This window comes from Catharus ustulatus, chromosome 3 (genome assembly GCF_009819885.2).
Source record: "Catharus ustulatus isolate bCatUst1 chromosome 3, bCatUst1.pri.v2, whole genome shotgun sequence".
In the NCBI taxonomy this organism is placed as follows: Eukaryota; Metazoa; Chordata; class Aves; order Passeriformes; family Turdidae; genus Catharus; species Catharus ustulatus.
Window position 1 is genome coordinate 103,011,707 of NC_046223.1, and position 143,511 is coordinate 103,155,217.

At 38.9% G+C, this 143,511-nt stretch overlaps 1 protein-coding gene across 1 annotated transcript; it reads right to left on the reverse strand.

Annotated features, from left to right (window-relative positions):
* Positions 1-4,227: 4,227 nt before the first annotated feature.
* Positions 4,228-97,757, reverse strand: MBOAT2 (membrane bound O-acyltransferase domain containing 2). The gene is made up of 13 exons (XM_033055694.1): positions 97,625-97,757; positions 79,848-79,993; positions 76,288-76,365; positions 39,366-39,461; positions 35,405-35,460; positions 28,021-28,075; positions 27,062-27,245; positions 22,012-22,204; positions 19,518-19,621; positions 19,111-19,175; positions 13,366-13,498; positions 11,090-11,241; positions 4,228-10,600 (listed from the first exon to the last, which is right to left on the reverse strand). The coding sequence occupies exons 1-13, from the start codon at positions 97,694-97,696 to the stop codon at positions 10,378-10,380; spliced, it is 1,557 nt and encodes a 518-aa protein (XP_032911585.1). The 5' UTR covers positions 97,697-97,757; the 3' UTR covers positions 4,228-10,377.
* Positions 97,758-143,511: the final 45,754 nt, after the last annotated feature.

The following is a 143,511-nucleotide window of genomic DNA, read 5'->3' on the forward strand; positions in this document are numbered from 1 at the left end:
ATCTCTTCTCTGTGTGACCAGGGACAGGACCTGGGGAATGGCCTGAAGCTGAGTAGGGAGGGTGAGGTTGAATGTTAGAAGGTTCTTCACCTGGATGGTGGTTGGCACTGGAATAGGCTCGCCAGGGAAGTTGTCAGCACCAAGGCTGACAGTTCAAGAAGCGTTTGGACAATGCTCCCAAGACCCATGGTATGATTCTTGGGGTTGTCCTATGCATGGCTGGGAGTTGGACTTGATGATTCCAATGGGTCCCTTCCAACTTAGAATATTCTATGTTTCTGTCATTTATACACAGAAGCTGTGTCAGTAATCTCCCAAGTGTAGGTCCTCCTTTATGGCTGGGTTGTAATTTTCATACAAGTTACATAACCCCAGCTGACTTCTGTGCATGCTCAGGGGAAGGGTCTTCACCTGGGCAGGGTCTTTTTGACCTTTCTGAGCAGTAAATATTTTTTAGTATAGCAATGAAGATAGACCAACTATAGGATACATGGACCTTGAGTCTTTTGCCAAGGCAGCAACACAGACATAGACATACATCAATATCTGGATTTACTGCAGCCTTAGAGCTTGTTAGCTACAGCTTGTCCTGACTCAGGAATGCTAGCTGCTATCTGTTGTACTGATTAGGTCTCCTTTCTTCATGATTTGACTTGAAAGTATATGAAAACCAAGTATCAAGTACATCCTGATTGAAGATAATTTTGACATAATGCACATTTTGCAATACCACCATATACCTTGAGATCCACTAGCTTCTCTCAGACTCCCCCACAGCCCAGATGTCCAAGCTGCTTCATGGGTATTTTGAGAAGTCCCCTCTCAGCCCAGGCCAGGGCAGGGCGTGCATGGCTGCAGCCATCTGATGCCATTCCCAACATTTTCTTTGGTTCTTCCATCAATGCTTTCAGTCATAATAAAATGCATTCAATGACTATAAAATGTCATTTCCTTCTTCAGCACAGTCCAGATCCACGATCATGGATCCATTTAATTCATCTGGACAACTGGATGAGAGATGGTCTCTGATGACTAAAGCAATAATATCTCCCCAGGAGATCACAGAACATTGCCTAAATCAAAGATGGCAACAAACCAGCCAGGGAAAGGAGCATAATCCCCACAGTACTGCTTACTTCCAAGTTACTGAGCTTCAAGGGTCAAAGCATTGGTATAATTCTTTACAACACAAAGATCTTCAATCTCAGTAAAGACCCACAACTAACTCTTTTTAAAGGAAACATCTGACAGGGCTTCCTCTATACCCCAAGTACTTATAAACCAGAAACCATGTAGTAAGGGCTTTACTCTTTTTAATCGTTAGTTTTCCAATGACCTTAAAGTCTTCACTTCCTGGTAAAATATACAGTTTCCTTACATGCTCTAAAGTTGTTAATAGGAAAATAAATAAGCAAATAAAGCAAAGGCACAAGCTGTGAAATTCAAAAGCTAAATCCACCTCATCTTGCACCAAAACATTGGTTCAGCTGAAAAACTAGGGAAAATAAGGTACAAAAAGCATATTCCCCTTTTTTACACTTATTTGCATAAATGAAATGTGAATAAATGGAGGATGAGTCCCTGCAGTTAATGTAGGGCTAAAAAGGGCTCTCTGTGCCACCTAAACATATGCATAAGGGCCACTACTCAAGGAAGAGTAGTCCTGATGCTTCAGGCACCCTTATAATCTTGTGTACCTAAAACAAACCACAATCTGACAAGACTGCCTGTGTTAGCCTCTTAAAGTTTATAGATTTTGAAACACTTTCAAGATACTATTTTTTCACACTTATACAAAAATGTGTATTAGTATCTCATTTCATAATCTCCCATCAACCAAATCCTTATGCCCATATCATAGTGCTCCCGCTCATCAGGTGTTAGCCTGTGTTCCCACCATGTAGTTACAAATTTCAGACAGAAACAGTAGTTCCTTCCCTCCTGCATAAAAAGGAACTGTACAAACACCATTAAGATGGAGGCAGTGTTCTAGATGGTCTTTCAGTATCACCCATTTTTGCTACAGAGGGATCCAGCTCCTGACATCCTCGTGCTCTTCTAACTTTTACCCTATGCTTAGATTAGGAGCAACACTTTCCTTCCAGTGACTAATACACATAGGTAGTGAAACATGGTGCAATCGTGGTTTATTGTTTGGAAAGATGATATGCAGCCCCCATGGAGAAATAACTCCTTTGCTACTACATATGACCACCTCGAGAAGAGCTGTAAGATGTCAAACTCTGGACAGATCTCCAACTCTCATCTAGTAAGTAGCTTGAAGACATCTCCCCTTAGAACTACTTCTGTATTCTATACTGAAACATCCTGCATGTTATCAGGAAGTTACTCAGATGGAATGAAGTTAATTATAGGCACAGGAAAATATCTGCTAGCTCCAGGATACTCTTAATCATGACTCTTTCTGTGTAGCAACTTAACAATTTACAACACTTAGTAGCAGAAAGCTGTGTTGTATTTTAATCTCTTCAAATGCAGCAATGTTTGGTTCATGAAGACACTTCATACTCCTGAGGGACTCTGTTGTGAATGTGTATTTGAGAAGGCAATTTCCTTTGCAGTCTAACTTCTGGTAAAAATGACAACATTCACCAGAGCTTCTAAAATTGTATCTGTAGTCCTTTGTGTTGGAATAGCAAGTATTTTCATCTCCTGTGATACAGTTTGCTAAAAGAGAATTCTAAACACACAAGGCTCAAAAATACCATTTCTCCAGTAGAGAATACCACACATTCCATATCCCTCTATGGTGGGACTCCTGGCAGAAAGAGATCTGCATAAATGTATCTTCAAAAAGTCACATTATCTTTACAAAGTTTGTACTGAAGTAGAATTAATACCAGATCAAAAGAGAGAAAATTATCCAATGTGAGACAGGAAGTGATGGAAACAGCTCTTCTTTAGCAGTGACACATAGTACCTCTTTTTTGTTCCAACAATCTAAGCTCACAGGTATAAACCTGCAGGTCCAGGAGTCTCAGCCAGCTTTGACATACTTCCACCAGCCAACAGAAACTGCACTGTCAGAGTCCTGGTAGGTGAGTGGAAAAAAAAGTGCATGTATGGTACACATGTAACCCTGCTTCTTTGGAACCAGCAATTTAAACAACAGCTTCTTCAAAGCACTGAATTTGATTTCTCAGTTATGAGGTTTCAATCTCTCAAGCTAAAAGCACCCCAGTTGTCCTATCCAGAAGTAGTGTTCATCGGGTAGCAATATGCTCTGAGATGGAGGGTTTAAATTGCTTAAGCACCTTTCCCAAATAACAAGAGGCTAGACTCAAAATCCTGTTTACTAGCTCTACTGAAAAATAATTACAGTAATTTCATAATTACAAGGTGCACCAGGGTGTCAGCAATATTTCGTTTTTCCTCCATAAATAAGCCGCACCGGATTGTAAGCCGCACTTTCGTTCACAGTGAGGATCCGCATGCAACTTTCACAAAGTTACCAATTAGTAACAGAATCGTGTGATCACGAGGTTTACTGGCACGGCCTTGCTTGGGGCGGCTGCCAGGGAGCAGCCCCAGCCCCACTCGCCACTGCCGCTGGGAGGCAGGAGAGCGGTGTGCCTGGCCAGTTCCACCGGGAGGTGGGAGAGGGGCATCCCTGGCCAGTGCTGCCAGGAAGTGGGAGAGGGGGGTCCCTGGCTAGTGCTGCCAGGAAGAGGGAGAGGGGGGTCCCTGGCTAGTGCCGCCGGGAAGAGGGAGAGGGGCGTCCCTGGCCAGTGCTGCCAGGAAGTGGGAGAGGGGGGTCCTTGGCTAGTGCTGCCAGGAAGAGGGAGAACAGCGTGCCTGGCTGGTGCCACCGCCAGGCCCCCCAGGCCTGGGCAGCGCTGCCGCTGCCCCGCCGCTGCCCCGCCGCTGCTCAGGACTGGGCGGGCTCTGCCTTGGCTTGGGGCTGCTGCTGGCTCGGACTTCCAGGGTGGGAAATTTCCAAAATTTGTTCATATATAAGCCAGTCCTGAATGTAAGCCGCACTTCCGGTTTGGGAGAAAAATTTTAGTCAAAATTGTGTGGCTTATAATCATGAAATTAACTGTACATACAAAACAAAGTAAAAGCAATTTTGAACTAGAACATTCCAAGTAACAATGTAAATGCATACAATGTAAATTTAGCAATTGAAAAGGAGAAACTGCATTAAAATAATTTTGTTCTTCAACACTCATTAAAGACAGACAGCAAAGAATTTAGAAAAACAAGTTCACTTTTTTTAAACTACAGTTTAATCAGATTTAAAGACACAAATTAGAAAAGAACATTTATAGGCAAGTTAAAAACACCTTTAAAACATAACAGCATGCTGCTTCTGCAGCACTGCTGAGGCAAATTAGAAATAAGTAATTATTAAAATATCACAATCACAGTGTAACTAACAGTGGTATTTTAATTTTACCATACACCAACACTTAATTTATGGATCTGTTGAAAAATAACACTTTTTAAAAAATATATATTTTGGAATAATAAAAATGAAATTCACTGACAATGTAGTATAATCTGAACCAGGAAAGGCAAATTTAGGAATACTGTAGCTATCCACTTTTAGGGGTGTTCTCTCACCTTAACATACGGGTGGTTGGAGGCATAACTACTTCTGCATTGAGGTAAAACTATTCCTTTGAATGTGTAACCAAGGCAGGAAAGAATAAAGTTTCATATTTTAAATTCTTAAATTGAATAACTTATTACAACATCTTTGAATAATGCTATATTACCCATTTTACACTATTTTTCATCCAATGCATTTTGAATGGTCTCTTCTAACTCTTCTAGAACACATCTGAGGTCTGGGATTTAAGAGTAACTACCTAAATACTATTGTAGCATTTTGACACCTTTGTCACAGTAAGACACATCAGCAGATTCTTCATAAAAATAGTCAACACCACTGGACAAAAGGTACAAATAAGGATGTAATGAGAACTGGAAAACACAAAGGTAAAAGATGCATAGGCAAATACTCCTTAACTTACTTTAGTAATTGTTGCACCTTTAATAAGCAGTGTTGCACTTTTCTGACTACCAGTCTCTAGGCACCCCATTTTCTCTATTTTTTTTGTTTCAGATTACACTGTCCTAGTTTTCAAGTCTAATCTGGCTAGAGCATGGACCACAGCTGTCTATTGAAATGACATATTGTAGTGAAACTTAAATGAAAATCCAGCCTGGGGTACCTCCCCCTTAAGGGGAAGGAAAAAGATGGTGCAGAGGTCTCTTTTGCCAAGAGGTTTGTTTGGAATAAGGTGCTGGACTGAGTCACTAAAAACTTTCCTCTAGAAGTAGCCCTACCTCAGATCTCAGTCTGAAGTCACACAGTTTTTCAATTCAAAATTTATGCAATGTTTATATGGATATGCACGTGGGTTCAGAAAATCTAAAACCATCTACAACCAAGACCAGGTCTAAGTCACTGGACACACAGCTAATGCACAAGTGATGAAAAAGTAGCAACATTTACTTTTGCACATTTGTATACCTAAAATGAGCAAAATTGTGGTTTAAATATTTAATATGATGAAAATTGATATATTTGATGGTTAGATTTTGTAAAAACCTACAAAAAGCCCATTCTGAAATAAGTTTTTAAGAAATCCTTTTTTCATTTAGCTTTGACCATAATAAACAAATGTTGCAGTATTTGCAGTTGTAACTTTGCAGGGTGACTTTGTGGATGCCTAGATTTCATGGTGTTTGCAAAATGTCTACATTAAGACAGCAAATACGTAAAAAATCCAGCCAGATGTAATACAGAGCAGCTGCAGCCTGGGTCACAAGAAAGCAGAACCTCTGCCAAGCTCTGCACACAAGGTTGGCTCCCTGGAGGAATTGTGTGGCAAACCCTTCCAACCACAGATGGAACACGTTCTGACTAGAGACTTCTCTCCACTGCCACCCTTTCCCACCAAGGCTGTGAAGATGAAGACCGACAGCACAAACTAGCTGAGATGCAGACAGATCTGGTAATCTTATGAGGATAGGCTCAATTCACTAGAGTGTCTGCTTACTTATTCAGAGTAGCACTTAAATATTTATTGATGTATTCATTGTCAAAAACAGGAAAATTAAAGAATACATCAAGTGCAGTTCAGAGTATTATTGGACCTAAATAAATACATAAAGGTCAATCATGGAGTGAAATGCTGTGATGAATCACCGCAGAACTAATGTGTATTTTTTAATACATAGTCTGCATCACATTAATATCCTTGAATTTATTTGTTTTTCTAACACTGATCACTTTTCCACATAGATGGTAGTATTTCAAAATTTTCAATTAAAATTAAATTCTCAAGCCTGATTTCAGAATTCAACAAGAATTAAAAAGTGAAAAACTTAAAGATAAGGGAAATAAAAACCTAAATTATAGTAACTTGTGCTTTTAAAATTCTTTATCTTTCAAGGCCAACTTATAAAGTTGAACATGTGAAAGTTTACATATAAGCAAGTTACACATTTGTATGCAAACGTGAAGACACATTTGACCATGTATTTAAACAAATTGTCAACAATTTGTTTGCAAAGCTTCTGAGAGAAAAAACCTAGATTTTGTTTAAATTACTTTTGATATGAATTAGACAGGAGGTGATGATCTCAAACATCTCCTCTACATCAGAGGACATTTTACCACTAAACAAATCAATGCTATCAAAAGAGGCAAAACTACCTAGTGTGCATCCTGTAATACAAGCCTAGCATTTATATTAATATTACTTATTCCCCTGGGGGAAACAGAACAAGCTCTTCAAGTGTAAAATTCCTCTAATAAATAATTTACTATATTGGTAAAACTTATACCATATGTCATTTTAGAGCAGGGAATATACCAGGGTCACTTCATAGTCTTCTCACTAAGGTGTGATTTGTTATCAAGAGCATATTGAAATGCATACCAATATTTTTACATGTGATACATTTTCAAATGTCACCAATTACTGAAATCTTATCTACACATCAACTTAAGGAATGGCCAGGGAAGAATAAGTTTCCTGAATATGTAGGGTGTTGAATATGTAGAGTGTATCTGTAACTGCAAAGCCAGCAAAACCTTTTTGATTACAACAGTAGTGGGCACCACTTAAAGTATTATTTAAATATGTAATATATGTCTCTCTCATTAATACAGAATCATAAAAGTTAAAAAACATTACACAAGCAAATAGTTACTATCAGGGTGACTACATTTACTAACATTAAGTGCCTGAATGAACTGTTCACAATAGGCAAGTATCTGCAAAGCACCATAAAATTACAAATGATATGTTGCATTTGCTTTTCAGAGTGTGCTGATCTGCAATACAGGAAACACTTTTACCTTTTGGATATACATTATTTAATAAGTGAAAGAATACTTAAAACCATGTTTCCTTCATGTCCAAAACATTTATAGGAAACAGATTTTCTACAATTTTTGTCAGGGAGAGCAATGGTAATTACTGCCATCCTTTCAAATTCAGTATCATCTAATCATGTGTGTAAGACCTAAAAATCATCTAAAGCATTGGGGGGCCGGCTGCTCTTGACTTTCTGATTGAATGGATAAAAAGGATCCAGTGTGATAGCAAGGCAGAAAATAAGTAAAGCAGAGGGAAAGAAACATCAAAACCCCAGTCTGACTAAAATCAGAGTGCTGTCATTAAAAAAAAACCAGTTTTTTTCCATAGTCCCCAAGAGAATTCATTCTCATGAAGAGCAGATTTTTGTTCAAAGTACTTTATATTTAACAGTGGCATTTAAATGTAAATTCTAGGACAACACTATACTTAAATTCTGTGCAGAATTAATTGTCATAATTTTCTTGTGTTGCAATTACTTAATGAAGCCAAATTATGAAGAAAAATGTCATGTCCAATTTTGAAACCTGTATTTTGCCACCAATACTCAATGAAAGCATTAATGTATTTTCTTAGTTGTTTCAACTTCACTATATACAAAAGTACTGAACAAAACTATACCTCTGAATTCACTGACATTGAAGTACCTGTCTGCACTATCCTAAATCTGCTTATTTTCTGGGAGCCTTTACAACTGTTTCCATATTTCATTAAGAAGAATTAGTAAGCCTCTATAACACACACAGGCACATATGCCAAAACAATAAAACAAGAGTATGAGAACATAAATAGGAACACAGCACACTGTACTGGCATCCAAAAGTGTGTGTTTGAATAGATTTGGAGACCGCACCAGTAAGATGAATTTAAGTTCAAGAATAACAAATGCTGAAAGAATCAACCCTATTTCTACTTACCCACCCAGAAATGTGTAAATCTAATTTTTTCTTTTATGCAAATATCCCTTCAAGTACAGAAAGCAAAAAAAATGTCTCTCATGATTCTATATGTACCAAGGATGATCAAACAAATTAGCATGTCCTTACTTATTAACAAAAACAAAACCACAATGTGGTGTCAAAGAAGCATATGACAACCACAACCCCATGTAAGGGGAAGTCTACCTGGGCAATCAAAGTAAGGATGTAGAAGTCAGATTACTTTATCTTAAAGATAATACAGCTGTCACTGAAACAACATCCCTGCTCATCTAAACACACTCATCCACTCTCATTTCATATTCAGTTCCCCCTTTCTGATTAATTAGTGCTAACCTACATGTATGGGAAGTTATGTTCTCTTCCTTCTGTAGTTTTAGGCAAGGAGCCAAGGGCCAGACACAGAGTAATGACAGCAGGGAAACAACTCTGACCTAACTTAGGGTTTGGTTCTTCAGGGAGTACTGTGATGGTTTTTGCGTGGCACTATCCCCAAAGCTGAGGACCATCATTGCACTTCTGGTAGTAAGAACACTCATCCAACTGGAGCTAGATAGTTGATGAAAACGTTAGGTTTCAAAATATTATGACAAAATTTCCTCAACCATTTGTTAGCTATTAATCAACCAGTTGCATTATTTTTCTCTAGCATTATTTTGTATCTGGTTTAAAATTAAAAATAAACCCCACATGGATAAACAGCTTGTGTTTACTTTAAAAAATTGTATGAAAATACAGAATATATGCAATTAAAATGTAGCCCTTTAAAAGTAGTACTCAAGCACTAACCATGATCACAATAAATGGTCGGGAATAGATATAACCACTACATTGTTTCCTTAACACACTTCCATAATTCAGACAGTCAGATATTCTGGAGGATTTCTTTCTTTCATTATGTTACCCAGAAATATGACATGAAATTTGCATCTAAAATTCTAATTCAAAGAAAAAGCTTTTCCTCAAATTCACACACTTCTTTGGATAAAGGTTCATCAATTATCACACATACAGAAATTGGTTGTGATAGTCATTTCATGTTTGACTACCTATGTGCTGGAGCTTCAAAGTAATTTTGCTATTTTATACTGAAAGCATCATCAACTAACTGATGCCTGAAAATTCAAAATAACTTTAAGTATTAAAAATTACTTTTTGTAAAACAGTTCTATTCTAGAACAAGTATTTATGGTATTTAAGGGCAAAACTGCACTTTCATTGAAATCCCAGTGCTTGCACATTGTCTTCTGTGCCTTGTGGCTGCCTTTCACCCTCTGGCTGCAAAGCCCACTTGGCAGTGTTTTAATTGGGTTCAGGTACTTTAAAGTAAAAGAAACCTACGTTATCAATACCTGGAAAAGGTAAATCTTGAGGTGTTTTTAATCCATTCAGAAGGACCATTTTAATCCATTCAGAGTAATTAGAATTATACTCTTTATCAAAGAAACCTAACTATAATTTGGCATCAATGTTTACAATTCTGCAATGTACTCTAATAGTTTGAGATACTTTAAGAAAACCCTCCAAATACTGAGAAGCTTATTGCAATTCCCTTTGAAAGATTCCAAAGTCTTCTAGTGACTTTGCATTTCCTTTCATTACCTTTACAGCACATGGTGTTACATATTTGAAATACTTTCCACATAAAATCAAACTTGAAATACCCACTTAGAAACAATATTTCAGTAAATAGAGGGTTTAAGGCAAGTCATTCAGTTGGAAAAATTGATTTCCATTTGTTAATCCTAGACTGACAATTTTATTCCACCCCATCAGTGCCTTGGGATACACAACGTACATTCAGCAAAGGGCACACATATGACCCCATGGACATACGTTGCAAGTCCTGAGTGCCCATTGAAATAATGGTAATATCTTCATATAAGGCGTGACCCACAGGGACATGGCATGGGAGGGGTTAATTTGTTTTGTTTCCAGTCTTGCTATTGTATGTGATTTTCCTAGGTAATGCGTTCTTTTCTTACTAAATATCTTTGCAAACAAATACAAACCCCTTTAAAAGGTGCTAAAAATGGGTTTTTGAAAACATACAAAATATATTCATTATAATATTTCCTCAATCACTGTTTTAATGCTTGATATCTGAAGGTTATTCCTTGTTTCTGACTGAAACTATTATTTGTTGTGGGATAATTGTTCTTTTGTAAAAGACTTTCTTCTTCTAGTTTTCTGGACCACACAGGTTGGACACTTTCATGCTTTTTACTTCCTTTTTGAGTTCTTTTCAATGGAAATACCAACAACACCAGGATGCTGGCAATATGAAGACAGAAATAGCAGGAGCTAAAAAATGAACAGAAATAATAAATCAATGAAATTCTTTGCACATAAGATATGAACACATTAATATTTCCATTAAGAAAAGTCAGATAAGGGGAAAATCAGAAATTAAGTCTTCCCTCACATTATTTAGGACTGTAACAAGGTATAAAGTGAACAGAAGTCTACTTTCAACTCTTTTCACAAGTTATTTCTGGGAAATCAATATCTAGTCTGGCTATAAAATAGTTCAAGGGCATGTAGTAATTTCAAAGGTATCCCCTGATTTAGTTTTTGGTTGGGTTTTTTTCCCTGCCCCCTGGAAAATAAGTCTGTTATGACAGGAAAATATGAGCAACAGAAGACACACAGTGTTCAAGCACTAGAAATACAATTCGTTCAGCTACAAATTCATCTCAGAATTAAATCATTAAAATAGCTTCAGAAATCTTCTGCCACTGAAAATACTTCTATTCCAAGTTAAAGAAAAGGAATCAGGTAGAACGTGCTTACCTGTAAAAGGTGAAAGAGGGTTTTACAGAGAGCAGTACAAATGGCACGACTGTGTAACTTATTGCTGCTTGAGTTGCCACCCATGTTACAATATCATAACATAGTTTTACAGCAGGAGATTCAACAAAATAGTGTCTGATATTGTTTCTTATCTGAAAAAGCAGGTAATACTAAGTTAGCTGAGGAATAAACCTTGAGAGCTCAGTTTGTTGCATTGATACAGAAGTCATAGGATGAATTTAAATGCTACAGTTTGGTCAAATATCTTCGAACTATTCAAAATGCCCATCAACTTCAACAGGAATTGACTCAAATTCCCTCCAATTCAGCCAGCACGGGAATTTAAGCATTTATCAATTTAAACAGAATTTAAATTAATCCTGCCCTAAATCAAATGCAAATTTGCACCGCTTGTTTGAATGAGGCAGACATTGTATTCTATTAAGCCATTCTGTAAATATAGAGGGTTGGAGTAAGTGAAGGCCAGAATGTTTCTGATGAAAGCTTCTGTATAGTAATTCATTTTCATACACTTCTTAATAAATATATATTTTAAGGCAAGCAGGGTATATATCAGAATATACAAAATATCGGTTCTAATTACGTTTTTCAAGAGTCTTCTATTAAGTGGGATTATTATAAAATGACTCAAATTTCTATGCTGAATCTTCTTTTGTTCTAAAATTCTGCTCAAAAGATTGAATATCAAAAGTATTTTAAAAAGCCAAATCCAAATCCCACACAGGGTTGGGTTCAGTATTATTTAAGCCTATAATTATAAAGGCATCAATAAATCATTGCCTCTTTGCTTTGACTGAACTGTTATTGTTGCTCACACTCTCATGTGCAGACAAACCAAGATGGGCTCAATTCAGCCTTTGACCCCAGCTTGCTATCACAGTTGCCACCTCTCTGCACTGAATAGTGCTCTCTGAAAAGCTGCACACCAGTGCACACTGTTTAGCTTCCTTAACCTTCAGTTTCTTTAGAACTCCTCATTCCAAAGAACATATCCAAGGCTAGCTCCTGCTGATTTAATTCTTTACATTAAAAACCCTTTTTGACCCTTCTTGCTTTTCTTATTCTAATTGCCCTGTAGATACCACATTCCCCCTCAGTCTTTGCTTAGTTAAGCTAAGTCAAACAAGTAATTCTACATACCCTTCATTCTGCCATCTCCCTCTAGTTATTCCTATGGTCACATGCAAGGACTTGTTCCTGAGTTCTGTAGAACTCAGATGAAGCTTCACAAAATTTCTTGTAATCTTGTCTTTTAGGACTTGGAGAACAACTTTTAACACAAATCTATGACTGCCACTAGTAAACACCCGGTTATGAAATCTGTAATGATTAAAGGCAGTAAAATAAGTTGGATACATGCTTAGGCATAACAGAACAAAGTGTGGATCAGTGCTGCCAAACTTTGCAGTTAAAGGCTAGTAGAGTTAAATAAGAAATATGCTCTAACATATCTTAGTACCTGTTGATAGAGAAACTTAAAATATTTTTTTACTAGCCTATCAATTAATACCTATGAAACATGAATACAATGTAGTCTACTAGAGAAGCCCAGGATAAAAGGCAGTGAGCACTTCAATTTACTGGACTCATCTCACTAAGCAGATTTTATCTGTGAACTGTCCCAGAACCTTGGCTTTTGCACCAGCCTCCAGCTGATAAACGTCAAAATTTCCATGTGATAAATCTGGAAGAAGAAAGCTGTACCTATTGTAAAGAAAGGTGTCAGTTCTGTCAAACAAGGACTGTACCCTTGTGAAGAAAGAGACACATTCGTTTTATTGATGTAGTAACAACCTAAATCTGAAGCACCACCTTCCCCTAGCTATTATAGCAACCACAAGCAGTCTGCTTCATTTCTCACTCTCCTGGTTCTTCCAACAAAAAAGTGCTCTGTTATGTTGCTCTGATCTGATGTGTAATTTGTTCCTCTTTTCCACTGAGTGACTGATAAACCTGTCTTTGTTCTTACATAGCTGACACTACTAGTTAATTAACACTATCAGTTAATACAGAGGAAGAGCTTCCACAAAAGATATGCTACAAATATGTTACAGGCTATGCATTGTCTTGTTTATTTCCACCAATAAAGCCCTCCTTTTAATTAATCACTCCTATTGTTCTTGTAACTAAAAAAAGTAAATAGCACTATCAGACAGATTGTGTATCAACAGTACAGGACAGCATTGGAGCAAAGAACACGATTAATTTGCTTTTACAAAACTTATTATTTAAGAAGATACTTGGTTGGTACTTACAGCTCGTGCTGCTAGTGTCATTAGTACTCCTGTTAAAAATGTTAAATAATATCCTGGATAAACCCCATGCCAGATGGCAGAAAGAATGAAGGTTTGGATCGTTGGGCTGAAGGTGGCTCGCTCATAGCACACTCTAGCAAGTCAGAAACAATTCAAGATAAGTAACATGAAACATATCACCCAAAGTCTTCCCAGCTATCATTTATACCTTCACCAGTTTCATCTTCAACACAGAAGTTTCAATGCAATTTAAGTTTTTTATTATTTAATAATGTTGTCACTGTATCATGGCTTAGAGAAAAAGCTTAAAGATATTCACAGCTCCTGATTCCAGTCCTCAGTGCTAAACTTGTGCTCAGTGCCATCACACACGGTCCCTATTCCTAATGAAATGATACACAGGCATCCAAAAATGAGTTTTGGCGTTAAGAAGGAATCTTAAGCCATCAAGAATATGTTTGAAAAGCTGCACTGGAAGGCACAAACTACCCCCAGATTCTTGGGATAAGAGCAGCTTATAGGAGCAGGGGAAAATTAACAAATACCTTCAATTTTGAATAATAAAGAAACTACAGTGAAAATGTGTCTCTGTGACACAATTAGGTGAGCATGATGATGAAATTTTAATAAATACTCTAGTGCCGAGAGAGCATCAAATAAGGAGAATGCTGAAGTCTGTGTTATTTTAAAATTGAGACTCTGAATTTCTAGGCAAGGTCCTATGGTCCTATAATAAGGAATTCTAGAAGGAAGAAGGGAAAAAGGAATCCAAGAAAGGTGGTTCTAGAAGACAACATTATATGACACAACGACAAACCATCATGATGTGGAAGAATGATAGGAAACATGGTAAGGTCCTGATATGGCTTCATCAAGAGTTCTTTAATGCCTTTAATGATCTGAAAACCAAAAAGCAATAGGAAATATGGAAACAGATAAAAACTAACAAAGTAAAAATAAACACCACAAGCATACATGAGCACAAATCTACAGCTAATATATAAAAAAGGGTTTTAACAAAAAAGGCTATAGACACCAATATGTATAAAGGTTTCATAACCATATAGCAAATAACAGAAAAGAGAATGCACAGCTGTTATCTAAAGATGACAATCTAATGATATCAAGAGCCACAGTATCCACTACTAATCTAACTACTTTACTGCAACTTCCACTGAAAGCTACTGATCAATGTTGAAGAACAGAAGGTAAAAAGACAGGATCTGAATAGGCGAAGATTAAAAGTGTAATTTGCTAATTTAGTTTATTTGCATCAAATAGATGTGGCTTTATCTTATGAGGTCTTCAGTGGGTTATGTCACAACCCCCTGCTTTGCCAAAGGGTTTCACTCACAGTGGCAATTAAGAGGAGAACATGGAGCTGGTGTAATACTGAAACCTATCTGAGGACATTTGCCTAAAACAGATCACCTTGAGAGGAAAGCAACATTGGTCAGGCTGAACAGTAAATAGAGATATTTTTGACAAAGAATCTGTCAGCCTCAGGAGTAGCAACGCATTAGGAAAACTTGCATTTAGTCAGGGATACATCTGGAGTAAAATATTTTTCATCAAAACCTCATTTGATACTGCCAGAAGTCACCCCACCAACACCATCACCTCTGTCTGGGCCAAGACAGAGCATCCCTGGTAGACACAGAGTAGCTGCATCCAGATAGGGGCTTGTCAGTGCAGTGCCCCATGCCAGGGAGCAATGTCTTGGCCCTGTCAACTGCAGGCACGTGGATTTGTGCCTTCCAGGGGGCATGTGAAATCAGTAGATTCACACCAAAATGGAGCACCCACATCTCCCACAGGAAGTGCATGCAAGCAGGGTTTTGTATCCCACACATCCTTAGGAGGGGTGGTGCAGTTTGCATGTAGTTGTGTACGTACAGTAATTTCACGAATACAAGCCGCACCAATTTGACCAAAACTTTGGTGGAAACCCGGAAGTGCGGCTAATATTCCGGGGCGGCTAATCTATTAACAAAATTCTAAAAGCTGCCAACACGGAAGTGAGAGCCCGCGGCAGCCCCAAGCCAAGCTGGAGCCCGGCCGGCCCCGGCAGAGGTGGGAAAGCCTGGCAGAGGCGGGGCCAGCAGTGTGGAGGCGGGCGGCAGAGCCTGAGCCAGCAGGGCGGGGCAGGGAGGGCGGCAGAGCCTGAGCCAGCATGGCGGGGGAGCCCGGGAGAACTGGGGCTAGCAGTGCAGGGGAGCATGGCAGAAGCAGGAAGGCCGGCGGGTGGGGCTGCCTGGCAGCGGGGGAAGCCCAGCATAATCGGGGCCAGCAGCGTGGGGGAGCCCGGCGGTGCGGGGGCCTGCAGTGCCGGCCAGGGCAAGGAAACGCGGCGGCGGTGCAGACGGGAGGGGGCGGCCGGCGAGCCTGGTGGCGGCGGCGGCAGCCCTGCCGGCGGGGCGAGCGAAAGCGGAGCTCGCGAAGCGCCGCCGCCGCTCGCGAAGCGCCGCCGCCGCGAGCGAAGCGCCGCCGCCGTGAGCGAAAGCGCCGCCGCCGCGAGCGAAAGCGCCGCGGGGCGGGCGCGGCGCTCGCGAGGCGCGGCGCTCGCGAGGCGCGGCGCAGGGCGAGCGAAAGCGGCAGCGGGGCGGGCGGCGAGCCCGGCGGCGGCAGCCCTGCCAGCCGGGCGAGCGAACGCGGCAGCGGGGCGGTGCTGACGGGAGAGGGGGGCCAGCGAGCCCGGCGGCGGCGGCAGCACCAGCCGGCCAGCCCCGCCGAGCCGTGGCGCTGAGCTGGGCCACCCGGCCCCGTCGGCAACCATGAGCGGGCCGAGCCTGCCTGGCCCCGCGCCGAGCCTGCCTGGCCCCGCCCCGAGCCAGTAAAGCCCGCTATGCCGCGATCCTGTTACTAATTGGCCAATTTGTGAAAGCTGCGCACGGATTCTCGCAACGAACGAAAGTGCGGCTAATATTCGGGGTGCGGCTTATCTATTGACAAAGACAGCAACATTGTCGAGGCACCGGGGGTGCGGCTTATAATCCGTGCGGCTTGTATTCGTGAAACTACTGTACATGTGTGCTTTTTAATCCACTTGGGATTCGTTACAGAAGAGTATTTAAAAATGTTTACTACACCAAAGCACTAAACACATGCAAAATGTTATGTGTTCTAATACTGCTATTAATTCTAAATGTATATGGCTGGTGGCTAATTACATCTCATTAATAAAGTTATATATGTCTTTAATCTTTATTTGCTTTAAAGTACTGAAATTGTCCCTGGAAAGCACTAGAGAGTGAACAAAACTCACTAAATTAACTAATGAAATTTCAGCTGTATCAGTGCAAGTGACATAAAATAGTGCCAAAAAAAAAAATCCTCAGATTTCAGTTTCAGAGTAAAAAAAATTTAAATGCTTCCATGGATTTGGCAATAATAAATCATGTTCAAATGCTTCATTTGGCAATCCTAAAAACAAACCAGGGAAATGCGGTCATCACAACAGGTTGACAAAAACTATTCAAATATACGTGATTCAGGTAATGCTCTAAAAGTGGGAAGATGCATCAACGAGGTACTGTCTTTGGTCTGGTTCTATAATTTCTTTACTAACTTAGGTGATAGACTGAGAAGTATTTTTTCCACGCTGTCTTCCCTTCCTTTATTGAGGTGGAAGGTGAGATGGACGAGATTGGCATTGTTTTCTTAGCAGAGAACACTAGAATCCAAAATTATCTTGGCATACTTGAAGGATGTTCTGAAATCAACAAGATGAAGTCCAAAGCATAGAAAATCTAATAAGAAAAGTGGAAGACACAAACCAGTACCATTCCTGAACAATACTGACAAAGTGTAGCTGAGTATGAATATGGATCAACACTGAGTATCAGCTAAACATGAAACAACAGTAGATTGTTGCTGCAAAAAAAGACAGATATAACACCCTTTCAACACATCACAGTATTACCCAAATAATTATAACCAATCCACTCAAATTAATCAACTCTGCCTCTAAAAAGCCAGGGGGAAACCTTGAAGGTCTTAGCAGAAGTACTACATCTACTCTAAGAAGACAAGAGGTTTGGAAAGATGTCAGAATTGAGCAACAAGAACCACAGAAGTTTTGCAAACATGACCAAAGACAAATGGAATGAGACGGTTTCTTTGGAAAAGAGAAAGAACGGGCTTTGGGGGAACATAACAGCCTTCCCAGCCAGGAAACATTATAATGATATACATTGTTGATATGTGCTACTATGTAAATACCTGCTTTAACTTACATGCATGCAACAATAATGCCTTTAAATTGCTCTATACTATGATTTACATAAAATATTTACTAAATCTCTTTGTGATCTGTATCACCATTAACTGCGATTTTTACAAGTTTGCTTTTACACACAACCAGGGTGTGAGGTATTAAAAGTGGATTTTTAATCCATGAGCTTGTCCTCTATGCATATTGTTGGACATTGCAGCTAACCAAATTATTAGTAACAAAATATATATTCTCTACCACTATTTATGGACCTCATATATGATCAATTAAAACAATTTTTTACTTGCAACAAAACTTTCACAGAACATCCACCTTTCCACACTCTTTCACTTTGATAGAATCAGTTTAGACTATCCCCAAGGATTCTTCTGTTATTGTTTCAAAAATACTTTTAAAGGAGATGCTTTAATTTTTCTTCACATCTTCTTTTATTATAACCCTGAGTAATTGATTTGCATTCTTGTCCTTTTAATTTTTAACAGAAATATTATGCTTCTTCACTAATAACTTTTGTTTAGAATCATTCCATTTAGGAGATTTGAAAGTTTGCTGAAACACAATACTGTTAAACTTCTGTTCTCTTACTAAATCAAAATAGCTAAATTACATATTTGGTTTTTGAAATGCTACATTTCAATACCCACAAGCATGCAACTTTTTGATTGTCCTAGCAATAGGACATTGGACTATTGAGCCAACCAGAATAATCACATAAAATCCAATTTCTTTTTTAAATTGGGTGAGCAAAATATTTAGGGATGAAATTATGGAAGAAAGAGATCATACTATGAAGAAATTTGATGGAAGAGACATCCTGTTGCCAGCTATCCTAGAATAAGGGGTAAAGTCCTCTAAGTGATCCCAAGATAGGGTCTCAGTTAAACTTGCACCTGTGGATAGGAGATCAACTCAACAGTGACTGGAAGAAGGGGAACAACATCCACACACTACTCAAGAACATTTCTACTTTCTCCTTGCCACAAAGAAGCAGAATGATGTAGTTCACAGGCCAGGCAAGGAGAAAGTGCAGCTGAGAGAGATTCATTAGGAATTTTTTGCGGACAGCACATTGTAGGGTTTGATGTCTGTCATGCACTCATAATGGAAAGAGCACAGAAAGTTCTCTCACAGAATGTATGGAAGTTCCTGTATTGCTCTGTGGCTAAAAACAAGGCAGAGCTGTCACAGGCTGAGGTGCACACTTTGCCTGTTGCTCTCAGCAACATACACTGGCTGAATGCTAAGAGAGGGAGAAAAGATGCCTCTGCAGATTGACACTTTCAGGTTTCCTATGGCTTGTGAAGAACAGTTTCTATCATAATCTGATAGCTTCCACTAAGAGAGGTCCTAAACTCAGAGGCTTTATTTCAAGTATTATAAGAAGGATCTCCTGCACAGTTGCTAAACAAGTGACGTTTATGGGAGTTAGCTTCAAATGTTATATCATCTTCAAAGAAATATTTATCTAAGAAACCTCAATGGAGAAAAATTTCCTTTAAAAAAATAAATACCTTTTGAGCCAAAGAGCTGTTTGGATATTCCAGTTATCAAGAAACATCTTGAAACTTGTGGAAAACTGTAAAGTAAAACAAACCAATTATTTCCATAACTGCAAAGTGTCATAATGTGTTTCAAAATACTTTTGTATAAATTATAAATCCTCCCACCCAAATTTGCAATGAGTTAAATTAGTTATTTACTCAACTACTTACAACCACAAAATATTTTGGAAGTCAATTGACAAGTAGAACATGTTCAAAACAGGCTATTTTCCACCCTTTCTAAAAGTGTGAACACACCACTTCTGACTGAGAACATATTCACTATCTAAAGGAACAAATGTGTAGGAAAAGTTACTGAAATTAAGAGCAACTACCTACATGGGCATGTAGGTTTTTTGAAAGAGCCAGAAACAAACCTCTATTTGCTGGATTCTGAGATTTGATATTAAATCCCAACGTGTAACTCCATTTTTATCGTAGCCTCTGAAACCAAACCCTGCTGCATTATTAATTGCATCTGCTGCAATGAGACAAGAAGAAACAAATTAATTATAAACTGTCTGTATTACAAATTGTGCACCACACAACATGCAGTTTGTTCAAAACATTTATCGCATTTTAAAGACTACATTTATTCACTTTTTCTTTTAAATACTGAGGATCACTTGAACAGAGAAGAATCCAAGCAACACTGGTTTCCAATTCAAAAACTTACACAAAAGCATAAGAATGAGAGGTAGCACTAGCTACTTCACAGTACAGATGTTCCCTGTCTCCCATCCCACCTACTTAGTCTTGCTTGAGCAATCAGAAAAACAAACTCAGTGAGACGCATCAAGACTACAGAACAGTGGCTGGTCGTAATGATTTGAGACAGCAGCTCAATGCTCAGATGCATGTCTTTGGTCTTCATTATGCAGCAACAGTGATGCTTAAAGCATAAAGATTAAATTGTGTGAATCCCTCCATGCAGGTGCACGTTCACAGCACCTCTCAGAGAGCAGCACAAACCTAACAGAAGAAAACAGTAATTTTCTAAGGAATGCAGAGCTCATCAAACATCCACTAATGGCACAAGGCCACTGTTACAACACCTTTAAATATGAAGTGTTTACAGTGCATGTCAAAGGTCAGATATTCTAAGCAAACAATATTTTTCCCTAGGAGAAGAAGATGCTACTGTCATCTGGACTATGCAGGAAAATACAAGGGATCTCTACTGCCTGTCACTTTTAGTCATCACCTTTGCTGAGCTTTGTTAGCTCAGACACTAACATTTCCTCAACTGTATTTTTCAAATTAGGATGGCCACATACAAGGAAATCAGGTGCTTTTGAATTTATAGTATTTTTACTTCCTTGTGAATGTTTTTTAAAAGATCTTTGAAAGTAACAAAATTTGCTGTCTTACATCTGATGTTGCTATGCCAACTTAAAACACTGGGCAATAGTTTCACGCTCAATTAGAAACAGTTGGAGACACAAACTCGGTAATCTTTCACAAGATAGAATGCCAAGACTAACTAGAGTAAGTACTCATTAACTAGCATTTTAGTATTCATTGTAAGTAATTAATTTCATTAACACATTTTTTAAAGTGTAAAGAATAGTAATGTACAACTCAAAGGTGTAACATCCAGTAAAACTGTTAAAGTTCCTCACATTCTACTTCTACCATTACAAGTTTACATGAGTCAAAGTAGAAGGAAGAAGGTTAACAAACCAGAAGTACAGAGCTGGCATAGTTTATTTTCATAGTTTATTTTCTTTGGTATTTACCAGAGGAATGCTAGCTCTACACTGCTAGCAAGCGCACAAGGAGGAATCCAACTGAAGTATTAAAGGCAAAAAAAATCCCAACTAAAATGATTCACTTCTCAGATGACTACTACTATTCACAGATGATGATATGGGCATATAAGAGCAGAATATTCAAAAGTATTTTTTTTCCACAACAAGCCCCAGCACTACTATATCCAGACAAGCTGAAAACATTTAATTCATTGACCAGGAATGAAACCAGCAGCTGTAAATGAGTCATGCTGCTCTGCTACCCTAAGGCTTTCTTTATTGCATTGTTCCCACAGATTTCCTCTCAAAAGAACTGAGACAAATATGTAAAACTGGAGAGGAGGAGGAAGCTGATGAAATCTGTTGTGTGAGCCATTTTCAAGATGTCAGCTTACTTAAATAAAGCATCTGACTGTTGTACGCATCGGTTTTTCACAAGCAACACAAAGTGAAATGCGAAATATTCTTTAAACTATATAATCTATTCAAGTGTCTTAAATAAGTTACTAAGCATAGTATCCTAGCCATTCAAAATTTTAGTAAACAGAGACTAATACTGAAGTGTCACCCATCAAATTCTGAAAAGGCCACCTATCATAAACAACAGAATAATGCATCTGAATTCCAAAGTATTAATTTTCCTTCATGATTGAATAACATCAAGCAAATTACTGACAACTAACCACAGAAAGAGGTTAAAATTAACTTTGAAGATAAAGCAAAAATAAAGGTATAAAATAAAATTTTAAAAAAACACAAACAAAAAGAAGAATTGTACAACAGACTAGATTTACTAGTATTTTTTCTTTTTTTTAGTTACTGTTCATTGAAACACTATCACTCTCCAAAAATCCTTAGGCTTCACTCAGACTTGTAAAGGAGACTATGCCCTCATTTGCAACACTCCCCCGACACTGCACTTACATTCTGGTAGCTTTTGTTTCTCAAAAGGAGACGCTATTCAATGTATGCAACACCTCAGAACACTTAAATGCAATCAGGTTTTCCTAACCTCAAGAGGGCACTGCCACTTCTTAACACAGACTTAAGTGTTCACATCTCAGATGACTCTCAATACATGCTCTTTCTGTTATTATGACATTTTTAAACATCTACTTACCTAAAGTCCATGCAAAATAATACTTGGGTCTGGCAGCCATAAGAGACACATACAGGTAGAAAAACCTTACAGGCCATGATGCTGTAGCTATGAAGTTGTCATCAATGTTGTATTCCACAGGCAAAGTTTTTGTAATAGTCACATGGAAGAGTAAGGACAGTCCACAGATCAAGAGTTTCTGTGCCACAGCTATCTGAAAATTTAAGACAGGAGATTCTGTAAGTTTCATTTTCTTTTGTTTATCTTCTGGAAACAAAGGAAAGTTATAATCTTCCTTCCCTATACAGATATACACATATGTTAATTTTTCAGTAATATTTATACTAGCAACTTTAAAATAGTTTATTAAAAAAACTCTCTATTTTATACAGACTCGAGGAATATATTGATGAAGTTGTGAGCATCACTTCTGGCCAACACAACAAATCCAGTCTAACTACAGTGAGTCTCTAAAAGCTCTTTTAATAACCAGACCACCTTTTGCAACTCAATTTTTTTTCTTATTTTCTTGTCAAATTACTGAAGCAATTAAATTGTTAAGACATCATAACACAAAGTATATCATCTAGGAAAAAGTAATAATATCACTGCAGAGATTCCAAAACAATGGCAAACTTCAGTTTCTTTTCAGGACCCTTTGGCATAATGAAGATGTTCAATTGCTGCCCAACTCAACACATCTATCATCTCTGTTAGATTATCACAGCATCTAAACTCTAAATCAACTAAAAGATTGGAATTGTTTATGAATTTCAGCCCAAATTTCAGCTAATCAGTTCTAGATAGACCTGTTTTCCCAATCAGAGTGACCAAGCTACAAGGGACAAACAATATGCTCACAGAAGTGTATTGTTCAGATAGCACTTACTCAATTTTTCTCAAAATTCAACTTTGCTATAACCACTATAGTAAAGAGTATGTACTTTCAGCAGAACTTCTCTAAGGTTTTATGATAATACATACACAGCAATATATGCCTGACACTGACTGCTCTAAGCCACTAGTCTGATCCATACCCCAAGGGCAGACACCATGTTTTGTAAAAGTCCCCACTAACGTACTAAACCAAGCATCAACAAAAAAAGAAGTTTGAGAGCTAATTCACTTAAATGTAATTTTCAAGTTTTTATTTTGTGTAAACTTGACAGTTAAACATCACAGTTTTAATTTACATTACAATGACACAGATACTAAACTTGACAAGAAAACAATCTACTTTTGTTTGAAGCATCAGAACAAAAATATAATCAGGATCTATCTGTCTAAGCTGCTTCCAGTACACCCACCCAAACTTTTAAAGATAACATCCTGCTTCACTGAGAGTTTAGCTCCACATGAAATTCCAAAATAAAGGGCAATTCTTTTCCATGATACAGAATGGAGCAGTAAATGTTCAACTGAAAGCACACACTTGGGCAAGGCACACAGTATCCAAGATTCACCAAGTTGCACAGATGTAAGAAGTGCTACAACCTGATTTAAAAATTAGGCTTGGAAAAGTTGTAAAACAGGGAGGGTATTTTTGGATAGTGCATGTATTTCTCTTGGTTCATCTCAGAAGATATTTCAGAGAGGATCTGGAATCCCAGTTATTTTTAAAAAACAGTCAGATAATTCAGGAGGTAACTACCTATTAATGGTTAAAGCTGGTGCTTAATTATTTGTTTCTACTTGCTTTCTAATAAACTTCATTTTAATACTTTATTCTATTACAAGAGTTCTATGTGAAGAGCATTAATTTTCCAGAAGTCTTCCTTTGTTATTCTAGAACTATTCATAATCTCTCTCTCTGCTACAGCAGAGGAAAGTTCAGTAGGCTTAACACCCTCAGGATCTTAAATAGAAATGAATGTTCATAAAATCAGTTGTAATGAATTTTTAATTCTGGTATGCAGTATCTGACAAATGCAAAAGTCTGATATTGGTAAATATCAGAAGGCATCACCCCAAGTTCTGCAGACATTTGCAATGATTTAAGACCTAAGCCATAATTACAAGTCATTAGGGAAGGTGTGGTGGTATGTTTGTCATATGGTGGCATGTTTGGTTTCGGTGATTTTTTGTTTTTTCACAACGAGTTAGTTTCAGACTAATCAAATTATCTAAATCAAGCTACACTGTGCACTGACACCAACAGGATCACTGTTCAATTGTTCAATCACCTATTGAAATGCATTTGGTAAAACATTCATTCACTTTCTATTACTTAATTAACCAGGTTATTAATAAAACTTTCTTTGCCAAGGCATAAGTGGGCAATCACTGAATTGCACAGTCACTTAGGAGGGTTGGTCAGTTTTTACAGGGATGAAGTAACTTGAAATTTCATTTCATGCACTCTTTAAAGTTTTCAACATAGCAAAATAACTGTTCTGCTAAGGAATTAAAAGACAGTAAGATGCAGGTACTTAAGCTAGAAGACAGTGCCAGAACAAAACTAAATGTGCATAAACTAGATGGGAATATAATTTGATTAAAAGCTAGACACCTAATTGGAGAAAGGAGCAGCTTTCTAATTGAAGAAATAAAGGTAAAACATTCACAGAGCTCAGAAATTTTAGAAATAAATTACTGCATTAACATGTATGATATATAAAAATAGATTAAAAAATAGAGAGGAATCGTCAAAAATTTTATTTGAATGAACTTTTTCTTAGTTTGATAAAGAATCAGTACATAATACACAATATTGAATGGTATTAAAGTACATTATTCTGAGGAGGTCGGTACCGCAGATAAAAATTATAGATAATTAAGCAAGAACATTATAACCTGCAGGAAGATTCTCCATAATAAGCAAAAAAGCAGATATCTGTTGACAGGAGTCTTGTATTTTAAGGGTAGCCATAATAAAAAGAAACTTACAAAGACAGATATTAATTTCTGAGAGTTGACACCACTTTGAACACCAACAACTGATAGCTTGCAAAAAGGCACAATAGGAGGGATATAAGAAGTAAGTTTTAATATGATGACTTGATTCATTTAACATGCAATGAACACAGCAAAAGTACTAATCCAAGTTAACATCATGCAGTCAACACACAGTATAGAGGAGGTTGGCATGAACTAGTTTGGTTATATAATTATATTTAATAAGAAATTAAACTTACTGTAACTCAGCAAGGATTCTTTTTTATTTATGATATCAACATTTGCTGATCCCCACTACATTTCAGATTTTTTTAGTTACCTAAAAATTTATTCTTCTTGAAATAATAACAAATTTAAAGTAATAATATAAAGGTAATGGTATTTAAACATTCTTCTAGAACAAGACAGTGAATATTTTAATTGATACAGCAAATGCAGTAAAATTGTGTCATTCATCTTTCTCCAAAAGCACACAATACTTACTGGTGTTATAAAACACAGCCAGATTTCTTGAACACCAGTTGGGAGATGAAGTATCAGGAGCAAAAACAGCTTCTCTTTCTTTTTATGTCAAAAGCTAATGCAGCATAAATTGCAAAAGTTTCAAGCATCTTAAGAGCAATTAATTTTAAGGAAAACCACTTACCTGAAAGAAGAAGCCATGATAGTTTTATATTTATTTCTATTGACCTTGTCCATATTACTAGCAAGATTATGTGGTAAAAAGCCAGGAAGTCCTATCAGGCAATCAGTAGACGTGTGTCCAGAAGTACTACAGGCAGATTTCGCTTACCTCCATTCATTGCCAAGAATTTTACTACATAACACTTTTCTGCAGAAACAGGATTTTTTTATAAAGTTCCCAGTAACATACCACACCAAGCACCAACAAAAAGAGAAGTTTGAGAGCCTTTACTGGGCCAAAACAATATTTAGACACAAAAGTGCCTTCAACTTTGTCGATACAACAGATCAAAGTGATGTGATGCTGGTCTACACAAGAAATTTTCCCTGCATCTTTCACCCTTCCTAAGTTGTTCCACAGCTCACTTGTGTGAGCTCATGTGCTATGTCAACTTGTGGAGCACCTTCAAGTGTTATCATCCTCCAGTTATGAGTTCAGATTCCAGTTGTGCAAGTTACTACAATCACACCAGATGGGTAGAATGGAACATGCAAAAAATCCTCAACCCCTCAACCACTTTCCAAGGATGGAAGTGGTTGGAGATGCCTCAGCTGAATGGGAAGCACTCCCAGTTGGCCCAGCTGTGGGGCCCTAACCTCTAGATGGCAGGACAAGACAAGCAGCTACATGTGGGAATGCCTTAATCTGCTCCAGCAACAGTTGGTCTCACGTGGTAAGCAGAACACGGGCAACCGGTGCTGGAATTAGCAAAAGCCATCCATGTGAAGTGTTCCAACCGACCCCATGATAATTCTGCCTCTTACGTGAGGTAAGAATAATCTTAGGCACATGTAAATTTAAATGCCTGATACATTACTATTTAAGACAATATGAAAAGAATGAAAAAATAATATCCCGCACTCTGGGCATTAACCTAATTGAACTAAATCTTTACAGGAACAAGTTTTGCGAGCTTTTGATTTAAATTCAGGTCATATAAACTCTCCTGTAAGGCTTGATCAACTGGACTATTTTCTCTATGTATCTGGTCTCTTCTCCAAAAACAGACCAAAGAGAAAAAAGCCCTTGTGTCTTGGAATATTGTTCATAGTGTTGTGGTTAGTACATCTTATACTACATCTTCAGATCAAAATCTGTCTTTAATACCTCTCTACATGACTGCAAGCATGAAAAACAAAACTATTTCTACGACTTTTTATATTTGTTACATATGACTTGGTTTGTATGCACAGTATATGCTTTGAAGTGAACATGCATGAACAGTTTTAATTTAAAGATGGCTTTTTACCATATAAGCTTGTTAAGAAGCTCCAAATTAATCTGCTTTCATCCACAAGGTCCAGACTGGAAACCATGGAGAAAACCTGTCTTTAAAAAATAAGCATATAACTTTTTGAACAGGGAACTATTCTGTTGATGAATGAACTCCAGACACAGCTCAGCAGTTATGCCTGTAAATGAAGAGTGCAAACCAAGCTTTCCATGCAATGGTTCCATAAGCATCAGCACTGCAAGAGTCATACATCTTACATTTGGGGAAGGATCCGTTTGTTCATACTTTGTATCTTCCTTCCCATTTGCTTCAGATTGCTGCAGTCGGTATGATCTGCCTTCAATGAAAGTAATATAGTCTTTGTAAGAGCACAACGGGCCTGCCAGGATACCCATGAAATTACAGTTGTAACTTAAATACTCCAGTAGACTTGGCATGCGTCTGTAATTCAAAGACAAGCAACTCGTGAGATGGATTGTGTAGTTCTTCAGGATTTCCACAGTAGGAAAAGTCATACTCCATGCTATCACTCACTCACACTGCAGTAAAAACCACATGGACAAGAGCAGCCTGTCTTTAAGCTGTAATCACAGCTTAAAACATTCTACACATACCATTTCTCTCCAACCCATACTGACCATTTTCAGACAGACCTCCCAAACTCTACTTGCTCAGTAGAGGTGTTTGACTGAAGCTGAGCCCAAGGAAGGAAAGGGAAGGCAGTTTTCCTAAGTGTTTGTTCAACTGTATCAAGTTCTCTATTTTTCCCTCAACAATTGAATTAATAAACAAAGGTTTAGGTTAACTGGCAATTTCAATTAAAGCAAATGTCTCAACACTCTCTTGCCCAAAGCATCATACTATTTTCAAGTGTCCTGAATAAAGAAATAAGAAAAGGTAAGTTAAATACTGAATTTAACAATGTTTCTTCACCAGCTACTTCATATGTATACTAACAGTTTACTAGTCTCCTATCTGATACAGCATTCATTTGCATAGACTGCATAGAACTTAAATTTTTTTTCTAAATAACTATAAAACCTACTCATAGTGATACTTTTCAGAAGAACAGATGTATAAATTAAACTACAAATATATAAAAACATGGATCTGTTTTACATGAGTTTGTAAACTTTGTCTTAAACGTGAGCTGTAGAGACTACACATTAATAAAGCACATAAAAACATCCCCAAAGCAGAATGTCTGAAAGCCTACCTTACAGCCAAACACCTCTGTGATGGAGTCAAGTCTTCATTTTTCCGAAACATTCCTAGGGAAGAGGAGAGGAAAAAGAAAAAAATAAAGAAAAGTTAAATCCCCCACATTTTCCTCAGCAGAACAAGCCTCATGCTGCAATGCAATTTCTTAATATCTCATGCAATCTCAGAACTATTATGTCACATAACATTTTTGCTGGAGTTGGATCAAACAATTCTTACTGACAAAATTACAAAGTCTCATATCTTCAGTTTTATCCAGCAGTGCCTAAACATGAAATCACGTGGATTTCAGGAAAACCTTAAGACAATTTGAAAAAAGTGTTAACAAAACCAATTCTCCTACATTGGTCGAGATTTCAAAGTCTGCAGGTTTTAAAACTCTTTATTTCCAATTCTGGAAACAGGATAAGCCCCAAACATTGCCATTAGTCACTGCAGTTCTGATGCACAAAATGAACACAGCTCAAGAGAGATTTCAGCAATTCAAAACTTATAGCAGACCTCAAGATCAGCTTTGCACTGCAAGTAAAGGTTGTGACCAAGGTCCAGTGAAGCAGGCATGGCAGTCAAGGGTGCCACAGCCTTTTTCCTGAGCACTAACAAGAAGCTCTAACCTGCTAGCAGAAGGGGGCAGTCCAAGTCTAAGTTCAGCAGCAAGACTGAGTTTACCTTCTTGCCATATGTGGCTATTTCTGAAATGCTGGCGACCTATCCCTGAAAAGTAGACTTCAAAATCTGCACTCCCACGAAAAAGAGAAGCAAAAAATAAGACTTTCAACATTTTAATTTATTATTAAATACACTAATACAAGGGAACAAAAAAAGTAAAGCTCCCTCCTTCAGACAGCTCTGGCTAATACCAGCCAGCACTGTCTGCCAGAATGACCACTTCAGATCCTCCTGCAGACTTCTCTAGTGGTTCAAACACTCCACATGCAGCCATTTCCTACTGTTCATATTTGCATTTTTTCTGTGGCATTGAAAGTACTAAAACCTTTATGCACATAGCTTCCTAAAGGAAGTCAAATTTATGGTATTGCACTTCAATTATCTTCCTCCACAGCAGTGCTTAAACCCAACAGCCAATTTCTAATCAAGTCTGACAAAGAGCAGGGCAATATAAATATGAAATCTTAACGTGCTTTAAGAAAATAGGTGTTCCTGTACAAGATTTTCCTCCTTTCATAGAAAGCTTGCCTTCAACCCCACTCCTTAATGCCAGTAAATCCACGGAGAGAAGCCTTTATACTTGATCCAGGGTAAGTTTCAACTGGAGTCAATTTTTTTTTAGATATCAAAATCAGTCAGCCTTATGACAAAAAAAGATTGAGGAGCTGAGGGGAAGTAAAAGCTAATTTAATTCTATGACTCATGGAAATATTTGTTATCTACAAAGAAGATAATTCTGTTGTCTTAGTGTGAGTCCAGTGTGGCCATGATCTACACGCACTTCAAAATGACTTCAAAACCACACTTCTAGTCTTCAACAAAGCTGAGAATGCACAGGGAGTTACCAACTTGCCATCTCCTCTCTTTCACTATGATGTGAGAAAGTGCCTTCTTGGTCCTGATCCTTCACAATCCAAAGTCATCCCCATTCATACTCACTCAGGGCAAGAAACTGAAGAACAAATTATCACCCCCCAACTTCATACAGCACCTTCTCATCCTCATCATTACATTTTCACATCTTCTCCTTCATTCAGTAGCAAAGACTTTCATGTTGATAAAGCTACTGAATAAAAAATGTGGAAGAAGTATCTTGAAAGATTCTGTAACCTTTAAGGCCATAATATCACAGTTCTCAGGTAGTGAATCTCTGACATTAATAAAAACAGAAATTCAACACAAAGACACCTATAGATGGATATAGACCCCACCATGTGGCTAGAGAAGTGTCCCATACAGACCCTTCTGTCTCTGCCCACACATTGCAAACTGACTGGAGCAGGAGCCTCCTTTGCCATTATATTCCACATAAGTATTTTACCCTTAAGTAGGGCAGGAGGAAGCAATCACCCAGTGTGTCCAAATGAACTTGCATATAACCAGATTAGCCACTAAATAAAAGCAATTAGTCAAATGAAATATTTCAAATTACTGGCATGATATCAAAAAGGAGGAAAGAACCTCAAACCTGAAATAGAAGAATCTAACCACTGAAACACAATCTGTGGTTTTGGAGAGGTAGGAGTCTATTTAAAACAGGTTTGAGTTATATTCATACATACGAAGTCATTTAAGGCCCAGATAACTTCATGAGCAATTCACTTGCTGTCTCAAACATATTGCATCCCAGTAAGCCTCCATTAAATTTTTATTTCCCTATCTCACTAAGGTTTCCATCCAGCCAGCAGATTCTTTGTGTTGTGTTGTTTTGTTGGGTTTTTAAAAAATGCCTTCTCAATGTCTTGAAGGCCCATTTATCATAGCATGCAAGAACATCGTGATCTCTGTGATACTCTTCAAAGCTTTCAGGAAGCTACCGTTAAAGATTTTTAAATCTTAGAAACATGGAAGAGGTGCTCTTACATTGATGCTTATTCAATATGAAATTAATCAATAAATACACATTCACTACTTCCCAGCCCATGGGAACAGAGACCTCATAAACCATAGCTGCTCCCTACCTACTACACACAGGAGATGAAGAATTCCCACTTCAGCAGCACACTGCTGCTAGGGAGCTCATAACGTTTTGTAACATTCCTTTGGGAATTTTAAGTACAGTTTCCTTCTGTCCTAAAGCAGGAGACTACTACAACAACTGCAGCTCTTACTACCAAATGACACAGCAGAGATTAGAGAAAATGGGTTTTACCAAACATATGTTAGAGAGGTGAAACAATTTGGTCACTCAGAAACTGTAACTCCATTTTCTCATCTGCAAAGCAGGAAATACTCCTATGTTCCTTCCTTGGTAAAATAATTTTGTAAACCACCAGTAAAAAATTTTCTCAAGTGGTCTGGATCATGAAGAAATTCTGTCTTTACATTACTTCTTGAGAGCCTATACCCTAATGGTAACAAACCCAACACCTTAGGCACACACCACAATCCTGCCACATAGATTTTATTATGGGATATTATGACTTCTCTGAGCTCTCACTACAACAGTGTTTACACACATATCATGGCATCACCTCAGCTTAAACTTCTCCACTTCTGTATCTGTATGGAAATCTGGCTAACAAGTATCTAATAATGCTTAGCCATAGGATTATATAATAAACATAGATCCTATTGCAGGCTCTGTTGCAATTACAATAAATTTTATGGTTCTGAAATGAATCCCCAAATACATGTTGTTATTAAAACATTTTAAGATCCAAACACAGACAGACAATAACTTTTACTTGTTATACTACACTGACAGCAACAAAGGCAAATAAGTAATGAATGCCCACCAAACAAAACAGAAAAAAAACCTACAAAAAAAGCAACATAATTTACAAGTCTTAATATCTACAGAGTCATACAAGCAAAATGCAGGCACAAAACTATACTTGAAGACTTACAAAGGGAAAAATACAATATAATTCCTTTAACCACTAAGGACGTGTACAATAAAAAAAAAGTTTGGTAACTGAAACAATAATCACCATGCCAGCACTATCATAAGAGAGAGCACATTTGAAAAAAAAAAAAAAAAATCAAGAGGTTCTTGGAGAGAGAGCAATAAAAGGAACTACCAAAAAAACCCCCAAAACAGTACCACACTAGGGCACTTTCACTGATATACAGTAATTTCATGATTACAAGCCGCACTGACTATAAATTGCATCTCTGGGCGTCGGCAACATTCGTTCTTTGTCCATACATAAGCCGCACCTGATTATAAGCTGCTAGGTCATTCGCAGCGAGGACCCGCGTGCAACGAAGTTGCCAAATAGTAACAGAATCGCGGGATGGCGGGGTTTACTGGCTCGGCTCGGGCCATGCCAGCTCGGGGCTGCCAACAGTGCCAGGCGGCCCAGCTCGGCGCTGCCGCTCAGTGGGGCCGCTCAGGGCCAGCTGCCGCTGCCGCCGGGCTCGCTTGCCCTGGCCCAGCACTGCCCCGCGGTGGCAGGTGGGGACGGAGCTCCCCTGCCCACTCCCACAGCGCTGGTGGGAGGTGGGGACGGAGCCTCCTGCTCCCATGGCGCCTGTGGGAGGCAGGCACGAAGTCCCCCGCACCCGCGGCGCCGATGGGAGGTGGGCACGGAGCCCCCCTGTCTCACCCTGGGCCATGGGGTTGGCAGGAGGGAGCACCCACCTCTGCCCCGGGCCACGGGGATGGCAGCACGGAGCTCCCCGCCTCCCAGCCCCCCACCTCCTCCCCCCACCCCCCGCACTGCCGGCACCGAGCCGGGTTCCACCCACCGTGCAACATAGTAACCAATTTGTAACAATCATGCAATCCTGGATTTTACTGGCAGGTGCTTGGCTCGGCACCTCGGCTGCACTTCCAGGGTTGGAAATTTCAGAAAATTTTTCACATATTAGCCGCTCCTGAGTGTAAGCCGTGCAAGCCGCATTTCCGGGGTGGGAGCAAAATTTTAGTCAAAATGTCAAAATTTAGTCAAAATGGTGCGGTTTATAATAATGAAATTACTGTAATTTACATAAATATTAGAAAGCAATGGTTTTTGTTAAACAGCAGCAAATTTTTTGTTCTTATAAAATTCCTTTTGTTCCCTTAACTCTGTTATTAACCTGAAGTGTTGCATAAATAAATCTAAATCTTACCATAAAAATTAATATGGACATCAGCAGTTTCCAAATGACGTAAAAATATTTCTGCCTTTAGTATATACATGTGAGATGCCAGGGATAATCAGCAAAATTACAAAGCAAGCATTAACACACTGACTACTCTTTTTAGGCACTCCTCATTTGAGTAATAAGGAATTGCAAGGTAATGACTATCAAAGATTGAATTTCAAAATGTAAATCAGAATACATGAAAGGCATACTCCAAATCTCTACAAGTGTAAGTTTCTGATCCATGCAAACTTCCGAAAAGCCTGTATTATACAGCAAGCTTAAAGTACAGAATCACAGTTGGAAGGGACCCACAAGGATCATCAAGTCCAAATTGGATGCAACTTGCATTTAATTTTCCTGCTTTAAAAAATCTCTCACAATAAGAGTACAAGGGTGTAACAGTTACAGGGGTCACTGCTATTTGTGTATGGAACTCCATACTAGTTTTCAACTTGGAATCAAGCATATCCATTTAGCTACACAGACACTTGAATATGCAGCATGAGTGAGTGGCCTTTGTGGCTAAATTCAGTTCACTCCAGGACCTTCAAATGAAACCAGCTGAAGACAACAAGGTGGCTGCCATGGAAAGATCAAGTCCAGAAGACTGGCCTCTACCAAATACCAACCTAGTTACCACTGGAATCTTAAAGTTTACCAGGAACTTCCAACACATTTTTTTCCAGCTGTTTATTATCATTACACTCCTTGGATGTACTGGTAAAAAACGAGGGGAGAAAAAGTAATTGATGATTAATATAGCCAGGCTGATATGACTAGAGGCTCAGAGTGCCATTAATCACTTAGAATGATTGCCAACATCATCTGCTCTCCTGTCACTATATCTCTAAGTAATTTCCAGCGGAAGCATGTACCTTTGTACAGCGAACAAAAGTACACCAACAGCAGGGCTTGTTTTCATTAGTTTTTCATGAAGGATCCCTTTTAAGTTGTCTAAGGTTAAAAAACTTTGCTTTAGTGTAATCTTAGTCTCCTCTGTATATATTTTCTTATCTCATGACACCAGATTATCAGTTGCTCCTGAATTCACATTTGTCACATCAACTTTTTAAAGTCATGATCACACCACAGTTGTGACCATCCAACTCAAGGTATAGACTAAACACTGCAGACACAACCAGAGAGAATTTTTTCCAATATACTTTTAGCTACTCCTCAAGGGTTGACAAAGAATTTACAGGTCAATGAGGAACAAAATTTCAAGATGTACTCTATAATTCAGTGCTATCTATAAAGAAATCTAGAAGAAAATACAAATCATCTGAATTAATTTAAGTGGGAAAAAAAATCTAGTCTAGCTGGACATAAAAGTTAAGAATAGAGTTAAGTGAAACATCTGTCTCAAGACTGCCAGGAACATCCACATGCTTGTTCCATACCACCATTCCACTATTTGTGCATGATGTCAGCACATTCAGAATAGCTCTTTCCCCTAGCACAATAATAGTAAGAGGAAGCATTCATACTTGATACTAGAACAATTACTTCCTTACAATAACCTGTTTCCATTAACTTGTGTACTCTGTACTTCAGTTGATCATAGCTTGCAAGATAACTCCTAAATATATTTTCTCTGGAAGTTAAACATCAATGTCTTTGACCAACTAGATACGCCTAGTATTATTTATTTTCATTCATACAAAAATATTAAATAAAAGTCTTTTCCCAACTTTTCATAGTCCTGAATGTTTTTGCCTACAGGCTTCTCTAAACAGTGTCACTTAACAAGAATGGAGAAAAAAAAAAAGAAACACCAAGAGCACTATGCATATGAGACAAAAACACATTAAAGTTCATGTACAATGTTAATAATCAGTATCAGAACCACAAGTGTCTTAATCAAGTGTCTGGAGCTACATTCCCAAATCTTCAACTGACATCTGTAGGTCCAAGTGATGCAAACTAATTGGATAGATTTATTAAATGACATTTTCAAACTTCAAAATGAAAATTACTCCTTTGAATTTCAAGGAAACTAAAAACCTAGTTATCCTACCCATGAAAGCCAATATTAAGACTCCTTGTCACAACTAGGGCATTTATCTGATGGATACATCTGACAGGAGAAAAGACAAACATAATTACATAATCTTCCTGTTCACAGCAGTCTGTTAGCTGTGAGTGTAATTATGGTACTACATAAAATGAAACACATGAAGGTCTTATAAAAATCAGCATATATGGCACAAACTAGGGAAGTGCTCAAGAATTATCATTTTAAAACAGAAGGTGCTTAACAACTGAAATTACATGTGCTTTTTCTATCCATTCATCAGCAACACAGGTGCCTGAATCAGGAAGTTCTTTACTTAACTCTCACAGTCAATACCCCAGCCCAAAAGAATATCTTGCTCTTTAAACAGACTCCAGAAGTGCCATTGGTCTTATGATAAGTCGTATCTTCTGCACAGTGTTAGCATTTTTAGAGCTTCTGTAGAGTCCAAGCAACATTTCTCAGTACTTTCATTAAAAAGCATTAATGAAACAATTGAGACACAATAATTTATTTTCCCTTGAAACACAAAACTGGTCGAAAGTAATTCACTGACTCACAATGAGCTTTCCTTAAATTTATTTTGGACGGAAAATTAAACACAGTAAAGAAATCTTACCATCATGAATCTCAAATGCCAAACTAGTGATCTTCTGTGTAATTATCATCATTGGACTGTCACAAAAAAAAATGAAGAAAGAATAATTTAGATACAAATTCAGGATTTTCTTTCACTTATAAATACCAGGGGAAGTTTATATTAGGAGTCCAGGTTAACTACTCTACATCTTCAATGCAAGAAAAAAGTAATTCGTTTTTTAGCTCAAACCATTGCAGAATTTTCAATGCAATGAGAAGAATTTAAGTTTTAAATGTAGTCTTCAATATCACCTGTCTTTTATTGCTGCATTAGGTTTTACAAATACAGCTGAAGTGTTTCATGTGTATTTTCTACTAACATAATTTGGCTTTTTTTTACAGGGAGAAGAATAAAGGACCGAGCAATTATATTAATTGTAAGTTGCAGTAGCAGTAAGCAAAGGACAAGAAAACTATAGCAAAGTTGAATATTGAAATTAGCTATTTAACTATGCAGACCCCTTCTGTGTTTTTTTCTAACACCTGATCCTATCTTTGATTTTTTAATCAAGAACTATTATTTGCTTCAAGTAAACATATCTGAAAAAACAAAAACCCAGCATCATTATGCTGGCTCAAACAGAGTTCACTTTGTTCTGAATTTAGTACACTTGAGTGAATCTTAAACTGTCCAAGAAATATTCTGCACTGGCTAGTCAAGTCAGTTTTGTACTGAGAAATTATACCATTCTCATAGTATCTAAGAGTTTTTGCCTGATGTGAATCTCAACATTATAAACACCCTCTCTGGGGTCGGGAAGCAATGGGGAATGCATAAAGTAAACTACTAGAATTTAGAAATTCGATTTTGAAATCAGATCTCAAAAAAAACATCAGGGTTGAATTTACCTAGAAGTATCTGAGCTGGAGATAATAAAACCCAAACCAAAAACCACCACCACCACAATAACAACAAAAAGCCCCCGATAAACAAAAAATCCTCACAATAAAATAATCATTCTGTACAATGGGCACTTAGTTTTTTCATGTCTTGAGTGCACTCTGTATTTTTATAACACATTAAGTTGGCACAAAAACACAAATCCAAAAGCCACCAAGTCCTCCTTCAATAACAGGGTTACATCAGTATTTTGCCATTTAGTTCAGTCCATCAAATTGACTTTTTATTTTTGTTTTGTTTTTTGTTAGGTAATGGTTAAAATGGTTTCAAAGCACACAATTATTTCCAGTCCTGAAAATGCAATTGAGGGGAAAAATTTTCTAGGGTACTACCAATACCCCAAAATCCTGATAACAAGACTAGAGTGACATACAAGGGTCATAAAGAATACTAAGTAGGAACAGAGAGTCTGGTAAATCCCTCATACCTTTTGCTAGCATTTAATCTGTAGGCCTCCTTGGTGCTGGCAGAAATCCCCAACTGACTCTAAACATAATGGGTTTTCCTTCTGTAAGCAGACATGTGACAGCATGGGTCCTGCCTGGTGGAAGGATGGAGTCCAGGAGGAACTTGGTCAGCCCTTACATTAATTCCAGCTGATAAATCTGTCATTGTTATCACAGCAGACCCTGGTATTCCAATTTTTTTTTCTCCTGAAGCAGCTATTCCAGTATCATCAAATATTTGGCTGAGGAGCAAAAATCCAGAGACTAAAAGAGGAAGAGTCCTTCCTGGCACAGTGAGGCCGTGAAGCAGGATTTTAACAATCCCTTTTAGGCCCTGGCAGAAAGGCAAAGGAGGCAGCTGGGATCTGTTAGTACTACAGCCAGGACCACACAGCTCTACACAAGCAATTGCATCTCCAGCATGATGTGTCCCCAGCTTTCGTCACTGTCAGTGCACTGAGACTTTACTTAAAATTTTGAGCAGATTTTCTCAGTTTGAGCACCTCAGAGAGGCACTGCATGCTAGGAGAAATATCTAGGTAAACACATTTAAAGCTCTTTTGGGGTTAACCAGTATATAAATCCATGCCAACATCTTTAGAAGAACTTGGTCATGTTGGAGTTCAATAGCTGATTAGGAAACGTTACAGGGTTGGTTTTTTTTTTTGAGCCTACTCTCTTTTCCCAGAACCAGAGAAAGTTTTCTTTCTCTAGCCTGTTTTGAAAGTTATCTCTGTCTCATTTCATGGGAGCATATGCAGTGTATGCCAGAGATTTAATGTGATATGCATACATCAAGCTCTCAAACTGGCACATGAAAGGGTGGTTTAAATCTGCCATCTCAAACATATAATCAAAGAGTTAGATCTAGGGTTCAGAACAGTTCTGTTCAGAGCACAGAACTCATAAATCATGAAATAGTTTGGGCTGGAAGGGACCTTGAAGATCATCTACCTCCATCATCCCTGTCCTGGGCAGAGACACCTTCAATTAGATCAGGTTACTCCATCCAACCTGGCCTTGAACATCTCCACAGATGGGATGTGGGAATCTTTGGACGTGTTTAGACCTGCAGAAATCTGAGCTACTATCAAACCAGAGCCACATCTGAAAGCAGTACAGTCACATTTGAGTAATGGTGTGCTCAAACTCTACTAATTGTTTTGAGAATGAGAACAACAGAGCGCAATTACACTGTTTCCACAGTCAGCTCAGAACTTTGATCGCTGCCAAGGTTGTACACTTTGGCCCTACAGGGAACTAGAAGGGACAGCATTTGGATTACAGTTTCATTAGTAATGGTGAAATTAAATTCAACATCAGTAAATCTAGTGTCTTTAGGCATATGACTTTGTTGCAAGCTCTCATTATAGCCAGTGGAGATGTAGTCCATAGAGTCAGGGCCATCTGACAAGTGACCCAATTCACACTCAGGTAGATACTTAGTGGTGGGTCAGCTGAAATGCCCTCCAGGCTCTACTGTCCACATCAGTCACATCTCTGCTGACAAATTGGAACTTGAATCTCTGGCTTGAAGGCAGACACTTGGATGTAAAGCAAATGTAGAAAGATGTTTCAGAAGGTAAGATAAAGATGACACAAAAGATGAACTCAACCATAAGAGCTTTTGGCTTCAGCCTGCAAGTTAATTTTGTGAACTGCATGTCTGTTACCAATAAAGACTGAGAAGTAACAAGGCTAACAAGCAAAATTCTACCATAGGTTATGCTAAACTACAAAGACCACTGCCACCCACAGTACCCCTGGAAAGTATTTAAGCAGACTAACAAATACTCTCAATTACTTCCCCCCTAGAATATACAATCTCCTTTAAATCAACAAAAGCAAAAAGCACAATCACAATAGCAAACTTGTTTGTAAGAAATGTTGTGCTTCAGTTCTCTATGTCTGCAACAGAAAGAAGAATTACCAATATGGTTTATTTTTATTTTTCCCATTTAATTCTGTTTTGCTCCTATACAGTTCAAGTTAAATATAGGTACAAGTTCACGATATAAAATGAGGGCACACAGCAACTGAACTTTCTGTTTCCAAGGTCTCCGTGACTACCTCAACATCCAGGTGCCTGTCTCCTTAGCTTTCTCCTTCTGGAACATCTAACATAAAATGAAAAAAGAAAGAAGCTAAAAGCTAAATTCCATAAAATGTTCAGATTTTCCTCAAAAAGTGGTATCAGATTGTGCCAGGCAAGCAAGTACACCAGACACAATTTGAGGTTCATCATGCTGTCAAGGATGGTAGCAGACACTTTCATGGAAAAATCAAAGAGAAAAAATTCCCATAGCCACCAAATCCTTTATGCCATCCAGACAGGAACAAGAGGCAACAGATACCACATTGTTGGTTCTAAAAAGAACAGCTGTTCACAAAAATTCTCTGTTTGTATGATCAAATCATAGTTACTTATATATTTGCATGTGTGCCAATAGGCACATACACACTCAGCTTTCTCCCAAAGTTTTAAAGGTTCACACAATTGATTTTGGGGGTGAAAGTGACCAATAAAAAAATTCCCCACAACACCTAAAGCATCACTTAGGAGGAAAAGACAGAAAGATTGTTTTTCTCCTTACCCAGAAAAATCAGCAGAGTACTGTCCATAATCAAAGATATAGACCCTAGTAATTTGGCACACAGTGAGGTATCCTAAAGCGAAAACAAAGCAATACCTGGAAGAAAAATAGAGAAAAAAATTGCAATTAAAAATCATAAACATTTCTCCACTGAATAAAGTACCTTTTCAATAGAGTTTAGCCTCCAATTATTCCTACAAAACATTACATAATAGGAATCTGTAATTACACTTTTATTCTGCCTGAGGTTTTTTGGTAATGTTTATTCTATGCAAGCACACACTTTATTATTTTAAAGTGTGCAGTACAACAACATAAATTCTATTGTCAGTAGGCAAAATATTTTCACGTAAATAAAGCCTACAGTTTATAATTGTAAGCTCCGCTGTAAAAACTGGAAGACCTATAAAGAGAAAATTAATCTGTTAAAGGTTTTTTTTCCTTAGTTTTTGTAGTTCAGAGTTAGTTTTTTATCTGTATGAGCACATAAGTTAGGAAAATGATACATCAAATAATTCCCATTGCATATACTGCTATGCATTCAAAATTCACTAACACAAATTGTATTGCTGCTGTTTTCAAAGGAACTGGAAAAGACAGGTAATTTTCAAATACACATGTTAAAACATATCTGAGTAAAAAAGGAACAGGACACTTTTTGTCTTCTGTTAAGTTGATCCTGAGCAAAGGTAAGAAAAAAGACATATACAAACTACCTTATAAAAGTGTTATATGTATGATAAAATTAGTTTTACATACCATTTTCTCAACAACACACTAATAAGAACTGATTTGCCAGTACACCTCACAAAATCTGCCAGATATTCTTTGAAGTCCAAAAGGACAATGAATGCCAGCAGGAACTTAACTAATCCTTTGGACTTTAATGTATGAACTACACAGTCTTTATTTCATTTCCACAAGCCTGATGTGCAATCCCTACAGTAGACTGTATAATGTATCCAAAATCTAGTTAGAATGAAAATATTCATACAACAACCTGAAAATCACAGCCAGGACTGGATTTAGGTCCTGGAACTAGTGAGGAACACTGCAAGACAACCTTGGAACATGACTTTTTTTTATAGATAAATATTTTGCAAAAACTTGTTAAAATAGGAAAGTCTAAGGTCTTTGAAATTATTCTTCAATCTGACACTCACTACACAAAACTTGCAGTTTAATCTTTAACTGAAAAATGTGCTATATATAAACCATATAATATTTTAAAGCATCCAACTTTGTAATTACAGATTATCTTATATACCATTAAATTACATGTGTTTTGGTGAAAAAATATTTTTAGAGGGTCTGTTTTAGCAATAGTTTATTTTCTGTTTTCATTAACATCCATAATCCAGAATCAGTATTATACTGGGTGAGTAACTGGTACAAAAGTGCTTGTAGTAAGAATACACTGGCACAGGTTGCCCAGAGAGGTGACAGATGCCCCATTCCTGGAAACATTCAAGCTCAGGTTGAACAGGGCTCTGAACAACCTGATCTAGGTGAAGATGTTCCTGCTCATTGCAGGGTGGACTAGACAACCTTTAAAATTCAATCCAAACTAATCCACAATAAACTTTAATAAACTTTAGTCATCATAACCAACATGGTAGAGGTTTCTCACAACATTCAGTTAATACCCACACTGAAGTTAAAGTGCAGAAATGGAAGAGAGAAAAACAAAACAACTTATACTTCTTGATTAGATTTCAGTCTAAAACAAAAGCTGTCTTCTGACAGAGCAGTGAAATTGGCTGCTATGTTGCACTCACCAAACACAACTATGAATCTTAACTATCTTCCAGCTACATCAGCCACAGTTCCAAGTTACACACAGGCTGGAAGACCGTAAATTTTTAATTGATGAGTAAGACACAGGAACTTGCAAATCATACAATGCATGGGTTCAACTTCCAACTGCATCTCTGCACTTTAGTCATGTCACATCACATCCCTTGATGATGAGAAATGTCATTGCATCAGGCAAAGTGCAGTTTCCTCCCCTAAAGAAACTTAAAAGGTTTATGACAGCTTGCATCATTCCTGTAGTCTCTTCTGCAGGTTTGTAGTGCAACTTGCTGATCATCCTAACTCATAAATCCACCTTTGCTTAAAAAAAAAATCAAATAAAATCTGAAAACGTTTGGAGAACTTTCTGAAGTACTCTCAGTGAAGTTTCTTACTCTCTTCAGTGATTCATTCACCAAAAACCTTCCTTCAATCAGAAAATTAAGTTTTGCAGAGCTCAACCACATCAAATTTTATCCAACTACAAAGCTAATTACAGGCTGCACACAAATGCAATAGTTTTACCCAAGGCTAAAGTTTCCCCAACAGCAGAAAAGTAATTGGTCTTAAAAGTCAATGTTACTCTACTTGCTTCTCACTGGATAACGTTTTTGTGAGCAGAAAGACAAAAGCATTTCACACTGAACATGAACAGCTACAAACAAGTCACAAGATTGTTATTATCACAAGTAACTTTTACACAACCTGACTAGTAATGAATACTGTATTATGTAACAGAAAGACACAAAAACATTCATTTAAAATATGTCTGAGACTAATTCCCAGGATCTTTGTCAATACAACTTTATCTATCAACAGGTGCAACAAATTCAGATATATCTGGAGACACCGTAGCACATACCAGAGAGCAGAACACAGTGATACATTTAACACCTGATTAAAAGTTAAAAAAAACAAACAAACAAACAAACAATGCTGGATAGCCTATTATATAGAAGGGCTTTTCTTGTACAGGTATTCCATGCAATATTTCAATTCCTTACAATTTTGAACTTCTCAGAACACTAAAAACAGTATGTAATACATTCTAACCATAAAATTTTATCTTTCCTTTAAAAAGAAACATATCAAGTAAACTACTCAATGTTTTTTAAAAGTATATTCTTATATATAAATGAAGTACCTTAAACTGCACACATAAATATTACAATATATAGAAAATACTAAGTAAGCAGCCTCTCCATGTACTTCTTTACAGAAGGTGTTCATCAAGAAAACATCTGTTTAATTCTAATTTTTAAAAGAAGGTAAATTAATCTCTTCCTAGTAAATAATGTCCTACTCATTATTTTTATCTAGTAATTTTTTGCCAAATAACATTAAACAACATGCATATCAGGAATTTTTTACCTGCATGTATACATATAAAACCAAAAAGCATAATTCTATCTACATGTGTATACACACACACAGAGACATACGAGGTTTGGTTCTTTCCCATTACATAAACTTTCTTCTAGTCTCCAAACATCCCGATGGAATTTGATACGCATTTCCTATTACACTTCCTACTGCTAACATTATGTAGAATGACTCCTGAAACTCCATGTCTGCTAACGCAGAAAACTTCAGCCTCATCCCTGGACCCCTCTTTTTTTATTGTCCTCACAAGTTTAGCACAGCCAACACAACATTCACACCAGCATTGCTCACTTCAGTGCAAATTGGTTGGATTTTGTTTGAACAGCTTTTTTTCCTACAGGCAAAGCATTTTTATCCACTGTCACCTTACAAATTCACTCCACATGACACAGCATCACAGTTTAACTCCAGCTGGCATCCACTCCCTCACTGCTTCCACCATACTCCCACCACCCATGGGGAAAGGGAGAAGTGGAAAGAAGAGCTGAACCTTATGGGTTGAGATAAGCACAATTTATTAAGTGCAACTAGAAATAACAATAATAATAAATATGCTAATACTGATAACAATAATTGAAATTACAAGGAGAGGTTCTTGTAATAGAACAAGTAATAGAACCCAAGAGAAAAGTGACGCCCCGTACAATTGCTCACCATCTGCTTACTGAGGAGCAGATGAGTCCCCTTCCAGGTAACTCCCCCCAGTTCATACACTGACCATGACGCTCTATGGTATGGAATATCCCTGAGTCCAGCTCAGGTCAGCTGTCCTGGCCCTGCTTCCTCACAGCTTCTTGTGCACCTCCTCACTGGCAGAGCACGGGAAACTGATGTGCATCTGACTTACAGCAAGCATTACCCAGTCACAACCAAACTGTCAGTGTGTTATCAACACTACTCTCATACTAAATCCCAAGAACAGCAATGCACCAGCTACTAGGGAGAAACCATCCTGCCTAGCACATCATGTATAACTGGGGGACATAAAAGCTCAGACAAAGTCTCCACCTCGCCCAGGATCAAGAACTGTGTCCTCCCCACAGCCGGAGCTCAAACACAGATGCCCAGAAATGCAGATGAACAGAACAAGCACAGAAGCTGCTTCCCAGTGTTCTCCCACACTCAAACAATCAGCACTTTATAGACCCAGATTCAAGACACATTATCCATGTATTTAATAACTCTCAGCATACTACACCACTACCAACTTCTGGCTCCAAAGCACACCTTTATCTTTACCACCCTCTGTTACTCCAAATACACTCGAGAAAAAGCTGTTAAGTTCAACATCTTCAGCATAACTATACAGAAATTTGATAGAACTGAATGAGCCAGCAGAATCTACTTATACAATGCTGCCACATATTTAAGAATATAAAGATTAAATATGTGGTTTAAAAGCAGAACCCCCATCTTTTACCCATGTTCCTCAGAAATTTGGGGTAGCTAGTCAAGAAAGAACATCCACAGGTTAATTCTAGAGCTTTGCATCTGTTGATGAGCAAGTTGAGTAGCAGGCTAACAATCAGTCAATGTATGTTTTTGCATAGCAAAGAGTGGGATTTGCATTTCTATTTTACACTTTTGGGGAACTCAGCATCTCAGTTATAAAATGTATGTTCCTACTGTACCTCTCTCTGTGTTTGCACAAAATGCAGCAAAAATAGAACGGTGACCTTGACAAAGGCAGGCTTTGAGAGATGCCATAACAGCTTCTGTTATTTTAGGTTCTTCTCATGCAGTAGAAGGACAACAGCACAATATGCTATTTTGCTGGAAGAAGTTAAATAAACCAATCAACACAGGGTGCTTTTTTACCAGTTAGTTGGCACACTACAGATTTAGCCATGAAATAAAGGTTCCATACCCAGTCAAGATCTACTTCTTCCACTACATCACAAAAAAGTACTTTTCTTTAAATGTGTAATTATTCTGTTTCAAAAGGCAGACCTAGACACCATATAACGTTATGCTGCCTTGATGTTTAGAAAAGGTGACAGAATAGCCTCTGAGTTTTTCCAAGCCCTGTGCTGAAAGCTGCTGCCCGGGTTTGCTTGTTCATTTTTCTACAGGTTATGCCAAATAGAAAAAAAAAAAAAAAAAAACAAACTAAAAAATTAAATTCTTGCCTCTTAGGTCAGACCTGAATTCTTATTAAAACATAGCTACATTAATTTTTTTAATTCTAATCATCATAATCAGTTTGCATTGTTCACACAGAGAAAGTCAACTCTGTGCAGTTAGAACATACAATATCTGCTTACAAAACTTGAAATGGAAAAATGTACAGTAAATTCACGAATACAAGCCGCACTGAGTATAAGCCGCATCTCTGGGTGTTGGCAAATATTTCGGTTTTTGTCCATAGATAAGCCGCACACGAATATAAGCCGCTTTGTCGTTCGCAGCGAGGACCCGCGTGCAATTAGTAACAGAACCGCGGGAGGGCGGGGTTTACTGGCTGAGCTAAGGCTGTGCAGGCTCGGCCCGCTAGGGGCCGCTGACGGGGCCAGGTGGCCCAGGCCGGTGCTGCCGCACGGGGCCGGCCGCCGCTGCCACTGGGCTCGGTCACCCCGGGTCGGCGCTGCCCCGCGGTGGCAGGCAGGGACGGAGCTTCCCCCACTCCTACGGCAGCGGCGGCGGGCGGGGACGGAGCTTTCCCGCGCCCGTGGCGCCGGCGGCGGGCGCGGACAAAGCACCCCGCCTCCTCCCCGAGCCGCGGCAATGGCGGCGCGGGGCTCCCGCCGGCTCCCCGAGACGCAGCAATGGCGGCGCGCACTTCCCGCCCCCCCCCCGGGCCGCGGCAATGGCTGCGCAGGGCTCCCGTCGGCTCCCGGAGCCGCGGCAATGGCGGCGCCCCCCCCCCGTCGGCTCCCCGGGCCGCGGCAATGGCGGCGCAGGGCTCCCGTCGGCTCCCCGGGCCGCGGCAATGGCGGCGCGGCCCCCCCGCGTCCTCCCCGGGCCGCGGCAATGGCGGCGCCCCCCCCCGTCGGCTCCCCGAGCCGCGGCAATGGCGGCGCCCCTTGCCCCCCCCCCCCCCCCACCTCTCCTCCCCGGGCCGCGGCAATGGCGGCGCCCCCCCCCCTCCTCCCCTGGGCTGCGGCAGAGGAGGGAAGAAGAGAGCTCTCCCGCCTCTCTCCCCGCCCCCCGTGCTGCCTGCAGGGAGCCAGGGCAACACGGTAACACTGTAACAATTGCGAAATGCCGGCTTTTACTGGCCGGTGCTTGGCTCGGCACTCTGGCTGGCACGTCTGGGGTTGTAAATGTCAGAAAATTAGTAATATATTAGCCGCACCCGACTATTAGCCGCACTTCCGGGTTTCCACCAAAATTTTTGTCAAATTGCTGCGGCTTGTATTCGTGAAATTACTGTACATCAAAAAGAAATCCAAAGTGCCAAAACTAAGCATCTAATTCTGCATTCATCCAGCACAAGCCAACAGAAATGCTGATTAGAATTAGCTTAGTTTCAACTATCTGAGAGCAGCAAGGTAAGCTACTCTGCCCCAAACTGTTGTTTTTACACCAGAAAGAGCAGCCTGCCTATTTATACAATTTGTTTATGTATGTATTATTGACATACATAATTGGTATTTCTTAGGAAACTGATCAGTTTTATGATGTAAACAGTAACAGCCTCAAGAGTGTGTGTGCCTCTAAAGTACAAGCAATATTAATCCTTGTGGCCACTCAGAAGCCTCTGATTCACACACTAGTCTGTCCCTTCTGATTACTTCAAGTGGATATTCAAAATGCATTGAAATAAACAATAAATAAAAAGACAAAACCAGCCTATGAGCCCATTTCCAGAAAAGGAAGCATTCATACCGCCATGCTTTAGTAATAAGCAATCTATCACCTTCCACGCATTTTCAACCTTCAGCTGAAGATTTTTGGGTCTGACAGCCATTTTTAATAACCCTCAGCATTTACAGTGGTTTGCCTGTTTGTTTACTGCACATCAGCTGCTGACATTATCTCTTGACTAATGTATTTTGATGTTTTGCTACATAATGGCAACATAATGGCTGGGTAAAGTAAATCTTTACCAAGCTAAATTAAATGATTGTTCCAGTTATAGCTACAGGCCATATTCCAAATGCAACATTAATACATGACAAATGCAACACAGATATTCTTGTCAAAAACACATTCAAAAAGACTTTAGATCTTCCACATGAACCCTAATATTACATTCTCTTGCTTTCCAGCCACTCCCCCAGCTCCCTTGAATTCTGGAACATCTCAAAGTCAAGGAGACTAGCTTCACATTCTCATAAATGAGATAAACATCATCTAAAACAGAAGACAGGCAGGAGGGAGGGTGCTTTCATGTCTCCCTGGAATGGAAGAAACATATTGTGTGATTCATTCTTTCTATAATACTCCCAAAGGAGCACAGAACTGGGAAAGGTGTGAATAAAAAAAAAATTATTTGATCCCCTAGAAAACTCAAAGCTGAGAGCTGAAGTTGACTAGGTCCAAAACGTATTGTTAAACTGAGGTGAGACATGAAGGGTCACTTAAGTTCTCTCTCACTTGAAAAACCACATTGTGTCATATCAACCCCTATTTCTGCAATCACTTGAAAGTATAACAGTAAACAACGCAGATAAGAGCACCAAGTCTGACCTTTGCATTTGAAAAAGTTGACAATACTAAAGAACACTTAAAAACACAAAGAAGAAGGCCTAACAGCTGCAAGACAAAATCTGTAAAGGCAGAACTCCAGTGCTGGAATCTGCCTTACAAAGTCCTGATGAAGGAAGTAGAATCTTGAGATCTTCTGACAAAAATGAGTACTCATAACTCAGAGAACAAATAGTTGATGTGCTGGTGCTGTGAATTTTCATCTGTTCACTCATTTTTCTGCATAATATTTGCCTAGCTATAGGATGTTTCAGCATCACAGCATGCATGCAAGTGATTTTATGCTTCCTCTTTCTTTTATGTGATACATAAGTAACTGTTCTGCAAACACCAGAACTGTACCCACTATCATTAATTTTGCAAACCAGCAGAAACCCATAGACCAGAGTCAGAAAATAGTCTCCTATTAGGAGTTTGGCAGCAGCACAATTTCTGAAAGTATCTTAAGGTAATAAAAACATCATTGACAATAATGGGACTACTGCAAGTGCTATCTTAAAGGACAGGCCTAATAGTCATAACAGCTCAGTAACAGCAAACTAAAACTGCTAAATACAAAATATTTTGTAATAATTCTATTTCAGTGGACCAGTAAAAGCTTTATACAAGAACTCACAGGTAGTTTAACAGTGCGAGCTCTCCAATGGCAAAACAATAGCAAGGTCAATCATTAAACCTATCACTGCTGTTAACTCACACTTGGCAAGTATCATCTTGGATGAAGATAAGAGGGAGCTGTTATTTCCATTCACCCACTCATCACCCTGCTCCAGCTACACACCCTCTCGTGCCCCATGCACACCCCCATGTTCTGTGGGGAAGGAGCATCAGCTGCTTCAGCCCTCCAATCTCTGCTGCAGCCTCCCATCTTTGCCTTGAGATACAACACCTGAGGCAGAGGACCAGTATGGCTGCAACACTGCCAGGAGAGAGGAGAGGTTTGCTCAGTCACGAGGTGATGCCAGCTGGAATTTGTGTTCAGCCAGCCAGGAGACATTTTCTGCATGTGTTAAGGATGGCAGCAGCTGGGGAACACACGGGGTATGATCTGCTGAGAAGGTGGTTGTGCAGCCAGAATCAGTACACAGGGCAGCCAGCAGATTAATAAACAACCCAACTCCCTGCAAGCAGCATGCAAAACAAAAGGCCAAAGGAAGCAAACTCAGTTACAAAAACCAAGCATTTTAATGATTCCAAGACCAAAGGAAAGCCAGGAGTTTGTGCTAACAACCTAATATACAGCTGCATTTTCTTTTAAACCATTTTTCAAAACAAAATGCCCTTCAGAGGTATTTTATCAGAGGGGATGATGGTATTTATATTCCCCCACCCTACTTCTTGCTTTGCCTCTAGGAAGGAATCAAACAATTCTTTGTTTTCAGCAGGATACTGAATAAACTGCAAACCCCACAGCTGGTCAGACCTGCATCAACACTGCAGCCCTACACCTTGCTGAGCTATTTACATCTTGCAATCAGACATACATTTCAAACAGCACAGTGGCTGCAATAAAACACTTCTGAAACAAGTAAAACCATCCCTGAAAAATAAAATTTGCTTAAAACACAGCATAAATGAAATGCCTGATTTTCTCCAATGCTTAGCACTCCTCTAAGCACAACCTATCCTGCCAGATGACTTGTTTCATTTCTGTCCAATCCCCACCCTTCAGCTAAGTTAAAGCACCACTACAATGTCCTATCCTCTGCATCCTTTAATCAGTGCATGCCGATGTATATAACATCCACATGATGCATCAACGTCACCACTGTCACAGTATTTGTCATATGGTCCTGCAGAAACACACGCAGAGACCCAAATCAGCTGTTTCCTGCTGTCACTCAGAAAAAAACCTGTGGGTAGCTCCATTTTCTTTGCTCAATGATGAAGCCTGACACAGGAATAGAGGATGGTAACTTCTATTTTTGTGTAGACTTTTCTCCTGCATGTGAGGAACACTAATAACTATTTCTGGGGGTGAATTTAAGATACTCCACAAAAAAAGGATGATACACAATACACAAGGAACCCATTATGACAAAGCCTTGCATTTATTTTTGGAACATTTTTCATGCTTCCAGTTAGCAATGGAAAACCAAACAAAAACAACAAACCCCAACAAACAAACAAACAAAAACCACACACGAAAAATAATTCCACAGCAACATAAACACCTACTCAATGACAGTCCAAGTCATGGCACAATCACTTAGGCAAGTGACCTACTTCAACCACAGGTAAACAAAATTACACAAAGACATATTTATGATCTTTAAATTAGAAAGTAACTACGTTGTCCAAGTATGTCTGCACATATTATACATATTTGTATTTCTATAATCCATACCTTTTATATTTTTGATTTATTGGAATACTGTCTTGATCCTATTTCATGCATATTGAAACTTAGCAGCACTGTTGGCCTACCATACTGAACTGAGTGCACTCTGGTTTGTCACCTCCTTGCTCTTCAGTGGAGACTAACAAACCACTCATGTTTGTAATTTTCTAATATGCTTCAAAAATTTCCTTTTAAATGCCCAGTGCAAATTACCTTACAATGTATTAAAAAGAAGAGAAATTTTTAAAATTAGAGGGGCTCAGGTTATTCCAGAAAAATTAATCATATGACCTGTCTGTCCCTCACAGTAAGTTGTATGAAGTCAACTAATAGATACTTTTGGGTAGATTTAATATATGCTAGTGGAAGAGGCTACATTTCTATAAAAATGCAGTCTTCCTGTCAATGCTAAGAAGAATAAGGAACTTCAGGTTGTTCATCAGTTATCCTTTGAGATAGGAGATTAAAATAATGAATTATTCACCTATATGTATTCCCATATTACTGCCATTTGTCTATCACTCCTCATCAAGATGTTCCATTGCCTTACTGAGTTATTCTCTCTTGTATTTCCTAACGTAAGAACTCACTATAGACCTCAAATTTCAATTCATTGAATTTACATAACAGAGAAAAGCCATTTAAGATTCTCTGAAGAAAATAAATAATCATCAACCTTACTTCAACAATGTCTTTGTCACAGCATTCAAACACTTTTCATACTCACTATCTGGAAATTTCCTCATGCTGCTGGTTTCTTCTGTTTTGTACAGGTAGGGATATGACCAAACACAATGAGCCATCCTTTATGCAGATTAAGACCTCTTTTTTCCATCACAAGCAGGGTATCCAAACAAATGAACTTCTCACTCCTAAATCTTTTGCAACACTGATTCATCAATGAACAAAACCTTCTGCTGCTACCAAGACTATCTAGAGACAGCAAGTTACACACAAAGAAGGCATCTGCAATCATTTTGCTAGCTCAAAGCTTCCTTTGTGAAAATTTTTATTACTTGAGTTTTTATCTACAGGTAATACAAAAGTCAAAAGAATTTTAAAGAGACATGTATGAATTTTAAATTTGAACTACAAAGAAGAGACTAAGATGGGAGCTCATCTTGAGTTGTACATTTCATATTTGGTACTATTCTGAATCAGGAAATATGCTCAGATTTCTTTTTCATTACAATCCGAGCTATTACAGAGTGAAAAACTCAGTATTTATTAAAAGCCAAGTATTATCAATTCAAAGTTTGTTAAACTCAGAGCAACAGTTTAAAAAGTCATTTACAAGAAATAGCTTATTTTTTGTTTATAGCAAAAAATACCCATTACATAGACATAGAAGTAGTTTACTATGATTACAGTAGCAAAGGTCCCACTGCGCATTAGACAATTCACTGTAACAGCACTGAACAGCCAGCACAGGCAGGCAGAATCAAGGAAGAGAAGTGGACTCCAGCAGCCTGGGAAACCTATCACAGACTCATCATATAATTACAAACAGGTGGTTTAAACCAAGATCCACAAATGCAGGGTTCCTCTTTACACAGCTGTTCTCTAGGCATTCAAATTCCCATTGTATAAATCCACAGAACCTTGATATTGAGTTGCTAAATTTACAGAGCTATTTCAATCCCTCTGACTGCCCCATCTATATAACACATACAGAAACACGCGGTGCACAAGAACATTCTGTGAGCAAGTGTGTTAGAAATTACAGTTCACTGAACTGAATTACAGGATCATAGAACAGCAGATTGGAAGAGACAAGAATCATCTGATCCAACTTTTCCTGGCAAGAGCAATCTAGACAAATGGCCCAGCACCCTGTCCAGCTCAATCTTTAAAGTGTCCAGTATCGGGGAATCCACCACTACACTGGGGAGATTACAGTAATTTCACGATTACAAGCCGCACCGTTTATAAGCCGCACTTCCAGGGTGTCGGCAACTTTTCGTTTTTCCTCCATAAAGAAGCCACACCAGATTGTAAGCCACACTTTCATTCACAGCGAGGATCCACGAGCAAGTTTCACAAAGTTGCCAATTAGTAACAGAATCGTGTGACCACGGGGTTTACTGGCTCGGCCCTGCTCGGGGCGGTTGCCAGGGAGCGGCCCCGGTCCTGCTCGCCGCTGCCGCTGGGAGGCAGGGGAGTGGTGTGCCTGCCGGTGGCGCCGGGAAGCAGGAGAGGGGCTTGCCTGGCTGCTGCAACCGGGAAGAGGGAGAGGGGCGTCCCTGGCCAATGCCGCCGGGAGGAGGGAGAGCGGCGTGCCCAGCCAGTGCCACCGCCGTGCCCCCCAGGCCGCGCTGCCGCTGCGCCGCCACTGCCCCGCTGCCTGGGGCCGGGCGGGCTCCGCCTCAGCTCAGGGCTGCTGCTGGCTGGGACTTCCTGGTTGGGAAATTTCCAAAATTTGCTCATATATAAGCTGCTCCTGAATGTAAGCCGCACTTCCGGTTTGGGAGCAAAATTTTAGTCAAAATGGTGCAGCTTATAAGTGTGAAATTACTGTATTCTAACGCTTGATTGTTCTAACTGTGAAAAATGTTCTTATGTCTAACTACAATCTTCCCAGGAGTAACTTGTACCCATCATACATCATTGTTTTTTTCCTTTTTTTCCAAGGAATCACATGAAGTCTCCATTTTCTCTGTAGCCACCCTTTAAAAACTGGAACATAGTGATAAGGTCTCCTCCGGACTTTCTTTTCTCAAGACTGAACAAACCCAGTTCTTTAAGCCTTTCCTCATATGGCAAGCTGGTTCTTTTACCTTTTTTGTGCCCTTCTCTGAACCCTCTCCAGCCTGTCCACACCCTTGGTTGCAGAGCAGGGACCAGAACTGAATACAGTGTTCCAGATGTGGCCTGACAGTCACTGAACAGAGTGAGCAATGACTTCTTTCTCTCTGCTGGTGATGACTCTGTTGACCAACATCTGTTGGTTTTCTTTGCTGCAGCAGCAGAGTGTTGAGCTGTTGTCCCTCAGGGCCCCCCGGTCCCTTTCCCAGAGCTGCTCCCAGACAGGTAGATCCCAGCCTGTGCTGCACTCCTGGACTTTGCTCTTCCAGGACCTTACACTTCCCCTTTTTGAACTTCACAAGGTTCTTGTCAGTCCACTTTTCCAACCTATCCAGGTCTTTCTACAGGATGACACTCTTCCAAAGTCTTCTACTTCTCGACTCAGTTTCATCCTATCTTCCAGATAACATTTGAAGATATTAAAGTGCACAGGGCCCAATATCAAGCCCTGGGGGACCCAATTTGGGACAGGCTGCCAGTTTGAAGGAGGCATCTACCAGCACCTGGCTGAGAATGCAGTTTCTCAGCTACTTCTCCACCCACTGCACAAAGCACTTGTCCAGGCCATCACACATCATTTTATCTAGGAAAAGGCCACAGGAAATGGTATTGAAAGCCTTGGAGAAATCCAGGTAGACAACATTCACCCTTCACTCCCCATCAAGCAAGCAGGCTGTTTTCCATAGAAGGCAATCAGGTTTGTCAAGCACCATTGCTCTTGGGGAATCCATGCTGGCTTTTACTAATCACATGCTTCATCCGACTTTGATAATCTGCAGAAGGATTATATAGAAAGAGATATTTTGCTTTCCTAACTGCATCTCTACACACCCTGGCAATGCCCTTGTAGTTTTCAACAGGTGTTCATCTCTGTTACAGTTCTCTTTTGGTTTTGAATACATTCAGAAGCTCACAGTTTGGCCAAGGGACTCTTCTCTGCTTACTGCCCTCACCTTTGAAGGGCATGAACTGCTTTTGTGCTTCCAGGAAAACGTTCTTGAAAAACTCCCAGTACTCACTAGCTTCTTTACCCTCCATGGATGCCTCTGAGTTCTGAGTGAGCTGAGGCGGGCTCTTCTAAACTCCAAAGTTTTTGTCTCAGTACTGCCTTCAGCATGCTCAGCCAGATCCCAAACACCACAATATTATAATCCCTGCTACCTATCACTATCACCACCTAAGGATGTCACTAACTGAGCTATTACAGAACAGCTTTTGAGCAGCAAGCCTAGCAGTGCCTCACTCCTGGTTGGTACATCTAACATTTGTATGAAGAAGAAGTTCCCTGTGCATTCCAGAAACTTGATCAACTGTTGTACGGTTCTTCCAACAAACGTCTGAGTAGTTGAATTCACCCATAACAACTTCAGGTTCTGCTGACCTGAAGTTTGCTTAAGTGACTTAAATGTTCCTTCACTGCCCCATCATCTTGGTTTGGAGGTCAATGGCACACGTCTACTGTTAGACTCCCCTTGGAGACAACTCTGAGCTTCACCCAGAAGCATTCAAAAGGGCATGATCACCACAGATGACTATTACACAATCAAGGTTCTCCTTAACAGAGCACAACTCCTCTTCCTCTTCTTCCCTACCTATCTTTATAAATCAGCCTCTACCTGCCCATCATAATTCTAGGGACACATGAGCTGGTCCACCACATTTCAGTTATTTCTATGACGTAGTAACTTTGTGGCTGCACAAGGAACTCCAGTTTCTCGTGTTCCCTAGCTGGACGTGATGATGTGAGCATTGCCACTTTGGACCCAACCCCTCAAGTCCTTCACTTTAAAAACTGCCTCACCAAGTTGGTCAGTCTGCTGTCAAAGATTCCCTCACCTCTTCTAGACAGGCGGATCCCATTCCTCCTTAACAGATCATAGTCATCAAAGAATGTCCCATTGCCATAAAGCCCAAATACTCATGATGGCATCAACCACAAACTCAGAAGTTAACTCACATCATACATCTATTTCTGGCTGCACCCTTTCCCCTAACCATCAAAATTGAAAAACATACACCAATATTTTTCATTGGGAGTCCCAGGGCTCTGTAGTTTCCCCTGATTTTAGTTTATGCTGAACTGCTTTATAGTCAGTATTATAAGAACACCTAAACACTAAATTTGTCTGCTCTCCAAAAGTTTTTGTTAGAAAGGGAGTAACATACTTATATATTGTGTTCAAGTTAATCAAAATCGCTAATTTTCAGATAGAAGTTTTAATTTAATCCTAAGCATGTGAAACTCTACACTGTAAGCCTTCAAGCCTAAAAATAGTGTGATTGCCAGTCAGCCAGAAATTTAGAATGCATCCAGAAGCTCCTACGCTGCACTTGCCAGGAATGTCAAGACTTTGAAAAATCACATATATTATAACAGTCAAGACAAACTAATCTGTAACACAAGCACACAGAGCACACTCTGATTTTTCATTATTGTGAAGCCTGGGAGTATCACTGCAGTTCAGCTTCCTTCTGTATTTTCATTATAAACCAAATTTGAAGAACTGTTTCAGCTAAATGTGCATGTCCTGGTCTACATGCCTTAAAAAATAAAGTTTAACATGTTTGGGGATTATGACACTTAGTAGTGACTTGAGAATATGAAAGGAAATCAGCAGTATCTTTTAAGTAAACAATTTCATACTGTTTGGTGACTGAAATCTAGAGGTACCCACAAAATCTCAGACCAGAGTAATGAGAACTCCATGAGGGGTTTGGATCAGATGTATTTTATTTATGTGAAACAAAACGTGGTGAGTTTATGTGCCTGTTTTGTCACTAGCTCTTTAATTATGTTTTCACAATGTGAATAAATTGCATTGGTTGTTCTTTAGACCACCACGTACTCATTCAGCCAGGGTTAAATTTCAATTGCTATAGAATACTTGGAATGCTAGCTTTTAAGTAACTTATAATGCTCTTGCGCTAGTAATCACTCTTCTCCCACTTTTAGCTGTTGAAAGTGTTGAGAAAAGACTCCGTAAAGACATTACTAGTCTGAAAGCATATTCTATTTAGGCCTTTCTATTACTTGGAAAATTTCTATCATAGAATGGGTCAGGTTGGAAGAGACTACAGTGGGTCATTTGATCCAATCTCCCTGCCCAAGCAGGGTCATTCCAGAATACATGGCACAGGATTGTGTCCAGAGGACTCTTGAATATCTCCAGTGAGGGAGATGCCACAGCCTCTCTGGGAAACCTGTTCTGTGCATGGTCACTCACACAGTAAGTTCTTCCACATGTTCAGGTAGAACTTCTGTACATCAGTTTCTGCCTGCTGCCTCTTGTTCTGTTGGTGGTATCACCAAGAGCCTGGCTCCATACCCTTCATAACCATCCTATAGATATTTATATAGATTGATGATGTCCCCTCCCAATCACCCCAAGGTTGAATAGGCCCAGTTCCCTCAGCCTTTCCTTCTAAGACAGATTCTCCAGACCAATTTAGTAGCTCTCTGCTGGACAAAGGCATAAGTTAGAAAAAAATTTGAAGATGGAATGTTTTCAAACTTCTGCTGAGTGTTAGGGCTAAGTACTGTTTGCTGTAACACCATTTCACATATAGTCTTATGCCAGCACACACATTTGAATTAGAAAGAGGTAACAGGAAGAAAAAGGTTGGTGGCAGTCTTGTAAGAAGACAACAGAATTAAAAGCAAGCAAACAGATTGAAAGATTCATATTTTGTTTTAGTGATTTCAGCTGAATGCCAGAACCTTGTCATACTTCATCTCGGGAGATGCAAAGATAACAAGTGTTGACTGAGAAAGGATGGGAAAAAAAAAAGACAGAAGCCATTATGAGAAAAAACATTCTACTTGAAGCACCATCAAGTGTAAAGGACAACTAAAAGAGGCAGATGCAGTCCTTTTGCAATTCAGAGAATTATACACTTAATAACTACACACAGTCTTAGACCTTTCAGTTGATGGTTTATTGAAGTATCTTAAGTCTATATGAAGCTTTACCATACAGATCAGATATTTTGATTATAATTGAAAACAGTACATAGGTTAGCCTTCAGCTGTTAGTCAATTAAGATCAGTGACACAGCCAAAACCATCAGCAGTGCACCCTCAATTTATTTGTGCCTTTGCCAGAAAAGGTATTTTAGGAGACTGTGAACATATTAGCAGACCTCTAGCCTAAACTGATTATTTTAACAAGACACAGACATGCTGCACTTCTGCAATGACCGAATTAGTTTCTCAAATTATTTCAACTGTGAACCAACTAAGCCTGTGAATACAATGATGTATAAAAAAGTGAAAACACATATCTCCTATAAAATCTACAACTGCAAGAATAAAGGGACAAATATATTAATTCAAAGGCATAGTTATTTATCACGGCCCAATCACACTGGATCACTGCAAAACCATGAGAGCAGGTTTACAAGGCAGAGAGGGAAACCTTGGACAATCAGAACTGCTGTTAAGCAGCCCACAGCTTTGTCTTGTTAGCCTCAGAGATGTTTTATGAAGTGGTAATTTTAATTCAGTGTGGATGATGGGGCATCGGGTAGGTTTTTGTTCTCAAGGTCCACCTCGACCTTCTATAGATCTACTCCTAGCTGATGACCTAGCCTGAAGGAGAAAGCGTAGAATGGCAAGGGTTAACCACAGCCAACAGGACAAAGTCCCGAGTAACCTCATCTGTCCCCACCACTGACCCTGTTTTGAGCAGGAGGCTGAGTAAGAGACCTTGATGTCCCTCATTCTATGAATTTATTCAGTTTATTTATTGTTAATTTTTAAGATTAAATGAGAAAGAAAATAAGCAATTTCTTTTATTAAAGCTTGCCATCACATCATAATATATGTGCATTCTAAATATAAAACAATAGTGTTTAACAGCTCTTTGTTCCAAAACAAGTTAATTTTCCTCAAATAATCCAAATCCTTCCTAGGACTTGTAAGAGGGGAAAGTTGCACAGAAGAATACCATGGATACAGGGTGAAGCAAATCCTACTGAAAGAAATTATATTGCAGCAATGGATACTGGACTACCACTAAGATGTTGCCACATGGGATAAATGTGTTAATTATACTTTTGCACATAGTTTAATTTGTACAGTACCTATATATCTCCACACAGCAAGTTATAAAATATTGCTGCATTTACAGAATTGTACTAATAGCCTCTCACTCTAAAATGCCAATATTTTAACTTAATAGTAGGAACATGTACCTCCTACACAAATTTGTAATTCCTAAAATGTGAATTTAAATAGCAGATTCTGTTGCACTATAAGCATCACAGTTAAGTCAGATTTCTCTTACTACTCTAGCCACAAAACTATTTACTCCCAAATTCACATTTTTAAGTTATAGAGGCCTATAAGAGCAAATGTGTCATTTCAACTTCTAGTACAGGTGGCAGAGATTGTAGAAAAAGAAGAGCATTTTATTAAAGACACCAAACATTTGTAAAGTTAATTTGAAATAAATACCTAGAATAAGACAGGGAGTATCTGAGAAGAAAGTTATCCAAAAAATAATTTACTTTAATAACTACAGGTTCCAACAGTCACTACAATTTGCTGTGTGAAAACTTGAGTAAAAAAGCCTCCATATGTGAATGACCCAAACTGCTTAGTCAAAGAAGGACTGGACTCATACAAAGCACCCAGAGTTAACCACAGTTTTAAAATTATGTGTCTGGTTCACACACTCTCCTTTATGCAGTTTTTGAGAATTGTTTTAAAAGCTTTTAAATTTTTTTTGAGGGGTTGAGGGAGAACAGACACAAAAAGGAGGAACATGAGACAATAAAACAAAACACACACTTCACGAGAACTAGAAGCTTAAATTCCTAACAGAAAAATCTGAGAGCAAGTAGGGCAGCCAGAACAAAAAGCACATCCCTCCCTTTGTTCATTGTGTCCTTGGCAGACAGACCCATACTTCCAGCCAAGTCTAGTATTTTCTGAACAGTGGCAGACTCTGCTCAACCACCCCAGTGCCTCAGAAGCTTTCCCTGTCCCCTCTGAGAACTGGCTGCCTGTTCCCAGCTCACCACAGCCCTGCAGCCCCTCCACGAGCCCTGGGCATCTGCAGCTTCCTCTGCAACTCTCCTTTAACCACACTTCAGCAGTCACCCAGTCCTTAACCCCTAAGCAAATCTCATGGGAAGAAACAATTTCTACCTCCACCTATCCTTGCCTTTAAAAGAAAAATACTATGCACAATGCCTTTTGTTCACTGCTATTGATTTTGATACTTAGGCAATTTTTAGGTTTTACATAAAGGATGAAACCCATGGCTTTCAGAACAGATACATCAGAACCAGTTGTGAGAACCACATGGCACAGTAGCTCAGACTAGAAAACACCTGGTTAGAAGACAAATGTTACTTTCATAGTAAAAAATGAGTGCTCCATTGGGACACTCACTAAAAAGGCAAAAACCAGGCAGTCGTAAGAAATAACACCAGGAATACAGCTCAAAACAATCAGATTAGAATCAATAGAAGTGATTACCAGAACTCAGTTTAATGAAAAACATTTTCTGACTCTTGGGATCTTCCACAAAAGCATCCAATCTTGATTTTGAAATACATTTAATTGAACAACTTGTTGGTTTAACCATGGAAATATGTCTGTGCTACATCAGAAACCAAGATGAACTTAAAAAATCCCCCTTTAAAAGCCTATCTCCAGAAGACTTTATTTATCTTTGTTCCTTACAGTAGGAAACCATTTTAGATCCTGACACCTGCATTTGTAAACCTTCCAGAATACTTTCTCTTCAGTAAGGATACTGAGGCCCTTCCTGGCATTTTTCTAGTTTTAGCCCCAGGAACATCTTAGAAAATGAAAACCTATATTTCCACTATGAACTGAGATAGAAGCAAACACCTGCCCCTTTTGAAAGGGGAATTTTAAAAGCAATTTGGATTTACATTCTTCCTCAGGGAAAAAATTAATAAGCTGACTTTTCTATGATGTTCATATACATCTCCATCCATAGCCAGAACTAGGTACATCCTTACAAGTAGGTACATGCTCAGGGCAAGAGACTACCACGAACAAAAACACTTATTTTTAGAAATGAGCAGTCCTGTTGAACAGGTCAATCTTAACTCCTGCTTTTCTCAGCATTAGGAAGATGAAATCCAGGTTTCCATCCTAGATCCCTTCCCAGTCTCCTCCCCACTGTGGTACAAGAGAAATGCAGTTTCTCCTATGCAGACAAACAGCTTTAGGCAGATGTTACATCTCTTCTAATTAACTTCTGTTCAAGATAGCCAGCTCAGATGTCCACAATATCTCATCTGAATTTTCCACACCTATTGTTTTTTTGTTAATTTATCTTCTCCACATGTGCAGTACTCCATGTGAAAAAGTCCTTGACACTGTGCCCATAATTACACCACATCCCAGCCATATAACAACATTACATCCTCCCTGTTGTTCTCCACTTCACACAGTTTGCTTTACAAAGCTTCTCTTGGAGGTCATCCATGACATACAGATCCCATTCCTAATTTCAAGCAATTGTATTGCACGCACAATTGAACAGCCTCCACTGAAGTATGGATTGTTGGCTTTTTCAGTGTTGAAACAAGTCATCTTTTTTTGCTCATTTATTCTTTCCTGTTAGTTCTGAAATTCTGCCAGTAATTCAAGGGAGGTGACATACTCCCTATACAGCACTGCATAATGCTCCACACCTGGAGCAGCAGGTGCAGCTCCGGCCTCCCCAGCAAGAGGGAAACATGGAAATAGTGGAGAGGATCTCAAAGGCCACAAGGATAATGAAGGGGCTGGACTTTCTCCCCTGTGGGGAAAAGCTGAGAGAGCCTGTTCAGCCTGGAGACAAGAAGGCTTGGGGGTTCCTCACTAATGTATGTAAATACATGAAGGGAGAGTACAAAGAGGATGCAGCCAGGCTCTTTGCAGCTGCTCTAAGTGACAGGACCAGAAGCAATGGACACAAACTGAAATACAGAATGTGCTGTGTCAAACATTTTGTTAGAGTGACTGAGCACTGCCACAGGTTGTCCAGAAAGCTTGTGGAGTCTTCCCACCTTTGAGATACTCAAAGCCATCTGGGCATGGACCATGGCAATATGCCCTGGGGGGCCTGGCTTGAGCAGTGGGATTGGACCAGGTAGCTCCACAGACTCCTTGAATTCTATGTGATTTATTGGTGTCTTTTTCAGATTACTAATAACCATAATTGAGTTGTGCAGTTTCACACAGAAACAGCTTATTCCTACTAGCTTTCTAGCAGAAGGTGACAATTAACAGCAGCCCCTCCTCTCTAACAAATGCTTAAACCTTAAGAGCAATTCACAAGAAGCTGCTTTTGAACCATCTTTCCTTCCGATAGTCACAATGCATTCAAAAACCCAAATCAAATAGCCTGTAAATTATAAAGGCAGTATGGACAATTTCAGAAAACAAATAGAAGATAAGGCTCAGAAACAATCCGGAAAAGCAGGAGCTGATAAATCGAAATACAAGTAAAATCCTAAGATACTAAGCTGAATTATGTTTATTCATATTTAATAATTATCTACTGAGAAAAATTTAGCATGGGTAAGATTTCCTTGAAACTGGAAAAAAAGGGCTGGCTACATTTCTTTAGAACATTGTCTTTAAATGTAGAAAGGGGAATTTAAAAAAAAAAAAAAAAAGGCAAAAACCCTTGAATGTGAAATACTATAAAAGGTTTTGTTGGCTTTCTACACAGTATTTATTTATAAACACCTAGAAGGTAAATAGTGCAACTCAACTGAAACAAATGCTTGTCCAGAACAAGTACAACTTGATTATATGACTGCAACTAACAGATGTGGCCTGCCTGCCACATAAGCGTGACTGCCATCCATGATCAAATCTATCCTTAGCATAGCCAGGGTGAGGAACAGCTGGGACAAAGTTAATTTTCTCCCTCGTAGCTGGCACAGTGCTGTGCTTAGGATATAATGACAATAATGTTGATAACACACTGAAGTTTTAGTTGTTGCTGAGCAGTGCTTACTGCAAGTCAAGGACTTTGTAGTGTCTCATGCTCTGCCAGTGAGGAGGGGCACAAGAAGCCAGGAAAGAACATGGCCTGGGCAGGTGACAAACTAGTCAAAGGGATATTCCATACCACAGAGCATCATGCTCAGGATAGAAACTAGGGGGAACTGGCTCCAGGGACCAATCACTGCTAAGGGACAGGCTCATTGATCAGTAGGTGATGTGCAGTTGTACCATGCATCACTTGTTTCTCTGCAATTTATTTCTTTGTCTCTCTCTTTATTAGTACTGCATGATAGTTGCTGGCTATGGTTAAAGTCATGCCTACAGCCAGTCAGCCTGTCTTTCCTAACACTTGGGCTGCTGAAGAGTACCAAACCAAATCCAGATTGTACAAAAAAAATTGATGAAATACCATCAAATCATAAGGAAGTATCAGATATCACTCCACTAACTCAAACCTATGAAAACAACACAAAGCATTTAAATATTTTGGTAACAGTAAGTAGATATTACATTGCAAAATGTAAATCAACACTCAGCTGATCAGGAAACCTTAGAAAAATATTAAAAATCAAGAAAGGTTTAAAAGCTTCAAATGGAGCTGAATTAAGTTACACACAAAGCACAATTTTGGCTGTAAATAATCAACCAGAAAAATCTGTAATGGAAACCAACTATTAGGCAGCATTAGAGCAGGAAAGGATCCATGGAAAGTAACAGCATTGCTAAACAGACAGAATAAACCTTTTACTCTGCTTAGCATTACAAATACCTCAACCTGTTTTGAGAAGCACATCTCCAAATGACATAGAACAACTGGAAGAATTCCAAAAGCAGCCACACAAAAAAAAGGAAAGAGGCCTTGAAAACACAAGCTAAGGGGAGATTTAAATAGACTTGTTCAGGCTTTACAAATACACTTCCCTACAAGAGGCTCAAACTACAGATGATTTAGGCTAAACTTGGGCTGAATTCTAGGGCAACCTAACTGCAAGCATAGTTAAGCACCTACAGATTGTACAGATTGCCAAACAAGACCAGAAACTTTATAGAATTTTGAAATTACTTTAAAAGATTTCAAACTGACTTTGGCCAGAGGTCCAGATAAACTCTCAAAGCCCTTTCAGCCTCCATTTCCAGAATTCTATATTGGACTTTGTCTATCAAAGAAATATTCTTCAAAATGAGAGAAAAAGGAATCTGCCTAAAAAAAAATTTCAGTACATAGATGAAGAGACGTGTATTTAAAATATTTATAATTTCAAGTCTGTTAGAGATCAGATGCAATAGGCAGGAAAAACAGCTGTGGGAGCCAGTCAAGATACTGATGATCTGGCAAGACAAACTCAAGCACAGAAACAAGACACACCCACAGGCGCTCTTCTTGTGTCATACCGTTCCAGCACTACTCAAATACCTTTTAAATGCCTCCAATCTTGTCAAACCAAGGTTACACTTGCTGAAAAGATTTCACATCATAGTCATGTACTTGGTTTTGAACACATTCCATATGTTAAACTTTATTAGGAGTTCAGCAATGCTGTGAGGGCGGGCAGTCTACACCTCCCTTATCTCCTGATCAATGCAAACAAATATTTGCAAATGAGGATGAGCCTTTATCACCAATAAATTCAGAAGCCTCTGTTTGCTAAGAGAGAGGTAACCTACAACATTTTTTTCTATCTTCTAATTTACAGATTGTTCAAATATTTTGTGTATTAAACTCGTTTGCAATTACAGAACACACCATTGAATGTAAAAAAAAAAATAGTGTAAAAATTGAACCAAGCAGAAGTTCTCACCCACACTTTTCCTTTCTATATATATTGCCTTTACTCTACATGCTTGTCTCCTTGAACAGCCAGATGTAGAATTTCTTATTAATTCATTTGGCAAAGCAGGGGCTGCAAGAAAGCAAACAATCTCTGAAGAAATGCAGAAATCCAAAGACTATGCTTAGAACAATGGATTTCTTAACTTCCATAAAAGGGGAAAAAATGAGCAAGATGCAAATCTAGTAATAGAATTCTAATTTGATTCAGCACCATCCCAAATGGGGATACAAAGCTTATGGCCAAAAGCTACATAGAGAGCAATCCACTGTGAATCAAGTTATTTCCAAAATTTCAATTTGAAAAATCCAGTTGTGCATATATACCTTGGGGACAGGTGTAGAGAAGTTGTGGATTGAGAAACTGAGTTGCATTCCATAAGAAGCTTTCTCCCTCCTCCTCAGGCAGAGATCTTGGACTCTGCAGCAGAACTGCACCCACACATTAATTCTCACAAGACATGCCCTAATGAGCACCAGTAAGAAACAGGAAGACAGAAGCATGAAAATAGATGAAGGTTTCTTCCTTCAGAAAGGCACTTCCAAAAGTGGTATTCTGTTGACAAAAGTCCTATTGTTTTCTCCTTCCCAGAAACTCAGAAATGTAGAAAGAAGTACAATACTGCTTCTAGTCTACTCCTTATATCTACTGGTTTCTTCATAGTCTACCAAAAGGTATAAAACAATCAAAACCATAGTAAAACACTTAAAAACAGAAACTTGATTTGCTTTTAAGGAGACAAGAAAACAAAACCAAAAACACAAATAACCCCCCCATATTACGCGAAAATACTTTTGATAGTCTCCAGTTCAGAAATAAAGCCTTCAATTTTCAATTAACATTTTCATACCAACAGACCCTGAAGAATCAATCTCTTTCTAAAAATCTAAGAGTGTCTAAAAGGAAGGTGGATACTTGTTTCATTTAAATGATGACTGATACATTAGTAGTTGGTCAGTAGACTTTCTGCACCCTGTATTTTGGACAGCTTTGTATTCCAGTGGAACAGAAAGAAACATTTCCTATGGATTTGGAGCTCCATTTATGCAATCTCTAGAAATCACATTGTATTTATCTAGCTCAAACAGCAAGATGATTGACATTTCATGAATAATACAGCGTCTTTTATTACTGCAGCCAAATAATCTCCAAAATAGCCTATGATGTTTAAAGGGTAAAGCTACTAGTACCCTCTGAGAAATTAAATCATCTCTTCCCCCAAGATTTAGTCAGAAAGTATGATGCAAAGATTAAAAAAAAAAAAGGAAAAAACCAGAAAATAACAACATCTACCAAAGTCCCTATGTACACTAATTAAGTCAGAGGTCCTGTTCCCAACTTGTTTTTCATGCTGTCCTTCCCTCTTTTTAGAATTTGGAATACTGAACTATGTCAGACTATAAAACAACATTAAATGCCCAAGGACTTGTTTGGGGAGATTTGGGGCTTAGTTCTAGGGTGAGGCCTTGAGGTTGGGGTTTTTTGGTTGTTATTTGACTTGAGTTGTTTGTTTGCCTGGGTTTTTTTATACAAAATCACCTTTTAAAAGATCCCTAAAGGAAATTAGATTCTGATAAATGCTGTTACAGCATCCTGTATTTGAGAGAATAGTTAATCCCTTGGAAAGCAACAGGAGCATTAAAATAATTTAGAAGTGGCAGGCTCTCTAATTAATATCATCCAACACAAAATCTTGGAAGACACATACAGAAAATTCTTTCCTATCTGAAGTTGAAAAGGCCATCATCTGCCCAGACTTGAGCAGATACAAAAGAACGCAAGATCATGCAGTACAAAACAGCCAGATAAATATCACATCAAATTTTTTTAAAAAATGAACACACCCTTCAAGCTGAAAAGCACGGAAAGGTATGGTAGTTCACACACAAAAGGTCATGGCACCACACGGTTTCTCCATAGAGGCAAGAAAGGCAGGCAGAAGGAAAACAGCAAGGAGTTGCACAAGTTTACAAGAATGCAACAATTGATAGGTACTCAGAACGCAAATACAAGGTCCAGCCACCAAAAGGAAATCCTAAGGGTACAAAAGAATGGCAAAGTTTGGTTTGCAGGACACATCAATGTCCACAAGAGATGGGTGAAGGCTTTGAAAATATCACAGATTTAGAATGATAGCACTCTCTTCACTCAGCTTCCAAATTTCATGACATGCAAGCAAAATTATCTTTTTAAAGACATAATTTATGCCCAAGCTGATTGAACCAGCCAACCAATTCCAAATGCACAAATACAGCATTAGCTTCTATTTATTAAGGGATTGGGAAAAAAAAAAAGATATTAAACCAATTACATAGAGCCCATCATGCTCTTCCATTTATAAGAATTAAAAGGAACCAAAAAGGGACTGAACTGATGAAGAACAATACATAGGATCACAGAATGGCTTGGATTAGAAGGGATCATAAGGATCATCTAGCTCCAACTTCCCTGCCCACGGGCACTTTTCACTAAACCAGGCTGCTCAGGGCTTCATCCAGCCCTGATCCATAACTTCTCTAGGCAACTTCTCTGGTTCCAGGATCTTATCACTCTTACAGGGAAGTATTGATTTCTTATATCTAAAACTCCATTCTTTCCATTTGAAGCCATTCCTTCTTGTCCTATCATTGCATGCCCTTGTGAACATTCCCTCCCTGCACTTTTGTTGGCCTTCCTTGAGGTACTGGAATGTGCCCTAAGGTCTCTCCAAGCCTTCCCTTCCCCAGGCTGAACAGCTTCATCTCTCTCAGCCTGTCTTCATAGCAGTCCTCCAGCCTTCTGATATCTTCACAGTCCTCCTCTGGACTTGCTGCAACAGTCTGATATCCTCATGGTGGGGACCCCAGATGTAAACACAGCCCTCCAGCAGCAGAATCAGCTCCTTGACCTGCTGGCCACATATCTTGTGATGCAGTCCAGGATACAATTGGCTTTCTGGGCTGAAAGTACACTCTGCCAGCTCAGGCTGAGCATCTAATCATGCAACACCCAAGTCCTCCTCAAGGCTACTTTCAATCCACCCTCTGTATTTTCTTGGGATTGCCCCGACCCAGGCTCATTGCCCCCTTGCATTTGTCCTTGTTGCCATCAGGAGGTCTGCACAAGCCCACTTCTCAAGCCTGTCCAGGTCCCTCTGGATGGCACCCCTTCCCTGCAGCAGTTTGTTGTCATTGGCAAACTTGCTGAGAGTGCATTCAATCCCTTAGCACTGGTCCCAGTACAGACTCCTGAGGGACACCACCCATCATGGGTCTCCACTAGGACACTGAGCCACTGACCACAGCTCTTTACCCCATTAATACTGAAAGAGAGACCTGATCTTTAGAAATCTGCAAGTGTCTTCAGGTATTGCTTTATAATTAAAAAGATAAAAGCAAAATCAAATAAGTTAAAATAAACCATTATAGTTTCAGAAACAGAAATCAGGTAAATAAATAATATGGCTAGAAAAACTTTTACAAAAGCAATTTGGGATTTTTTTAAACTGATAGACTCAAGTAGCTAAATTGCTTTTCTTAACGAAAAATACCCTCATGTTTGACTTCCAGAAGAAATGTTCCTTGTACTTAGAAAACAGCCTATTTCACACAGCAGCCAGCTGCATGCTCTTACCACAAAGACTAATGACATTCCAGGCTGCATTAGGCAAAGCATTGCTAGCAGTTCAAGGGTGGTGACCCATCTTCTCTATTGGGCACTGCGTGAGGCCATGAGGAATGCTGGGTCCAAGACTGTGTTTGCAGTACAAGGGGGCATGGACATACTGGGGAGAATTCAATAAAGGGCCACTAAGACAAGAAACTGGAGCATTCTTCTTAAACAGAAGGAGCTGGGAGCGCTCAGCCTATAGAAGGCTCAGGGAGATCTCACCAATGTGTGTAAATACCTGAAGGCAGACTACATAGAGGATGGAGCCAGACTCTTTTACATAGTGTCCAGTGACAGGAGTGTGCCCAGAAGCAATAAGCACAAACTCAAACACAGAAGGTGTTCTCCAAACAGCAGGGAACACTGGCAGCAGTTCCCAAGGCATTGTAAACTCTCCTCTCCTTAGAGATATTCAAAAGCCATCTGGACATAGTTTTGGACAACTGGGTTTAAAGTTGCCCTCCTTAAAAAGAGGGTGATCTCTGGGAGGTTACTTTGAACTTTATCCAATCTCAAATTCCACAAACACTTTTCAGGCTGTTACAATTAATTCAAGAAATTCTCAGAAAATGCCTATCAGAAAACCAGGACTTGCTCCCAACGTGAGTCAATCCCAGAACACCAAGCTCAGAACTTCACCATTAGAAAATAAGATGCTGACAGAGCAGACTAAGCAATCAGTTGCTGCAGGGGAAGGCTCACTGTTGAGCCTTTAACGAGAACTGTCTGGCTGAACTGAGGCTACCATCCATTTTCTCCCTCTGCCTCCTGGGATCTCTTGGCATCTAAAGCATCCACCAACCAGCATCCATCTGGCAGGACTCCTATTCTGGAATCCCTCAGGCTCTCAGAGATAGGGTATTCTGAACTTCTCTGGCAAAATGAATCAATATTTTCATTTGCAGAAGATTCCCTTTAACAGAGAATCCTTAACTCAGCACATTGATAGTTCAAGGATTGTCTGCTAAAGTTACTCAATGACAATGTATGATTACTCAAGTATAAGAGAACAGGTCAGGACAACCATAAACACACAAATTCTGTAATTCAAGTACCAGTTATTCTGTTTGGGTTATTTGGGCTCCTCTTTCCCACTTCATCTTCTCTCAACTGCATAATGAAACACAATTTGCATGAGCTACCTGTTAATCACTATCTACTACAGTTCTTAACACACAGAGGCAGACCGGAACAGAGCAAGAACTTTCACAGCCAGGGAGAGGAAAGGAAAGTGAGCTAATACAGGCTGCTCAGGTATCTGTTCGATGACTTGACCAAATGCCATTTCAAACATATGTCATCACTGTTCATGTCCTGTGGCACGAAAACTGAGGCAATGTATCCAGAACAAAGTGAACAGTGTCACAATGCTCCTATATGTGTTTGCAGAAGATGGAGAAAAAGCACGATTAAGAAACAGAAGCTATTTTCTGATTGATAACATATTTTCACTATGAGAGAGTAAGGAAAGAAAATCCAATATGCAATTATGAAACACTGGAGAAATACACTATGCACAAATACTGCAAATAATGGCTTCATTTCACAACGAACATAAGCACACAGCAGGTCATTACCATCCTGATAATATACTTTAAACAAATGTCTCTCAGTGCTAACCTGAAGAATAAGTTTACAAGAATTATACTGAATAATGGATGTATCTTAACATCTACAGCAGAAGATTTAAAAGATGAAGAACAATTTTATTTTTTCCACTGATTCTGCTCATAAACACAATGTGGTATTGCATGTAAGGAACTGATGCATTAGCAAGCACTGGCATTTCCCATTTTATCAATTTCAGAAAGCATCACTTACCTAATTTCGTTAACTGCTAAAATATATGGGATTTACTACTTCCAGCAAAAGGATTTCTTCTACCATAAGAACAGGACAGGGATTGCATCTGATATTCGTGTGTTTTGAGTTCATGTTGCACCTTGTATTTCAATTCTCATTCATAAGAGGATGATGATTTGTGGTCTTAAAGACTTCATATTCCTGAGGTAACCGCGCTTCTACACTGCAAAGGGAATACTTTCGTAGGATCTTTGAAAAATGCTCCAAGTAGTTATATGAGTAGCAAAACATAGCTGGCATAACAAACCAAACATTCTGTATCTAGATGTCTTAGGCTCCTTTATTTAGGCTCTTCTTCTATTAATATACAGACTGTGTCACATATACTAATTGCTCAAACAGGAAGTATGGAAAAAACACCAGACAACCCAACCAGCCTCCAAAGTCACATACTTTAAATCAAACAAACATCACAATAAAGCTGTATTTTAACCACTTTTCAGAAGCTACCCATGAATCAAGTTTTGTTCTCACATCTGAAAGCCTTAGCTTTTTAGTTTGAAGACATTCTGGACAGGGATGTTGACACTTGAGACACTTTTATATAAAACACCGCAAAAGCTGTTATTCTGCTCTCCAGCAGCTAGGATTGACAAAGCCATTAGCTTTTGAATGCAGCTCTGATAGAAGCACAGCAGTAAGGCCCTCACACCATTCTGAAAAGATACAGTAATAGAATATACCACATCACAGCCACATAGACCAAATTTTAATTTTGTTATCACATAAAATGCTAAGAACTTACTGTGGAGACAACTTTTAGTAATCACAATCACACTGCTTACGTGGATTTCTGAAGCAAACCTACTGCAGTCAGGACAACTGAAAACCAGCACCACCAAATCTATAGGTTTATATGGATGTCCTCTCTCTGCAGAAGAATGTGTCTACAGCATGTACCAGTCAGCTTTTCAGAGCACTGTGATCAGGCAGAAAAAGACATCCAGAGGTGTCTGGACTCTTGTTTCATTACAGCTGGAGACAAGCTGATACTGCTGAGCAATGTTTTAGGGGGAAAAAAAGACTCTATAGTTTTTTTCTTTTATAATACATTTACCAAGTTTTAGCTGACATGTGTTCACCTTATGTAGGGAAATAGTAAAATCTTACTACCTAATCTCATTGTATGCATACTACATCATTTACACCTCACAAGATATCCTTAAAAGCATTCAAGAGATTAATATTATTTAAAGACAGAAAGCTTTTTACAGAAACAAAAAATACCTACCACTAAAAACGCACTCAGTATCAAAACCAGAGGACAGTGATTAGACACATGGATGATGACACATATTAAATGTTTTACCACAAATGGACTCAATGGAAAGCAAAAGATGAAAGAAACCTCAACGAGCTGAAAAGCCTGACCCTTAAAGAGCTTCCAGAATATAAGATTTAAAAGTCCTAGAAAGAGCAGAACACCAAGAAAAAGAAAGCTATCCATGTGACTCTTGTCTAAAATGGTGCATTACTTGCATGCATTTTGCATTTCCATGTGGTATGATCTATTAATAAAACAGATTATTCACTCTAAGTAATCATACACCAAATTACCCAGAGCTTCCTTTTGCAAGCCTACTGACTTCACAGTTCCTGTTGTGCCTGCGATGAGTAATGACTGCAAGAGCTGCTTACCACTTGGCTATACTAAGTATTATTTATTTCAGTATTATCCAGTTTTGAAGATTAAGTCCATGCTACATTGTCTAATGTACTTGCATCTTCTTAACAGATGTAAATACACAAACCTGCTAAACTATCACATACCTAAAATTTCCCAGAAAATATAACACCAAAAGTTCAGATTTAAGATAGGTACTGTAAATGGCACAGTAAATTTAAACCTTAGGTACTGTGATTTCCATCTTTTATTTACCTACTTCTCTTCCAACATAATTCAATGCAACTTTTAAACAAAGTTTGAAACCTACTGTTCTAAAACACCAAGCTTCTCAGTTAAAAACAATGCCAAGCAATACATAAAGAAATTGCTTTCAGAAGGTCTATGTGCAAGAAACGCAATTTGTCCATAATGAAGCACAAGTAAATCAACTGCATGCTTTCTTACAGCATCACAGAATATGGTGAGTTGAAATGGATCTACAAGGGTCACAGTCTCTCTCACCCCTGGCCCTGCACAGCACCATCCCAAGAGTCACACCGTGTGCCTGAGAGCATTGTCCAAACACTTCTTGAGCTCTCTCTGGCTTGGTGCTCTGACCACTTCCCTGGGGAGCCTGTTCCAGTGCCCAGCCACCCTCTGGATGAAAAACCTTTTCCTGATATCCAGCCTAAACCTGCCCTGACAGCTGCAGGCCATTCTCTCAGGTCCTGTCACTGTCACCACAGAGAAGAGATCAGTGTCATCACCTCCTCTCACAAGGCAGTTGCAACTGCAGTCTCTGCTCAGTCTCCTCCAGGCTGAACAAGTGACCTCAGCCAATCTTCACATGACTTCTCCTCAAGATCCTTCACTATCTTCATCCAGAAGAAAAGAAGGGATTTCTTGGTTGAAAACTAGAAGAACATTTGTCTTCCAACATAGCTGAAAAGTTAATTCACAGCAAAGCCAACTTGCAGTGTCAAATACTCCCTCTGACATTTCTTCATTACTCAGCCTGCTTTCCACCTGTCTTTAAGTCAATAGAAACCTGCCTGCCTTCTACTGATTTAAAGACACAAGGCTTTTACTTGGCACAGTCTTTGTTTCATGTGTTTTGCCCTCACCCCTCTTTTTATTATTGATTATCTTTTAAAAATGTAAAGACAGATATGCTACTACTTGTTGCCTAACATGGTCTCCCCCTATCAAATTAACTATCTAAAGTACAGCTGGTTTATTTCACTTTAAATTGAAATGAGCCTGATCAATTTAATTTAGCAATACCAAATTTGGACAATTACTGGGTGGGGGAAAATCAAAGTATAAAAAGCTTTTGTGCAAGTTCAGATCAGATGAGAAAACCAAGTTGCATGAAGTCACCTCAAATAAATTTTAAGCTATAATAGACACTGAAGCAAGACACCAAAAGGAAATGGCTAGCATGCTTATGACAACTGGAACTATTCAGGATCATGACAGTACTAAGGAAGCCTTGGGTTTCACAGAGCAATCTGCTCTAGCTGATCCTGCTTTGAACAGGCAGGGTAGGAGTCAGAAACACTTCCCTCCACAGCTATTCTGTGATCTTGTCCTTAAGTTGCAGTAAACACATTTGATTTGCAAAACTGTTCAGCTTTAAAAGCTATATGAAACTTAACATCTTTGAGACACTAGATTTTAAAATAAAGATACTGGTATTTTTTAAATATCAGTCTTTTATTTATGTTCACCCTTCCTTATAGGAAAAAAAAACACAATCAGAATTTTTATGGTTTGCAGTGCATTGGTATCAAGGTCATGATCTTTTCGCTCCAATCCAGACACTTGACACACCATCACTTGCTGTTCTGCAGGCAAAACTGACTTGCCTAACTGAACAGCCAGTAGTTCCATTAAGAACAATGAAATTATTGTTTGCTGAGCTTGTTGCAATTAGTCATGTGAAGTTTGTCTCAAATGCAAGAAATTTCACCAAAGAATAAAAAACATGGATAAGTATGCTCTTAGAGAAGAAAATTTACTGTAGTGCATGGTACCCTTGCACATAATCTCTGTATCCCAAACACCACTGACTCAATTGAGCCAATGCTATGCAACCAGAATTTTTAATCAACTCTTATTAGCAGTTGACTTTGCCAGGAGCTGAAGAACATCATAGCTCTCACTGAACTCTTCTAGGTACAATTTATTCTGCCACTTCATTTTGTAGGGAGCCTGATTTATTTGACATCAATAGTTTGTTGAGGTAATAAACCATGCAGCAATGATACCATGACTCAGAGCTCATTTGCTAACAGTCAAGTTTCTTGGCAGCATGACAGGCAGAGTAATGTGCCTTGAAGAACTATCTGTATAGATGCTACAGAGATTACCAAACAAATACAGAGCCCCAAAACACAACTTTACTCTATCAACTTTGTTTTGACTGATTGTGCTCAGCTTTACTTTGAGCACAAAGACAAAAAAAAAAAAATAAAATCTATATGCAAGCCAAAAAGCTACTCCATCCCAACAGATTTCTAACACACACAGGCCATTTTACACTACTGCTTCCTTCCAAGATAGGGCTGTCCTCTACATGCTTACAGAAACCAAACACATAGTGTAGGAAGAAAGAGAACCCTCCTTCAGATAAACATCAATACTCAAAGTATAGCTACTTCCCACAACAGAAGTCCAAATTTTTTTCCACCTGAGTTCGCAAGTGTGATAAAAGACATTTTATGCCAATGGCATTATTCAAAAACTCTACTCTTCTGAGAACTCTGTACTTCTGAGTAAGATCAGCTATTGAGCATAAAATAAAATTTTAAAAGGATGTGGGGATTTAAGAAAAACACTGATTTAGACTCTTCTCTCTGGAAATACAAAGTATATAATGAGATTTTATTCTACTTGCATTAAGGTAGCCTATGTCTATGGTAGCAAATGCCTATGCATTAGATTTTTCAGCCTCTCTGTTCAAGTATCAACCTTTACAAATCTGCAGCTACTAGATGATTCCTATCCTTCTTCCTCTCTATACCTCCATGGGGACACACACACTACCCAAGAGTAAAATTAATATTAAATGTATTTATTTCAAGTACAGCAAAAATTGATAGGCACTCCAGGTAAGAAAATTGTAGTTCTCTTTCCACTCCATTCCTGTAACTACAAAATACTTGCTCATTAAATGCCTTTCCATTCAAACTTTCCAATTTTAGGAAAGATTATATCAAGTTATTTTTCAAGTTATATATTCATTGTTTGAAGTCATGCATTGAGTTCTATTCAGGCTCAGCCTGGAGTGCTATAGGAAGTTATCAAAGTGGATGAACCTGTAATAGCTATTTAGATCAAATATTTTTAGAAGAAATTCACAACAATTACTAGGAAATTCGTTCACAGCTATTAACTTCAACAAGTGCTTACTTTTCAAGAATTGTAGATAGACCATTTACATGGTGATTTTTGTAATCATCAAATCTCCAGCACACAGAGAATCACTGCCTGGTGCTAGTCAGTGTTTCCATTCACAATCTTCAGAATAACAAGTCTGATTTCCAGATAAGCATCAGAAAAACCATGACATTCAGCATTATTAAACACCTTACTGACAAATTAAGTGCCAAGGGAATTAGTTTACTCTGATGATCAAGATTTATTTGGCTCTAATCTGAGATTTTTAAGATAAAACCATCAGGTCTCCTCTACACCTCCTTTGTCACATCTCCCATTGTTTGTCTACCCCATAGTAAGGAGTGAAGGCAAAGGGGAGCCCTTCCCTCAGTCCTGGGTCTAGCTTGGAGTATAAGGGAAATTGTTGAAGACTAACATTCCAAAATTCCAAGAAAGGCATGACCAGGAAGCACCTCCACAGATACCAGACCAGTTACCAGCAAAGTTTGTTTACTTAAATTCAAATATGTCTTTACATTACCATGTTCAAACAGCTCACATATATGCACATAGGAATAGTACAAAGAACTGTATGTCCATCAAAACAAAAGAGAAGCACAGAATAGCAGACATAACAGCTACCACAAAAAGTAAAAACACTTTGGAGAATGCAAAAGTTAACCTCTAACTAGGACTGCCAGCCAATGGGTCCCTCTACAATACAGAGAGTAAATCACAAACCTGGGGCTATGCAGGTATGTAAAAGTACTATGATTAGTTGTACACATACACACATCCCACTAAAACATTGACATTCTCCAGTCCTGAGGCCAGCTGGTACCAGCTGCACTCTACTGTACAGTACTTAACCTTCAATCTCCCCTGGGCTCCACGAGACACATTCATAGCCTGAAGACAAACACTTAGGTAGGGAGGGGAGTAATTCACATCAGTTTTTATTCAGACTGCCAAACAGAAAGCTGTTAGTGGCATTTTCGTGACAGAAAATTAAGTGTACCTGCTTACATTCCTTAGTTAAAGGTACAAGCATCATCATTTCTGGAATACTCCAGCAGTGGATAGAGCAAACCTGGTATAGTCTTGCCTGTATCACATACTAGAAGTGGCTCCTGGAAACTCCCATACAGCATACATACATTGTTCATAATTTAAAGTAACAAATTACCGTTACATTTTTTCTTCCACTGAAAAAAGAGCTTTTTAGTTTTATCCAGTGGCAGACTAATTCATATGGTGACAAAGCAACATAAGCTCTGTAATCAAATCTAGATTTCCCCTCCCAGCTGCACAGTAACAGCTGTGTATAACACAGCCACCATCTCAGCAGATCAGTTAAACCAACTAGTATGAATTAGGAGGATCAGGAATTACTGTTCCCTTGCACAGTGCAGAAAATCTGCCTACCTGTCTCACGCTATTAGGAAAGTAAACCACTGCTGGATTTCCATTTTCCAGAAACCTACATAACTCGCTATTATAGAGACCAAAGTGTTCCTGATGGGTACCTCCCTGTGCTGCATTTAACCACATTAATAATTTCTTTTAGAATATTAAGTAACATAAGTTATAGCTTACATTGTTGAATGTCTAAAGAGAAATTTACATGAACGAGCTGTTTTACAGCAACCTGTAATCAAAGAAACTGTGCCTATAAATCAGCCATCCAACCAAATTAGGTTCTCTCACATCCATAGTAGTTTGAATACATTAGGCTTTGAATAAATAGCCCTGAAGAGCCTAATATGGGATATTTAAAAATACAATAAAATTACATTCACTATCACAGTACAATCCAGCAGAGTAGTCTAACAGGCAGGATCATGAACTAAGGCCACTCTATTTGTGCTTTCTGTGTAAAGCAATTTTCCTCTTTGTTTCTTCTACCAGCATCTTTTCTAACAGCCTCACATACTTCAGGAACCTATTCAAGCAAGGCTTTGCTATTTTACTAAACATTTATGCAGGAATTAACACAGTGGGAATCTAATTTGTTTCTGATCTCTAGGCTAGTGGAATAGTAAAACATGCATGCAGTAATAAAACAAACGTCTTCCCTACTTTTAAGAATGACTGGAAAAGAAAAACAAGTGTTATTCTATATGGCTTCAGATACTGCTAATATAATCAAGGATTCAAACTTAAAATAATGCCATATATGTTTCATAAATGTATTCTTAACCTAAGACAGCATTCATACAGATATATAAAAGAGAATTACAAACACTTAGAGAAAACTTCCCACACAAATTGTCTTCTGTTCAGACATCTTCCTTCTACTAGCATCAGCTGTTTCCAAATTACATTTGTCATTTGTCAACATGCAGAAATACTTAAGATTAAGCAATGATGAAGAAATAAGAATATGTAGAACACAAAAATATATCTCACTAGGGTATTATTTTAATAGCATTAGATACTTCAAAAAGCTGGCAAAAATTCCCAAATAAGCCATCTTCTCTCCTGAAAATAAAACCACTGTTAGAGAATTCAAATACTGAAATGTTATGATACAACTAGAATTATGCTATTATAGGCATCATTAAAAAAAAAAACCAACCACCTCAACAGTAGCATTCTTCTAAAAGCAAAGTAAAATAAATTTTATAATGGAAACTTACTTGTGCATATTTTCCACTCCTATTATGATCATGATATAGTAGGAAATTCCACTTTGTATAACAAAATGTAAGGCATACCTAGGGGGAAAAAGAAAAGTAAACCCTCATAGCATTTTCTTTAATGACAATCCACTGCATGCATTTATTGCAAAATTAAAGAGGTTCAAAGTTTAAAGCCATCACTGCTTCCAAAGAAAAACCCCTTTTATTCTAATTAGATTTTCTGCTACCCCTCCTTCTGCTGAGAACTTCTCCCTTCAGCCTAGCACAGGGGAGCAGTAATGAACAAAAATTAGACACCTAGCTAGAATGATCCAGCTCAATCAAGGACATTGCAAATGCTGCTAATCCTTAAAATACAAACAATGTCTTATAATACTTCCATTTGGCATTATTCCCTGAGTAAATAACTGTAAACAACAGGAAAGTTTTGTGGTTTAATTTCCATACTCATCTTTCTACCCATTTACAACAATAGATATTTCAGATAAGGCCAACAATTTCTTAGTACACACAATATTGTAAGATTTCCCATTCAACAGAAATGGCGACTGTGTCCAGCCAGTCTCTTCATCCCTTTTTAAAGGGATAGTGGTGATGGTCACAAAAAACACACCAAAAAAAGCCCTGCACACCAACAACCCACAGATTTGTTTCACAAAGGTGCTCTAAGCTCTTTTTGTTTGCTTTCCACAGTTTACCACCACAGCTATTCCAACATAATTACCTTGGGGGTTTGCTTTGGTCTTTGAAGGAGTTACATTTCAGTAAGCTGTAGAGCACTAGTATCAGAGCAGTGCCAGTGAAAGGGGAAAGGAGCTGATCTTCAATAACTTCATTTGTTTTTTTCATTCTGGTGCCTTAAGTGCCTCAGTACCACACTTACATATGCTCAAGTGACACAACTCATCTAATTTGGGAATGTTTTTTCCCATAAAAAGTAGCTATTATTTTGCTATAGTGATGCTGTTTTCTTTCAGCTTATGACCAACAATTTCCTAATTTCACTCCTGCTCTACTCACAAGGAAATTACTTCAAAGATTTTCAACAGGAAAACCAGTTCTATCCAACTAAAATCCTTCATCCTACACATGACGAACAGAGGTAAAACAAGTCACTTTGACACAAATTAATCTTGAAAAATCTTGACTTTTTACAGAATATCCAATCTGTACATGCTCCCATGCTTCATTGGTAATTAGCCTCATTTAGGATAGGACTACCTAAAATTCAAATGCACGTTTTAATATAGTAATTGTCAATTTAAAGAGTATTTACTTGCTTTTCTTACCCACCAAGTATTAACAATATTGTGCTGCAAAGGTAGGCATTAGTGAAATGACAAAAACTTAAGAGGTTTGCTTCTTATACAGAGAAAAGATACTAAGATATCAAAGCCTAAAGGAGTGTGGATTGACATGGTGTACCATACCAGGATTAGAGTCACTGAAAACATTTCTCTTTCAGAGCTGTTAACAATAGCAATATGATTGATCTTTGATTCAAGCATTCAATGAGATATATTGAAATATCATATGGAATAGTAATTTTTAACTACATGCAAAGAACACATTCTGGACCTTTTATGCTATTTGCTATTATGCCAAGGGAATTATTGCTTCTCTTCCTTTCCTCTACCACCATCACAAGTATTAAAAAAGCAACTGAAAACTAACACATTTGAAGATGACAACATAACTAGTACTAAATACCCTTAAAAGGGTGCAGATTCCAAACTACTTCCCACACTTAAGTTTGCATGATCTTATCTACAGGTTACTACATTTACTAGTAACAGTATATAACAAAACAGTAACAGTTTCCTACTTGTTATATATATTTATAAGACATGTTACAGCACAATACAAGAGTCACTGAAGATGTATCAGGGGCTTGTAACCTACACACAGACTTGATTTCTTGGGGATCAGAATCAAAAAACCCAAAACCTTCAAAAAAAACCCTGCCTGTATAACATGTACTTAAACAAAAGGAAAAAGCATTGGCAGAAATACAACAGAAGTACCAGTTTCTTAAAGAATGTGTACTAAGAATATGTATCTTCAACATCTCAAATTATGTTTTGTCATTATTTTGTTTTTAGCTCCATAACTGCAAAATAGAAATCAATTGCTAATAGATTCAAGCGTGATCCAAAGTAAACTAGAATAATGTAGATTTCTACTACAGAAGAAAACATCTCATTTTTTTCCAGGGCATATTGCCAGTGAGAAGTTTCCACAAATTTTTATTTATGTCTGTTGGGAGTAGAGGTTATTCCTTTCAAAATCTCCCATACCCAAAATTCATATAAGAATTTATTAGTAATCCTTTCTGATTACAAGTTACAATTAATTATTTCTGCTTCTAAAGCAATGGATACAGAATGTGCTTCTAAGTTCACACAGCTCTCAAAAAAATCCTCACACAGTACTTCCTATCCCCCATATCATCCTCTTTATCTGTGGTGCTAAGACTGGAAGTCTTTGAGATCAGATCATTCTCTCAAAGCAAAATACCACAGTTACACATTTAAGGATTGGAGTAGTAGAGTTTTACATAAAAGTAAATTATATATGTAAATCTAAAGAATAAAGGTTACTGATTTATTTTCCTAAAATTTTAAAACAATATATATATCATATAATGTTGGGAGATCTCTGCAACAGGCCAACACACTCTGCATGTGCAGAGACAGATGCACGCATACACCGTGTGCATATTCTCACCTGCACAACAGCTTAATTAATTCCCCCTAGTTCAGTAATACTCTATAATAGTCAGCATAAATAAGTTTTTTATACACTTGAAGCTAAGTAAGCACCTTGTTTACAAGGCAATAAAATGAAGCTGGCACTTAAACCATCTTGGGAAGATGCAAGCCATTTGGTAAGGATTTTTTGAAGGAAAAAAAAATTCACCAAACTAAACGAATACCCTTTTCTAACTTTATTAACATTCTGTCTTGCTACACTGTGAAAAGATCCAGATATGCAAACAGCAGTCACACAAAATATGTGTTTGAAAAAATCAACCATATCTTCCCTCCAAATCATTTAAAAAAAAAAAAAGAAACCATGAAACAGTCTGAAGTCAAAGCCAGTTCCTTTCCAGGTGTTTTACACTACAAGGAGTGTCTTTAGATATATTTTAAAGTTCCAGCAACTCTTCCTAAAAAAAGTCACATTATATTCAATAATCAGAAAAAGACACTGAGTTCTCATGCCATGAGTATTCATGGGGAATTATCCTCATCACCACATCTCTGCTGTGCCTCAAGAGAGTACTTCTCCAGCAAGTTCACAGAAAAAAAAAACAACCTGTACAACTTAAAAAAACTGCACCTGTTTCATCTTCCTAAAGTCATAGGCAGCCAGTACGATAGTTACCAGTTCACAAACCAATGATCTTTCAGAATTTGTGCACCTCATCAGAATATTTAAGCTGATTTCTGTACATTTGTAGCAGCTAAAAACCCCACAGAACTAGGTAATAAAATTCTTCATAACACAAGTAAAAATTTATAAGTTCCTGAAAAATGGATTTAAGTGCAACTTACCATCCAAAACAAAAAAGTGCAAGATAAAGGCCCAAGAGTGTTGCAACAACATGTCTTATAAATGGGCTAGTTTTGCTTGAATGAAGGTATGTTCGAAACCAAACAGCCGCAAGCAAGGCAAACAGTTGGCACACTACAAAGTTGACCTGCATAAAAAAAAAAGAGAAGAAAAAAGATCTCACACAAGTGTGCACTAAAAATTAACAGAAACAGCCACACATTTTTAGCAATTTGCAGCACCAGTAGCTTTGCCATGGCATTTACCACAGCACATCTAACTTCCCCCATGAGTCCCTCCATGGCTAAAGCACAATCCAGTGCTCCTCTGAGCAGCTCAGAGGAAAAGACATATCAAACACGAGGTAATTTGTATATAAATCAAGAAAAGATAATGATGCATTTTGCTGTAGATTTTCTAAATGCCAAACCACTATGAACCATTACATCACTTCTACTCTTCCAGTAACGTGAAGATCTGAGTTGCAGTTTTATTTGTTTTTTTAAGTGAGCAGGACTCAAAACTACATATCAGCTCAAAAAATCACTGACAGATCACTTCAATAGCCTGTGCAGAAGCAGGGCTCAATGAAGTGCATTTCAATGCTGTGTAATCAGATAAACAGCTTGGTTGCACACTGTATTTTCTTCTTGTACATTCAAGTAGGATAGTTTCAGATATTCTTCTCCCTTCAGGCCGTTTATTCTAGAAAATAGAAAATTTCTTGTATATTAAATATTTAAAGACATTAGTACTGAAAGCAAAATCAGAATTGAATAAAACTAAATCAGTGAGTAAAAATAATTTTTCTGATTGTGGCCTGAAAAAAATTTAACAGTAAGGGCACAATAAAGAAAGAAATTCCTCAAATATAGCAACCACTGCCAAAAGTGGGTTAAGCTACAAAAAGCTTATTTAGAAAACAACATTTTTCACTTCACAGATTTTATTTTTTACTTGCATCAAAAACTGCGTAACAATTTTCCATGTCTAACAGTGGCATCCCAAGTCATCACAAGCAACAGCTTGGGAACCACTTCTTCAGGTCATAAGCAAGAAACTTGCACATCCTGCATGCTTGACAGTGCATCTGCACAACAGTGTTTTAGACTGTTTGATGGCACCTAGCTGAAATGCAGGATACAATGACAATACTACTTTCATGGTCCTGACAGCAAGCCTAATATTGATGTTTGCAGCAACACAGTGCACGCTTGCAGTACCATAATTCAGCTTGTCCATTCCTTTATCATTTTTCAACCAAGTTTCAGGCCATAAGAGGTAAGGTTCAGAGTATGCAAACATGGTCATCTTTAAAGTAGCAATTAAGACAACAGCTACTGAACTCTCATTCAATTGAGCCACTCCAAGACCTCTAACACCAAGTTAAAGCATTAAGTGATACCAGGGAAAGAGACTCAGAAGGCAGGGCTGCACTTTTTAATAGGAGCAGTTCCCTAAATTAAACTGTTCTCTAAACTGTCACGTATGCTCTTCCATCCATTCTCTTACTCCCACACTTCTATTATGCTTTTAAGAGTATTTGAAAAATCCTAAATAAATGAGGAGATATTCTTTCAGGGCATAACTTGACCTGTTTTCTCTCCTTTATAAGCAATGATGCAAATGAAACAGAGCGAGGTTTATTACTCAAGATGATTCTATGGATTTAGTGGAAAAGTTCCGTACAAAACAGTCAAGTGAATCACTGAAACAAACTAATAATGTTTTAGAAAAGAGGGCAAGAAAGAAAAATTAAAACAAACATCAATTATTAATTATTAATTCAGTATGAAGATTTGTATATTTGTTACAGAAATTATGCAATGCAACCCACAAAGCATGTTTCCGACGTAGAGAACTCACATCCTAGACAGACTAGAAGGAGAAGGGAGACAGAGAAGGTTGCACATTCACAGATATGTAGTGAAGCTGAGGTGAAGAGACAGAAGGAACAAATGAGTATGAATACCTGTCCAGAAATGGACACACTTGCTGGTTTTACTGAATGCCCAGGTATTAGTGCTTTGACTGCAATACAGATAATTTACCAATTGGTATCACATGGTGTCCTTTTTCAGATTACCACTAAAAGCAATCTAGCAAGACCCAGGGAAAAAGCAAAGCCATCATCTGGCTACTACTACTATTATGAAAAGGGTAGAAGTGCTCGGCATTTCTGACCTGTATCATCAACTCTGTAGGAGCAGACACTAAAAAACAAGCCCTGAATCTCACAATTCAGGATGAGCCTGCAGAGTTAGGAATTTGTAAAATCCTCACACAATTCACAAAAAGCAAATCTGAGAAAGGATTCAGCAGGTAGGGAATGAAAAGGGGGCACTGTCTCTTAGTTTAGCTATTTACTCAAATGATCAAATCTGTATCTGAAAAACATTATCCCATTAATAAAAAAAACAAACTAAATCCCACCAAAGAAACCCAAACCAGAACACCTTTCCCAAGAAGAATATTTTGAGAACAGCATTAAAATGCAGGATAACATACCTTTAGATCAACCCCACAAGCCAACCTCCAGGGATGTGAATTAATTATATCAGTTTTTCAAACAAAACTGAGCCAAGTAGCACAAACCTTTTCCAAAAGCCTTCCTCACAAATGAATCCAAAAATGCCAGTGAGTATTTTTAAAGTGCTCTCCCCAAAATGTGCACAAACATATACAATCCTTGGAAATCTAAGGCATCACAACAAAGGTCACACACCACCCTGCATTTCCTCTCTACACTCACCAATCCCATCCTTATTCTTCTCTCAATGCACCAAAATGCAGATTACAAAGCACCAAGAGTTCTGCAGAACTTGTAAAGCCCCCAAAGCTTTAAATACATATCTCCAAAACCAACCTATGCAGTAGTTAAGGTTTGAAAGCCATGCAACTTGAGTTTAGCCTTTATATATGCACCTACTCTGACTATATTCTTTCTGCTGCTTTATTCTATTTTCCCCAGCAGTATTTCTGATTCATTCAGCAAATGGACAATTGCCCAGATTTTGCCTTCATCTTGTGACCCATTAAATGCTTACCATCTGCATTCTACACTGAATATAAAAACCTTGCATTTTGTGCAGCTCTGTCCATAACACTGTAAGACTACATACAATAAATGTAAACTTTGCAATAATTTCATAAGATCAATATTCCTATTCTAAAGGTGAATCACCAGCACAAAAATTATGAAAGCCCAAAGGGCAAAATAAATTCCCACTAACCTAGATTGCTCAATCTCAGACACTCAGTGCCTAGTTTTTCAGTCAGTACTTTTAACAGAACTTCAACTGGAACTGTGCTTTGAAAATATAAACTCAGTTGCTATTCTGAATTCTATCCAGCATGCCTATAAATCAGGCCCAAGTATCTCAAAACGCAAGCAAAATTTAAAATCAATCACTACAATCTATTTTTCTCCCTATTGTTCCTCCATTTCACAAAAAAAAAAAAATCTGATTTACTAGTGATTTGCATTCCAAATAAAGGAGTTCTTACAGCAGAGTTTGTGAGCAGTGCTGGGCAGTGTTAGTGTCACAGGGGTAATCTTCATCTGACACTTATTCTGACTTTTGAGCATCTGCTATCACAGGTTATATATGCACTTGGTAAACACCTTGAAAACTTACATTACATCTTTTAAAGATAACACATAATTTCTACAACAAAAATAAAAACCTACCTGTTTGCCATTACCTGTGGCTTTCAGTCCACAGCACTCATTTCTACCACTTGTACTCATTGCCAAGAGTTTCATCACTTGCCAATACTACAGGAAGCAGAATGAGAAACAGGCTCTGTGGAACCCCAAATTCCATGGCATGCACTTGCAGCTCCAGCAGTGAGATAACAGTTGCATCTACACAGTGTTTGAGCTCAGATCAGAGGGGGCTCCTGAAGCCTCCCAGTTGCCTGCATTCATGTGCTGCGCAATGGTGTCTGGATACACAAACCTGGTTTCTTTTAAACTAAATTGAACTAGAATATCTGCTCCAAGGGCAAGTGAATACTTAGCCCATGGACTAACTTAGGCAAAAGCAGTATTTCCCAAAATTATTACAGCACCAGTCTTGGATTCTCAATGGCAACCACTTCATCCCACAGAAACACTTTTCCTGTACTGCACTACTTGGTTTAGTAAAAAATGCCAAAATTTAACATCCAGCCTTTTCCTAACTCCGTCTCCCATCTTAAGCCATGCTGACCAGTGTGGAAGTGACAGACAGCTTTATTGTAACCACACACTGAGACAGATGAACTTGCCTTCACATACACAGCTTGCCTTGAATGGGTGACAAAAATTATCTGGCTGCCTAGGAAACAAAAGGAACAGGGAGCAAATGAGCAGGAACAAGGACAGAGCTGGACAGCATCTTGAAAGCTCCCATGAAAACCAGGCATTCAATCAAGCAGTGATTTTGTTGGCAAATGTTATATATACAAACTCCAATAATTGGGAATGGTATACTTGTGTAACTTTTGCAAACTTATGTTAAGCTCATATAACATTGTGAGTATGGCCAAAATACAACTTTCTAAATACCATATGATTTGGTCAGATGTGAGTAGAACACCTACAAAGAACAAAGACAACATGTTCTTTAAAGCTGCATGATGCATTCTTCAAACCAAATTGTAATGTGCCTCCACAAGGTCATAAAACCTGTTCCAATAAGTAGCTTCAATTTTACAGAAGAAATATTAAAAAAAAAAGAAACAAAACTAACCAAGACCTATTTAAAGCTAAGATTGAATGGGGGGAAAAATAACTTACGGTAGAGTGGCAAGTTTGACCCTGAGCAGTTATAATTTAGCACATGTATAAGAAGGCAAACAGAATTTTTATTCCTCCTCAGGTACAGGATATCAACAGTTCAGCCAATGAGAATAACACCTCAATCTTACAGAGAGAGCAATGTGTAATGGAAAGTTACATGCACATAAGAATAAAATACATACAACTATAATACAAATTATCACCACTACTTATTCAGCAATGAATGATGTGAGCGTGTTAGACATACTAAGCTATTACAGATCCTGCTGTGTGTAGCCTAGCAATTTCAAAATTAAATCCACTAATTTGGTTCAAAACTAGTCATACAAGCACTGCAGTTTATAGGCACAATCCATGCCAAATATAAAAGTAAAATCAACACAAATTCACAGTTTTAATAGTTGGACCAGCTACACAAAATACAAATCCACTATATCATTAACTGCATTAAGCTATCTACAAAGAAAGTCTCCATTTGCATGACCTCTGCAAAAGTAAATAGAAAGTATTTAACTTTTAAAGACATTCATTTTAGCACTTTAAAAGAATTAAATGTAATTTATGCCATGCTTTTGTAAAAACAAAGTTATTGCTAAGGAAAAACTACTTAAGGACTCAATTCTTAACAGAAACAAAAAAAATTGCTTTCACACAGATTTTCATCCTCAAGAGGAAATTCTAGCATAACGTTGGATTTGAACAGTTGGAAGTCTCCAACTTGACAACACAGACAGCATCTTTAATAAATCGTTAAAGAAATTTAAGTCCACATTAAAAAGAAATACAGAAGAAAAGTTTATTTCTTCTACAAAATGAATTTTAATATATGCAAATTTTATCTACTAATTCAGATTTTAGGCTAAGCTTCCTCTTCATATCAGCTATATTTTTACATCAAAAGCCAGTTGCTGCAGTCAAGGCCTCCAGAATCCTGCCACTCCACAGCACAGAAGGCATGTGCCTCATTCAGAAAAGCAGCCAAAGCAGAGAGGGAATTTTACTGATACAGATAATTCCCAACTGGATGGCACAAGTTAATCATATAGGCCCACACAGCCTACTAATAATCCACTGAAAAGCAGCAGCACAATGGCACAAAGTTTTGCTTACCAGCAAGGTACTGAGAGACACCCAAAGAACAACACTTACAACAAAGTACCTCACAAGAGAAACAGTGGTGTAGCAGGTGAAGCACCAAATATGACTCGGGAATGTTGCATTTTACTCTTTCGGCCAATGAACCACACAAACTCTTTGGAAGCTACCTTGTCTTGGTGCTTCTCCATTTTCTCATTTTTAACAAGTTTTCTCCAATAAGAAGAAAAATAAGTATTCAAACCTCTAAAATGCAATGAATGCCTGTGGCCTCAATGAAACACTTCGGAAGAGTTCAAGTTGATGCGAGGGTTTTGTTTGGGGAGTTGTGTTTTCCTGTGGATTTTTATATGTTTGCTCTTTTGTAAGGTTTTTTAATGTTATTCTCGAAAAAAAGAAGGTACTTCTGTTCTTATTGCTGATGTATTAGACTTTGAAAAAAGATTACCCAGACAGAAGCAGAAGCACTGAAGCCTACCTGATCAGAGCCTAAAATAACAAGTTAAAGATGCAAGATGCTTCACAGACAACAGTCAAGAACTGGTAGATATGGCAATTCTGTAGATAGAGATTTAGGAGTACTCCCATTCCCTGCTCTTAGTCACACTATGGAACATATACCCCCAGGAATTCACTTTCTCCGAGGTGCAAGATAGCAGTATTTTTTGTCTCCCTATCTATAGTGATTTTTGGCCCTCTATTCTACCACAGAACATCTTCTGTGCTTCCTCCTTTATCTGACAGGGCCAGTGAGCAAGGTGCACTAAGCAGCATCCCTCTTCTCCAACCTTTAGCTCTTCTTTTCAACATCCATGGCTATTAGAGAAAGATTTTTTAGGAAGAAAGAAATAGAATATGAACTACAAAACCACTTGGAAATCTGTTCTTGCAAGAGTTAGGACATCAAGACAGAATAATGTACATGCACCTTAAAAAGACCTTAAACCCAAGGCTTTGATGTTTTTTCTACATCTGTAGAGCCACTTTAGCAGTAACTTTTTAAACACAAATCTCTACAAGCACCACACTTGTTGACACATACTTGTCAAAAATTGCCAAACCTTACCAAAATTAATGAAGCATCAGCTGTGCCTCGTTCCTTAAACATCATTATTTTCTTGTGCCTGCTCCAAGTTAAGTCAAAACTACTTCCCTTTCTCACCAAAACAATGAGCTGAGGAATGAAAAACATCTACAAGAGTTCACAAAAAGTTGGTTATAACATACAGGGGAGTTAATGTTTCTCCAAAACAACCAGACAGCAGTATTGATGGATATTCTTCTGCCCAATTTCTAACCTTCATCAAGTATAAAAATAGCTGGTACGATTATCCAATAATTGCCTAATGCCAGACAGTTAAGAACTGAAGAGTAAGAATTACTATTTGAAACCAATGTGAATTTTCCAACTGCTGCCTGAAAGTTGCTGCACTAATAATAAAGAAAATAATAAAAAAAAGGAAAATATTTTCCACAGTAAAGCTGAAAAAACCAATTCCATTACAAGGCTCAAAAATCAAACTGCTTGGTAATTTTCTTCATTTTATTGGGAAATATCAGGAAGGGGAGTTCAGTGATACTGGCAAAGGTATTTGACAAAGTTGACAAATACTTAAGAGTAATTCAGAGAATCTTTCTTCTCTGAATGATAGGAAGAAACAAGATTCCTCTTTCAACCTAAAGGATTATAAATCTTGCAAAAATGTTTTCAAATCCATCTTTTATTCAATTAATACTCAGTGTCTTACATGATGAAAATATAATTAACACTCCTGCTGTGAAGTCTCAACCTTGCTTCATATGGGTGAAACATGAAAAGACTGAGGATAAGCAGCAGCAATAATTTTGAAATCATACCAATATGGGAGATGATATTATTAGGGCACAATGCTTTTTGCACTAAAGACCGTATTACTGAGTGTTTATACAGTATCCAGTATAAAGGGACACTTTTTCAGATGAAAGCTCCAAGCACAGCCTTCTAACATCAGCCACTTCCTTGAAGTGCATGCTCTAACCACTTGTGTTAGTCAACATCAACATCACTGGCAAATGCTTTTTAATATTGTACATATATACTTTATCTTCCCATTAATTTATTGGCAGCTGAAAGGACTTACACATAAGATCCTAAATGTTTTATTTCCAAGCTGGTTTCAGTCCAAAACATCAAATCCAGTTATGATACAGGTTAGCAATAGTATTTCTATTTCCAGTATTAACTCCCAGTTTCCAGTTTGCAATTCTTGAGTATGCTACAGAGAGTGAAGCACATCAAGAACAACATGATGTAGGCAATAGTAATCTGGTTTGTGCAATAAATGAGCATCAAATCCAATAAGCTTTTTCCAAGAAGGCTTACTTTATCATTACTCAGAATTACTCTAAGATAAACTGTATGACTAAAAACATAAAATGAAACATCAATGTACATTTTAGAGTGAAAACAACCAAAACTAATTAATTAAGGATAGGAAGATACTGGCTGAAGGGCATTCTCTCTCATGGGCTCTTAAGAGTCACCATTATAGACCATGAGCTGTGAAAAAAAGCTATTTATTCATGGGAATACCCAAAATCTACAATGCAAATTTGGTTCAAAGGTGAAATTGGACTAAGAACATTGGCTTGAGGTTTTTTGTCTGTGTTTTGTTTTCTTCTCTCCCCAGAAACAATAGGCCCTAAACCACTTGCTTCTGTTAAGCAAAAACTGGTTTGGCCAGTTAAGGATTGCAGATCTCAGACTACCAAGGAAAAAGAGTTCACAACATCAAAACACGATGCACAGCCTGGCATTATGTTGGCAAAATACTATTCTGAACGAAGACCAACTCAGTTACAGTAATTTCACGACCATAAGGCACACCGTACTATAAGGCGCACCCCCCGGGAGTCGGCAAAATTCGCAACTTTGTAGATCAGATAAGGCGCACCGGACTATAGGGCGCACTTTTTTTTGCAGTGAGGCTCTGCCCCCAGCTTCCCCCACGCGGTTGCTGGACGAGGCCCTGCCTCAAACCGGCAGCAATTGGCCCCTGGGCCCGCTCCCAACCAGCTGCTGCAGCACTGCCGGCTCCCCCCACGGCTCACAGCTCACACTTCCAGAGTGGCAAATGTCGCAACTTTGTAGATCATATAAGGCGCACCAGACTATAAGGCGCACTTCCGGGTTCGGAGCAAAATTTTAGTCAAAAGGGTGTGCCTTATAGTCGTGAAATTACTGTACTGCACTTTTAAAACCATGGGGTTTTATCACACACTCACAGTGCATATGCACATGATGAGATGAACTCAAAATCTCTACTCTATCACATCTCTCAGCAGTACACTGATAACAAAATCAGCTGGAAAATAACACAATTTGAAGTATTAGAAAGCAGGCGTTCTCTATTACAGTGCTGGACCCTTTCAGGGGATATCTTCTCTAATCAAATGTGTGTGTGAAACTTTACAACAGGGCATTTATTCCATCATAATCATACATATTCATTACAGTGTACTTCCTAGTTAATACATAAACATCATTTTTCCTAAAACTAATTTGCATGCATCTGTCTCCTACTGGAAGCCCTTTTATGGTCCTAGAGGGTCATCTAAAGGTGGTCATACTCAATGAGTGCCTCAATATTACAGGTGACCTTTCCTTGAATTCTTTTTTTAGGCATGTGCTGTTACTTCTTGAGACAGAACTTTGCTCAAAAAACCCACTATATTCCTCATTATCTGTTTATCCAATAGTTCCACCTATGTTTATCATCCTATATGCATACTTTTACATTCCCTTTTTTGCTAGTTAATCTTTAAGCTCCACCTAGCAGCTCCAGGGAAACTGAAAATTTTTGTTCTCTGTGTCATCTATAAATACAGGGTATTCAAATATGTATTTGAACAACAAATTTTTATTTTAATGCCCAGAGAACCACTACAGTGTCTGAAATTCTACAAAAACTTTACAAGCTACTCACTTTCCCAGGCATTTGAAAATAAAGCAAAATAACCAACATCTATGGAGTTGTATTTCTCAAATGCAACCTAAACCTGACATTTTCTCAATTAAGATCTACTTCACTGCAATTATATTCTCCTAGTATATGAGAAACAGAAACACATCTTAAAATAAGCAACAGACATTGAAAGAAAGTCTCTTGTCCATATAGCAAGCACACATCTGTTAATGACAACAGTCATTCCAATCAGCAAGTAGAACAAATATCCCCCATCTTTGAAATGGTCAGCTTCTCAGTTCTCTCCACAGGAAGGAAAAAAAATAGGCTTCACTACACTCTCCCTTGAACAAACTACTACCCAACACATTGGATATTCCTCCACAACACATGTATTCCATCCAACACGTGTTCCTCCATGTCTACTACCTTCCTACCTTCCCCATTTCAAGAATCATCCCCATGAGATCAGCAAGCTTCATCTCCAAGCACCACAACAGCAGCCCTTTAAACATCTGAATTATGCAGCAATCCATACAAGCAACAGACACTACTTTGAGATGTTACATCTTTCCAAATTAACTCAATTTTAAGTAATATTTTAGTAACATTTAGAATTATACTTTATATTAAAATATTTTATCTGACTTCTTACATACAATTCCATTACAGAAAATGATTTGCTAATGTATTCTTAGGGTAGATCTTCTATTGATCTCAGCCATCACTGAACTTCTACAATTCTTGCAGATTTGTGATGACCTCAAATTCTTTTTAGCCTTTCCACCAGGAAGAACAAAACCCAATTCATTTTAGTCTGGGCCTTCAGTCCACTTTTTCAATGACATGTTTAGTCAACTGAATGAATGAGGTTTTATAGACGTATGTATTTACATACACATATGTAAGATTGAGAGGAAGCAATAGAATCAAGAGCATTACTCAGCTAAAAGGCAGGTCAGAAAGGTTAAGAATGATCTGTACAGGTGGCATTACAGTACAGAATATACCACTGTAGTAATACAACCAGTATGCTCAAAAGTCACAGAATAAGTACACCTTCTTGCAGCTTAAGTCACTTTAACTGGAAATAGAAGAAAACACCAAAATCCCAACTACAGAAAAATCACACCACAAGAGCCAAACCAAATGATCTTCTTCACCTTTGGATATATTATTCTAGAATAAAAAGCAGAGCTATGGAATTTTTCCTTTGTAAAAGATGGCTTAACTGGCAGAATGATCACTTGAAACAAGTAGGCATAACTAGCACCTATCTAAATTTGCAGACAAATGGAAATTCTTGAACAGATCTGTTCACTTAAACAAGTGCTAAAAGACTAGGAATGTTGATTCAACTGATGTCGAATTTAAAATACTTCCCAAAGGGAAGAAGGAAAATGAAATATCCACACTGAAGAGCTACATCAACTTTCTTTGCAACAAATACTGTGAAGATGAACACATCAAGCAAACAGGTTTTCACTTGGCTATATGTAGTTGTTCTCACTTTTCAGAAGAAACTAAAAATCCAGTCTAGACTCCCCATTTCAAGAGAAACAAGGGGGAAAAAAGGGAACATTACTCAGGAAAAGTGCACATTTGCCAAAGTTATAAACGTGAAGAAAGCATTTTGTAATCGAGGCTGCAAAGGATGTATCACAGTGCTTCATTAGGTCAACAAAGGAACAGGTAAACAGGAGTTAAAAGTCAACAAATGTCAGGACTGCTGAATGATAAAGATGACTCATCTATTTCAGTTTTATTGGTTTTCAGAACTCTTGCTTAAAGTCAGCCCAGTACTTAAGAAAGAGCCCACAGAGAGAAAAGATTGACATAGCTATGGTACAAGAGATTTACAGTAGAAACCCTACAGAAACAGAAAGCAACACAGTGGTAACCATGCACTCTGTAAAAAGTGACTCTGGTTATCTTCCTCATCCTTACTCTTTTTTCTTTATCAGACTACTCTTTGAGAACTCCACTCTTTCCAGCATCCCAGAACTGTAGTATTTCCATAACAATTGCTGAAGTCCATTTTGGATTCTGTCATGAGCATAGGTGAGTGCTCGTACACCACCTCAACAACTTGCATAAGGATGTGAAAAACAATGTGACAAAACAAAGCAGGTGACTATAAGCTGTTTAGGTAAAAAGTGTTTAGATGTTTACTGTAGAAACCTTACATATAATTATATTTGAGTTTTTCCACTGCTTTGCAAAAAACTGAAGAAAACATACCCAGTATGAAACGTGTGAGATAACGAAATTCACTGCTGCTTTTGTATTAAAGAATGAAAGCAGCTCTGTAATTTACATTCTCACAACAATATTCATGAACCTAAATAACACAGATGTTATTTCCTTCTTGCACTAAGTCTTTCTCTCACTTAATAAATGGCCCATCTTTTCTAACACTATAACCAGTGTTTGCTTCTTCTCCAACTCTGTTCATAACAGATGTCACCTCTTCCTTCAAGATAGTCACTTTCTCTTATCAATTTTTCCAGTTACCTCAATAATTTCATTCTTCACTACATATTATTCATCGTAGAGCTAACTCTTTACCTATTGTTCGTTAAGTCAACACCTAACCACTAACAGCAAAACCTGGAAAGGTGTCACTGCAGAGGACCCTTCTGATGATATATTCCCTCCCTTCTAAGAGTGCAAAAGGGAGTTAAGAAACCAGTAAAATCTTGGCTAGCAAATCCAGACAACTCAAAACATCCAGTCACTGAAAACAGCACATACAGAATGAAGAACAGAACTTGATTTCCAGCCTTTTTTCCACCAACTATAGTCTCTATCTATCGTCACAGATCTTATTTTGCCATCCATCCTTCATTCAACCAACTGCTGCAGCTAGCAGCATATAAGGAAAGTATAGGGCAAAGCAGGGGCACAATTTGCTTATCCTACCACTCCCTTGTCTTCAGTGTTTGCATTTTACACACCTGTGAATGCTAATTTTACTCACATCTGTTACTTATAAATTTCCATGGCCACATCTGGAAAATCAGGAATGAGCTGCTCTGGGTTCCGCAACCATACACAATGGTCTAAGAATCAATGATAAAGAAGGAATCTTGGGACACTCTTCACTTTAATATCTTCTATTCTGATAGTGCTTCAGTAAAATGTTAGGCCATCTAAATTCTGGACAGTTACATAGGAAAAACATTTTGATATCCATTCCATGTTTAGACAAAAAGGTTTTTATCAGACTAAAACATTTCAGCCCTCAGGAGGCTACATTATGTTGCCTTGGCAGAAAACAAGGGATGATAAGGCATCACTAAGACTCAAAATAATGTGAAATTAGAGATCTAACTAGGAGACATACTCAGATGTACCCTGCAGGCAAATCAGGCACATAATTCTTCTCAGCAACATTCCCTACCCCACCTCCAAGCCTTGCCTTTTCTCCAAACTACAGCTGTGCTCACCTCCGAGGCATGAAAATAAAGCAAGCTAAATTGCTTTCTTACATCACATGCATGTAAGAAATAAATATTTAATAGATATATACAAGGAAAAAAATTCCTGCCCACTCTCCTTGAGGGCTTAAAGGTGAAACACTGGCTCAACATACATCAGTGCTTTTATGTGGAACCAAGTGTGTTAAGGGCACAATGAAAGCAACTTGGGTAACTCCACAAGGAAGCATATGCAGAAAATTATGTAAAGGTACAGCAAAGTGGTTTATGATCACTAAACGAAGGAAGTCTGTGTGGTTTATCCAATTTTTGTTTAGGAAGTCTTCTTTTATTAAGAAGAGACATAAAAATCAAAGTCAGTTTAGATTCTTTGAAAACTGATGGCACTCACGTAGAAAATTGCATTTATTCTACACAAATGAGCAAACTTAACCAAATACAAGCTAAAACTAGATTGGGGAAAAAAAACCCAAATCAAAAACCAAGAAAAGTGTGGAAATGTCATAGAATTTTTTTTTTCCTCTGTTGAAAAAAAATCAAAAAACAATCACTTATTTTTACATCCTGGAGTTTAAGTCAAGTGAATAACCATACGCATGACATTTTATTCTGTCCATATATCTTCACACAGCTATACTGTTAGTAGTTGGAGCCACATTCTTCCTTTCTTTATCTAGAAGATAAACACTGAAGTTCAGACTGATAATCACTTAGTTCAGACCATATTTCAGGATCTCAAAATCAATCTCTTAGACAACTCATAAAAAGTTGATGTTCACATATTGTCATAGTCAGTCTTCTATCTCCCCTGCTCAACTATTCCTCTACTACAAATTATCTATTTCTACAACACATAAAGGGCGGAAATAACCCCTACCACTTCTCTCCATTTTCAGTAAAAAATTTTGCTCCCTCTGGTGGAAGCACTGAAAGCAATGATCATTCTCTGAACTCCCTTAACCCCAAAAAGCCAAAAAGAAAGCTTTGCTCTCCTAGAATCATTGTCAAAGCAAATTTAAATCTTTTCAATTTAATGACAAGTAAGCTGACACATAATCAAGATAAGTCATTTGTCAAAAGAAAATCAGCAAGGTAGTGATTCAATTGGAAACAGACCAAAGCCCAATACATTATTTGTCAGGTTTCATCTTAAAGAAAGGAGAAGGAAGCAGAGGAACAAATATGACATGAGAACAGACAGGAAAAACATAGCTAGGTGGCAGATGTAACTAAAATAATTCAAGTTGCAACCTCAATACATTATGCAACATGTGATACTCTAGCAGCCAAGTTTTTATGGTAAACCTTCCCATTCTTCTCTTGAGAAGTTGTCCAGGTGGGAAGGACATGGCTACTTTTATTCCTTCTGTCCCCTTTCCACAAGGAAAGCAATACATTAATATTTATTCACTCATTCATTAACTTTAAGGACCTAATGTGCCACAGCTGTTGACAGAATGCTTCCTTCCCTGAGCAGCCAACTTACATGCCCAAAGATGGGAAAAGGAACAGTTTTTACAAGGCTTTTCACTCCCAAGCAGTGATATTTTTCCTCCTATTACAAAGTAGAGAAGAAAGCTAAGTTTGCTGTAGGTTCTTGCTCAAATCAAGCATCTTTTGTTTCATCAAATGACTGAAAAGAGCAACAGAAAAACTGGCCCAAGAAGCCAATAAAGAACACATTAACTTTTCCAAGCAGCTGTTTAGGTTACCTTGATGCAAGACAAAATGAGAGCCAAAGGAAAGGTTAACAAGTTACTGCACAATACCTTGTTGGGAGATACACACAGAGGCAGAAAACAAGTTCTTCTCCATTCCTTTAGCTACCTAGTAGTAAGGTTCCAAGAAAAAATGTCTAGGAACAGCAAATTGTTAAAGCAGCCAAGCTCTTCTTTTACAATAGAGTTGGACATGCAGAGGAGACTGCTGTGTCAAACAGCTCTGATGGAGCTCACCCTTCATCTTTTGCACTGACCTCCAACTAACACGTAACTAGCACCATTCTCAAATCTCTGCCTCTAGTTCTGCCAAGCTTTAAGTAAAAAGGTAATCAATTTCTCACACTGGATCCACACAGTTGTGGATCTAATTGATTAATCTTACAGAGAGCAACTTCACCTTGAATTTAAATTTCTACTTCCATCCACTGCCAAATAGGGAAGGTTCTCCATTTATTTGTTTGAACACTGGAGAGTAAGGCAACATGAACACATGCTACCTCAATTTGTCTTCCAAGAGTTAGATGCCTTAGCAGGATAATTAGATAGCAATGGCTCAAACCTAAAGCACAATTTAAGCAACATTTTGCATAAATATTATTACTGACTTGTGCTCAGAACTAAAACTGAGTGGAGACAAAAAGCCCTACTGATCTCCAGCAGTTCTGAGTGCTGGTATTATACCAGAGCGCCTATTTCAAGCAGCTGTTATATTGGTATGACAGTAGTCATAGTACAGATTTGGAGCAAGCAGAAGAGACAATGTACCAACCAAAAAAACCTTCATTCTTCTGTTATTTTTTTCAAAGCAGTACTACATTTTCATTCTGAATATGCTTATAGTACCATCAAATGTCATGCATAATCTCTGAGCAAACACACCAAAGAGTATCAGCACTTTCTTTTTCTTCCCTGCCCTCCTTATCTCCTTCACTCCCTTTGATTTCATTACACTGAACACAATTCACATTCTTTCTGTATTACAAACTTACTATCAAGATACAATCTTGTGCTGAGGTTGCAATAAACTGCTTTTTTTCATCAGGTTTTTCATAGATATGTTCTCCTCAGTGCAGCATAATTTTGAAGCTCTTCAATTCATACTCCAGTGACAATCAGTGCTCTTCATACACAACTGGACCTATTTTATGTCCAGTCCACTGATGTCTGAAAACAATGTGTGTTTGACTTACAACTGCCTATAACAAATCTTCTAAACTACATGTTTTGCCCTCCAACATGATTATTCCCAAAAGCTCCAACGGAGCTCAAAGTGTACTTTGTAAAAACTTCTTGGCTCTACAGGAGCATCTGTTGTGAAACATTCAATACAGGGAAGTTTTCCAGGTTTTGATGAAAAGTAACCTCATTATCACCAAAATGCCATACCTACAATATTAAAACAATTTTGGTAGTAGCCACACCATGTCATAAAACAAATTTATGACTATCAATATGAGTAGTAAATTACACACCACCAGCACCACACCATAAAAAGACAGTCAACTCTGATACGTTTTACAGTACCCTGTAGAAGCTGCTCATTTTGTAGGAATAAACACACAGCACCTGCAAGAGCAGCTTACAGCTGCGGGTATGAGGCACCAAGCTACGAGGTGCCATCGATCCCAGCAACAGGTATCATTGCAAGGGGTGCCCAGTATCTATTCCATCACAGCAAGCTCAATTTCAACTTGCCTGTTTTACCAGTTTTCTAGAAGGTACTTTTTCTTGTATACCCTTAACCATGGCTCCATTCAAACAAACAGCTGGGGAACAGGGAAAGAAAAAAGAAGAATGACTAACTTAGTCACTTCCAAAATACTTTCACAAGGCACGTCCCTTCCTCTGTATTTCATTTCCAGTTACCTCTCTCACTTATTAGGTGTATTTTGTAAAAGCAAGACATCAGTCTCCCTCTGCTGAAGCACAGACTGTTTCTTTGATGTGTTTCACCCATATGTACATGAATGAAGCATTAAGAAAAAAAAAATCCTAACCTTAAATTCTTGGTACCACAAAATTTATATGAGGAGTTGCTTCAGATTACTTTTCCTATGTATTCCTAAATTCATAAATATTCTGTAGATCTAGGAGGTTTAGACCACGTCCCCCATAAACAAACATTCTGGTCCAACTTCAGTGATTAAACTCGGCAAACCTCAGTTTCCCAATCTTATTTTGTAATCTTCTGATGTTCCGTGAAGACACCAAGATTAACAGCCTTCAGGAATGTTTATATCACTTGGACAATAGATACCACAGAAAGGCTGTGCCTACAGAGCACACACGAATTCCCAGCAGCATTGTGCGCGGCGCACATTATTTAACACCGCGTGTAGACCCCCCCTGGCAGGCGCATCCAGGCGCAGCGCTCTGCTTTGCATTTGCAATTATTACCCAACCTTTGCATCCCTTGAGCTGACACCGGCCCCATTCCCAGCTGCGGATCCACATCTGCCGCTGACGATGCCAACAAGTTGGGGCGAGGCAGGGCCGGGCAGGACAGGGTTGGATGCGGGCGGGATGCTGGACCAGCCGGGGCGGGCACGGAGCGGGCGCACCTGCCCGCCAAGCGCGGCCGCCGCCCCGGCGCCCCCCCGCCCGCGGGTGCGGAAAGGAACCGCGGCCGCCCCCCGCTCCGGGCGCTGCCCGCCCGGCCCCGGCCCCACGGATGCACGGAGGGGTCGCGGGGGGACGGGGCGGGGCAGGACGGCGCGGAGCGGGGGCGCGGTGCGGTCCCTTCCCGGCGAGCCCGCGGGAGCAGCGGCGGGGCGGGCGCCTCCCCATCCTCACCTGGTCGACGGGCAGGCGCACGGCGTTGCTGAGGGGCTGCAGCAGCGTGGAGCCCGTGGTGCTGGTGGCCATGGCGAGGCCGGGGAGCCGCTCCCCGCTCAGGCTCCCGCGGCGGCGGCGGCAACAACGGCGGCGCGAGCGGCCCCAGCCCCGCACGGCGCCGTGACAACAAGGGGCGGGCGCGGTCCCAACGATGACTGACAGCGCCGCCGGCCAATCGCTGCGCGGCGCCGCCGCCGAGTGACGGGCGGGCTCGCCCAATCCCCGCCCCCCGATGGGCGGGGCGGGGCGAGGCGGCGCCGCGGCGGCCGCTCCGCGCTGAGGGCGGGTGGGAGCTGCGCGCACCGCGCAGGTACCGCGCAGGGCCGGCGCTGGCTCGCCCGCTCCCAACCTGGGCTAGGTTGGACGTTCTTCGCAGGAAGAGCTATTGGGCATTGGAATGGGCTGCTCAGGGCAGTGCTGGAGTCACCGTCCCTGGAGGTGTTTAAGCAAAGACTACTCAGTGCTGGTCTAGTTGACATATTGACGTTCGCTCATAGGCTGGACTCGATGATCTCGGAGTCTTTCCTACTTGATTCTGTGATTCGGAGCGCCCGGGTGCGCGGGGTGAGCGCTGAGGGCGCGGGTGGGTGATGGGTGCGGGCACCTGATGGGTGCGGGCGCTTCCCCGTGCGGGTGGGCAGGCAGGGACAGCCGGACAGGGAGCAGTGCCCAGCGGCCCCGAGGGGTGTCTGTGGCTGAGGGTAGCGCCAGACAGTGTGGGTGCGGGTAATTACTGAGGTGGTGAGGAGCCCAGCCCATGTCCTGCTCCGAGCCCCTTGGCCCAGACGGGCGCTCAGCAGGGGCGTACACAGCGCTGGATTAGGGATGGATACGCACAGGGCATGAGGGTGGCCTGGAACCCAGAAGGAGTGGCACAGGAAATGGGTGAAGAAATCCTGTTCTTAAAGCCACTCATGGCTTAAGGAAGTCTGTCTATCATGGCTATAAGGTACCGTTTTTAGTTTATTATTGGCCTACTTCTTAAATACAGAAAAGCTAAATGGTAAAAGCACCAGTACTTCTTCAGTGGGTCCAGTCTAGCAGTGCTGTTTCCTTAAAGAAAGCAAGAAGTGATGTGGTGATGGCAATAGTTCTGAACTGGTGCACAGCACAGCTCTTCCACCTGTCTAGTCAGCACTATCCAGTGTAAAACAGAGTAAGCACTTCAGTGGAGGCATCACATTAGGAAAGTGCAGAAAACTCTACCAGATGAGCTTGTGCAGTAGGCTACTTATTAAACCAGTCTACCTCCCTATTTACATTAGAGCTTTCTGTAGATTTTCTTTTCCTATAAAATAACTGAAATATTAATTGTTCTAAAAGACACTGTGAAGGAGGATCCAAAGGAATAATCTGGTCTTATCCATAAATTTGCTCAAGAGCCCTGTGTCTGTTGAGATAAAACTGCAAGCTATTCCTTTTAGTTTATCAAACATTTTTTATAATTTTTGTATATTGCACCTCTAAACCACCATACAATCACAAATTTGCCCTCAACACAAAAAAAAGTCACCATTTTAAGCATGTAAAAGACAAAATGCATTGTCTAGTATCACACTAGCAGTCTGAGTGTGTCTTGGTTAGTGGCCAGGTGTAATGATTTACATAGTCATTTAAGTTCATGGTTAATGCTAATTGGTAATAGCAGGAAAATGGAGGTAAGTGTAATTATCTGAAAACACATGTTGTTTCTCTTACTGAATTGCAGACCGCACTCTGCACTTACGTTTTAGCTTGTGGTAAGGTCTTTTGTCTGAATTTAAAGAGACTGGTTAATAGGTGCAAATAAGTGGTTTTAATTAGATTTCTTCACTGCATGACAGGCAATTACAATTTTCGTAGCAGCTGCAGAAGCAATAGCATAATGTTCTTGTAGTAAAGCAAAAAGAGCTGCTTTCAGAAAGGGGGAAAACCCCCAAACTTCTCCCAATTAATTCTGAATCTGTCTCTTATATCTAAATCTGCAAATTATATATATGTATATATGTGTGTGTGTGTGAATAACTTCCTTGGAGTGCAGTGTCACTGGGCTCAGTACAGGCTGCATTACGCTATACATATGTATATATGTATTTGAAGAGTCAGCTTAGTTTATCTGATTTTCTTTTATTAAGAAATCTCTGGAAATCTTTATCTAAACATTCTCAAATGAAACTACAAAAGAACTGCTTTAGAAAAGGCTGATACCTAGTTCTGAATCAGAGTGATGACAAGGAATTATTCTGGTGCATCTGTATAAATCTGTGGAGGTGCCATTACTGACACTGTGATGAAATACTGGCAGCAAAGAATTGACCTACTGAACGAACTCCTTATTTCCAGTTAACAAAACACCTGAGAACAAACTCATGATATCACAGCATAAATGTTGGTTGGATTTAAAACACAATGTTTTATTTTTCTGGTAGGTTTTTATTCTTTTGTCAGTGTATGTATTTCTTGCAATGCTCAGAAAATAGTAAAAATATTCTTTCCTGTATGACTCCTAGGATCCTAGGAGTTCATCTTCTGAAGATACATCTATACTGTGTATCACAGTATTATTATAAATAATTTGCACTTTTGGCATTAAGTTACATAGTTATGTCTTTCACAAATTTTCAGTGGAGAAAGATGTTTTGAGAAGACTTACTTGTGATCTTGTTTAGGAAGGTGTGTGCTGGGGAACACAACATCATAGGAAAACATCTTGAAAACATTTATGAAATAAATGAGTTGTCCCTTTGTTGAAACCCTCCCTTGGTGGGGGAGATTGGTTACATGGAAAAACAAAAGGTGTTCTGCCCCACAGAGCTGAAAATGTAAGTTTGCAATTAAAAGTGAAGTGTACAAATGTTGCTCGAGAAGTAACAGGAAAATAAGGCATTTCTGACAGAGACAATGTAGCTTGTCTTTGATGTCTGCTGTATAAATGTATGGTAAGGGCTGCCGCTGCAGTAAAACTAGGTCTTCTGCTTTTCCTCTTTTTTTTTTTTTTTTTTTTTTTTTTTTTTACTTTGAAAGAGATGTTTTCAGAGAACTTCTTGCCTGTGAGAATGCTGAGTGTGGGAAGGTGAAGCATTGTCTGGCGACAGGTGGTGTTCTACATCACATTGACACAAAGACAATGCAGTTGGTCCTGAAAGGTGAAATGATGCTATGGAAAAGAAGGCTGGTGAGTGATACACAGAAGTTGATGTACTGAAGGTACTGAATCTGTAAAATTTCATGTGAATTGGACAGTTTTCAATAAACATGACTTACATTCCTACCGGTTTAAATATTTTCATGTAAGAGGACAAGAAGTGATACTTCCACAAGGAAATTCTTTCCACCAAAGGCTGTCAGACAGAATGCCGAGGGTGTGGTGATTAAAGTAATTCCAGGAGAGTGACTTGGCATGCCATGAACAACTTCTGACGTTCTACTTCTGATTAAGTTTTCATGGTCCCATAAATGCCTATAGTTCTTGGGTACAAAAATAATCACTAAGCTATCTCATCCCTACAGAGATGCCTCAATCTGTCAGAATGGAGTAACAAACACTAGAGGTTTCTAGTGAACTTTCTTTATTTGAATGACAGTATAAGATACTCAGGTACTAACAATACCAGTCTTCCCGTATGACACTCTACAATAAAATAACAAAACAAGAAGCACTGTGGCAGAGGACAGGAAGGGATAAAGTTTGTAGATGCACCTTTGTGTACTGTTCTTGTTCCTCTTTGTTTGACAAGGCCATTCTAGGAACACATTCACAGCCAGAAAATAGGAACAATTACCGAAACTCCTTCTAACAAAATAAATGGAAAGCAAAATGAGTTTCAGTGTTAGAGTCAACCACTTTTGCACAGTAAAGTCTTACTTTAGACTTTCCTATCTGGTTTGCTTAGCCTGAAATATTTGAGCCTTTGTTCCAAAGAGAAGAATGTTTCTGCAAAAGCTGATGCCAGTCAAATGGAAATACTTTTAATTTTAAAATCTACTCTTAAAATTTAGTAGTTGTATTTTTGTCTCACCCTTCCTGCAAAGCAGTCTTTTGCTATATCACAGTAAGCCTCACATGCATCAGCTGTTTTCTGAAATGATATTATCTTTAATTAGCCATTTCAGCTATCTTAGTAATTTAGTGCTCTGTGTGATTCCTTAATATTTGTCAGGAGTCTTCATGATGATACTGTTGCTTGCTAGTTCCAGTAACATTTGTTTCTTTCTCTCTCTTTACCTTTCCACAGTTTAGATACAAGGTAGATAAAGTCTCCCTTTGGCTCTTTTAGCAGAGTACTTTGGTTTCAAATTTTTGACTTATTTTAGTCTTAGAGCTGCTCTGAGAGCAAACAATCTTCTCTGTTATTAAGGCAGCAATCAGTTTCAATCATGTAATTGATTTAGATCAACTTTTTTTTCTTCTAAGTGCTTACATCTTGGAAATTTTCTTATGGGGAAATGCATTGGTGTCTCTTGAAAACAGAGTCATGTTGAGCTCCGACCATTTTAGTTTTTAAATATAGCACACATTCTGTTGACAAAATCAGGCAGAGCTTCTAAAGAAGGATGAGTGAAAGCTGACTAAAGCTTACCGTTTAGCTGTAAATATCAACTCTTATGTACAGATCTTAGAAGTTGTGATTTCTTTGCTAAAGGAACTTCCTGCTTTCATGACAAGGTCCAGCCAACTGACTTCAACAAGAAGTTACTCTGTTGAAGGGTTACCTTTTATAAGCAAATTCTACTCAAAAATCCTTTATGGAGAAACAGTCCAAACTGTCAGTGTAAAGCATTTTTTAAAATGTAATAACCAGTGCCACAGGCAGTTGGGGTTTTGTTGTCACTCTGGTAATTGAAAAGTTTAGGCAACAGAAGCCCTTTTTTCAGAACTGAAATAAAAGCAATGAACATCAAAGCTAGGTTATGAGTTTAAGAACAGCTGTTTTGAGCTTAATTAAATATTTATTGTAGGCTGTGAGAGATACAGTGGATGGGAAAGACTGGTGATAGCTTTGCAAGGAACCTACTACTATAAAACATATAAAACAGTAGTAAAGAACTGGCAAGTCTTCCTTTTCATTGATTGGAAAAAGCCCATATTCAGATGAAATGTATATGAAATGTATATGAACAAGTGTGCAGTGAATATATAATTTAGTTTTATTTCCTGTCATACTGTATCAGCAGGGCATGGAAATGGCAGTTTTTACAAGTTTCTCAGGTTTCTGGGCTGTGTATCATCTCTCCTTGACTGAAAGGGGAGACCTGACTTTCCTCCATATCAGATATTACAAGTTCTCAAACTGATCCTTGCTGCTTAGAGAGCTCAGTTCCCAAGGTTCCTCCCACTTGCCAAAGCTGAGTGCAACAAGATAGGATTAAGATTCTTCTTTATTTGGATTAATTGCTTTTCAAATAATAACATGCTTATTCATCCCAAAGTTGCTTTAAAGTTGCAATGGCAATATAAGCTTTCAGAATAAAAAGAGTTTACTCTATGAGCAAAGGTTGAACTGTAGGAGGGGATGCAAAGTAAATAACAAACATACAGTTTCAAATTAGGCTTACCAAGCAAGTTTTCCTTTCAGTTACTTCAAGTTCACAGTTAACTTGAAGGAGAAAAAGGGAGAAGAACTATGGCACTTTCTTTTTCTGTGTCCCAGGACTGGCTCATACTAAATAGCTTTTTCAGTCCATATGGTCATTGCTACTTTGTTTGGGATGGTTCTCCCTGTTCTTATGCATTATCATGTTCAATCTTATCCTATTTCTGTTCATTAAGAAGGAGAAACTTTTCCTTCAGGTGTTTCAGGTGTCAGTCTTGTATGTTCTTCTGAGTTTAAATTATCCTCCTATTTTTGAAACATTTTTAATGTTTTCATCATAAGACATCTTCAATGTTCATGTGCCTTATTAGTTTCATTGTTTGCCATTAATTTTAAATTCCTTATTACAATTGCATGTATCTGCACTAGAAAGGGTAAGGTTGGACAACTCTTCATTCCCGCTGGTCCTGTCAACAACATCAGTCAGCACAGCTTGAGGTGTCTCCTCTTTGACAGCCACTAGGTCACGATGGACTTTTTTGTGATCAGAACTGGTGGTGTGTGGCAGAACCAGGTTGTGACATGATGAATGGAAAGTAGGTACTTGGCATGTTTGACTTGTCTGCTGCAGCCAGAAGCAGCCCAGTGCAACTGAACTTGTCACTGGTTGTTTCTGCAGTTGGTCTGCTGCTCTCTTGCTTTGTACAAGCTGCTACCGTCTGTACTGTGGCTGAGCCTTCGCTGTTCAGAGCAGAACAGACTGGTCAGCTTAGAGATCTAGAGACCTGAGAAGAAATGGACCAAGAGCCTCACACTATCAGCCACTGGGCATAAAAATACTCCACTGAGGTTTACTTTTGTTCATTGTATCTTAGCTTGATGTCCTGTCTACAAAGTGTCCATCTGCAAGCATAAGGGGATATGGAGCATGAGCATTCCCCAAATACAAATTTGTGAGATAATTCATAATACCACAGTCCTCCTAACAATATGCCCAAAACTTTAGTAAGTAATGTTCTGGGAAGAGTAGTCAAAGATGCATACTAGTGTTCAGGTTTCTGAGAGTTATTTCAAGTCATATACAAGTTCAGATACGTGTTCCACTTCTATAAGTAGTGTTTCTTGCATAAGTGAAGTCATTTGCATAAAGTTCAACAATTCAATCAAGGAGCACTCTTCCTAAAATTGCACTGTGTGTGCCTGAAACACTCTAGGATATAAATTTATTTTTCAGAAAACCAATCTAGAAAACTGAAGAAGCATTTTATTAAATTGAATATACTCATTGGTTTATGTAAGTTCTTTTCTTTTTCCTTGATAGTTCAGTTAAATCATAATCAAATCATTAGATATATTTATCCTGCTGTGCTTCATTCTTTTCACACTTTACACTGTGTGTAAAAGCAGAGTTTGTCTATCATCTCCTCCATGGTTTTGAGATTGGTGTTTATGACAAAAGTAAATTTAATGTTTCTAAACTGTACTTTAATCAAGTACAAGGGAGTATTTAGGATCATGAATGGTTAAACAGCCTGAATGAAAAGGCAGTGTTCCATCTATTTCTTCAAGTTGGTAGTACCTTCATCACTTATCTGAAAATGAGGATTTATGTCTGCATATAACAAAATCTGTTCCTAACATCAACTGCTATGCAGAATAGTCCATTTCATGATGTTTTGTCCACAGACTTTTATTGTAAACAGAAAATCTGTCTGACATTCCTGCTTTTTGATGATCCTGCTCCTAGTTTTGGCATTGTTATTGACCAATTGTGATTACATTTACTTTTAATAAAGAATTTACTATTAAATTTTTCATAGGACCACTGCATGTCCTTGTCTAGAAATTTTGTGAAAGAATGTAGAACAGATAAGAAATTTAAAAGTATGTGTTTATCCTTTGGAAATCACTACCAGAATGTAAAAGCCTTCTTAAATGTATTTTTAAAAATAACAATAGAGATAATTAAAAATCACAAAGGATATAAATCTTTAAGCCTTGGGCTTTTAGTTACTAAGCTAAGAAATTACTGTTCTGTCAAAGAAACTTATGTGTAGGTTATTATGTAATTGACTTCTCAAATTTTTGCACCTTTTTGAAAGATACAAGGGAGAGAGAAGATGCTAAACCCACTGATCAACTCCCTAGTGCAGTGAAGTTGTTCCTTCTCTTCCCATTTCTGTTGGAGAGTTATTGTGTCGCAGTGAAGAAATAGTAACTGCAGGATTTTGCCGTATATAACACTGCAGGGGACCCTTGAAGCTGACTGGAGCCCTGTTCCTGCAATGCTCCAGTCAAGTTAATACCATGAACTGTGTGATTGATGTTCTCAGAGCTGCACTCCCTGCTGCTTTAAACAGGAAGCTCTTCCAGTGTTGCTTCAGCTCAGTGAAAAAGGCCACTTCCTTAACAATACAATAACAGGAATTCGATCCGAAACTTCAGAATTCAGTTCTCAAATACATGAAAATGATTGCTTTCATTCTTGCATTATCTGCAGTGTTTAGGTATAAAAGTTATGGATTTTATCAGGAAAAAAAAAAAAGAATACTTTCCTCATATTCTTTTCACAAGAAGGAATTTGTCTTTTTTATAATTAAAATATTGTTCCAGTTTTATGAGAGATTTATCATTCTTTCTTTCTCTAGACTAGATTTATGTTGCTAATATCACAATATGATTCTGCAGGAAAATGCCCTCAGCTGCTTATAACAGGTTTTTCATCTTTTGAGGTCCATGTTCACCACTAAGAGTAGTAGTTTTAAGTAGATATTGTTCAGGTGCAGGATGCTCAAGAAGCATCTGTCAGTCATTGCCTGCATTCATTTTCTACTTCTGATACAGATACAAAAATATTACAGCTAAATAAAACTGAATTATTCATACCACAGAACTAAATTACTTGCCTTGGTTTTTACTGGTAAGATTTGCTTTCAGGAATCCTAGGCCATGGAGATCAGTGGAAAAGTCTGGAGCTCTAAAGATTTAACCTCAGTAGAGTAGGATTGCATTAGGAAACATTTAAACAAATAGAGCATATGCAAGTCAGTAGGATTTGCATGCAGGACTGCTTTCAGTTCTATCTGGAAGGTCATGGAAATCAGAGGAGGTTCCTGGGGCCTGTAAGAAAGCACAGGTCCATGCTGCATTCCAGAAGGGCAAGAAGGAGAATGCAGGGAACTACAAGCCTGTCAGCTTCACCTAAATCTTTGGGGGAGGGTAAAACAGCAAAGCCTCAAGAAAATTATTTTCAGATATATCATGGAGGGGATGATTAGGAGTTGTCAGCATGGATGTAAATGCTTTGCCTGACCAATCTGGTGGCCTTCTGTGATGGAAGAACTGGCTTTGTGGATGAGAGGAGAGTGGGGCATGTTGTTTATCTTGGCTTTAGCAAGGTTTTCAATGCTGTGTCCTGTAACGTCCATGCAGACAAACTGACAAATGGCAGACTAGATAAATGAACAGTGAGATGCACTGAAAACTGGATGAACTACTGGGCTCAAAGGGCTGTGCTGGGCATAAAATCCAGCTGGAGGTCAGTCACTAATAAAGTACCATGGGGATTGATACCAGGGCTTATATTGGGTGGTGCTGTCAGAGTGCACCCACAGCAAATATCCAGACCGTAGAAGGCTGAGAGGAGTGGATGAGACCAGATGTATGTGCTGACATTCAGAGGGAAATCAACAGGCTCAAGAAATGGGGCAACTCTTATTCTTGAACCTCATAAAATTCAACAAAGGGAAATGCCAAGTCCTGTAGCAGCTGAGGATTAACCCTATGCACTAATACACATAGGAGCCTGGGAAGCAGCTTTACTGAAAAGGATCCAGGGCTCCTGCTGGGCAAAATGTTGACTGTGAACCAGCAATGTGCAATTGCAGAAAAGGCAGCCAACAACATCCAGGCATAGGTCACAGGAGATAATTTTTCCTCTCTAGTGAGACCATACCTTTAGATCTGTGTCCAGTCCTGGGCTCCCCAGCACAGGAAATACATGCCCATACAGGAGAAAGTTCAGTGAAAGGTTGTAAAGATAATTAGGAGAATGGAGGATGTGTCATACAAGGAAAGGCTGGGAAAATTTAAATTGTTAACCTGGAGGAAAGAAGGCTCAGTAAATCTTATCAATGAGTGTAAATACCAGAAGGGATTAAGGTCATAAAAGACCACAGAACCAGTACCTTTTCACTACTGCCCAGAAAGGGCAATAGGCGCACATTGAAAGACAGGAAATTCCACTTAAATATATGAAAAACTTCTTTACCGTGAGGATGGTCAGACACTGTATCCCAGAGCAGTTGTGGAGTCTTCAGCCTTGGAGACCCTAGAAATCCAACTGGTTAAGATCCTGTGCAACCTGCTGTAGTTGACTAAAGTTTGAGCAGGGTAGGGCATGAATTCAACCTTCTGGTGAGGTCCCTTCATAATTCAACTATTACAGTAATTTCATTATTATAAGCCGCACTATTTTGACTAAAATTTTTGTCTGAACCCAAAGTGCGGCTTATAATCAGGTGCGGCTTATATATGGACAAAGAATGAAAAGTTGCTGTTTTAGTTTGGAGGACAGGTGTCTGCTGAGAAAGGCAGGAACTTCTCTTTGAAATGGAGAATATAAACCCTCTCCCTCCAAATTATTATAATTTTGAAATAAATGGGCTTTCAGGCAAAAATATGGGAATTAGGAATAACAGTTATTTTCTAGGGAAATTAAAATAGAAATACAGTACTACAAAGAAACAAACCCCAAACCCTGACAAAGTCAGAGTACAACCTGACACCCCATCAGGCAGTCCCATTAAATGGTGGCTGCATCCTCCTGCAGTGACAGATGTGATTCAGTTGGAGCAGTGCTCCTGTAGAAGGTGCAGTTTCCCTCTGGAGGTCCAGTGGTGATGTGGAGAAATCCGGTTTTCCTCTGGAGTCCAGTGGAGAAAGGGGCTACCTTAGTGTCCCAAAACCTCTGTTTTTATCTTGGTGAGAAATGTTGGGCTCTTCCCCCTGGCTGGAGCAACTTCCAATGGGATGCAGTAATTTTATCAGTCACACAGTGGGACTCAATGGCCATTAGCAGAAAATGACTCCCTGGAGGAAGGATGGGTTGTGAAAAGATAAAGAACAATGCCCCACCTGGTTTCAATGGATGGCCCATTAGCAGAATATCTGCCATTGAGATAAGGATCACTGCCCCCACCCTCAACAGATGGTGATAGAATAGATACCTTTTATCACATCCTGTATTGTAATGTGTGGCTTATAATCAGGTGCGGCTTATAATCATGAAATTACTGTACTCTTCTGTGAGTCAATCGGGTTAGGGTAGTCACAACAGTTTGAGATAAATTCTACCATTTACAAATGGAACATAAGTGCAAGGTAAAGCCTCAAGAAAAATTGTTGGCTAGGAGTTTCTATTCAAGAATACAGGCTTTGTGCATATCAGGAGTGCAATACATAAAAACACAAATGCTTGCAGAGTCAACCTAAACCATTCCTTTTGGCATTCTGTACTGATTTGCTAATGGATGTCATGCAGATTGGAATTTTTAATTGTAGAGGGACCTTGGAATGAAAAAGTAATTTAAGTCTTCTCAATTTCTGTTGAAATCTGTTGATTCAAGAAGCCTGCTGGGAAACCCTATTATTCAACCCTGCAGGGATTTGTATTTTTAATGTGTTTTTTGAAGGATTCAATTCAACTTTCAAGTCCAAGAAATTGCAAGTTGTGGCTTTTATGTATATGTGCAACAACGTCACTAAATAAAGGGGAGGAGCATAAAGATGTTTCTCTCCAGCTTTTTATTTAATCTTTGTTTAGTAGCTTCCATATACTTTATGGATTTTGGAGTTGCCTGGGCTGGTAGGAGGTTTTGAATAGTACCAGGTATGGCACTCAGACAAACCACTCCTTTTCCTTAGCTGTGGTTTTACCTACTCTGGATTAAGTTCTCTTCCTTTTTATTTTTTTTCCCCTGTGTTCTTTATTTCCCTTCCCATCTCCTTGTGGTGAATGGCATTTCACACACCTGGAGACACACCACATTTAAGCTTCAGGTTCTCCCTTGGACAGGAGATTCTACAGCCATTCTTCAAAATTCATACATTTGTCATGCATCCACATTTTCAGCTGTGTGGACTTTAGAGAAGATTCAACAACTTCCCTTTCATTTCATCATAGGCTCCAATAGTCTCTTTTTTTGGCCAACGTGCAATTAGTCTGTTCAGAACAACTGCAAAGGCTTTCCCTCCTTGTTTTTCAGTAACAGATGGGTGTTACTGCTTGTGTGTTTGGGAAAGAAGACAAAGACTGGACATCTATTTCTCAGCCATCTGCTTCCTTGTCAGCCTCTTTCTTTAAACCATGTTATGGAAGAGGAATATCAGGGTGTCTAGTATGATGGTTCTACATAAATAAATTAAAAAGGCATGGTTCCTGCTCAAAAAATTTACAGTAAAAAGAGAGAAATGCCAAGAAAATAATCACTGAGGCTTCATACAGGTATGTAAGTTGTATCATGTACCATAAAAATATTAATAAATTCAATATTTGAAGTAAATATCTCATGTATACACTTCCACCATAGATCCTTAAAAAAAGGCAGAATTTTGTTTTTAAATTTTAGAGCACTACAGAAGATTTTTATGTGTTTTATACCTGACATGAAAAAACCTGTTGACAGATGTGCTTGTGTTGAAAGCATTGAAAAGTTTATGCTGTTTAATTGCATTATTCTTCCCCTTGCTCAAGTAGCTACTGGGATTTGTCCTGCAAATTGGAAAATCCAAAGCTGTTTTACTGTTGTTGTTATTCCCATCTGCTTTTTGAAACTTTTGTAAGGGTGCAATTGCCATGTGCATGCTGTGATGCTTGGAGCTTTGGTCTGTATTTTACTGGGAGGAGCATTTCTGGTTTTCTGCAGGACCCAATAAAACAACCTTCTCCCCTTGGTAAAGTGATTTATGGTTTTTTGTTAGTTCAAAGCTAGAGGCTATCTTAATCCTCCTAATTCTGACTTTCCTACTTACTAATGTGAATTAAAAACAAAACAAGAAACAAAAGAAAAGGCAAAACATGGATCTTCTTTATGTCTGTAAGTTGTGTTTTTTTTCTGGGAAGGAATGTGCAGACTTACTGCACACAGGCAATACAACATTGAGGAAGAGATAAAGCAGGAAGGAAGGAAACAGCACAGATGTTGAAGACTTGATACTTTGTGGGCTTTTCAGAGCAGGAAAATCTGCCTGAAATCTCTAGTGTCTAATTGGCTACCCTGTACTGGCATTGCAAGTAAACTATTAAACTCAATTGCCAAGCCGTGTCATCAGGAACACACCTGAAATATTTTTTAGTTTTTAGAGTGTTCTAGTTATAGGATACAAGTATTTACTTAATTGCACTATTTGAAAGAACCAAAATAACCTCAAATAGTAGTGTTCCTCTATCCTGCAGGATTAGGAGACTGTTGGGAAACATTCACAACCACCTATTTGGATAAAGCCTCTGTTTCAACATGTTCTGAAACAAGTGAACTCACAGCTTCTTGGACAGCCAAAACCTATGGCCACATGTACACTTCTGTATCACAGTTTAGGGAGAACTGAGTTTGTCATCTGATGGGGCCTGAAAGCAACCCAACGCAATATGGGCTGTGCAGAACATTTTGTTCTTAGTTGTGATGCCTGGAAAGGCTGTCTGGGAACAGAGACTGGGAAGAGCAAAAGGGATAAAATAGCTATTTATTGAAAGGATACCCCTTGGGCAGTGCAAGAGCGTGGTCAAGGCTACACCCAGATTGAATCCAAGATGGATCCCACTCATGGATTTTTACACTTTTATAAGTTTTGGTTCATTTACATATTGGGGTCAATTGTCCAACCACAACCCCAAGTTCTGAAGTCTCAAACCCCTGGCTTGCACCCTTCCCTTAGCCTTTGTTTCTGCTTTTTGGGTACTGGTTGTCCTTGATTGTCTAACTAGAAAGGGATTGTTTAGTCTAACCACCCTGTGAAGAGACCTTACTAACACCTAATATGAAGTTTCAGAGTTACAGAACAGCAGAGAATCTGAAAAATATAAAAGCTAAAATCCAAGGCATCAGTTGTTCATAGGTAACAGAGTTCCTATGAACCTATAAAACAATCACCTAAACAATGTTGACCTAAGGGAAGAGGCACTAGTAAAATGAATGTTGAAAGTAATTCCCTGCCCTTTACAGATACTTTAATAAGTAGTTGCCTGCAACCATGTACAGTGTTAAGTTGCAAAACACCTTGCAACGTGTTGTCCTCATTTCTTTCCTGCTGCGTGGTCTGCCTTTTGTGACTGTTCTTCTGCCCAGGGTATTTTGTCATAGATGAATTAAATGTACAAGAGACTGTTCAAATAGCCCCATCAGATTGCTAAGAACAAGTAAATGTACTTTTAAACTGTGGTATTGTATGCAAACAAACCAAAATTCAACTTGTGAAATGCTTGGACTGGGACAGGAATTGTACTTTCTTCTGCATTTGAGGGTTTTCTTTTCTTATGGATCTCTTTCTCATTTGACATGGACTATGGCCACTATGTGAGGTCACACAAGCATCTCATAAAATCCTCGTGTTTGCCTTTTTCATTCTCTGAAAAGCAACAGACCAAAGTTTAGAGGAGTTTGGGATGCTTGCCTCTGAAACTGGAGGAGAACTTGTGGGATGGGGATCATGTGTCCATGTGTCTGTAGGAGACTTTTTTCCTCAGAGCCTGGCAAAAGTGCCAGTGGTGGCTTCATCACTGAGCCAATGTTCTCAGTGTTTCTGGTCTCTGTCCATAAAAGGATTTATTTTTCAAGAACCCTGACAGGGTTTGCAATTCCCCCATGCCTACAATAATTTTTTTGTGATTTTTTGCCTCTTAACATGGGTAAGGGGTGCATTTTCTCCTGTACGCTGTGGTGACCATGTACTCAGGGTCTTCTGTTTTCACAGCATTTGCAGTGAGAAAAACCAGGCTCTTCAATATTCTTTTTCAACTATCAAGACCTGATTTTTCAATGTGAGAATTAATTACTTTTACATTACAGAATTGCAATTTGCAGATTTAATTTTGTCTTATTTCCCCTTTGAGCTCAGCAGACCTCAGTGGTTTCTGGGAAATTTTACCAGAGTGGCAACAGATCATGTTGTGAGAAAATGGCTTTTGCTATTTCTTGCTTTGTTTAAATCAGATTTTATAAGCTTACTAAATTCCTATGGAAGTGGTTTTCCTTTTGGTATTAATGTGTCTAAACAGATAATTAGAATCTTAGTCTTGGGCCTGTTTGACTTTCTTAGAGCTTGGGCACCCCACTGGTGATATTTTATCTTAGAGATCCCTGAATGGAAAAGAGAGGGAATGGCTAAGGTCAGTGTGGCCTGAACATTCTCTTCAGGCGCTGCAAAGTTTTAGAATAGCCTTCTAAGCACGTAATGTGTAGGTTAAATGAGACATTTTCTGAACTACAAAAGCTGAAACACAAATTGCCCTATTAGTTGGCCAAATCCATTGCCTGAAATGCTTTTTTCCTTAACTTTGTCAATTATTACTTTATGTATGGATCTGGAAGAGTGTTGATCTGAAGCAACTACTTTTTGATTTATACCTGTCAACCAGCATTGCCCCAAGAATGACTTACCTGTCACAGCAGAGGGGGCAGAAGTGAGTTGTATGTAGTTTATCACCAGGACCTCCCATGATGGAGGTCTTGCCTCTGTGACTGTTCAAAGGACCCTTTGCCAAAAAGCACTAGCGGTGTGCACCCTCACTCAAAATGGCACTGCTGCAGTGTGCTTAATATATCAGCTGAAGTCATGGGGCCTGTGTGTTCCTGCCAGGATCTGACCAGGATTTCACATTATGACTGCATGTCAGGAACGTGCCTGACTTGGGCTGAGAGCCTGGTGCAGGCCCTGGTAATGAGACGCTCTAGGCCAAACACAGCTGTACAATACTGCTTCAGTAAAGCAGCAAAATGGGAAAGTTTGTCCAAAGAGCAGGAGATTTGAGGATGGTGAGTGAAGGATGTACTGGCTTAACTCCCAACAGCTTGCGGTTCTGCTGCAGCCACAGTGCAAATGCACAGGATGAAGTGGGGCCAGCAGCTGAAGCAGGTGTAGCAGTGAAATCTGAGCCCCCAGAGGCTGCCCTTATGCCACAGGGTGAATACAGGATCACGGGGGTGCTTCCCGGCTGCTCTGGGCAGAGGCATGAGCAGAAACTCATTCCCAACCCAGGTGGGCACCGGTTCCTGGTGTGTGCTCAGGGACCAGATTATACCAAAAATAAATTCTTGGTTTTCCTCATAAAGAATGTGGGGTTTTTTGCCCATAAGCAAGGTTTTAAACATAGCAAAACTGAACACACATTTTCTTTACTTGTATAGCTGTTGCATCATCCCAGGAAGGCAGGCACTCGCCTGAGTTTGTAGAGCAGTCTGAGTCTTTCCCCAGGAATGGCTGAGAGGGAGGAACCAAGTGGCCATATCATCCTGATTCATCCTGCACATGTATTCTTTATGTGACTACATCCTTGTTTCCCAACAACTATAAGCTTGAGATTTCTTAATTTAACATATGATCTAATTATGAACTTTTGACACTACCACAAAACTATTGTCCTCAGTATTATATTTTTCTCTTCTTTCCACTGCTCTGAAGTAGAAGTCTTCAAGATTACTCAGGAATTCAGACTTAAATGCAAATTTTTGTTTAATGATAAACAGTCGTAATTACTACTACTTATACGTGTACAGTTCTCCTTATACAGCAAGTGCATAGCACTTTACAAATATTGATGGAGTTAGTTTCATAGTGCCAAGATAATGTAAGTAAGCATAAATTTAGGCACTCAACATGAAACAGCTCTGGTAATGCGTATGACTAATAAAAGTGTGTAATGCTTTATGCTGATTTACTAAGCCTGTTGACTCACTATGTAACCAAAATCCAGTTAAAGGGACTGGGGAGTGGCTGTGTAGGACAAGGGGCAAGGACCATACAGGCAGGAAGGGTTTGATAGGGTGGGACACTGTAAACACAAGGCTTTTTGTTTCCTCATTTTATTTCTTTTTAATGGTTGTCAAATGCCAGAAAGGGACAAGTTACCCTGGTTTTGTCACTGAGAAGGCTGGGCACAACATCTCTTCATATAGGAACTGCATCTGCTTTGAAATAGCTATGTTTGAAGAATAAAGTATAAGAGGAGCACCAGAGTAGTGTCATCTCTGCATAGACAGTCTCTGGCTTTATTTGACAACCACCTCATATATTTTCTTCTATAAATTAATCAATTCAGTTTATAAACTCTGTTTTATTATTTGTCCTTGTAACTCTCATTGGAAAGGTTTTTCAGGAACTCAGTAGTTTATTCTAGTGTCAATAAAAATCAACTTGGGTACCTTGACACCTACTGTGCTCTAATTGGAAGAGCACACCTCTTTTCATCTGCTTCTTTAACTCAAAATTTACTTGAAGTCCCATTCCCACTGCTGGTCCTGCACTGGAAACTTCCCTTACAGAGCACCTGGCATTTTTGCTGTTTCCACTGTTTTAAGTCATCTGTGTGTTGTTTCTTTCAGTTGTTGCCAGTGCCCTTAAGTAATCCGTACAAGTAATTTGTTCTAAGTGCAACAGTTTAACTACAGTGAACTGCATTTGCTATTACTTTGCTGTATGTGTTTTAAAGGTTTTCTGTAACTATTCATTCATACATTTCTGGGCTATTTTGAATTAGCCACTCGGCATACTGGATTGGATTGACAGCCCAGAATTCAGTGTTCACTTGTGTTGCCTGGCATTGCAAGATTTTTTTCTTTTCCATTGGCAATGTTCATGGATCCTTAGCAGAAAGAATGGAGATCAAGTTAACAAAGCTGTGCACTTCCTTTGCTGGCATTAAATAAATGCTGTACATTTGGAGTCATTTCAGCTATTCAATCCACTTTAAGTCATTTTCAACCCACCGTCAGACAGTCAGAGGAATCTACCAAGCTCTTCTACACTTAAGAAGAAAACATTGCTTCTGCATTCAGAACAACTAATTAATTTTGTTTTCTATGTCCAGCTAAAAATCAGAAGTAAAATGTGATTGAAAAACAGGCCATGAGTTTCCAGTGCTGCCTGACATGAATCACAACCTGTCACCAAGAGACAGGTGAGTCCTAAAGTATAAAGTCCAGTGCATACTTCATGAAATTCAAATGGGCTGTAAAATTTTCTGCTACTAACATCTTTGAATACAACTCCAATAGCCATTTTTATTCTAGGATTAAACAAGAGTGCATGTTGTTCCATAGAGAGTTGGTGGCCCCCTCTTAGGCTGTTGATATAGGTACGGCAAATTGTTCTAAATGAAATGCACTGCAGCTCAATCTAATAGCAAATTGCTTTTTAGATGCAGTCCCTAAACTTTGTTGTGGAAAACTAGGAAAAGCTGATGGAAAGAATTGCCAAAAATATTCAAGAATTTGTACTTGATAAACACTGAAAATAAAGAACTGTTAGTAAATTGTGATTTTATCAAGACTTTTTTCATGGGTACAGTTAGAGATGAGCGATTTCAAGCGAAAGAAGTTAGTTATTTCAAATAATATGTTGTTTGCTATTGTACAACATTGGGGAGAGCAAATTATTACTTCTTGGGGCGGGGGGATAAAAGTGAAATTCAACAACTAAAAAGGATGCAGGAAGTGTGTCCTGCAGTAAAGGAAACAAATCTTCCCATTTGCTGGAAAAAGAAAACCATGGTTAAGGACTATTCTGTAAACAAGGAAGGAAACACAATTTGTATCTGATTTTATTACAGATGATTGTATGATCTTTATATTCTGATGCCCATAGGTATTCAAACTGCACTTGAATAACATTTTCCAGAAAAAAAATAGTAGCAACAAGTTTAAATATTATAATGGATTTTTAATAGAAATAATATTATTATCAAAGGTTGTGATAAAATACCAAAAATCACAATGAATGGTCAAAATTAAATTCTCCCGATACATTGATCCTTTAATTAGACAGACAGAAATTGTAGTTCCATTAGCAGTGGAGTTTTTATGCCTTGTGAGGATAGAAGATGGAAGAACAATAGTTCAGACCACCAGTTGTGTTGTTATTTTGGCAGTTCCCTTCCTCCCCAGTTAAGGCTGCTCACAGACCTGAGCACCACCTCTTTACTTCAGGTACTGTGGCTGAGATTAATTCTGCCTTCACAAACCTCTCTAGCTTTCAGGAATTTGTCTGGTTCTCTGGGAGTAGTAAAGTCCTTTCCTCCATGATTTGAAGTGCTATGGAAAAGCAGAAACTGAGGTTTCAGAAGATAAATAGCCAGGAATATATGAATTAATCAAGATCTCAGTGGCCCAATTAAACTGTTGAAGACTCAGCTCATGAAAAACTGAATACACTAATAAAACCATGAGTCATCATTCCTTTTTTATTGATTCTTGTTATCTTTCTGTATCTGAGGCAACAATAAACATGATTTATATGCACTGCCTTTAATTTCCCATGGTATTCTAATCTCACAGTGGTGTAGGGGAGAAGTCAATGAAGACGGATGGTGAGCAGACTGCAAACTGGGAGGCAGACAGCAAATTTGGCCAGAAATTGGGGCAGGGAGGATCATGTTGCAGAGATAAGTAACTTTTGCATCTCTAGATCTAATACCATTTAGAATATATTAAAAGAGAAATAATATTGTGATGGGTAAGGCAGGAAGATGGTCCTGTCTGTACCCACAAGTGTGCCCATTTAAATCTCCTTTGTGGATGAATCAGAAAATGATACTTAACACTTATGAGCCTTTCTTCCCTCTGCACACTACTAAGCAGAGACAATGTCTGTGAAGATGTCTTCTATAAGGTCCAAATAATCTACTTTATTTTGGTGGAAGCTGCTACAGCAGTTCTCCTTGCTGAGCCACATGGACAGCATGAGACACATAGCATCACAGGAACTTCCAGTGCCTTCATATACATTTTTTATGTTACATGGGTGTTTGATGGAGAGCTGCCTGGAAATAGGCTGTAGGCTCCCTGGCAGCATCATTCACAAAAAATTAATTAAATCTTCTAAAACACAGACAGATTAGAAGAAAATTACTACAGGCAGTTTTCAGATTCCTTCCCTTTGGATGCATTGTTGGGGCTTTTTTGTTTGAAACAACATTGAATTAGGCTGTGAAATCCTCCCCTTTCGTTTAATGTCTCTGATAACATCCTCTTTATGACTGGATTCCAGTTACTGCTGAAATGGTGCCATTTCACTAAATGCTATTTATCTTTGCAAAAGGGATGGTTAATCCTGCAGCTTCTGGCAGAGCCATGACCCTCTTGCCTCCATGAGGACCTCTGCATATGATACAAAAAGAGGCACCACTGACTGCCTGTGAGATTCTGAATGAAGATGAGATGCCAGAGGACTTGGCTGAAATGGATATCAGTGCTGAGAACAGCTACCAGGAAAGTGATTAAGAGTGCAAGTGCAGATACTTACTGACTTCCTTCTAAAATTACTTACTGTGGTTCAAGAAATCAAGAGCATTTGTGTGCAAATGGGTCAGTCATGGGCACAGAAAATGTACTAGTAAAGCAACCAGACTTCTAGAAATGCTGTATAACTCTGTAGAGAATGCCTCAGGGAGAAAAAAAAAAACAAACTTTCCAAGAAGCAGCTTTTTATAGGGCCATTGAAGCAATTGTAGAGGGATATCCCTGGAAGCCCAGCTTTGTCTCCAGTTGTTGTTATTGGAATCAGAAAAAGGTCACATTCTAAAGCAACAATGTCATAAGCCCTTATGAGCAGCTTCTTCTTTATGGTTCATTTTGTGGTCTCACCAATAAACTATATTACAGTCTTCCAGATAAAGGCAGCCTTACAGTTAAAGAAAAGCTCTTTGGGTTCTGTTCTTCAGCTCCACTATCCCTCTCTTCTCCGGTGAACACAGAGATCCTTAACCTACTTTAACATTATTGTGAGGCTCAGAGCCTGTGCTGCTCCCTTTGAGGACAACTGGAAAGCTGCCACTGACTTCAGAAAGAGCATGGGCAGGCTTCTTGTTAGTTAACATTCGTAAAGTGCTTGGAGGTACTTAGACAAGAGATGTTACATAAATGCTATTAATATTGTAACTTGGCTGTCAATACTGCAAGGCCGTGCTGCACCTTGGTTAGCAGGATCTCCATTCACGCTCAGCACCATATGGATGAGGGTTAGGGGTTAGTTAAATGCAGATAAATAATCTTCCCAAATTCAATGCAATTATTCATCGACACAAATAAAGCTTCTACCTTTGTCTAAATAAGGAAATCTCTTGTATGTATGGAAACCCTTTTAGAAGTATATATATTAACGCTAGTTCTTATTTCTGGTACAATTATAAAAGGTATCTGCTTGCTGAGGTGTCGTATGTTTGAATCATCACAGATGCCCTGGGAATAGCAATATAAAAATAGATACAGAAGGTGAATGCTAACAATTCAACTGCTCATGTTAACTTTGGTAGTTAATTGTCAAAATTAGCTTTATCTTCTGGTGACACAGCGAAGTCCACTAACACTGATGAGTTGTTTAGGTTATGTAAGCACTTTGGTGCCATTTGTTCCTTTCACATTCCATGAGAACAAAATTATTTCTTTATAATTTTACAGAATTCACACCAATAGTTCAATTTCTATATACATTTCTTAGTGGTTCCATAAATTAACCTTCAAGTTAACTTTGGGCAGTATTGCTTAACTCTGTCATCTTGAGGCCACTACAGCCAGAATTTTGAAAAAGATGTTAGAGACTTGGAAAGAGAATCTGATGAATGCAATGCTTAGAAATCACCTACTGACATGGTAAGGCAACCAGTGCTGACAGGAAAAGGTGGATATGCTCCCCCAGGAAGGATCCATTGCAGAGGACTGGTAGAAGGAGGCAGATTTTGGATGAGTCTCAGCCCTTTGTGCCATTAATGGCAATGGGATAAGCAGTGAAATCCAATGGCTGAAAGGCAGTAACAAGCACAAATCCCTGTCCTGTGTAGACAACTCACATTCATACACAAGCTTTATGTTCTATGAGCAGAGTCATCATGCATTATGAGAATAATAATATGTACTAACTGATTGATTTAATTATGTTCCATGAACCATTGTCTTTTTTCCTAAAGTTCAATCCAGAAGATAAAATCTGGCATCAAGTCTTTTGATAGGTTTTCTTGTATGATGTAAACTTCCCCTTTTGTATCACACCCCTGCAATTCTCCATCAGCATTCTGCATGCATTTTTGTTACTGGGAGCCTAAAATTAGTATTTTATTGTAGTTCCTTTTGTGTATTGTAAGCACTTTGTTGTCATGTGCTGCAAGTATTAATCAGTTTGGTTATTCTTAACAACAACAATGATTGTGTATCTTCCATTTCAGATTCTAGTTTACTTGTTTGAGGTAATTACCAAAGAAATATGCAGCTCATCTGTGGGAAATAAAGAACATAGCATTCTTGTAAAAGTGAACATTATTCTATTACAAAACTAAAAATATGAGTCAAGAAGAAACCTACTCTGAGTTTGAAAGGGCAACTAAAATGTACTTTGTCAGCATTTGTATTCCCACATTTCTTTCATGTCCAGCACATAAAGAAGGCAATTATTGATGTAGACAGCTGGTTTAGTAGCCCTTAAGTGATGGAGAACCTGAGGTAGATGGATAGTTCAGGCAAATATTTACAAGCAGTGCAATTGAGCTGTGCTTTTTATTTCTTACACAGAACATGAGATACTTGGAGTGTGATGGGAAGAAATATTTAGCCTATAATTCCAGTCATGGCCTGGCAATCATAATGCCTGTTCATGCATGCTTGATATATTTGGTATTTGAGTACTTTGAGACACAGCCTTTCTACAATAGTGGATGTTATTCACTATAATTTTTATTCACTCTAACTGCTGCTTTGCAGCCACTTTTAAGGTTAGTGTTTTCAAAGCTACTGTTCTCTTCTGTACAAATATGACTTTTCATTCTCTTACTTTATGTGTCAATATGAAATACTTTTTCGCACTCTGTTCAGCAAGTGATGCCTATAAAAGTGAGGTTTGCATTTTCAATTTCCACTCCATCAATCTTTGTGCTGCACAGGGATATTAAAGCCAGCTCAAGAGGAGCTCACTACAGGCTCGTGTTGCTGAACAAACCCAGCTGTTTCCAGGCTTCACCAGTTCTGTTCAGCCATGGACCAGCTTCAAATCTCAAACAATTTCTCAGCCAGTTTGATGACTGATGAGTAGATTGGATAGAGATTTGGAATTTGTCTGCAATTTGCCAGTGATAACCCAGAAATGGCATGTTAATGCCACTCTCTGAGTTAATCAGAGGTGGGAAGCTTCTTACAAAACTTCATTTCACTATGTGGATAAAAACTTTCTTCTTTCTCTACTGCTTGAGAGTTGCTATTTTATGCAGTCTTCAGAGCGACTGATTAAAAAATTAATGTATAGCTGCTTAAATAATTTCAATGCTGAAGTGTGTTAAGTCATCAAACTGAGTAATAAGGGTGGGTATTTTCTCTACCCTACTTCTATTCAAATTCAGCCAACTCAGTATTTTATGCCTGAAAAAGATTTACACTGATGTTTGAAGAGACATGTTTAATATAGGTTGCTTTTTAAAAATGTGTTTATAGAATATCTTTCGTTGGAAGAGACTTGCAAGGATTATTAACCCAGCTCCTGCACAGGACAAGCCCAGGTCACACCATGTGCCTGAAAGCATTATCCAAACACTTCTTGAACTCTGTCAGCCTTGGTTCTGTGACCGCTTCCATGGGAAGCCTGTTCCAGTGCCCGACTGACCTCTGGGTGAAGAATCTACCTAATATTCAGCTTAGACCTCCCCTGAGTGAGTATTGATTAAGTGATAAGGTCAGTGATTGGCAGTGCCTGACTACAGTGTATTGAACCTAAAGCTTCTTCAGACTGTGCTTCCATTTTGCAGGGAGAAGACGAAATAGATTTTCCCTCAGTTCTGAATATGTAAGGAAAGCTGGCGATATTCTTCCTATTCACCTCCAGCACTCATCATTTATAGATGTATGGAGTCTTTGTTCATAAGAAGGCTGGAGAGAGTCACACTGCCACTGCAGTATGACTCCTGTGTAAAGTGCCACAGGGTTGCCCAGTGTTGTCTAAACTAGAGCACAAATATGATGTCTTGATGTTAAAATTGACAGAAATGAACAAGGAACCTGAAAAAAGGTTTCAGTGCTATAACTGTTTCTTGTTCATAGTGAGACTATATGTAGCACCAGTATCATTTGCATGTAAGGTAGAGGGTATTTCTCCTGGCCATTTATTAAGGCAGACCCAGTCCTGCCTAGAAGCCAGCAGTCACTCATCCCTTTTTCAGTTCCACTGAAACAGATGGAGTTGGCCTCTGCTAGATGTAATTTACTCTTCAAAATAGTTATGCAATCACATCTGGATCTTACACCTAATGTATTTTTTCTTTGTCGTTTTTTTTAAAAAGACAATTTCAGTTGTGTAGCCCCTTTTCCTGTACAGTGCTTGACAAGAGTGGACAGCTCTTGACTTTGAAGTGGTGTGCATCACAGAGCACTGACTTCATGCGTGAAAGACTACATGGACTTGTCATTTCCAGCAACTTGTTTTTTTCTTTCAATAATTATATTCATGAACTGAAGCAAAAGAAGTAGAATATAGATGAGCACAGAGGAAAAACCAGCAGCTGATTTCACAATATGGACAACTGTTATATGCTTTCACAGAACATTCAGGAAATACTTTGTTGTATTTGGTATTCATACCCTCTTAATTCAAAGAGGCTTTAATCTATATAAACTAAATACTGTATCAGTGAAAATCCTTGTGGCAAGCACAAGAAGTTTGTGATAAAATGAGACACAAAAAGCTGTCCAGAACATCATATAACTTGTTATAACTGATTTGCAATATAACTTGTTAGAGCTGATTTGTTTTTCAGTGGCTACCTGTACAGACTGTTATCCATTTTAATTTTAATAAGGATATTAAATATATGTAAATTCTGCCCAAATGCTGAATATTCTCTTTCTGATCCCAAAGCCCCACTTGCTGCTGAACAGCAGTTCCAGCTTACTCAGAGAACACCCTGTGCTGTGACTGCAGTGGGCAGAGAATCAGATGGGACCATTATGGAAGACATTAAGTCCTGGGCATTTTTCTGGATTTGGCCACCTCTCCCACAGGTGTATGGAACTATCAGTTTCAATGCTCAGGTTTTGTTTCCTTGAGTCTTAAGAGCACATGACCTGTATAATTCTTGTTACAGTATCTAATTTATGATGTACCTACCAAGAACTTTTATGTGAACCTTTTCCATTCTTCTTTGCTCATTTCAAACTTAGCTTCAATCCTGGAGAAAAAGCCATATAGCCATAAACAAGCTTGGAACAATATTTAGCAAATCAATGTCTTGATTTGTGTGGATATCCATATTCCTTTCAAATCATGCTTAGTTTGGCAATCATATGGTTGCACTATTTGTAATTCACCAACATTCAGTTATACACCATATTGTGAAGTTTATTGCCAAACAGTTTCCTATTTCTTAGTTTATTTATGTTCAGTTTACTGTTGTAGTTAAGAAAGCACTTGCCTACATGGACACTGAGAGGAGACTGACTCTGGTCCGTTAAAAGGAGCCAGCATTTTCAATTACAGGCCAGGTTATTATTTCTGCCCCCTAGCAGAAAGATGGCATCCAGACTTCAAAACAAGATACTAAGATTTTATTACTAATAGTGGGCTGGCTATGGGTAATTGCTATAAACTATTACAGTTCAAATTACTTCACCACAATAACTTAATTAAGCAATTGAACCTGACAGGCAGTGCATTGTAGAGGGATTATTGCATTCCTTTAATAAAAAATAAAATAAATAGCAAGGAATTTCAGCTACCAAGAAACCTCTGAAAACAAATCTTCTGTCCACCTTGTTGTTAAAAAAAAAAAAAAAAAGAAATCCATGGAATTTTAGGAAAGCAGAAAAGAAAATAGGTCAGTCTTGCATTTAGCAGTCTAGGAGTATTTATCACCACTCAGAAAAAATCTGTCCAGAATACTGTGTTTATTTCTCAAAACCCATTGTGGGATGACTTTCATCCTGGAACCAAGATTAAAACAATGGTTTGATGTTAAGATACTTTCCCATGTGTTCTGACAAAAAACAAGAATTATTAGAGAACTAACCTTAAGGTGTTCTTTTGAAGATTGAACAGAGATGGAGACAATCTCCTGTCATTAGGTTTGTCTACTTTTTTAGAAACAGCTGAAAAGATAATGTAAGGAAATAGTACTAGCAGCTAAGAGTGGTGGGATATACCCAGTTTACTTGAGCCAAGCCCTGTATTACTGTCAGAGCTTTGGCAGCTGAAAATATGGTTTGCAGCAGATGAATTTCTGTTGACTAAAGACTTGGTACTAGAGCCAGTCATGTAATACAGAAATGCCCAAATCATTTATTTTACTAAAATAGTGAGGATGCTGAAATTCTGCCATGCTAACAAAAGCCTAGGTACTTATCACAACCACTTTACTGACAGGTGTATTGTAATGCTTTCCAAAACTTTACCTTCCAGTATTTCATATCTAATGTAATGTGTCAGGAAAGGAATGAGAAGATTAGGCCAGTCAAAGCCAAACCAGGAGTTTTCACTGTATTTTTCAAGCTTTTGAGGTTAGCATGCTGCATTCTATATCAAGAAATAATAAAGACTTTGTTTAAACCTCTTTCCGTCTGGAGCAATGAAATGAAGAATAATATGGCGGGTATTGTGTTGCAAAAAGATTTGACTTTGCTTTGATCCCAGCTTTGTTATTTGAATTCTACTATGAGGTCTTCCTGGTCTATGTTCAGTCTTCAGTACCTGAAGGGCACTGATGGTCCCTGTTGGATGCCTGATCAGTATCAAGTGTAGACAATAGTTAGGTACCAACATATTCACATATTCACAGACTCCTCACTGTATTGACCTTGTATTGGATTTTGAAGGCTAGTCAAAAAGCAAACTATTGACTTAATTTTCTACTTTCTTCCCACATTCCCCTCTTACCAAATATATAAAATATCCCCCCTCCATCTTATATCTGAAGTCAATGATAGGCTGTCTTCACAGGAGCATGTGCTTCCCATTGAGGATCAGAAGATGAAACAATGGAGTTGTTTGACCTATGCTGGAGTTAGCACGTAATCAAATGAAGAAGATGCCACTTCTATTTAGTTTACTGGCACCTGGACAACCACTGGTATGTGAGCAGATGCTGATGAAGGAGGAAGAGAGCTGGGAAGGTTGCTGATGAACTTCTCATGGCAGTCGTTATCTAAATACCACAGAGGCATTTCTGCCACTTTGGCACCAGACTGAGAGCTGGCATTCCTTTTGTTTGCCTTTCCAGTTATCTCTCTGATATGCTTTCTTCCTTGAGCTGAGGATAATCACATTAGGAACATACTGTGCTTCTATGTTTAGATCTCTAATTAGTTTATTCAATAGGGTAAGTATAATTATCCTCATTTTGAACCATTGTAAGAAGATGAAACAATTTGCTCAACATCTCACCCCAAATCATTTAGATACATGCTTTTATATCTATGACAATTCTCCATTGTATTGCTTTTAGTAATAGCTTGTCACACTTAGTTCCACACCCTGTGTCCCACATCTCACTTCCAAGCATTTATTTCCAAGTAAACTCCATACTAGGCTTCTGCCCACATTTGCTTCACATTTACACTGTGATGTGGGGGAGAGGCACAGCCTCACACAGCAGCAGAATGAAGGAATCTCCCTCTCAGGGCACCTCCTTCTCCCCAAGGTAAGGAATGAAAACTGAAAATTTCCCTGTTTGCTCTAAAAAACCAGAAGAGATGTATATCGACATTTAATTTCTCCTAGTCAGCTATTTGTAAGCATATCACTTCTTAAAGCAAAGTATAATGTTATGTGTGTAAAGGTTGAGTAATTTTAAAAATTCATTCTGTAGCTGATGAATCCCTACACAGTTTTCTGTTCAGTTACCATTCTTTGCTATAATGGACTGAAAAGTTGCATTCATAAGGCCAGAGTAATTCAGAAAGTTAATTTTTTCCCAGCTCTATTTTATGTGATTTTTTTTTAAGGAACAGAAAACTTAAAGGAATCTTGAAAAGGTTTTTGGCAATTGCATGCACAGCAGCACATGTATTCTGTTCTACATAATCATTACACTGGAGCACACAAACCCCCAGTTTTCATTTGTTGGGACTGACTTTTAAGAAGCTTTCTCACCAGTGCATACAATTTGGTCTGTGTGTTCTCTTTTGTGGCCATTATTAACTCACAGTGTGGGCTATAAACCTAGGCTTCCTCATCTGGTGCCAACTGGCATCTGTCACCACTCTCTCCTTATCTGATACCTCTGCCAGTTCCCAGTGTGAAATGAGGCCACGCCACGCTATCGTCGGGATTAGACCTAATGCACTGAGTTCTGTCTGCCCTGTTTATTTTTACCAACTTATTTAGATTTCCAGTCTGGGCATCTGATGTCCAGAAATACTGGTGTTTTAATAAGCAGTAAATCCACACAGATGCAAAGCCTGACTATTTCCTCTTTCATTTTTTTGTGTGTCCTTAGAAGGCATGGAGGAGATGCAAAATGCTACAGCACAGAAAGCCCTGCAGAAGTTGCTTCCATACCACCGTCATGTGTGTGTCCAGGTGCTAGAAGGACCAGGGGACATGAGGAAGGACAATTGCCTGACTGTGACAAGAGATACCTGGAGCCAATTGAGCAATGTTCAGTAGGTATTGACCAGATAGTTGTTCATCTACTGTTCCTAAACTAACTGTATATTTATTAGATATTGGGAGATAAAATGGAAAAGCAATAAATGGATTATAAACTTCCTCCTCTAATATATAATGATGATTAGATAAAAAACATTATATGATCCATTTATAACCATGATCTGAAACTGATGGAACTAAACCCAAATTAGATCAGATGCCAAAGCACAAAAGAGCAGGGACACAAAGATGAGATATGCAGTTTGGTTCTTATGTATGGAAGAACACAAAGGAACTCTGCAAAGAGAGAAAGCATCTAGTAGCTATTTAATGCCAATGCAGAAGTATCCTTACCCAGTCTTTCCTAAGGGTTCCAGTCCAGTCCATTTTTAGACACAGCAAATCTCTGACTAGATACTTCAGATAGGAATACATGGCACTGTTGGACAACATTTTTCTTCACAAGCTAAACAGAGTTCTCATTTTCTTCCCTTCATTTTTTTTTCTTATTACTACACAAATTTTTTCAGCATCATGGGTGTTTATACCTTTTTAATATTTATTTGCCTGTTAAATCCCCCAGTACTTTCTTTACCTTCCTTAAATTAGCCACCACAACTCACTGGTCAGAAAGTAATAAAATCATCAGACTTCCATTTAGTAAAACAAGGTTAAGACAAAAATGGATATTAATCAAGCCTCCAAAGCAAAAAGCTGCAGAACACTTCCAGAGGGTGTTACAGATTTCAAAATATTATGCATGTGCATAACACAATTAGATTCATGGAAGAAAAACACTTCAAGTGCAGTGAAAAGAAAGATGTCACCTCTCAGCAAGTCAGTTGCAGATCACTGAGGAATGGGAGGTGAGCTGGGGAAGAAGCACCCCATGCTTCCCAAGTACCTTGTGTCAGCCTCTTCTAGGGAAGACTAATGAACTAGATGGACCTCTGGCCTGGTTCAATACATCAGTCCTTACAGTTTTTTGTTATTCCTTTGGGATGGGTGGATTGCTTCTTTGCTTGATGTAATTTATCTGCTATATCACACAGAAACTCTGCCAAGAAAACAAATTGCTATATTCATCATAATGTTGCTGGACAGAGGTCAACAATGCAGAGCAGCACTTCTGGGCTGATAAAGGTACATCCTGACAGCCTGAAAAAGGGTTTCAGAGAGAGATGCTCAATTGTGTGCTTGTGTGGAGGAGAGCTAGGTTGGGTAAATGCAGAACAGCACGAGCAGCACTCGGGTTTTGCTCCTCATTCACCTCCCGTGGCAGGGGACAGATCCCTCCCTGGGCAGCTTCAGTGAGAAGCTGCTGAAAGAGGAGATCCAGCAGCACCGCACCGATGGGGCCCCAGCGAGCTGCGGTGGCGCTGCGAGCAGAAGTGTAGCTCAGCTCCATCAGTGTCTGTGCTGGCAGGGTGCCCCGCTTACCGAAGCCCAGGGCAGGGTTCCTTACGAGAAAACATCAGCACCCTGCAGTGCAACAGCACTTTAAGCTGCACAAGAGTCATGTTTTCCCTCTGTGAAGTTTGTCGGGAGGGGCTCCAGGACACTGGCTGAGGTTTCACTAAAACTTGAACTTTCAGGCCATTACAACCTCAGGATTGTATTTTCTTATGCACAGATTCCTCTTTCCTCACTTCACTTTCTGGCTCAATCAACAGCAATGGCTGGCTTCTAACATGCTCAGCACAATGTAATTGAGGGCAGGTGCCCAGAGCTTAGTGATGGTCCTTGGACCAGAGGAAGGTGAAACAGTTGATGGAGACTCATGGACACAAACCAGAATGGGTTTCAGATCTCTGTTTCCTTACCACTTCAAAGAAAACAATGTTCATTTAGTCCAAGGAAATGAAATGTAATACTGGCATTAATATTTTTAATTTTTTCTCAGTAATTAAAGAACTCAGACTACTGAAGTTTCAAAAATAAATAACACTTTGTCTGCTCCTATAAACTTAAATAAGCAGTGATTTATTTAGAAATACTAAGCACAAACACTTGATATATAGCACTTGCTACTGGGAGAAGAATTGTGCAAACCAGCCAACCTTCAGCTTGATTCATTACAACCCAACAAACCAGTCCTCTGCCACAAGCAAGACATTGCAGCCCATAGTCCTGCCAGTCAGCTGTAGTCTCTGCTATATTTGTCCATAACAGACCTAATAATCACAGCCCCAATAATTATTGAATTATTGGCGTTTACTGGTTTCATTATTTGACTTTTTATCTAAAAAGAATTACAATTATTATTGTATTTATCTGTCTATCAACATAAAGAAAGGATTCCTAGGCCAATTGCTATTTTCTTCATCATTTCATGTATTCTGTGATTGCCTAACCTAGGCTAAGATGGGGACAAAAATGTATGTTTTTCTATTCAGTTTGGCATAGTTTTCTTATTTGTGAAGCGAGAAAAATATTTCTTCTATCAGTTCAGTGCTCTGTTCCTATCAGTTTCAGTGCTCTGATGCATTTCACTCCTTCTTTTCAGTAATTCACTTCCCTTTCCAAGTTATAAAATATTTGGGCCAGGTACTCTGCTCTAAATTGATTTAAACCTGCTGATTACAGGTTTCAAGGGCTCATGAGTGAAAAAGAACCTTGTTCATCTATTTGTTTTCACCTTATTAAACTAAAGCTACATTATTTTATGTATTCAATTGCATTACAATAATCTTTGTACATGTGTCTGCAGTAGTCAGCAACTCACAAACATATGGTTATATGGATAGCTTTATGCCTGAGATTCATCCAGTGGTTTTGGAGGTTATTTCAGTATCAACATCCTCATGTGTGTTTGTGTGTGCAGGATCAGGGTCACAGCTTTCAGGGAAGTCATTTCTAAACAAGAACATGACATGCTACATTTCACACTGTGACAGATCTTGTAGTAATACTCAAATCTTCAAGAAATATTCTCACAAGAGTGTGACTGAAACCGGCCTCGACTGTCAGCACATGTAAGGGATCAAATACTCAGAAAAAAGAAGTTTCAGAGCAAGAAGCCAAAGCAGCACAACAGTTCTTAGGTACTACAGGGCAAAACCCAGCTTCCAGCTGGCTGACCTAAACGTGGTGATTGCCAATTAAAAGGAAAAATGAAGATGATGAAGAATGTTAGGCTGAGGGCTGGTTAAGGAGTTTACATATCTTGTCTTTGACTTTTACCAGCCTGATTTTGAGGTTTGGTGTTTCTACCCCAATAGCGCAGCTGCGATTTGTGGGGTATTATCAGTATCAAGTATTTTTCATGCTAAAAACTACTGACAAATAAATATTTTCATAAAGCAGGACCTCCTTAAAACATTTAAAAGTTTATAGTTAATACTTTCATTTTTCTTCTTTCAATCCCAACCTTAGAATTATTTACCCAACTTTGCATTCTATATTTTTTGTGAATGTAGCAGGTTTTCTACATTACGTTTGCTCAATAACCTAATTTTTTAATCTCTGAAGTGTCATAGACTGCCTTATGTGTTGATGTACTAGGCAACTGGAAAATATTTTTAATTCAATCAGTGTAGCCATATGATGTCACAAGCTCCTTATGACTAAGCAATATGTTGTCAATAGAGCCTTGTGCTTATGCTCTATGGATATGCATGGGATTTCACCTGATATTTACTGCCTCTTTCCTACTGAATTTACCCTTTCACTCTCCTCATCCTCCTCTCACCAGGTGAAACAAGCACAACTCCTTTAACCTTGCCTTGTAGGTGTAGGTCCTTTACAATCCTGATATCCTCCCCTCCATTTCCTCTGCATCCATCCTAACTCGACCAAAAAGCCCTTCCTGAAAGATATGTTTCAGATGGAGCCTCCCCAACACGGGGTAGAGAACAAGGCAGTGGGACAGAGAATGTGAAGCCATGCAATATAAATCTGACGGACCTGGACATTTTCACTTACGAGTAAAGAGTCTTTAGAAATCTCTAACAAAAATGCAGCAGGCTAAGATCACCGTCACCCTGGACTGAAGCACAGCATCAGGGCAGAGCCCTTTGGGGCACATGTAACACAGACTTAGCACTTTCTCCATCATGTTCATTTTCTTCAATGTTTTTAGCTGATAAACTTCCATGAGTGCACCCTTAATGAGCTGGTATGAACATTGCACCAGCTGAGCACTGCTGCCGCACTGCAGTCAGAGCAGGTGTTCCAGGCAATGCTTCTCACCAGTCACTCACCAATTGATCTTGGGGACAAGGCTGGGAAAGGGACCCTCAATCAGGACCAGTAGTTATTCCAGATCCAAAGGACAAATAGAGTGACACAAACACCTTACTGGTGGCAACAGTGAATAACTACCAGACAGATTAATTCTTTGTCTACTACAGCTAATGATGAGTGTGATTTGATCAACTCTTACCCATCCCTAAGGGAGTTTAAGGTACTTTGATTTTGGTACTTCTCTGGTACAGAACAGTAGTTTTGGTCATGTTTATTGCCACCCTTGAGGATGTTTGGTAAGGACCATCTTTTCTGATGTTTTCTGACTGCCATCATGGCTAAGGTGTTATGCAGAACTGGACAGCCCATACTCCTCGGCATCCCCTCCCGCTTGTGATCTTCAAACTGCTGCAATTTATGCACTTGCTAGGCCAGTTCAGCACAAGTAACATTCTGGAAAAGATGTGGTTGTTTACTAGTACTCATCCCAGGAGAATGGCATCTCAAAACCACTAACATATTTATAGTATGTTTTCATTTAAATAGAAATAACCACACTCCAGTGAATTGAACTCCCTGAATTCAAAACACATCCATTTCTGGCTTTTCCAGGGATTTGCTTCTGGTTTGAACCATCTTTTGGTGACCACAGCTGTTCCTCCATGTCTCGGTGTGCTTTTTTGAGTTGTGTAAAGAATAGCAATTCTTTACACTCAGTATGGTCTGCATATCCAGACTGATAATTCAATACTGCTTTCTCTAGGGATGAATGATTATAGAACTAATGAAGGGTTCTCCAGATAATGGGTTATGGGTTCTGTGAACTCTGCTTTTCTCCTGACTGAGGGGATTGGGATGTTTTTTCCAGGTAAGATTCTCTCTTTTAAACTGCAACTGTGCTGCAGTTGGTTCTTCAGCCACAGTGTTTCCAGCTTCCCCCTCCACGCCCTGACATCTTTCATTAAACATTCAGGAATTCCGTGTGGAATTAAGATAGCAGATGGGCATTCGGGTTCAGATAGGCAGGATCTCCCTCTGGAGGACTCCAACAGCAACTGCTTCTCTCCCTTGGTTTCAGAGACCCCGAGAGAGAAGCGCTTTGGCAGAACCAAAATGCTGCTGAAAATCAGACACACCTCGGACAGGATGCCCCTTCCTTCCTGGTTTGCCTTACACCACCAATCCCTCTGGCCAATGTGGCTGCAATTTGCCAGTAGCTTCAAAAGCTCTTGGAATGGCACCTGTCCCCGCTTCATGCCAAAGGGAGAAGGGGGAAGAAGGGCCCAGGCGTTTCCTTGTGTGGCCCGGGCAGCGCTGCCCGCAGAGCCGCGGCTCCCCCGGGGCTGCTCGGAACCACCCGAGGCAGCAGCTCCGACAGGAGCACCGACCTGAGCGGGGACTAAAGCTGGCTGATAGAAATGAGTCTTACAGAGGTGACAAGGAGCCTAAGGAAACACTAACCCCATAATGAAACTTCTAATGGTAAGGTTTGAAAAACATACAAGCATGAACTACTTACGGCTTTAGGCGTGTTCAGGGGTTAGTGAGTGTCATAGTCCCACATCCGACCAGTTGAATCACTATTCCTGAAACATACTTGGAATAAAATGAAGTATTTCTGGGCATAGGAAGGAAGATATGTGGGCTACCAATTTTTCCCAATGAAATATTCTGGATTTTATAAAAGGTTTACAATTGTGACTCTAAAAATAACACATGCACCCTTTTTTCATTAACTAATTTGTATCAAGAACTTAGAATCAACTTTTATTGTAGAGACCATGTTGAATTAAATGAGTCACTTAGTACCTTCCACTAGTACATTTTTTTTGCTTTCAGGAATGTTTTGAATTCATATTGATCAGGTCTCCCAGTAATAAGCTGCTCTCCACCACACTTGTAAGGGATGCTATCAGACTGAAATCCAACAAGAGGCAAAGGTTGTTTGAAAAGTTGTATTTCAATACCAATACCTGTGTATAAATGAAAGGCTTCCTTTGAGGAATGTCAGCCCATAATCTGAAGGGGAGATCGTAGTGCAAATCCATGCCTATTCATAAACACAAGAACTGTATTTTGAAAAATAACAGTAACTCTCAGATATAAGTTGTTGGAAGTTGTTTGTCTGCTGTGTTAGTGACTTGGGAATCAAGAAAACTGAAAGGTAAGCAAAAATATTCCTTCTCCCGTAGCAGCTAAATGCAGAATTGATTTCCATCACTAAGAGGCGCTGCTGCATCGGGATCATGGGCGACTCTTGCTCGTCACACGGTGAGGTGGAGCCAAGAGTCAATAGATACCTGTACACAGATTCGGAACGCGTGTGTATTATCTATCTATCTATCTATCTATCTATCTATCTATCTATCTATCTATCTATCTATCTATCTATCTATCTATCATCTATCTATGCCAATCTTTGCATTAATATTCTTCTTTCAATTTAATAAAATCAGCTTAAAACTTACACATTTTTGTGTATTTTTTACACATGTGAGTGGGTATTTTCTGTCAGAAATATCCTGCATTTTCATTAAGCTGTGAAAGACTTTGTGCTGTATTTGTGATACTGGAAACTGTTCTGAGAGTTATGATGATAAAGAAAGCAAATTCTTGGTGCCTAAGGCTGTGTAAGTCCTCAAGCTGGTAATGTACATTAAAGGGAATTTTAGGTCTATAGAGCCAACTCCCCTTTCATGAGAGAAAACAGGCTTAAGAACAGGCTTAAAGTGCTTCTTACTGTGATACTCAGAGCATGTTAAGCAATGTTTTACTCCTTCATTTGCAAAGATGGAGTTTCAGGAGGGGACATAGCTAAGCCAGAAATACACAGAAATACTGTTAAAATTGTTCATGCAGCTAATGTGGCTGATACCAACTGGTAGAACTTGTTTTAATTTGGAAAGAAGTTTTTTCAGCAGGGTTCATAGCAAGCTGGATTTGGACTGGGATGGAACAGGGTAAGAAGGAAGGACTTGCAGTTGATGAGGGTGAACACACCTATAAAACAAACCTGTACAAGACTATGATTACAGTTCCAGCATGCGTGAGCTTAGAAAGTACAGCTTGGGCTTAGTAGGTTTGTTTTGGGTTTGTTCTTTACATCCTTGCTGTGGACACTAGAAATCCTAGAGATAACAATAAAATATTACAGGATGATTAGTGGTCGCTATGACTCTTCCAAGATGGCTTTTAGGAAAAGAAACACAAACAGTACTCCACTCTTTGAAGAAATGCAGAGAAGAATATCAGCACTGATTAAGAAAGAAACTATCACCTCAAAAGAGTTTTTGACATATAAAAATATGACAATTGGAATGAAATTGATTTACATTTGTCACAATTGCTCTGTGCGCCATTCTCCTTTTAAAAGGTAATGAAAGAGCTTTTATTCGAAAGAAGACACAAACCATTAAAAAGAAAAGGGAGATAAAACACATTTGTAAACACAGAAGAAAGTAGTAGTTACAACCACAGCAATGTTTACTGCTTCCCACTCCTTGAAGATTATTTAACAGTTAAATCAGAAGAGGAATGTTCTTCTCTTGTGATTGGTGATGGTGGAACTATAAACCAAAGTGCTTTTCACAGAAATGAGTAAAGGGTATGGTTTCAAATAGAGTAAAGCTGCCAAAATGCAGACTGCCTCCCCTTACCCACCCTTGGCTTTAGGCCTTGAGCTGGTCAAATCACAAACCAGTTAAAAAATCTAAACTGACAGAAAACACACTACCCACTGAAAAAATACAAGTCCATGCAATATTTGCCAATTCAGGTCCCTTAGCTCAGTACCAGGTGGTTGGACAAGCTCTGGTGGAAGTGACAGCATGAGAAGAGGTGGCGTGGGGATGGGATCAAGTGTCCATTTGGGCAGCAGTTGCTGCCTCAGATTACATGGATCATCAAATTGAAAGTTATCTCTTTTGGCCTTCTCTTTCCCATGTGCGAAATCCCATGTGACTTTTAGATAGTCTTCCTCTTATGGCTGAAGCATTCTATATGATTTATCATAGAGCAGGAGCATAGAATAATAAAATCATTAAGATTCTCTGGAAAAGAACCTTGAGTCTAACCTTTGACCAAACACCACAATATCAATTAAACCATAGCACTAAGTGCCATGTCCAGGCATTTCTTGCCCGCTTCCAGGGATGGTGACTCAACCACCTCCCAGGACAGCCCGTTCCAATGCTTAACCAGCCTTTCAGTGAAGAAATTCTTCCTGATGTCCAACCTCAACACACTACCCACAGCTTCAGGCTGTGTCCTCTTGTCCTGTCCCTGTTGCCTGGGAGAACAGACGAACACCCACCTGGTTGCACGCTCCTTTCAGGCAGTTGTAGAGAGTGATAAGTCACCCCTGAGCCTCCCCTTCCTCAGACTAAACAACCCAAGATCCTCTTCAAATGTTAACTATTATAATATCTTTTTGTCTTCGATTGGAAGACCAGTATTGTTTCCAAAGCAATTGCTGCTAGTCAACTTCTAGGAAAAAAATCAGTTCCAATCAAGAATTTAGAGAACTTATGTATATTCTTCCTATTTCTTTTGCTACATCAGCATACCAGAAATGGCCAAGGGACATTTTGAACTTCCAGGTTCAGCTGTTCTTCAGACCTGTAAAGCAGATTACAAAGATTTGTGGCAAGATGCTTGCTCCTTCTCCCACTGCCACCACTGGCAATGGTGTTGAATGGAGACGGGCCTGACTCAGCAGGCCACGCCCAGGTCCTCACCAAAGGCTCACTGTCCTCTGGCAAACTGCTTCCCAAAAGGACAGGTTATGAAGGAGGCAAAGGGTATTACACCAGAGGTCAAGAAGACATAATCTATGACTCTGACATGGTAGTAATACAGCAGCGTGTGATAACAAGGAGCTGTAAAGCACTTTATCCTGTAGCATTCTCTGTAGGTGTCAGGACAGGAAGGTAATGTGAAGAAGGGTTGTTTAATCCTCTTAGCATTCACATCCCATGCCTCCAATTATTCCTGTGAGAACAGAGATTTGTTTCCTTTTTTAAATTATGCTATTCTTTTGCCATGAGATGCCTGAAAGTTGCTAACATTATTCAATGTTGTGCAAAAAAAACGTCTTTTGTGGATTTAAGAGGGATTGTTCCACTGTGACAATTTGTAAGTAGGAGACAGACTCAAGATGCAAAATTCAGTTCATGCAGACAACAGCAAAACGGGAAAATGGGTCAGCCTGTTCAAGTAGAGGGGGATTTATAATATACATAGAGTTGGAACATAATAAAAATATTCAGTGGAACTTACCCTTTTTAAAATTTCCATTGCACTTCAGTTATAAAAATATTAAGGGTGTGGTAAAGGAAATTCTGCCTAATTTCCAGTATACCTTTGTGTAAATGTTTCTCACTGTAACAAATCATCAAGACATCATCAGAACAGACCGAATGTAAGACTTGTCTGTCTTCAGCAATCATAATAAAGCTACATATCCCCCTAAAAGGGTACGGGCATAACAGCAAGGATGGCATAATCATTTGTTTTCATTTATTAGCATTAAGATTCTGGTGAAAAATATTCTCGATAATAATTAATGGATTATGTGGTGATTGTATTTGTCTGAGTACTTTGCTTTCCCATGAGGTCTGTCTTTACCACATCCCAGTACAGCATTATCAGTGTCTGTCTTTTGTTTTATTGTTCAAGTTCAATCATTCTTTCCATCTCCAGAGCCACCACAGAACTCATAATTGAACCACTCAGTGTAAAGGAAAAGTGCTTTCTGCCATAGTTAAACACTCTCTCTGTGCTGCAAACATCATAATAAATTAATCAACATTCTGAAATTTTTCAAGTTACTAAAATTCTTGTATCTCAAAAGCTTATAATAGTTCTTTAATTTCAAAGCCTATAAATAAGGTTAAGTAAGAAATAATCTAAATCAATAGTAAAGGAAAGAAAAATGCATTTTCTCTGATAATATAGTGACCATGTTGCATTCCATCCAAAATGTCCCACAACAACAGGGCAGTGACTCTATGTCAACCACTGAGCCAACCTCACAGTATTTCTCCTTCACCTTCCCATGGTGTAAAAGTTGGAATAATCATCTTGATGCATGTTGCAGCTTCTACTTAACTCCCACTACTGTTTAAAAAATTTTGTAAGGATCTAAAACACATAAATTCTTCTGCTTGTTCCCGGGTTTAAAAAAACTCATCAGGTGATGAGTAGCACAGAAATATTGTGGAAACTAGGCTGATATTCATTATGCTTATAATTTTTTTCTGGTAGCAATTGCGATCAGAAACTAACCTTTAACCAAAACGATATCTAAGATTCCTCCTCTATCACAAACAATGGTTCTAAATCATGTGATAAAATCAGTATAATTAGCTCAGCATGGAAATGTAGCATATTAGGAATATCTTATACAAGAAGTATAAGTATATAGTACAAGAAGTAAAAGTAAATTGACACACAGAATCGCAGTCACTTCAAGACTAAACCATTTTTGGGTCCTGGGAATTCTTGTCCGTGCAGATTTATCCACACAACACATTATGTTTGATTCTTTTTTCCCAATTAAACAGAACACAGTCTTAGTATCTGATTGTTTTTCTGGCAAAGACACTGTGTTTTCCTCTTGTGCTTCTAAAATAGACATGCAGATTCTAAACAGCTGGACATTCAACAGAAATGATCTCATTCTTTAAATCTGTAGCGTCAAAACAAGACAGAAATAACCTTTGAGTGAAATGAATATTTTTTACAACATTAAGGCCCCATTCAGGAAATGGGACACTCAATTGTTCTTAAGAACTTTGATATGGATCTGTCAGAAGAAATCTAAACTGACTTTTGGAAAGGAAGGATGAAGTGGACTGAGAACTTTCTTGTGGCTGTGCCATAATTATAGTTATTGTTGCCAGGCTAATTTATAATCGCTGAAAGCCTCTGCTTTCCCCTTTGACTTCATGAGGAATTTGACTGCGAATGGAGTAAGTTTTTCCAGTAGCCTGGGTAATCCCTGTTTTTCCCACCCATCACTAAACCCATTCTTTGCATTAGTGTGGTTTTCAGCTGTACTTCAGAACTGAAAGCAGAACTCTTATCAGTTACTGAAAAAAAATCCAAAGTATTGTGACTAATGATACTGACAGAGCTACAAATCCTCATGCCGATAAAGGATAAGGTCAAAAAAAATGTATCTTTGTATTTTTAATATAAACCCTGAAGTATCGAGGTTTTTCGGGGCTTGTTGTAGGTCCATGAATGCCAAAGTCCTCAGGAAGCAATGGAAGCAGAGACAAAATACATGTGCAACTCCCAAAAGGTCCTCAGCTTCTGTTTCCCACTCACCACTGCTTATATCAAAGCACTACGTGATTTTTAGAAGTAGAATTTTGGAAGTTTGCATCCCTCAGGAGTTTTGTATGAGTGGGGTTTTGTTTTGTTTGGGCTTTGTTGTTTGATTTTTTTATTGAGTCAAGAGTTTGAATAAATTTTTTGAGTAAACTGGAACAGATTGAGCCTCCAAGGTGAGGGACAGCTGTCAATGGGAAAAAAGTTCCTGCCCACATTTGCTTGAAAAGTAGTTCTACTTTTACACACGTGCCTGTGTACTTTAGGATATAATTCATTGTAATAACAAACAGGATACTACGGTCTCTGGGAACAGCTGCAAGGGGCTTGGAGCAGTGGTGTGGAAAGAGCTACATCCTTCCTGCAGCAACCAGCAAGAACAGAGCCAGGCTACAGTCAGCAGTCTGGGTTAATCTCAATCTAAATCACTCAGAATCCCTGCAGCAAACAGTGCTTGACAAAGTCCTCTGATGAATCTGCCACAAAGGCCACTTGTTACCTGAATTTCTGCCCAAAGTTCCATCTCTTCCCATCATCCTGGTAGTTACCCAGGCTGAAAAACGGTGACTAAGTGCACTTTCATTTTCAGAGGGACTTTAGCAGGAAGCAGAAATTTCAAGCCCTGTAGCTGTGTTGAAAAGGAGCACTACTCTGGGGAGGCTCATTGGAAACCATAGCCAGAGAACTTTTTATGTCCCATGGTCTCGAGTGTCAGAACAGGGTGGTGCAGATGGACAACAATCCAGCTGTCCTGCAGTTCAGGGCCAGGCTGTCCCACGCACTGCCGCCCAGGCTCCAGACCACTTAGAATTTATGCACACCTCCTTCATTTTGCAATTTATTCAAAAATATAACAAAATCACTTGAAAATCAAGAAACTTTGCCCATAGGTGTAGAAAACTGTCATAAATAATTAGAGCTGATTAGAAACAAAATCACTGAGACCTTTTAATATTTTGCTCTAAATCAGGACATTTCTAAAATGACAGGATCATAGAATCATAGAATGGCATGGGATGGAAGTGACTCTAGAGACCATGTAGTTCCATCTGCCTTGCCATGGGCAGGGACACTTCCCACTATATCAGGTTGTTCAGAGCTCCCTCCAGCCTGGCCTTGAACACTTCCCAAGATGGGGCATCCACAACCTCCCTGGGCAACATCTTCCAGTGCCTCACCACCATCACAGTGAAGAACTGCCTCCAATGTCTAACCTAAACCAACTTTCTTTTACTTTGAGTCCATTCTTGTCCTGTCACTAGAAGTGCCTGTAAAAATGAGAAATTCTCAAATATTTAAATTATAAATATAAGAATTATAAACAGGCATTTTACATAGATGTGAAATGCTCTCTTCCTTAACACAATAATCTTTCAAAGAGGAGGAAAAAAACACTACTCACTTGATTATTTTTTTTTTATTTCTCCACTTATAAATATTCTTTTAACTTGACATTATGCCATTTTAGGGAGAGGGTAGTGAAACAAAGCAATCTGTTCCAATCACCATCACCATGCAGCCACCAGACTGATTAGGCATCTTGTGGTCTACACCTGCACAAATAGACATGTGCGAGGTTGAGTATCCATGATGGGAAATCACAACCTTTTAGCCAATCAAGAATGGATCATGGAGATATGAAATAGAAAGAGCTATGACCAAAGCTGTAAGATCCTTGCCAGACTTGGTTTGGCAGCCTCACATTCTCACACAAAGTGCTCTGTTGAGTGGAGAGTCACCAAATCTTTTGTCATGGGAAAAGCTGTGCAAATTTTTTGCGTATTACAATTTTTTATGTGTTTCTATGAACCAATGCCTTGGAAAACAGATGTTTTTTCATGTAACTTCTTCAGTCAAGAACTCTCTGAAGAAGGAAATCTAAATGTGAGAAATCCTCAAGTAGGATGCTGCCTCAAGTCCAGTCAATTATTCCACCTTTTTTAAGTTTTCCAGAATTGCTCTTTCTCAGCAAGGGACCCTGAGCTGCTACTTCTTAACATAGTCCACATGTCATGGAAAATGGTGACTGGTTTCCTGAGCAGATTCTCACTGACTCAAACCCCCTACAGGAACATCTCTGGTAGACTGCAAATACCACACAAAACTACCAAGCAAAGTTTACATGTTTTGTGAGAGCACATTTTACTCAGGTTTTGGGAATTCAAGCCCCTCCTGCAAGACATTCACCTTGGTCCTTGTTCCAAACTCCCTTTTCAAATTTAAAGATGGATATGAATACTTTTTAAATAACTCCCAAGCACTGTCCTGGGCTTAGGAGAACATGAATAAGGAAGGAGAAAGTTCTTGCCCAAGCAGTTATGAAAAGGGACATTTTGGCTGTTGTTCTCTTCTGTGTTTCCAAAGTAAATCTTCTCATCTCTTGACTGTCTGTTCATAGATACCCTGGCAGTTCTACCTGACTGACACCATCTGTTATTCCTGTGCTTGGGGAGAGAAATTCGTCTCTTCCATCTCTGTAAGAACCCATATAAAAACAAATGCTGAAAATGTAGTGGCTGTCTCTAATATACTGCAATGTCTTAAATCAGTGATATTTACATCTTGATCCATATTAAATTTAGGCTGTGGGCAAACGACCAAATATTTTTGCAAGATGTTCCAAATATTTGTTGACAATAAATGCGACGTGAGTATCCAGAATGTCTATGAGGAAGTGATATTAAAACACTTTTATTTTTGCAGATCACTGTTCATAATGGAAACTTATTGCTTAAGTATGATTTCTTCCTTGATGTAATTTGTAGATTTATCTTAACACCTGAAATTTAGGGAAAAAGAAGTATTCAAAAAAACTGAAAGCAAACAGCAAACCAAGGTCTTCAATGTTTAAGCAAACAGAAGAAGCATTGGTTGTGGAGAGCAACTATGACTGAAAATTAACCACAATCTGCCCTCCCCAATAAGATTCCTTCTCTACACTTCATCTTGTCATCTGGGATGCATCATTGCTGTATTGTGTTGCTTTGGGTCAAACAGATTTTTTACTAAACTGACAAAGAAGTGTAAATCCTTAACGTGAACCTCCAGTATTAGTCAATTTTATCAGAATTAACTAGCTGGATCTCATGAAGAAACTTGGTGAGAATCTTCAGAGTTTTTAATAAAATGGATACTGTAGTTACTAGGAGCTAAAAAAATAATGAGTGCTTAAAGCTTGAAATGTTAGATCTTATTCATAGAAATTCTGGAGGGTTGGAACCTACAATAGCAGTTACTGACATTTCTACTTCCTCTGCTCTAAGGAGAAATATTTCTGTATCCATGAAATAAGCAGAGTAGAGCTTAGAAAACTCTTAGATTACATCCTATGTAGCTTTATTGGCTGTTTCATTCAAGCAAGAGTAGGCTGACACTGCCATAGTAATGTCAGATGTTGTTTGCTTAATAAAAAGTCTCTTTGATTAGACTGTGGGTAGATATCTTGGCATTCAAACCATTAGACTGTGGTGGATTTCACTTAATTTAGAAATAAATTTCTCATAAGCATTTTATTTCTTCTTTCAGGCAGTAAAATCAGAATGTTTAACTCATTTTTCTATAATCAAGGCATATTGTAAAGGGCCTCCCACATAGCCCTTACTGTGGCTCTGATTTTTTTTCTTTCAGGGAAAAATAACCTAATGCTTCTGCAGGAAACATACCCTTAAAGAGACCTTGAATGTTTTTCTGAGAAATCTGTTCCTATTTGGAGTTGTCAGATTAAATTTCTCTTTTTCAAGACAGTGGTCTTCTGTTGGTGACTGGGACTTTTCTGTTATTTTTTCCTACTACTTCCAAACAGTGGGGTAGTATCAACACCTTTCTGGAAGATCTCTGGCAGTTTCCAAAATTCTAAATCACAATTAGACATGCAGTATCACACCCTATGTACTTTCTGCCACAAGGGAAGATGAAGACCTAAAGTCTTTCTGCCTGAAGATGTTTTTCACCTCTTCCTGGTGAGGTACTAACCTATATCCAAGATAAATTGCCTATAAAATATTAAATATCAGAGTTGTAACATATTTACCATGATTTTATAACAACGTGTATTACCTAGCAAGGTGCAGAGCAAAGAGGATTCATGTCCCCTGTACCATACTGACATAGTATCAGTGTGCTAAGTGTGACATCCAAGTGTAACTTAATTTGAATGCCACAATCATGGTCTGTTACAATGGTGCCAGTCCTCAAAAAACATAGAAATCATCAACAGACACTACATAATCACAGCAAGCACTTTGGCTCAGAAATTTCTGCAAAGATTTAGAGTGGTAAGTACTATCCAGTCATAATTAACTCCAGTACTGTGGACAGTAAAGGTCAAAACTGAAATATCTGGCAGACTCAGAGACTGACTGCATGTTGCTGTGACATAATTCTGTCCATCTTACTACAGAGACTTCTTTATCACCACCAACAAAATAATTCGGTTAGAAAGGGAAAAAATCTGGTGATGTCTACAAATTCTCTTGTATAAGAAAAGAGAAAATAACTTCTCTGAGCTTAATGCCATCACCACAGTGAACTTGTATCACCATACAAATGCTATCCAGTGACAACAAACCTAAATTAAGTGTCTTGTACTCAGTTAGATCATTGTCTGCTTATGTGTACAGGAGATTCTGTGCCTTCAAGGTTGGCAGCACACGTGCACACTTCAAATACCTTCTCTCTAAGCAAAACCAGCGCTGCCTCTAGACATAAACTACTGAAAGCACTGGCCACTGGGCAAAAGCAGAGATGGCAACTGGTTTATGTATGGAATTGAGGTCTTGAGCCTGCATTTTATCTTTCCTCAGAATACTGTGGAAGGAAAGACTGAGTGGCCTTTCCTCTTCCTTTAGCTATTATTACTTGACATTATTTCTATAGTTCCACTGCCATGCATCTTTTTCTTCGGCTTTCAGTTTACCAGTGAAAGTAATGTTTAAACAGAGTACACGAGGCAGGGACTGCCTGCCAGCTCCTTCCCTTTAGTGTCAATTACTACCTGCAGAAATTAAGGAACTATAAAACAGTGAGATAAAAGAACAACAGAGTATTTCAAAGAACAACACTGAAGACACTATATCATAGCATTAAGATATAAAGGCTTATTGTGGGAGCAGCTGGGTTTGCAACCTCAACTGGTTATCAAAATGTGCAAGGAGCTACTGTTTTAAACAATGTGTGTGCTCTCCTGTCATGGGGATGCCACATACATGCCCCACTTCCACAAAGAAAAGCATAAACAGCCTTACTGGGTGCAAAACTATCAAGAGCAGTCATCATGAATGAGGCTCTGCTTCTTTTGCTTTTCTGTGAAAAGTCAGCCGGTATTTTTATTCACAGGCATGAAAGGAAGGGATGAGGAAAATGCTGACTTCAGATTCTGCAAATGCTTACAGAAATTGCAGACCAGTGACAGGTAGTTTAGTTATTGTCACTCTGTTGTGAAATCACCGTATTAATTTCCCACCATTGTGGGAAGATTAGGTACTATGTATTCAGGTGGCCTTAACTGTAGAAATAAGCTGCCTTTAGAGGTCAAACAAACTGTCCCTGAAAATGCTTATCATCTTGGTATATGAGAATCCATTAATATAGTGAAGGTGGGATGTAGTTGGAAGGGATGGATTTCAGAAGACATTTAACTGAAAGTAAGGAAAGGTGGGTACAAAATCTAATTGGACAGCAATATGCTAAGAGTAGTTATTAATGGACCAACTGTTTAAATTGAGGGATTGATCAACAAGCCTATTTCTATCAAGCTTGGGGCTACAGAAATCTGGCCCAGGTCCAGTTTCATTCGAAGTTTCACTTATAACCTGGATGATAGACTAGGCAACATTTCTATTAAATTTACAGACAACATGAAACTACGGAAGACTGAAGGGATATTGGCTGACAGGATCAGAATTCAAAATAGTTAGGACTTGTAGGAAAAAAATTCAGAAGACATGAGAGAAGATTCAATCCAAGTGGTGGAAACCTATATTCTTAGGC

What these genes read in the sequence shown, in the direction of transcription:
- MBOAT2 (XM_033055694.1), bottom strand. Translation starts at nt 97,696, where the DNA reads ATGGCCACCAGCACCACGGGCTCCACGCTGCTGCAGCCCCTCAGCAAC. An exon ending in CAGAGGTGTTTGGCTGTAAG is followed by an intron (nt 27,246 to 28,020) that starts GTAGGCTTTCAG and finishes TTTGAATTACAG; the next exon opens with ACGCATGCCAAGTCTACTGG. An exon ending in AAACGGATCCTTCCCCAAAT is followed by an intron (nt 22,205 to 27,061) that starts GTAAGATGTATG and finishes TTAAATTTTCAG; the next exon opens with ATAGCTGTGGCACAGAAACT.